Here is a 123,131-nt window from a genome sequence, read left to right as displayed (position 1 = left end):
GTCCTGTTGTCCACAGTAGTAGATCTGGTGGTCATCTGATGTGAAGTGGCTCATTCCAGTCCATTTCAGTTCACTAGGCCCAAAATGTCTATCTTTAATCTTGACATCTCACCAATAACCACATCCAATTTGCCCTGGCTCATAGATCTTACATTCCAGGTTCCAATGGTGTGTTGATCCTTAGAACATCGGATTTGCCGTTCACCACCAGCACCGTCGGCCTCTAGCCGTCCTTTCGGCTTTGAGCTAGCTGCGTCATCACGTCTGGGGCTAGTTGAACTCATCCTCTGTTCCTCCCCAGTAGCATTTTGACCATCTTCCGACCTGGGGGTCTCATCTTCCAATGGTATACCGACATATCTCTGGTTGTACTGATCCATTGAGTTTTCACGGCAAGAATACTGGGGTGGGTTGCCATTACCTTCCCCAGGGATCGCCTTTACTCTGACCTCTCTGTCATGACCTTCCCGTCTTGGGTGGCCCTTCACGGTTTAGCTCATGGCATCACTGAGGTGCTCAAGCTCCAGCACCACGACAAGGTAACGATCCTTTGCTGAAGCAGGAATTATTAGTGAGGGGCAAAAATGCATACAGGTTTTCGTACAGATATCATAGATATTATAATTGTACGCCACCCAGAGTCACTTGTTGAGATGGGTGGCTATAGAAATTACATATATACATACATACATACATACCATGCAACTGCTATTCTTAATCACTAGTGCAGTGTTTCTCAACCTTAGCCACTTGAAGATGTGTGGCTGGCTGGGGAATTCTTGGAGTCGAAGTCCACACTCTTCAAGTGACCAAGGTTAAGAAACACTGCACTAGAGCATCGGGGCTGTTACAGAAAATGGTGGTTGTTGCTGCTGCCACTGTAGACTGTAAGAGGACCAAGCTTCCTTGCCTAAGCTGTACCTACTAATATATCCCATAATTTTGACTGCCAGGAGCAGAGGCATGAGCTTTTGATAGAACAAAGGTGTTTATATGTCTTTCAGCTTCCAGCTGCCACAAGGCATGTTTGCAGCAGTGGGGGCCATAAAAGTCAAGATGGCAGCCACAACCATACAATTGAAGCCCTGCCCCTCTTTTACCTGCATCACACTCTACTTCTGAATCTCTAGCCCTTACCATATCTCAGAGAATCATAACTGCAGGGAAATGACTTTCAGAGCAGCCAACTGTTAGTTCCCCACAAGTTGTGCCACTCTTACTCTCACTGTCCATTTTTAGTCTTGGCGACAGATACAAGACCAAAATACGAGTGAACCAGGAGGCTCAGTGTATCTTCCCTTAGTCCTCAGATGCTCTCACTGCCCTGAGCGTAATTGCATCTACTAAAGAGTGTATATAACTGTCCTACATTTGGAATTTAGAACCCCAACTTGCAATTCCCAGGACCAAATTGGTCCAGAATAAATGTTCAGCTCAGCCACATATGCTTCGGCAACCAATGAAAGGGAAATTGCTTGCTTGAAGAGCACTGTGATAATTTCCTTAAGAGCAGTGAATATTTTCATTCATTATGAGAGGACACAGAAATGACAACTTTGGAGTCTCTTGACTGTATAGAACTTGAGGCAAATCATTTTCCTTTATTGTACCACTCTGGTCTCTAAATACAGAAATAAAATCAAAATAAATATGATATAGTATGAAGACAAGATCGGGCATAAATTGTTTAAATATACTATTATTTCCCCATATATCTGGACTGATGGCAGATTGAGCATATATTAAAATGTAATCCTGCACAAGGATTAAATTCCACCCTCCTTTAATGTTTACAAATGAAATTGGGCCAGCAGTATCTTAGAGAATCAATGAGTAAAGGAAGAATTAGAAATCCATTCATTTATTTATTTATTAAATTTCTCTGCCACCCATCTCGTGTACAACAGTTCCTACCTATGCTACACTACAGTCTTGACTTGGTTGTTTTTGCTAAAGAAAGAGTGGCTGTGCCTTTGAAAATGTATGTAGTTTACCCATGAGAAAGATATCTCAGATATTCAAATCACCTGAAGGCAGGGAGGGATTGCAACGTTAATCCTTCTTCTCTTAACCAATCCCTACACTCTCCATCCCAACTAGGCCATTTGCTGAGTTGATGTATGTCAAATATTATATTGCAAAGCTGCATTTCAACTAATGTAATATCTCTAATAAATTGCATGGTTCTTCAGGGAATTTAGCTAGGCAGAAATGAATGATTAAGTCAGTGGAACAGCTTGATGTTATCATTTAGATATGCATTTACCTCCAAAATTAAAGAGCAAAGGCAGGAATACTTGGGCAAAGCATACTTCAGCCAAATTACCTTTATCAGAAAGAAAGTACCAAATTTCATTTCTCTGTTGTAAGAATGAAAGAGAAGTGACTAAGATCTTCATTTCTTTGTAATGTTCACATTCTTTCATCCCATTGACCATCTTACTGATCCTATTTGAAGAATATCTTCACAGTTAAAGTGTGAAATTAGCAAAGACCCCCATCAAGGCCACTTTCAGTCATGGTACCTCAGTGAGTGACTTTGGGCCATTCGCTTTCTCTCAACCCAACCTTTGTCATGGAGGGGATATTGTCATGGGGGAGAAAATGAAGCCAACTTTATTTTCTGGGAGGAAAGGTGGAATATAAATGCAAGCAAGCAATAAATAATAAATAAATAAGTCTACAACCAGTTCTAAAATATAATTTTACTGTAAAATGATTTGGTGTATTTCCTCATGAGCAACTGTTCTGGTGAAATAAAGCATTACTATAGTTCCATTACTGATGGCTGGATGATGTTTTTGGAGTCCTGTGGAGTGGGTGGCCATAATAAATTTAATTAAAAATAATAATAAATCACTAGTGCAGAAATGCTTCTGGAAGAGCTTCTATCCTTAAAGGGACTGCTAGAAAATTCTAAAAAATAAATGCAACTGATAAATAACAAACGGGGAGATCAAACAACCTAAGTAAGATGAGGGTCTCCACTGATTTTTAACAATGCAGGTAGTCCTCACTTATTGACCATTCATTCAGTGACCATTCGAAGTTACAACAGTGCTGAAAAAAATAACTACGGCCCATTTACGATCTTCGCAGTATCCCTTGGTCACACCATTACAGTCAGTACGTGTTGTCCTGTGCCTGACCTGTTGTTTTTTTTTAATTTTCCCCCCATGCAGAGCAGAGAGATTGGATTGAAAGGGTTTGCAAGAAAGTAAGCTGTTTGCTCTTTTACACATCAGGAGCAATGCAATCACGCCAGCAGCAGGAAAGGGTCAGGCAAAGGAGAGATTGCCTACAGAAATTGCTTGCTTTTTTTCTCCCCCGTCCCCCTCACTGAGCAAGAGAGATTGGAATGGAAGAGATTTCAAGAGAGTAACCTGTTTGCGTAGCACAGCCATGGCTGCCAGCTCTGGGCTACAGCATGACCGTATTGCTTTCAGTGCGTACAAGACAGTATGCAGGCACTCGAGCATTCCAAAGGGCAGTGATAAGGAAACAAAAGCTGAAAGTGTGAAATTGACTGGTCTTGTCTTTTTCCAGCTGGAAAGCACAGTTGCAGTCACGTGATTTCCCACTTAGTGACCACTTCGCTTACTGGCGGAGTTGCCAGTCCCAGTTAGGGTTGTTAAGTGAGGACTACCTGTAAAGAGGCAAACTCACCTGAGAGAAGGCAATTTGCCTGAGGTCTTGGTCCTAAATGGCATCAAGTATTAAAGATGAAAACCAACACTTTCAATTGGGCCAGGAAATAAATGGGAAGCTATTGCAGGTCTTTAAGCAATATGGTGAAATGCTCTTGATAATTACCTTCATCATTATGTTCTTATTATGATCTGAACAACATATTTTGAGCAGGTGGAAGGCTGCCCTGTATGCAGCATAGTGTGTGCGTGGTTGATTAATTGAGGGCTGAACTACACAATATGTAAAATATATATTTCACAGCTGGTTTTTTATTTACTTAAGTGTATGCAAAGGTGGCCTGACCAGGAATGGGACCACTGTGTTCAGGAAGATGGAAGCTTAAACCTTTTCCTCATTTTGTTTACAGATTTCTCTCTCTCTCTCTTTCTCACACACACACAGACACACACACACACACTTACGGAATCCTTGTGGCTTTGTGGCCTTATCCATTAATTATGTGACTCTATTGGCCAGGGTGGAGTTAACGAATTAAGCTTCTCTCTCTCAAAATTGAGGCCAATAAACACCAAAGTGACAATTTCTTAGAAATCATGTTAAGCGTTGATTATATGTCATAGTATCACAGTTCCTTCCTAACTTCTGCTTTTACCACTGCCATATATATTTCTGCCTTCAACCAGGTTCAACATTCCATTTAACACTATTATCTACATTATATATTTTAATGGGTTCCTTTCAAGGAACCCATTAAGTTAACTGAGTATTATCTCTGCATGGATCTTCTTTTCCTCCATTCTGATCTTTGTATCTACGCTTCTTTTTAAGATACCTTCTTAGCATAATGTTTTTAGATACAACATATCATTTGAAAAAGTGCAGACATACACTCTCACATACACAAGTAACATGTAACTCTAACAAATACGTATTTGAAAATTCACATACCACATTACAGTTCCTGGGTTCGCACTTTAAACCTAGGAGTCCTGTGGCTTATTTGCCATTGGTTTAGTGAATAATTGTGATTTACTATGTGGCTAACAATAGTCTTCTTTGTTTTCTCCAAACGCTATGCTTAAAAGTGATATTGTCACATGTATATACACCACAGTCTTGATAATGAGATGTATGTTTTCTCTTAGTACACAGCAGTTTAGAAGTCCCTTGCGCAAAGGAGTCTAAAACAGTATATCTTAGAAAACAAAGGACAGTTCTGTCACTGTTAACCACAGATCACATATTGCAACTATACGTGTTAGTATAATATTGCTGAATAGAGGTAATAAAAGTGTTCAGTATGAATTGTACTGAGTGTGACTTACAGAGTAGCTGGAATGAATGCATTTAGCTTCCAGGAATTCCAGACAGAAATAATCTCAGAGCCATCTCTACTTCCTTCAGAGTAACTGGACAAAACTTCCAAAGGTCTATTTAAAGCAGTGTTTTTCAAACTTGGCAACTTTAAGATGTGTGGACTTCAACTCTCAGAATTCCTCAGCCAGCATAAATAAATAAATTACTCCTACAGTAAGGGCAATTTTCCTAACATTCCATTGGATCTGATTTTTTAAAAATTTAATCCATTATTTTGTGTCCTGTACTTGGAATAACACAGAACAAACACTGGCCTTTTTCTATGTGACATCCTTTCAGGTATTTGAAGAATGCCATCTTATCTTCCATTTGCTGCCTTTTTGGAAAGCTGAACATACCCAACTCTTTCCATCTCTCCTAATGGTAATTAGTTTCCACACCTGTGATCAATGGTGTGCTGGAGGTGGCTAGTATTAGCTCAGGAGAGCCAATTGTTAATTTTTAAAAAATAATTTTTATTAAAGAGATTTTTAACAAGATAAAAACAATACAGTTTTTAGAAAAGAAATAAAGAAAATAGAGGAAAAATAGTGAATAGTTAAGAAAGAAAATAGGAAGAAGAAAGAAAATAGAAAAAAGAAAAGAAAAACATTGTAAAGAAGAGGCTTCCAGTCTTAACAGCGGTTATACATGCATTCATATTTTGCCCTCTTTCTCTAAAATTACATCATACTTTCCTTCTTTCCATAGTCTACCCTTCCTAATCTCCAAGCCCATAAATCAGAAATCCATTTTCTTCATTTTTCAGCAAAAAAGTCCATAAGGGGTTTCCAGTCTCTAATAAATGTAGTTATTGTCCTTTCTCTAATCAAACAAGTCAATTTTGCCATCTCTGCTAATTCTGCCATCTTCACCAGCCTTTCCTCCATTGTGGGTATTTCAGAATCTTTCCATTTTTGTGCATATAATAATCTTGCAGTAGTCATCATATACAAAAACAATGTTCCATAACTCTTTCTAATTGTCTGTCCATAAGTCCCAGCAAGTAAAATTCTGGTTTCAGTTGAATCTTTAAAATTGATTTTAAAATTCTTTGTATCACTGTGTATATTTGAACCCAACATTTCCTAGCTTTTTACAAGTCCACCAGGCATGATAAAATGATCCTTCCTGTTGTCCACAGTTCCATCATAAATTTGAGGTAACTTTATACATTCTAGATAATTTTTCTGGAGTCATATACCAACGGTACATAATTTTATAAAAATTCTCTTCTAAGTAATGTAAATTTCAGCCTTCCAACCATATATTCTCCCATTGTTCCATCAATATATTATACGGAATGAAGGGGTGGGTTGTGATAGTGGCACCATCCTTGCCCAACCTGCATTCAAACACTTTATGAAAAACATATTTCCCAGCACTTTGACTTTCTTGGTCATTGACCAAGCTGTGTGAGTGGAAAATATCCAACTTTGATACCAGATTGGGAAAAAATAAGCTATAGCTTTGAATAGGGTGCTTCTTCTTATTCAGTTGTTGGATTAAAACAATTGTTAAATTGTCTGGAATTTTGCAAGCTGGCTGAGAGTGGAGCTGAGCCCCAAAGTCTGGTGCACCGATCATCAATTTGGCAGCCAATGGCAACGGCGCCATCAGAGCCCTTGTTAAATATTTACCAAACACACATTCTATTAGCTGTCAGAGTGATGACATCATCATATGTCATGTAGCTTCTGGAAAACTCCACTGTATATGCATGAGAGAATGAGAGTGGAAAAGGCAAATAATGTTTTATATTATTATGAAAATAGTTCTGACCACACTTTGAGAACCTGCTGCACTAGAGGAATATGCAGAAAAAGTGGAAAAAATTATCGTAAAATGAGAAAATGACAGTCGTAAGAAAAATCTATTCAAGTGGTGAACAAGATATTTAATCAAAGAGTTATATTCTGCTTCCAAGTCTCAAAACACAAGGTAGTCCAAGGTAAAAAAAAACACAGCTATTTTAAATAAAGACCTACTATTACAGGCTGGTGAATTAATATCTCCTGCTTCCTCAGCTACTTGTCTTTATTCATCTTTTTTTTCACTGAGGCTCCAAGAATGTAAAGCTTACAGGAAAAAATAAAGGAATTGGGAAGAAATATAAAATACAGACTAAGAAGAAGCTTGCACCCCTTTCTGGGTACATTCAGTGCTGTAAATTTTGCCTTCGCAGATTCCTGAGAAAGAAAAGGGTTTCTGAAAAATAGGCAAATGTTCATGGTTTATGGGGGATACAGCCGTAGATACTGTAGGTAAAGTCAGCATTTCTATCTTCCTTGTTCCTTTAATTGCTAGACTTCAAAGAAACCTGGGTTTTTCACAGTTCCAGAAACAGAGGAGAGATGCTGAATCAAGCCCAAAAATCTATTAGTCCAGCATTTTCTTCCCACGATGGCCATTCTGATGTCCTTCGTAGCCCACACGCAAGGTAAGAATGCCTTAGGTGTATTCCCTAGCAAACTGATATTGGGGAACACACTGCCTCCAATATTGTAGATGATTATATTTAAGCCATTGTGTCTAGCAGTGTCACAGCTAGCAATGTTAAAGCTCACCAATTCTATAATAAATTCTATAGAAGAAATATGCTTCATTTATCTGTTTCTCTCCATTCAGCTTCATTGGGGGACCTATGGATTCTTAGATTTTCAACACAGTTTTGTACATCTCAACCATATTTCTCCTTATTTGCTTCTCCCATTGTTTCTCAACCCCCCATTTTTTCCATATGCACCATTATAGGGGGTGTGAGGACACAAGAGTGGTATGTGGCCAAAACTGATAAAAAGTGAAGGAGGAAGGAATGGTCTTCTCTAATTACTGTAATTAAATTAGTAGTTAATGCTGTTGGTCTAGTGGTTAAGGTGCTGGGCTAGAAACCAGGAGACCGTGAGTTCTGGTCCCAGAATAGCCATGAAAGCCAGCCGGGTGATCTTGGGTCAGTCACTCTCTCTCAGCCCAACTCACCTCACAGGGTGGTTGTTGTGGGAAAAATAGGAGGAGGAAGGAGGTATTTGGTATGTTCCCCACCTTGAGTTATTTATAAAAATGATAAAGGCAGGATAAAAAACAAACAAACAAACAAACAAACAAATGACTTCTTCCTCTTCTTCCCCTTTTTCTTTGCAGCTAGAGCTCTGTTTCCCTCCACGCTCTAAATGTGTTTATTTATTTATTATTTATTTATTTATTTTTATCCCGCCTTAATTATTTTTATAAATAACTCAAGGCGGAGAACATACCTAATCCTCCTTCCTCCTCCTATGCCTCCTATACGCTGACTATAGCACTGATCTTATTTGCTCCAAAATTTAAGCATTCTACTTGTTTCTAATCAAATGTCTTACCTCAATCAGCCCCCATCATTTATTTATTTATTTATTTTTATAAATTTATCCACTGCCCATATCCGCCTCATGGGGGACTCTGGGCGGTTTACAATAAAATGAAGTTAAGATTTAAAACCATTCCAATACAACAATACAATAAAATAAGAATATAATAGAATCTAAATGGCTAAGAGATTTTAATCAGTCGGTGAATGTGATAGGTCCATCAAAAATCACTTAGGGCGCTAGCCATCCCCAGGTATGACTGTTCCCCCTTCCATTCCAAGCCTGCTGACAAAACCAGGTCTTTAATCTTTTTCAGAAGTCCAGGAGCGAGGGGGCCTGTCTCACCTCTGGGGGGAGGATGTTCCAAAGGGCGGGAGCTGCAGCAGAGAAGGCACGCTTCGGAGACCCCACTAGGTGGAATTCTTTTACAGATGGGGTCGGTAACATGCCCTCCCTGCATGACCGGATGGGGTGGGTTGATGTAATAGAGATGAGACGGTTCCTCGGATATCTTGGTTCCATGCCATGTAGGGCTTTAAAGATAATGACCAACACCTTGAATTGGACCCAGAAGCAAACTGGAACCCAGTGCAGCTCACGCAACAAAGGTGTTACGTGTGCAAATCTTGTAACGCCCCAGATTGTCCGTGCGGCTGTGTTCTGGACCAGCTGAAGCTTCTGGATATTCTTCAAGGAATGTAGAGCGCATTACAGTAGTCTATGTGGGAGATGACCATGGCATGAGTGACCATTTGAAGGGCCCCTTGGTCCAGGAAAGGGCGTAACTGGTGCACAACCTGAAGTTGCGCAAAGGCCCTCCTGGCCACAACTGCTACCTGCTCTTCGAGCAGGAGTTGTGAGTCCAAGAGGACCCCCAAGTTACACACCAGGTGTGTCTGGGGCAGTGCAACCCCATCCAGCACTAAAGATGACAAATTCCTGGCACCCGAGGTGCCGTTAATCCACGGCCACTCCGTCTTACTAGGGTTCAGTCGAAGCCTGTTGTTCCCCATCCAGGTCCCCACAGCCCCCAGACACTCGGAGAGGGTGGTCACGGCATCACTTACTTCACCTGGGGTGGAGATATACAATTGAGTATCATCAGCATACTGATGATACCTCATCCCGTGGTGACAGATGATCTCGCCCAGCGGTTTCATGTAGATATTAAAAAGGAGAGGGGAGAGTACTGATCCCTGTGGCACCCCACAAAGAAGGGGCCGTGGGGCCGATCTCTCCTCCCCTATCAACACCGATTGGCACCGGCCCTGGAGGAAGGAGGTGAACCAGTGCAAACTACGCCGCCCACCCCCAGCTCCCTGAGCCGACCTGAAAGGATACCATGGTCGATGGTATCGAAAGCCACTGAGAGGTCAAGAAGAGCAGGATGGATGCACTCCCTCCATCCCACTCCCACCAGAAATCATCGACCAATGCTGTTTCCATCCCATAACTGGGCCTGAAACCTGACTGAAAGGGGTCTAGATAATCCGTTTCATCCAGGATTCTCTGGAGCTGCAGCTCCACCACTTTCTCAACCACTTTCCCCAAAAAAGGGGAGGTGGGAGACTGGGCGAAAGTTGTCCAGTACACTAGGGTCCAGCAATGGTTTCTTGAGGAGGGGGCACACCAGCACCTCTTTGAAGGTTGCCAGAAATACCCCCTCTCTCAAGGAAGTATTTACCATCGCTTGGACCCAACCACACATCCCCTCCCGAGCTGCCTTCACCAGCCAGGAGGGGCATGGGTCTAGTTGACAAGTGGTGGTGTTTACAGTCCGGAGGATCCTGTCCACTTCCTTGGGCTCAACAGTCTCAAACCGTTCCCAGATAACAGGGTAAGAATGTCCCCCGGGCATCTCCCCAGACACTGCCTCATGCTCAGAGTCCAACTTGGAACGGATCTGAGTGATTTTATCCTGCAGGTGCCCAGAAAACTCCTCAGCTTGGCCCTGTAGATGGATCTCTGGATCCCCTTTCCCCAGAAGGAAACGGGTAATCTTAAACAGGGCTGCTGGGTGGCATTCTGTGGATGCAATAAGAGTGGAGAAATACTGACGTTTTGCCGCTCTTACCGCCACAAGGTAGGTCTTAATAGTGGCTCTAGCTTGTGTCCGGTCAGGTTCGGTCTTTGTCTTCCTCCAGCAGCAATCTAGGCATCTCTTAATCCTCTTCAGAACCTTGAGCAACTCCGTAAACCACGGGGAGTAGCAGGTTTGATGGGATAAGAGGGGCCACACAGGCACAATCTTGTCCAAGGCCCTAGCTGCTTCCCTATTCCAGGCCGCCGCCAGGGCCTCCGCTGGACCATGCAGCAGATCCTCAAGTATAACCCCCAGCTCCCTCTGAAACCCTAATGGGTCCATCAGTCGCCAGGGGCAGACTCATCCCTGTAAGTTCAATGCTGACAGCAGGGATCAGGTCACTCGGGGGGAGGAGGCAATTTAAAGGAGGGTTGCCTTTTTTTTTTCTTTTAAAGCTGATAAGTCCAGCACAGGCAGAATGGAGAGCAAAATAGTGAAGGACGTTTGGAAAATGATTCAATCTGCCATCTATCAAAAACACACCAATCAACAGCAATTATTGTATTCGTAAGAGACTTTACACAAATTCATTTTTTGTATAAGGCATCACAGAGTTTGAGAATGAGTTGTGCAGCATTTAGACGCAAAGCAAAATTGTTTCAGGTGCAGCCTGGGACCCTCACTGTACCTGCTGGCAAATCCTTAAAGGAGGTGCATCTTTTCTTGGGCTTGCATGGTAGCTGCCCTGGCTCAGGAACACACTTGCTGTTGATCTCAGAAGTCTTACGGCTGCAACCACATACCACTGTCCTGTTTCTCCCTCTTCAACTGCTTGATTTCCCCATGCAGGAATTCAGTCTTTACATCAAGTTGATCCATCCGGATTGCTGCTGTGCTGAGCAGTTCCCCTATACTTGACAGTTACCATGAAAATGACTGAGCCAGCTATAATGGAGGTATTTCTTCTCCCTGCACTTGTTTTGCAAGTTTCGAGTGCAACTCATTTTTTCTGCCTCAGAATTACAGAGATACAAGTCTTGCGAGCAGTTAATTACAAAATTGTCTGCTTTCTGCTTTATTTCTAGTGCATCCACTACAGTCTTCTAGCTTAATGGTAGGATGCTTAGTGAGGTAGGGGTGCAGCAGGTTTTGTATTTGGGGTTTTATTTTTGTAAGCCGCCCGAGTCACCGTGAGGGAGTTGGGCAGCCATATAAACATTTATTAAAATAAAAATATTAAAATAAAATGCTTAGAAATAGGGCAATCAGCATTTCTAGCACAATAGGCATGTTTTGCCCTTCAGGTAGTCTTTCCTACTTCCCCATTTGATGTACATGCCAGATCTTCCACCATCTCTAAGTCACTTGTCACACAGCTCTCTGGAAAGATGCACTTTGAAAATGGTGGATCTTTTATCAGAAAGGCCTGAGAAGGGTTTCCAAATATCTTCGTTCTGATCTAAATCCTGCACAAAAATTGAACTCCTCCTCCCCAGGCAGATAATCCCAGCTGCTTTGTCATTTGTAGCTACCAAGGTTCTTTGATCCTGCCCTGTTTCTGTGGGCCTTTCTTTGTCCAGCACAAAAGCTATCCTTTGGGACTTTAGAAACAGTTTCTTCTTCAAAAAGCAAAGGGAAAATGTTGGTCTTCTCTGTGGGCTGAAACTCTGATGTTTCCATTTCTGCTTTCCTTCAGCTGCTCGGGACACTCACCCTTTCAAAACCTCTTTATTGTCATGAGTGCCGTTGAGCTGAAGTCATCAGCGCAATGGCACACATGACAATAGCAAGAAAACAGGGGAAGGGGCTCAAGATAAGTAGCCATCAACTCACAACGACTAAAGGTCAAGAAACAATAGCTAAACGGATCACGGAGCACACCCAAGCCATTAGCGCTAATACAACGGAGATCGCCCAGCTGACAGCAATCACCGGAGGAATAGAGAAACCGATGATGGGCGATCCCGGAACGCCAGCGGGGCCTCGCAACCCCTCACTCACCGGCAGGTCAACGTGTTGGACAAAGGGGGGTGACGTGACCGCGAGTGAGGGGGCGCTGACCGGCGCGGGGTATTTAAACCCCGCACCGGCGCGCTCCTGTCACTCTCAGCTTTTTTCCCGATGCTGTACCTGCGCTGTGAATAAACCAGAGCCTGTTCCACCGAACCAGTGTCTGAGCATTATTCAGAGGTAGGCAGCGCATGACATAAAGCTGAGAGTCATAAACTCAGCCTCGCCGAGCCCCACCGGACGACAACGAGCCGCGGGAGGAATAGACGGCGAGAAGACCAGAAAGATGAAGCCGGAGCGACGCGGACAAGGAGGGCGAGCCGCACGGCAAGAAGCAGAGGAGGACCGACCGAGGCCAGAGGCACCGCGGACTCCCGGAGCCATGGACGCCCACCCGACCCGACCCGAGCCTCAGCTCCAACCCCAAGGGGAGATGGCGACGGAGGCGAACCGACCGCGGGAGGAAGCAACATACCTTCCGAAACCAGCGGAGGACCCTGCGCCCCACATCGCACCCCAGCACCGGGCGTGGAGCGACAGCCCAACGGCGGTCAGCACGGAGGAGGACGATGGAGACACCCAGCAGACGGCGGAGGAAGCGGACCAACGGCAGAGGGAGGATGAACCCCGCCGGCAACCCACCCCCGCCGACACACCGACGGAACCGGCCCCAGCGGCGGCGCGGACCATGGACGAGGAAGCACGAGCTGAACTCGCGGCCACGCGGACCCAACTGAAGGAACTCCGGACCATGCTTCAGTCGCTCATGCCCCCCGCGCCGCCCAACGACGTCCCCGCACAGGCCCACGCCCCGAGCGAAGCACCGAACCCCCACGGGCCAGATGAAGGTCAGCAGACGGCCCAGGCGGACGACACCACAGGCCGGGAAGCGAGAGGAAGGGCCGCGCAAAACGCCCGGGCCCCAAAGGACTTCCCCATCTTCTTTGATGGTAACCCCACGAAACTGTCGTTCTTTATAACGAACGCCAGGGAGTTCATGGGGAGGCACGGACACTCCTACGACTCCGAAGCAGACAAGATCGCCGCTGTGGCGATCAAATTACAAGACAGGGCGGCGGACTGGTACGTCCAACTGTACGAGTCCAGCTCCCCCGCCCTCGCCAACTTCCCCGCCTTCATCAATGAGATGAAAAACTACTTCGAAGACCCCCTAGCCAAAGTGAGGGCAAAAAGCGCACTCCAAAGACTTAAACAGGGCACATGCACTGTTCCAGACTACGCCCTGGAGTTCAAAGCCCTCGCGGGGAAGGTCAGCGACTGGTCCGAGACCACCCTGCTGGAAATGTTCAAAAGGGGGCTCAACCGCGACATACTCCAATGGGCCCTCTACCGCGACGACCCAGAAACGCTACACGGGTGGATCCACCTCGCGGGGAAAGCCGAACACGCACACCGCACCTTCCTCATGACAACCACGGAAGACACAAACTATACCTGCAAAAAGGTACCCGCACCACACGTGGGGACAGCCGGCCCCACATACCCAAAGAAGAAATTCAATCGGGAGCCCTGCGGGAAGTGTGGCAAACTAGGGCACAAGACGGCGGATTGCCCCCAGTGCGCCTAAACCCACCCCGAAAATTAGCCCCAAACCACCTAACCCGGGGCTGCCCCCTCACCGCCGAATGACCGTGGCCACAGCGACACCAGAGGAAGGCTGGGACGCCTACTGGGGGGAAGAGGACAACGTAGACCCAGACCAGCTAGCGGGAAAAGCTCCCCGCCTGCCCTGAAACGCGTTGCGAGGCAGGCGGTGGGACAGCAGTGCGAACCACCTCGACGGAACGGCGAAAGCTCCGTAATAATGGCGGCAATTAAACTCTCTGCCGGCAACGGAGCCACCACTGCCGCGGCACTAGTGGACTCGGGGTGCTCAAAAAACCTCATCCACCCCGACTTAGTCGCCAAACTCGACCTCCGCTGCTTCCCCCTCCCCACGCCGTTGGCATTCCACCAGCTGGACGGCTCTACAGCGGGAGGGAAACCAGCTACGCTGCAAACCGAGCCGGTCACCCTACAAATGGGCACTCACACCGAACGCACATCGTTCGTCGTCACTCACATCGGACGGCCCATTGCAGTCCTGGGGATGCCATGGCTTGCGACAAACAACCCGCGCATCAACTGGGCGACCCGCACCTTCACATTCGGCGACGGCGAGTATCGGGCACCAGTTCCAGTGGGCAGAACCAACCCCACTGTGGGACGAGCGGAGGCGACTACACAGGACAACGCCGCTACCATAGCAGACCTACCGGAACAATACGCCGACTTCTCCAAGGTCTTCGGAGAGGCGGAAGCTGACCAACTACCCCCCCACCACAAGACGGATTGCCAGATCGACCTGCTGCCCGACGTCCCCTTACCTAGACCAAAGATCTACTCGATGACCCCGAAGGAGATGGCAACCCTCCGGGAGTTCATCGATAAAAACCTAGAGAGGGGATTCATAGAGCCAGCATGCTCACCGGTCGGAGCCCCCGTCTTATTCCGGGAGAAGAAAGACGGCACCCTACGGCTCTGCACCGACTACCGGGGCCTAAACGTGGCTTCCCTGTCCAACAAATACCCCTTACCCCTGGTGAAGGACATGCTCGCCCACCTGTCCACGGGCAAAGTCTTTTCCAAATTGGACCTTCGCGAGGCGTACTATCGCATCCGAATCAGGGAGGGGGACGAATGGAAGACTGCATTCAACTGCCCCCTAGGCGCCTTCCAGTATAAAGTGCTGCCGTTCGGACTCGCGGGGGCCCCTGGGGTGTTTATGCAGCTCATCAATGAGGTACTGCATGAACACCTGTTCAAAGGGGTCCTTGTCTACATAGACGACATCCTTATCTACACAAAAACGCACGAGGAACATGTGACCCTAGTCAGGCAAGTCCTCGACAAGCTCAGAAGGGCGCAGCTCTATGCCAAGCCTACAAAGTGCGAATTTCATAAAGCGCGCCTAGACTACCTGGGGTACCGAATCTCCGGGGACGGCATAGAGATGGACCCCACAAAAGTCGAGGCGGCGCTAAACTGGGAGCGCCCCCGCAACAGACGCCAACTCCAGAGCTTCCTCGGCTTCGCGAATTTTTACAGGTCATTCGCCCGGGGGTTCGCAGAGATAGCCCTCCCCCTAACGGACCTCCTCAAAACCAAAGGGGTGGGGGACACCCGACGCGGCAAGAACCCGGGCACAGTGTTGAATTGGACTCCCGCGTGCCAGACCGCATTCAACAAGCTGAAAGCGCTGTTCACCACGGAGCCAATCCTCGTGCACCCGGACCCAGAACGGCCGTTCGTGGTCCAAGCCGACGCCTCAGACTTCTCCCTGGGGGCCATCCTACTCCAAAAGGACCCCACGGGACTCCTGAAACCATGCGCCTACCTGTCGAGGAAGTTTTCCGAGACAGAAAGGCGATGGCACGTCTGGGAGAAAGAAGCCTTCGCGGTAAAATCGGCGCTAGAAACATGGCGACACCTACTCGAGGGAGCCACCCAACCATTCGAGGTCTGGACCGACCACCGGAACCTCGAGGCCCTACGAACGCCCAGACGCCTTAGCCCAAAACAGGTCCGATGGGCCCAATTCTTCAGCCGCTTTAATTTCCAGCTGAAGTTCATGCCGGGCAAAAAGAACTTCCTGGCCGACGCCCTCTCCCGACTGCCCCAAGACGAAGAGCCTGCCCCAGACACCATTGGGACGGTCCTATCCGCCTCGCAACTGGGGATGGCCGTGACCACCCGAAGCGGTGCCCGGAGACAGCTCGACTCTACGGCGCAACCGACGGCGGGACAACCTGCGACCAGACGAAGCCAACCGCAACTACCAGGGGGAATACGCACGGACATCGCCGCCGCCCTCAAAACCGACCCCTGGTTCCTGGCAAACCCCGACAAGGTAACGATGGCACAGGACCTGGCATGGGGGGAAGGCAGAATCTATGTCCCGGACTCGCAACGGCAAGTGATCTTGCATAGGTCACACGACGCCAAGCAAGCGGGACACTTTGGGTTCCTCAAGACCCTACACCTAACACGGCGTCAATTCTGGTGGCCCGCGCTCAGGCGAGACGTGAAAGCATACGTAGCGTCCTGCCCAACGTGCGCTAGGGCCAAACGGGCACCAGGCAAACCCGCGGGGCTATTACAACGGGTGGCAGAACCCTCCCGCCCATGGGAGGAAATCTCTATGGATTTTATAGTGGACCTCCCACCCAGCCAGAAGAAAACAGCCATTTGGGTGGTGAAGGATTACTTCTCAAAACAGGCCCACTTCATCCCCTGCACGTCGGTCCCGTCCGCACAACAACTAGCCAAACTCTTCCTCATCCACGTGTACAGGCTACACGGATGCCCCGCACGTGTGGTGACCGACAGGGGCACACAGTTCACCTCTAAATTCTGGCGGGCCTTCCTAAAGCTGACGGGGACCCAACAGGCCCTATCCACTGCCTGGCACCCCCAGACGGACGGAGCCACAGAGGTCCTCAATGCCACCCTAGAGCAGTTCATATGCTCATATACCAACTATCACCAAGACGACTGGGCTGAACTGCTCCCGTTCGCCGAAGTCGCATACAACAACGCCGTCCACACGAGCACGGGGAGAACTCCGTTCGAGGTAGTCTCGGGGCGCGACTTCGTCCCCATACCGGAGCTACCTCAACCCCCGGAACCCCAGGTGGACGCTAGCGACTGGGGACGGAAGATCGCGGAATCATGGCCAATAATCACGGCGGCGCTGAAGGAAGCACAGGCAGCCTACAAAGAGCAGGCCGACAAGCACCGGCGCCGACAACCGACGTTCCAGGCGGGGGATATGGTCTACCTATCCACCAAATTCCTAAAGTCACCCCAACCCTCGAAAAAACTGGGGCCTAAGTACATCGGGCCGTTCCGAGTCACGCAAATAGTGAACCCGGTGGCAATACGCTTGGACCTGCCACACAACCTACGGAGACTCCACCCGGTGTTCCACACCAGCCTCCTGAAACCAGCAACCACCTCTCGATGGCACCCAAGCACGCCACAGCCCTCACCGGTGATGATCGACGGCCAACATCACTTTGACGTAAGGGACATACTCGACTCCCGCAAGCAACGAGGAACTCTACACTATTTGGTCAGGTGGAAACACTTCCCCCACCCGGAATGGGTGGCGGCGCACAACGTTAACGCGCCTGACCTGACCCGGGCTTTTCACCGGGCATACCCCGACAAGCCAAAACCAAGGTTAGCAAGCCGTCCCCTGCAAAACCCCTCCCCCGCAGGCCCCCCCCGCCTACCGTGCCCCAAGGGAAAGGGCCCCCCCAAGCCCGCGACTTGGGTGGACCTCCCCCCCCCCGGGACTCACTCCCCCCGCCCCGGGCCGACGAGGCAGTAACAAGCGTGCGCCAGCACCCTCCCCCCGCCCCGGGCCCACGGGGGAGTGGCAAGCAAGTCAACAGGGCAACCTGGGGGCAACGCCCAGGAGCACAAATAACAAAGGCGACGCACTTTGAATAAAAAAGAAGGGCCCTACCTGGAGCTGATAAGCACCCGACCAGCCACGCCTCTCTCCTCGCCGAACTGAGCCAAACAAACAGGGTGTGGCCGGAGCATGCGCACGCCAGGGCGTGACCTGGGCATGCGTTCTAAGGACACACCCTGGGAAGGCACGTGGTAGAGGGAGGAGCAAAGGGAGGGGCGAAAACTACTCCGGTGGGAATTTCAAAAAAAAAAAAAAAAAAAGTGCCGTTTGACAGCTCCACCGGGGAAAAAAAAAAAAAACCCAGAAAACCGGGGGGGAGCACTTTTCGGACAGGGGGCAGTATGTCATGAGTGCCGTTGAGCTGAAGTCATCAGCGCAATGGCACACATGACAATAGCAAGGAAACAGGGGAAGGGGCTCAAGATAAGTAGCCATCAACTCACAACGACTAAAGGTCAAGAAACAATAGCTAAACGGATCACGGAGCACACCCAAGCCATTAGCGCTAATACAACGGAGATCGCCCAGCTGACAGCAATCACCGGAGGAATAGAGAAACCGATGATGGGCGATCCCGGAACGCCAGCGGGGCCTCGCAACCCCTCACTCACCGGCAGGTCAACGTGTTGGACAAAGGGGGGTGACGTGACCGCGAGTGAGGGGGCGCTGACCGGCGCGGGGTATTTAAACCCCGCACCGGTGCGCTCCTGTCACTCTCAGCTTTTTTCCCGATGCTGTACCTGCGCTGTGAATAAACCAGAGCCTGTTCCACCGAACCAGTGTCTGAGCATTATTCAGAGGTAGGCAGCGCATGACATTTATACATTTAATTCACAGGGCCCATTACCCTGTTGAAGAAAGCTAGTGTGTGTGTGTGTGTGAGAGAGAGAGAGAGAGGGAGAGAAGATTAGTGAAGCATGTTTATAACTTCAATGGAAATGTTTATTTAAAGAAATGCATGGAGAGGACCAGCAAAGCCTAGATCTAGCTGGCTGAATCCTATCAGGAGGAGAGTCAGCAGTCAAAGGCTCTATGCAGGCATGCTTTGGGATAAAGGGGAGAAAGAAGCACCTGAGATTAGCAATCTTGTAGATAAAGAAAGAGCCAGTTTGATGTAGTGGTTAGAGTGTCAGGCTAGAAACCAGGAGATGGTGAGTTCTAGTCCCACCTTAGGCACAAAGCCAGCTGGGTAACCTTGGGCCAGTCACTTTCCCTCAGCCCTAGGAAAGAGGCAGTGGCAAACCACTCCTGAAATCTTGCCAAGAAAACTGCAGGAACTTGTCCAGGCAGTTGCCAGGAGTCAAAAAACTGACTCGAAGGTGCATGCACACGTGCATGCATGCACGCACACACACGCACACACACACACAATAAAAAGCAGGTGTAGCAAAAGAAAAAGAGGGGGGAATAGAGTAAATCCTTAGCTACTGTATCTATAACACACACTGGGCCTTATGGTTGGGAGGTTGAGAGGTGCTGAGGGGTCAGTGCTGCTAAATTAACACTTTCAATGTATTTCCATTCTTTCTACCACAATTTAACCTGTTGGCATGTGCCACTTGGTGAAAAAATATTGAAATACTACCTCCCCACAACAAGAATCTCTGTGCCATTTCTCAGAAGCCACTTCCCTTGAATTTCAAGGGAAGAGTCCTCACTGCTGCCATTGGAAACCTCTCTAGCAATGCAAATAAGGCTTCTATGCTGTGAGTAAAAAAGAAAAAGGAATGGCTTTGACTGAATTTGCTATTTACGTAACTGAAAGTGTGCACTTGAACTGCATACACACAATCAATTTCTTATGTAGTTTGGCCCACAGAGACTCAGCAGGTGTGATCTAGGTTCATCATATATTTTTAACTCTTTGTGTTGAATATTTAATGTTTAAGCAATCAGTGGGAAATAACAATTGTATGGAAGAGCACTAAGCAGGCAAAATGGCATTTTAGCAGCCTCTGAAATCCACATGCTCCAAAATTAAAAATGTTGCTGTATAACTGGAACTAAGAGGCTCCAGAGCTATCATATTAATTTAGAAGAGTCTCATTAAACCACCAATAACAGATTCATCTGAAATCATTCACCCAGAGGTACCCATTTGGTTTTCTTCTTAATCAGTAGGGCATTGAAGCACACAATAATAGATTAATTCCTCTTCCTAAAAAGGCTAATAGTCTTCAAATAGTCTAGGTTAAATTCCATGCAGGCAATTCCCCCTCCACCCGCAATCTTTTGTGTTTGAAAGGTTCCTCAATTGTTCCTTGATTCAGGGTTTTCTCTTAATATGATTAGATAGGTGGTTTTTCTCAAAAAATGAGAGCTTACTAAGAATATAATTTACATTTTATAATTTACAAGTATACATTACTTGAGGGACGCGGTGGCGCTGCGGGTTAAACCGCTGAGCTGCCGATCGGAAGGTCGGCGGTTCGAAACCGCGCGGCGGGGTGAGCTCCTGTTGCTCGTCCCAGCTCCTGCTCACCTAGCAGTTCGAAAACATGCAAATGTGAGTAGATCAATAGGTACCGCTTCGGCGGGAAGGTAACGGCGTTCCGAGTCGTCATGCTGGCCACATGACCCGGAAGTGTCTATGACAACGCCGGCTCCAAGGCTTAGAAACGGAGATGAGCACTGCCCCCTAGAGTCGGACACGACTGGACTTTACGTCGAGGGAAACCTTTATACATTACAACTATAATTTACATTGATTATGAAAAGGTACCTATGGAATTTAAACAGAGTGTAATCTATTGGATCCAGAACATTTATTATTCACTAAAGGAGTATACAGTTTCAGCTTTGTTTCAGCACTTTGTACTGGTCTGGTCTGTTTATCTCAAGGGCAAAGTCCTGGGAACAGGAGTTCCATCCCACTCCAAACTCGCACTCCTTTCGCTTTTGTCATGGAAAAGCAGTGCAATCTGTTCCTTGTTTCTCATCCAGACATTAACACAGATTATGTCCACCGCACTCCTGCTCATCAGCTGGTATGGCAAAAAGACTGGAAGAGATCCACCAACCACCGCAAAAGTGAACAAGAAAACCCACTGGCAAAGAAGGTTTAAATCCTTCCACCTTTTCTTCTGAAACTGACAGTGCCTCTGGAGCTAGAAGCGCAGTCTGCTCTCGCAGCTGTAGGGTGTCTTCAGTATGAACGTTGTAATGATGTTGTGTCAAATGGGTAGGGTTCAGATATTACACTGGGAAAATAAAGAGTTTCAGTATATTAATATTTGTGTTAAATATGTTACTCCTCATTCTAACAGAAGATACTTCATAATTTACTTTTTACTCCCCCCTCCACAATTATTTAGGAAAAAAAGCCTCAAAATCGTTCTGAGAAAACAAAGAGAAAAGCATTTGTTTCCTGATGTGTTGTTGTTGTTGTTGTTCTGTAGTTTTCCCAAGCCCCTGCAACTTTAGCATTGCCTGCCTTCTATTTCAAGCTCTATCTTCCCAGTAAGATGAAGCATAGCATTGAAGAGAGCCAGGATACGCACTAGGATCCTACATTCCAGCGAGCCAACAGGCTGTTCGAATCTTGTATCGGAGGCATGCAAAGCAAGGCACTGAGGTTCACTAACAGCAAGTGAATTAGATCAGTGTTTCTCAATCTCAGCAACTTTAAGATGTGTGGACTTCGGCTCTCAGAACTCTGGGAGTTAGAGTCCACACATCTTAAGGTTGCTGAGGTTGAGAATCACTGAGTTAGATAATGAATTGCCCTAACTTACAAGAGAGAAGTAGATCTTCCTGCTCACAAAGTATCATGATAAATTTTGCAATGGGAGCACTTTCTCTGCTGCCATAACCACAAATGCAGAACAGCCACCTGAACTAATTCTTCAACCTTGATCCTCCACTGCACAATTGATTAGGGTTCCTCAACTGATTCCTCATTTAACTTCAGGTTTCTTGAAGCAGATCTATGAAAATGATTTCCCACATCCCTTTCCCATGTGCTCCACCCTCCCACTGACTTGAGAATGGAATGTTGAACGTCCTGAAATTTTGAAATTTCTTTTTTCTGAGCAAGGTGTGGAGCTTGAGTTCAGCCAGTTGTGGGATAAATATTGTTTGTTCCCATTGGATCTGGCATCAGTCAAGGTTTTTGAGGAATTCCCTTTTTTTCCTGTCCCTTTTCTGCTATCCTGTCCCTTCTCCTGTCCTATTTTCTCTTGTTGAATGTTCTCTGGATTAGGGTTTTTTTTCCTGTAACATAATCTATGCTGAAGATCAGTGATGACTTAGAGGCCCTCTCCTTTATGAGTATGACTTAAGCCTAGGTTTGATTCTGCCTTCTCAAAATAGAGGAATTAACTATTTTTCTATACAATTCACCACATGCTTACAATGTTAACACTTTATGATAAACTCAATTTTCCATGCTTTATGTCTTTAGCACGTCAGATATCCTTGGCTCTCAGAGCAGGACAGGGACAACCCAAAGGAATCATAGACAGGCCCGCAACTAGGATCTGTGTCCCCCAGGGAAAGCATAGATTCTGCGCCCATTTTGGCTCCCCCCCCTGCTCATTTTAGCACACACACCCCCAGTGAGGTGCCTGGGGCACATGACCCGCTTGCCCCCCCTTAGTTATGCCCTGGTCAAAGGACTGTAGGGTTGGAAGGGACCTTGGAGGTCTTCTAGTCCAACCCCCTGCCCAAGGCAGGAGTCCTCATACCATCTCAGACAAATGGTTATTTGTCCGAGGGATGTTACCATTTTCAAGAAAATGTCCTAGGGATATTATCATTTTCAGGAAACACTTTTCTTCTGCTTTACCAAGGCAGGCAAATTGTTTTGTGTGATATATACAAAAAACAGTGAGAAGAAAATGAACCAATTAGTAAGGACATTAAATTGTAAAGATAGTTGAGGGAATAATAAAGGAAGACTTTCAGTGATAATCATGTTAGACAAAACTATATTTCATACCTACCCTGAAACTAATAAAAACCCATTCAGTTATTTGTGAAGAAATGAAGCTAGGATTGCTGTCTGTGCTTGGGAAAAGCAGCTGCAGCCAGGCAGAAACATCTCCCACCCCACTCCCCCAAGGTTTGGCACAGCTCATGCTTTTTTCCAGAAACCAGAGAGATGGGCTCATGCATGCATTCATTCATTCACTCACAAATTTACTCACAAGCATCCACGCTGGCATTCCTCCTGCCTGGCTAAGTGAGCAACATCCTGGCGTTTTCAAGGATGTGCTGACATCCAGAGGCAGCCACACCCCACCCAGGTCCTTAGCTTGCAAAAGCAAACACTAAGATAGAGTGTGTGGGGGGCTGTGTAGGGGAAAAAGAGATGAGAAAACAGTAAGCAGATGGGGAAGGGGAGGCGATGTTTGGAGACTGGCAGCTATTACAGGTAGGCAAGGGGGTTATCAGTCAACTGCCAGGACCACAGGCTATGGTAAGCAACATATCTTGGTGGAATTCCTGCCTAGAGCTCAGCTCGGGAGCTCAACTGGAGTGCTCAAAAGCAACACTGCTTAAGAGCAGAGCTTGAAGCTTGGCCTGAGCTCAGCAATAACCAGAAAAGGAGCAACCACACTGAGGCAGCCCCTCATCCCAACTAGTGCAGGAACTTTTGGAAGGAGGCAAAGGTTGTATGCTACTTTACAGACTTAGAGACTTTTGTTTGGACTGAATATAAAGGACTGAGTATTAAAGACATATTTACGCGGCAACATCAACTTGTAAGACCTAAAAAGGTGGAGTTAACCCAGAACAATTGTCTGTTGTTGGGGAAGGTATGTACCCCAATAAAGCACTGTGTACAGATATGCTACGCTGTGGTGTGTCCCACCCTTGGAAAGCAGAGAACCCTCACATTATTGTATAATGTTTCAGGTGTGAGTGAAATAAAAAGCCTTCACAGCATTTTGTTGGAAATGTTCCTTTGTATATATTGCAGAACTAATTACTTGTGTTGGAGCAAAGCCATTGAGATTTTTTGTTTGTTTGTTTCAAGCTTGAAATTAAACTCAGTATAATAAATATTGGGAGAGGGGTAGAAAGAAATGGGCCTAAGCTTATTTTCAAGAAATACAGATTGTAGTTCCATCGAGTTCTATCTCCTTCTTATACAGGCAGCTATTGTCATGTGGATGACAAATCATCTTAATCATTGCAACCTAAACTGCAAAGGATAGTAGTATTTGATATCAAACTGAACAATCATTCTTTACCAAACTCTATTTAGGACTAATCGGACAGAAACCAAGACTTTATTAAAAATTAAGCTTCATGAATGTCAGTATCTTAACAGTAATACTATTACTAATAAGTCAGTCTTAAGTGTGCAGCTTTGAATTTGAGGTATCTGCAAGATTAAAATTGATCAGTCATCCTTCCACACTGTAGTGAATTATGATGGCTATAACTTAGTAAACTCAAAACTTCAGTCACCCCAATTATTTGAATAAAATAATGTCTTATAAGAAACATATTTGACAAGTAAGTTGAAGTATAGTTGGCAACGTGAACTGCTGCAGTTTGGGATGGCCTCCTGGCATGTATGAATATTATTGACCCATAAGAAATAATAATAATATTGTTGGTTAATTTTGTTTCCCTATAGTGGATGACAATCTATCTCTGGGAATCCCACAAATATAATCTTCTTCTATTGATGTTCTGAGGCATACTTCCTGTAAACTAAACTTCAGCAAAAGGTACAGCCCTTATGACTAATAATCAATCTCCATAATGTCCATAATCCCTAAGCAATTTTAAAACTCACAAACAAGTGAAAAAGAAAGGATGCTACCTTACAGAGAACACTTGGAAGTTGAAAACATTCCCTGAAAAAGTTAATGGAAAACCACTTACATACTGTTGCAAAGAAAACATATGGACAGAATTTGAGTTTAGCTTGAGACTTTACCTTATTTTTGAACTGTCCCATTTTGATGACTTGGGGCTTCCAACTTTTCTAGTTAAAAGTAGATTGTTCATAAAGATCTTTATGCTTACACTAAGAAATTACATCGTTCAAAGACAATTCTTTTAATAACAAGTACATAATAGGGCTGTGTATGCTTTGAAATGTATTTGGAAGGAGTGCTTCAGAGCTCACATGAGCACTCCTGTCTCTTCTATTAATTAAAGCTGCATTAATCTTAACGATTGACTTCTTGAAGCAGTGGTTTTTTCAGGCTTGTGTAGAATCCTAAAAATGAAGTTACTTTGATACTTAGCACAGCGTTGCCGTATTTGTCCAAGATTTGAAGCACCTCTAAATAATTTTCAAATTGTACACAGACCTATTAACCAATCTTCAAGTCACTTAGGCCCCAATCTACTCTAAAATTCTCCCCTTTTCCCTTAGAATCATTCAACTTCAATTTGACATTTGATGCCATTTGGATCTAGCAACTGAATATGTCTTATCCTGTAAAATTTACAAGATATTCCCATATAGCTAGACCAAACTCTACATGTGAGTTAACTTCCTTTATGACCTAACCTTATGCTAAACACACACAGTAGGAATCACCTGGAAAATAACTCCAAAATATATATTGAAAGACTGAATTGCCTACCTGGATAGGACTAGCAAATCTGGCATGCAAAAAATCCAGGTGATTATGTGGCAGCAAGAGTTTTCAGTATCCATCTAACAATTGTCTGGAATTTTGTAAACCAGATCTGCTAGCCCTCTCCTTGGAAACCCAGAAATTCCGTTTTTTTCTCTTGACGTATCTGATGACAAGGGAAGTCTTGATCATGCTATAAAGTCCAGGGAACTGCTCTAAGCTGAACTGGTAAATTAACCTCAAAGATTTAGGTTTCTGGTAAATTTATATTTTATATTAATTTATTTTAGAAAACAACTTATTTTTGACATCTCCTTAATCCTTTTATTGTTTTTTAAAATAAACAAATTGGGAATTGAAACTGAGTTTTTTTCCCCCCTTAACCTAGGAAACAGTAAATGTGTACCAGACTACTCAGCTGATGCACTGGTATGATTTTTACAGATTAAAAGAAAGCTCCTGAAGAGGCCTATTCTTCCTTGTAGGTGCAAATTGTAAGTTTGGAGTGTAATGTGTTCATATTAAAAACTGTTATTAGTTATGTGAACTGTAGCATACCTTGCGCTGAAATATAAAGCAAAAGAGGGATTGGCAGGCAGAAAGTGAATTGAAAATTAATAAAAGGATATTTTAATTTTGTGCAGCAACATGGCATGATAAAATTAAAACACAATTCTGTTTCTTAAAAAATATGACTTCCTACTTAGGTTTATTTTTTATCCTTTAATACAGTTCAGCATTTCAAAGTTTTGCATTCTACACACTGTTCTCAATTATTAGCATCAAAACACAAGACAGAGCAAGACCTTCAATTACAAATAAATACCAAATAACAATACAACAAACTGAAGGACAACATAGAATAATGCTATTGGGAAATTAGGACATGTTGCTAATAGTTATTAACAACACTGTATTGCTGAGCAATAAATTATATACTTCAAAGTTTCCTTTCCTTTAAAAAGAACATACAAAAATCTTTGATTACCAGATTCACTTACTTGCACTGTATCCTTTATAGCTATCTATAATTAAAACAGGCAGAATATACACAATCAAATGAGGTTGGCCTTCTTTGGTCTTTGTTTCTGGATCGGAAAACTGAACACAACCAATGTACCTTTTACCAAAGAATAGAATATGAAATAAAACACCACAAAAGTTTATACAGACTGATTTTGTACATAGTTCATAGTACTGATGCATTTAACAGATATTTCTTCTTGGAAAAGGATGACCATTTTTTCCAGCACATTGAATTAATGGCATTTTATGGATGTTAAAAGGTTATCCTACTTGTCTTAAATAATAGATTCATAGTCCATCATTTTAAGATGGGGTGTCCATTACACCCTCATTTATCCCTAACCACTGGAGGTTTTGGATCACAGTGAAAAAACTATTTTCTTATATTTATACAAATTGTAGAAGATATACATTTTAAAGAGCTAGAGGGAAAATAATACTATATAAGGTGATTCAGTGCCTTGGCAATTCAATGATTTTCCCCATTTTCCAAGTGCACAAAGATCAACTCTCTGCTAGGAGAAGAGGTCAGGATTGGAAAATATTGTGTTCACATGCAATAGCTCTGCTTAAAGTCCAGAATACTCTCAGCGTGGAATGAGTTACTTAAAAATAGTGGTTTATTTCAAAACCCCAGTTTACCAAGCAGTTCACAATCAGAATTCCCTTTAGTAAGAAATTACAGTCCTTGTACAAGAGGCAACAGCAGTTATAAGAAGCCATCTTTCCATCCCTTAAAAGGTGGATGGATCTGATAAATATGGTGAGGGTAGGAGAAAGGGATCCAGGTCTAATTTCAAATATGCTATGGGATTTTAGACCTGGGATTCTAATTTAATGCTTATAAAACCCGGAGTGCTTGCATGTTTCCAATAAGGATTTACTTATTGAAAACTATCTATTACAGATATGGACTGCCTGATCCTAAACTTTAATGCACTTGACATACTGGTGTTTGGCTTGGGATATACCCATAGCTCTTTCAACACAACAAACTTAGCATCACACCAGAACCACAAGCAAATGTTTAGGATCAGGCTTAAAACTATCATGAAATGGAAGACGAAAAGCGACATGGTCTTGCCAATTTGCTAGAAGGTAGTTAAGGATTAGATCAATCCTTTTTGTGGCCTAATGCCACTTCAGAACCAGACAGGATAACCCGATTCTGCAGCCATATGCACAATCCAACTTCTATCTTGCATTAGTCTCAACAAAATTAGGCATCAATTTCAGCATAACATTTTACATTCAACGGATGGCTCTTAATGAATTATTATCCTGACTGTATGTTATGCCTATATGAGGTTAGATTCACCTCAATGAAGGACCGCAAATGGGGAGATGATACAATTTCCTTCATTGAGGGGAAGAGGCCACACAGTCTACATACACAAAGTAATTTGTGTTGTTTCTCAGCCTTAATTGGCATTTGCAATAATCATAAGAGGTCTCACAAGGGAGGAAAAGTGAAGTAATGTGGTTGATTCAGTTTGTTCTTAGAAATGAGGAAGGTCCATCCTTTCATGAAGCAGCTTGAAGGGGGTGCTTCACTCAAGTCTGTTGAAAAAAGGGATGTACTTTAAAATTTGCACAGCCCTACTCTACATGGAGAAAATTATTAAAATGAGCTATTTCTTTCTTTTTTTCTTAGGAGCACAAGACGGAACATCAAATTCAACAATTCACACAATGAATACATGAATTTCATATTCACATTCTTTAGGAGCCATGCATGGATGCAAGAAATTTATGCTGGAAGTAATCCTTATATTAAGAAGCAGGAAGTAATAGTTAAGCCCTCAATGTATTTTGTTTAAAATACGTAATTAAAATATTCACAGTGCAGAAGTTGACAGAACAGAATTAAGTCATGCACTTAAAATATTTTTAGTTCACCTTGTCCAATAAAGCCCTTAAAACTGAAAACTTTAAAAAAAAAAAAACCTCTACCAGAAGATGTTATGAAATCAAGACACCGGTTATCATTACTGTTGGGCACACACTGGAATATACATATTGAATTTCTCAGTCTCATTAATTGCAAAAATAAAGGGACATCAGAACATGTACATTGGACAAATATGTTCCCAAAGCATGGTGGCTGATCAGTCAGTCATATAAGATAAAAGCAGGTTCCCTGTCCATTTCTATGGGACAGCAATAAATAACATTGTTCAGTGGCCTGAAAGTAGCACAAGGAGGTAAGAGCCTGGGTATTCTATATAGCACCTACACAGACTTTCCCTCCATAGAACATTCAATTTCAGTTTCTACACAAATAAGTAATTTTGAGGCTTGATTGTTATCAGTAAAGCACTGCACAGTTGAAAAATGTACCAAGCACCAAGTTACTATTTTGAGTTGACTGAAACTCCATATTCATTGGTTTTAACTATTATTTTTGACTGATAACAGGAAAAAAATTATTAGACACAATTAACTGTGAAAGCTGGCAGATATTTCCATGCTGTCAATCTATTTGTGTGTATAGCAGTTCCTGTTTTGCTCTACCCATTTTTATCCTCACTTTTTGTCTGAAAAAGAGTACATTAACCTTTATGGCAGTCCATCCAACACAAGCATGTTTCAAAGCTGCAATAAGCTACTTCTTTATATTAGGCAAAGTTGAGTTTTTTGTATCCTGAGCATTCACTGTTGAATGATAGCTTGGTAGCATCCGTAAGCCCTCACTTTCACAACAAGCAGGTAGGAAATGGCAAACTGTTTCACCAGATAAAGACTAATTTAATGACTGGAGTATGATTTTAATTATTCCTTGAAAAAAATAAAAATGCATGGTTTTGTTGCAGTCTAAGGCTATGATATATTAGGATGCAGACTGCCTATCTTTTAGGAATGTTTCTTTTGTGAGCGATCGCTGCAGACCAACCCCAAAATATCCTTGTGATTTGGCACAAAAGCTTTTCAAGAGGATATGCTGTGACATAAGCCCCCACATTTTTGTACTAGGAAAACAGGAAGTTGCTTTATACAAGTCACCTTAATTTTCTTATCCACCCCATACTGGCTACCCTGGCTGGCTGTACCTTTCCAAGGACTGGGCAGCAGCATCTGCTATTTAATAATTTTAGACTGACAATGCCAAGGGCTGAATGGGGGATCTTTTGAATGCAAAGCATAGGCTCTCCTACCATCCCTCACCTGTTAAGCAATTTTGAAGGGCAATTTGAGGACAGCAGCTGAGAAAAGTTCAGACACATGTCACTTAAATTATTAGGCCCATAGCTGAAATTAAACTGTTTTAAATCTACCCACTTTTTTATACATTTGCATAGTTTGCATGTATGAAGGCATCAAAATGACAGGAGATATTGGAATTTTTGTTCAATCATAAAGGTGCAGAAAATATCTCCCATAGTAACCACTATCTAGTAGCTGTGGTGTGTACCATACAGTCAATACTCTGAGAAGCTGGGAAACCAATAAAACCAAGTGTTTTCTCTTTTAAAGTTTCCCAGGGCAAACTATAAAATTGTAAAATAATACAATCTCAGCCATTGACAGGCTGTATCATTAAACCAAAATTCTGGGATTCAAAAAGATTGGCCAGTTATAACATCAATGTTTCATATGCTCAAATATTCCTTATGCTCTTTCTCAGATATAAGGAAGCTAGCTTTGAAAAGGAATTGGAGCAGATCTCATAGGTTAAGAGACCTATTACATTCTATTATCTGTAATACCATCACTTTTTTCTATTCTACATTCTCAAAAGCAGTGAAAGTTACAATATAAGGCTGAAAATGAATGCTGCATATAAGCCCCCAAAATTCTTTCTTAAGAATTCTGTGGTAAACAAGAGCTGAAACAAAATCAACAGTAAAACAATGCAAATACAATCATGCAGAAGGGTTACATATTGATCTTTAGGCACTGAAATAATACAGAATGATATGGCAGACTAAAGTGCTTTGTTAAAATATAAGAGAGCAATGCTGCTTGGAGATCTAATGTGGAGTAATTAAGAGTAGCAGCATTGATACTGTGCTTAGTGAAGAAGTCCTTAAAGACCAATAACCAGCAACTTACTTAACACTGAATTCTATGCACTTCCATTGAAATAAAATATGCAAGAAGCTTAAGTAATATCAAGTGCAACTTTGGAGCAGGAGCACTGAAGGGCTGTATCAATTAATAGCCTTTGGGAAAGGAATCCCAAAGGTATTTAAAAAAATAATATATTCACAATAAAAAAAAAAAGAACAATAGCTTTGGACCTTTTTTAAAAAAACTTTTCTCTCAGTCCCTTCAGAGGAGATACTAACCCGGCTGATTTTATAGGCATCCCCTCCTCTGCCCTATCTCAACAGAAATCAGAGCCAAAGATACATTCTTAAGGTATAAGCATATATGATCAAATCAATCACAAAGAGTTATTATTTGGAGTGATGACTGGACTTTCCTCCTTCCCAACTACAGAATCAGTTTCCATAAAAACTTACAAAATTAAAAACTGACCATCTTTTGAAAATATTTTAAGTCTTTAAAAAAATGGGGTAGCTTTTGGCAATCAGAGACAAATCAGTGATATGGCAATATTTGTTATGTTTTATATTAATTTAGATTATATATCCTCTATGTGCACTGGGCCGACATGTACAAATACTTTTAGAACCTTAAGGAAGGCAAAATAAAGTCATATAAATGCAAATTCTAATCCTATTTGTAGGTCATATCCAATTTATCTACATTTCAGGATATAATTTCTTCCACAAACTAGGACTCTTCATGATGGCCCAGACAAGCATCCTGTGAAGAGCAGTGGAGAGATATATGAGCCCACTAGCATTCTTTCAGTCCTTTTGGATAAGCATCTTTATCAAAAAAACATATTGTTATCAAGAATATGTAACTTGATGTCCATCCTAAAAAAACTTACTTCAGATCATGTAACATAGCCTGAACTAAATACCATTGTCATTGTCTAGCTAACTTGCTGTGCCTATGTTAAAAGCATTAGTGAGCCAATGTGGATGACAAAGAATATGTTCACAAAGTTGAAGTTGGATCATTTTGAAGAAGAAAGCACTTGTTTCTAAAAGCCAGCACCAAAATATATTGAGACGATAACCCCAAGTTAATCTTTTGAATGGTATGTTTTGATTTGAATGGGAACATCCTCATCCCTACTGCCCCTCCCTCCTGGGTGCTGGTTTAAAAAAGAACCATGAGCTTATTCTTTTGTGCTTTGGGGAGACAGGTTATTTTTACCAGCCATGAGACTCTGCAGCAGAAACTGCAGCACTGGCATTGATCTACAGGAGTGTAGCAGGAAGAAAAACGTTCACATAATGATGGGAAAAATAACTACAGTAATGGAGCCATATCAGGTGCCATAAATATGCTGATATCTGGCCTTATTTAGTAACAAGGAAGTTTTAATAAAGTGCAAAGTCCTGATTTTATAGCCCAGTAAGACAACTTAAGCAATTTGTGTTTTAAATGTGTATGAAAGAACAAAAAAAAACCTTTCAAACTGTTAGCACATCAGATAATTGGAATATATACGCCAAAGTCTTTATTGGCAATTTGTAGACTTAAGAAAAAGAATTAGAATTGATTTTTTTTTACTCAATTTGCATTTTCAAGAGGGTTTTTTTTTGGAATAACAGTTCTTTTGAAAGAACACTGCCAGATTAGAACAGTTTAGATTATACAACACAATTAACATATTCCAACAGGACATTAACTGCATGATGCAGAAGCTATGGGTAGTGAGCCCTTTGGACATTTCCACTAGGGAATCCTGTTTTCAGTAAAATTCTGTAATGCATATACAAAAGCTCAGCTGCCTATACTCATGACTATTAGAATAGTGTCAGAACCCAAGTTAACTCTTTCTCCTAAGAGAAGGTGATGGGATTACATCAGCCTGCATAAAACTATGGCATATAGATCTTGAGTAGGAAGTCTTCCTTTTGTATCAGAACTAGAATGGTAACACTTGCCTTCTTACATTGATTTGTACCAGTTGACACCTAAGAACTAAGAAAGACAGAATACAGTACCTGAATAATGGAAGGCAAGAATAGGAAGACATATTGCTACAAAATGCTCTGGCTGCCAAATAGCAGGCAGTATTCAAGCAGGTGGCTGAAAAAACCCATGAGGACCACTCAGCATGCACTGTATATTTATTAACAGAAAAATACCTCTGGCAGGCACTGCGTGGGAAGGCACAGCCATAAAGAACAATGGCAAGGGCAAGAAACTCAACTATGAAACATGACAATTCAACTGAGTCCTAGACATGAACTCTGCCTATAATGCCCAACTTAAGTGGAAAGCTCAATGGATGTAACATCACTGGCTAGACAACAGGCTACACAATTCCTTTTCCACGTGCACATCAATTCAGTCTAGGGGAGCACTCAAGTTACACAGCACCCATGCAATTAAGCAGCACCCACATGGTTGGTGTACGCTCAAGCTATGCCATTAGACTTACTAGTCTCCCAAAGGACTATTAAAACAGAAGTCAGTAAATTCTGTGGGTTGCAATCAGCATGATTTAAAGGCTGGAGAATGCTTTCTAGTAAAGCTCAGGTAGTTGTTTAAATAGGAGGCTCCTGTGGGTTTCCCTGCAGGGGTAGGTGTCAGTTTGCCAGAAAACCATCACTGTGAATTGGCTAGCGAATCTATTCTCTCACAATTCTGAATTGAGCCAAATTGAAATGATTAGCTCTGCGAGGCATCTTATCATGCAGCAGTTTCACTGCTGCTTTGGAAACTGAAGGGAAGGGGCACTGTCAGAAGTCTTAGCTCCATAGGAGCATTGTGAACAAAAATATAGCACCTGAATAAGTAGTATTCCATGTTACTGAATTGATGGAAACACTGGCAAGCCAGAAACACACATCTGGGCTTCCATTTCTGCAAGCTGCAAAATATTGGTGGGTTTTACAGATCAGTCAGCACATTATGCCTAAAGTCCAGTTAAAACAAGTATTCTAACAGTCTGAAATTAAAATCTGAATACAAAACTATGAGCTATAAAGCAGCACATCACAGCTAAGGCACATGAATGCATGCACGCCACCATATCTCCATTAAGACACTGCTTTCTCCTAATGGATATCCTCTATAAGATAAAGCAATTTCTATCTAGAGGATTAATTAGCAGTTTCCTATATAGGTATTACTCAGCACTACGCCTCCTCTCAAACCCAAAAATATGTTGCACATTTATGCTTTAGCAAAAAATAGAATATAATATGTTTATATACACACATCTATTTTATAGAGCTTGGTCTGAGCGCATGAGGCAGAACTTTAAAAACATACAGGATTCCGTTTAGAACTCCAAAGTTCAACAAATGCCCTATTTTAGGGTGAAAATTATAAATCTGATAATGATGCACAGCATCCATGAGTGATTTTTTTTTCTTAATTTTGAAATAGTGTCATTAACTACGACATATATTGTAGGTTTACATTTCTAAAGAGAAATAACAGCAGTATTGAATAGTTTCTTTTCATATCACAAGTGATAACCTGCATTTGATCTTTTTTTTTCTTCCAAGAAATATCAGTTTATCAACAGTTTTAAAATAAAATGTTTTCTGTAGCAATTAATAGAACTCTAAACAAAAATATGACTCTGATTTAGACACTTTCAAGAAGATCTAGACATTTTTGTCAAGGTCTTCTGACAAAGTAATTATTTAAAACAGAGACCAGATGAGGCCTTAAAAATAGACAATATACTGTATTTCAGACAACATTGCACTTAGATGTTCAAAGTAATAATATCTTTAACTGCAACAATACTTCATAATTTCTTCTTTTTTACTTAACATGCTGACAGTTTCTAGCTAACCCACATGTGAACTTTTAATTTGTAGTTAAAATGAAAGAAAAGTCTGATGTTGTATTCAGCATAGGATACTTTTTTTTTCCTCTCCCAAATTATTGTCAATAAATTACAAAAAGCTTTTCTGACAGTGATCTTTGTCTTCATGAGGATTAAGTAACTTGTCAGAACTTGAAGTGTTCCTATTGGTTTAGAAAATACACCAGAGTTATGGTTTCTTAATGGGTTGCTATGTTTGCCATTGGACCCTATGTAAGTTATACCTCCAAACTCTTCCTCTGATAACATAAAGTGGTCCTCTCTGAGCTTTAAGGACCTCTCATCAAAGACAGATATAAAAAAGAGCCCCAGATGGAGTTGTCTTCTGTAGAATCTGCCTTTCTGCGATACGTCAGGGGTCTGGTAGATCCGAAGTATCCACTATGACTTTAATAAAAATAGTATCATCTTTAATATATGTTCCATTTTCTAGAACAGTTTGTGCAACAAAGACAGGGCAGCCAGATGCAATATTCATTTCCCCAGTGGGTTTCTTGAAACTACTGCTGTTGGGGTCTGGCTTGAAAGCATCTCCTAGGTGGCGCCGAGAAGGTCCTTGATCCATCAACATAAGGGTGACCTTCTGCTTGAATGGCCAAGGAAGCAATGCATCATATTCTCCCCGCATTATAACAAAGAACAAAGACAAGTGCGTCCCTTTGCCCATCCCATCTCCATTGAGATAAACCCTGGCACACATCTTATAGCCAAAGTATCCTGTATAAAACGGTTGGCTATATAAGGACAAAGTCTTCCCCATAACAGCCTCTTGCTTTCGACGTTTATAATCTCGAATTTTCCAGATTAATACTCCATTGTAACTTGCTGTTTCCAGGACTTGAAATCGGAGGTCCATGTCAGCCAGACGGATGTCATGAACACTTAGCATTTGATCATGCCTAGATAATTGTGATTCTAGAAGACCTAGAAAGAAAACAAGGGATTTGTTTAAATTTAAAAAATGACACAAAGGGACAGTTTTCCCATTATGCTGGACTTCTTTTTCCATTTACACTCACTCCTCATTTAGCAACCAAGTTCTGTTCCAACAACCAGGTCGTTAAGTGACATGGTTGCTAAATGAACATGTGACAGAGAGAGAGAGAGGGAGAGGGAGAGGGAGAGAGAGAGAGAGAGAGACTGCAAAGATCACTGGTTGCTGTCATCTCATTCAGATAAAGTTCTCTTGCGCAGCTATGCCAGTGTTACCCCCTCTCTGGCGTGCACTGCTGTCAAACACAGAAAATTTGGTCATAAATGTGTGCATTGGTTGCAAAATTAATTTTTATTACCATTGTATTTGCAAATGGTTGCTAACCAAGGTAGTTGCTAAACAAGGAGTGGGTGCGTAGCGCTTGAGAATTCAGTGTGAAGAATACACAAACGTCATGGATCTTAGCAAAAGGTGTTTCCACAGTATTAAAAAAGTAAAAAGATTAGTGTGAAACCAGCGACAACCAGGTAACAAAATAATACTTGGATCACATAAAAAACAGACTTCAGAAACAATTTTGTGAATCAGTTATGAATGCTGAGGCTGAGTAACTTCTCCATACAAAGCATCTTATCTGCAAAATTACCCAAACCTGCCTTCCTCCCTGCAGTTATAGAACGCATTAGGGTGGCATGTAAAGGTGATGAGTTCATTTAAACTCACATTGTTTCTGTATTTTATTACCGGTTTTATTACATCTTGCATTTTTATCTTACAATTTTATCTCCATTTTACCCTACTGTATTTTATCGCACCATAGTATATTTTAGCTAATTTTATTGTATTTTAGTTGTTTTATGGCATCATATTTTATATTTTATATCTTATAGTGGCTGATACTCAACTTTCTGATATGGTCATTTGACTAATCAATAAAGTTACTTACTTACTTACCCTGCAGTTTGATTAAGTACTGAAGGGAACTGTTTGTTTATTTATTTATATTTATTATTTCAATTTATATGACCGCCCATCTCAAATGCATGACTCTGGACAGCTAACAGCATTTAAAAACACCATATAACAACATAACAATAATACACATATAATCAGCAACTGAGATAAAAAAACCAAGACAGCCAGCAGACAAATCAACACCACCCTGTCACAGGCTCTGCCAAACATCTGGATCCCAAAGCTCAGCAACACAATCATGTCTTTAAGGCCTTGAAGAAGGCCAGCGGGGGGCGGGCTAATCTAATCTCTGGGGGAAAGATGTTCTAAAGGGGGAATGCAAGTCTGTCTATGTGGGGGAGACACAGAGTAGGTATTTGCACACATATACAGAAACTGAAATTTCCATGGTTTAAATGGTCTGTTATCCTAGCTGAATATTTTTTAAATATTATTTGGGACTTCAGTCTCTCAGAATTCTGAACCAATCCTCCATGCTTACAAGAGTGACTTTTCCTCTGTTTGCGATGGGAGCTTATGAAATTTCAACCTCCACCAGAAGCCATGAGAATCCTACCTGAACTTTCAGCTCTGAATGACTGTAGTACTGCTCTGTAATGAATGGATAGTAACTCAAGGTGCATTAACAGATGGCAATCCTTTTTATGCTAATTTCTTTTTGAATTGACTAAACAATATTGTGTGAGCCACTCAGAAAGTTACATGTCATATTGCTAATTTGTGGCTTTATTGCTTCATTCAAATGAGGTAATGACCTTTTTATTTTATCAGATCCCATTGTGCTGCTCAGAAGAAAGATTCCTCTGAACTAAATATGTATGATGTTAAGCCTCACAGTAAAAGTAACCTCCAGTTGTAAATGGGGAATGTATCAAGCAAAACGTAATGTAATTGAATATGTTCTTCTTTCTTTAGAAGACAATTGCTATTCATTTTTATGAATGCATACACACATACATATTTGAAGAAAAGAAATATGCAACTTCTTTGGAAAGCTGAATACCTTTTTTTTAAAAAAAGAGCAATCTAAAGTTAATTCATAGTATTATCAATGGTATGGCCCTGAGCAAACTATATTAAACTACTTTGCTCTAACGGGGCTGGACAGGAGAACACCTCAGTTGGTTTAGCAGCACAAACGCTCTAAAACAGTGTTTCTCAATCTTGGCAACTTTAAGAAGTCTGGACTTCAACTCCCAGAATTCCACAGCCAGCATGGGTCCAGACTTCTTAAAGTTGCCAAGGTTGAGAAACACCACTCTAAAATATTCATTATGTGAATTAATCAAAGAACCAGGTTAAACAAAGAGCTAACATGCAAGAAGTTACAAGGCAGCCCCATTTCAGAATGTCTAATTTGTCAGAATCTGCCAATACTTCACTATTTCATGTTCAAACTTACCTGTATTTCTAGCTCCTTGCCCAGTAGTTTTATCAATGCTTTCTAGCTCTGTCACCCTGTTCTGGAGGGACTCAACGCTACTCTTCATGCTGTCTGCTTCTTCCCAGTTCTGTCGGAAAGGCCGAATCTCCTTGTCTAGTTCTTTCAGCTTCTCAGCTTGACTATCTATTACCCGCTTTTAGAAAACAGTAAATTGCATGAACAGAGAAGAACCTCAAGGAAAGCAACATACAAGGAACACTTAATACTGTATAAGGAAGTTACATGGCAATTATATAAGAATTTCAAATATTTGAATTTCAAATGCAACATGAAAGGAGTTCTGATTCCTGGTCTTCAATGGACCAAGGTATATCAGTAGGACTTTTGCCCCTTGCTACTAGCGATGCTTTCAGTACTGAGTGAAGGACTAGCATAAATGGCTAGTGATTGGATGATAAGTGGTGGCATTGCAGCTCCAGAGAGTTCTGGATGAAACAGATTATCTACACCCCTTTCAGTCAGGTTTCAGGCTCAGATATGGGACAGAAATGGCATTGGTCGCACTTAATGATGATCTCTGGTGGGAGTGGGATGGGGGCAGTGCATCCATCCTTGCTCTTCTTGACCTCTCAGCGGCTTTCGATACCATCGACCTTTTGGGGTGGCTCAGGAAGTTGTGGGTGGGCAGCGTGGTCCTGCGCTGGTTTGCCTCCTTTCTCCAGGGCTGGTCCCAATCGGTGGTAATAAGGAGCTAGAGGTCCGACCCTCGGCCCCTCCTTTGTGGGATGCCACAGGGTTCGGTTCTCTATCCGCTCCTCTTCAACATCTACATGAAACTGCTGGGTGAGACCATCCATCACCATGGGATGAGGTATCATCAATACACTGATGATACTCAATTGTATATCTCCATCCTGGGTGAGGTAAGTGACGCTGTGGCCGCCCTCTCTCAGTGTCTGGGGGCTGTGGGGGTCTGGATGGGGAACAACAGGCTTCAGCTGAACCCTGGTAAGACGGAGTGGCTGTGGGTTAATGCCTCTTCCGTATCCAGGACTTTGTCATCTTTGGCTCTGGATGGGGTTGCACTGCCCCAGACAGACCTGGTGAGTAATCTGGGGGTCCTCCTGGACTCACGGCTCCTGCTCAAAGAGCAGGTGGCAGCCGTGGCCAGGAGAGCCTTTGCACAACTTCGTGTTGTGCACTAGTTACGTCCCTTGGGAAGCCCCTCGAGCGGTCACTCATGCCCTTGTTATCTCCCCTATAGACTATTGCAATGTGCTTTACATGGGGCTACCCTTGAAGAGTATCTGGAAGCTACAGCTGGTCCAGAATGCGGCCATGCAGGCGATTTTTGGTGCCCCTAGAAGGGCACATGTAACATCTTTGCTCCGCAAGCTGCACTGGGTACCAGTTTGCTTCCGGGTCCAATTCAAGGTGGTTATCACCTTTAAAGTCCTACATGGCATGGGGCCAGGCTACCTGAGGGACTGCCTCTTCCCCGTTACGTCAACCCGTCCCATATGACCATGCAGAGAGGGCATGTTGCAGACCCTGTCAGTAAGCGAATTCCATCTGGCGGGGTCCAGGAGGCAGTCCTTCTCTGCAGTAGCTCCTGCCCTCTGGAACATCTGGCCCCCAGAGGTGAGGCAAGGCCCATCGCTCCTGGCCTTCCAGAGGAATTCGAAGACCTGGCTCTGCTACCTGGCTTGGGGCCGGGAGGGGAGTCATCAAGTTTGGGGATGGCTAATACCCTAGAGTGCTCATCACATACAAGGACTGAATTATCATTTGCCATCTGGATTCTATTTTTATCTATAATTATTGTTTACCTGTAAATGTATTTTTAGCTATTGTATTTTAAATATTGTAATTTTATTGTATACTTATTGTTTTATTGATTATTGTTGTAAACTGCCCAGAGTCCCTCTGGTGGGAGGAGATGGGCGGTGACAAATTTAATAAATAAATAAATAAATAAATAAGCAAGCAAGCTAAATCAGAATTCTGCCTCATTAAGAAGCTCAGTTCTAGAAACTCATTATTTCCTACTGTATCTAAATCGAGGTATATTTGGGAAAAAAATTGCCACCACCATTACAGAACACAATGGGCTGAATTTCAGGCATTAGTCTGGCTCCTTTCTAATACAATACATTGCCCCACACAATTTGAAAAAGCAGAAATTTTAACCAGAAGCAATTGCAATCACAGGATTTGAAATGACAAGTATTATTATTCAATACCAACTTTGTATTTTAGATACAGTATTTCCTCCAGATATAAAGTTCTAGACAGTATCTACATATTTATAGCAGGCAAAAGAAGAGAAAACTGTAAGTGATTTCTGAATCATTCCTTATCAGTTCCCACCATTGATGGGAACTCCTACTCAGTACCAAATTATAATATTTCCCAGCCATATTAATATTTGGTTAAGATTTTTAAGCAAATAATTAATTTATTTCATTTAATCAATTGCACCATAAGGTTGTAGAATAATTGGCCAGGGCAGATAATTTCTTCTTGATCTAGAAGGAGAACAAGAGGAGACACATCTTGCCTTCTGGGTGGTTTGATAAACTATGCCTAATTTAGAAGTAAAAGCAAGCCAGGGAGAGGGGATTTTAGTATACAAAAGAAAGAAGAAAAGAGGAGCTCAAAGCTCAGCTCAAATTTCTAGAGTGAAATTATGGCTTGATGCTACAGATGAAGAACTGTACTTTTCTCAATTTTTCACCCATTATAAAAAAAGGAAACATGTTCTCAAATTCTTTCAGTTTATTGAATCATTGAAGAACCATACAGAAAAGTAACAGCTTAACCCAGCGGCATTTCAGAATTATGTTTCTTCCTCAATTATGGCCTTTGAAAATTCAGTGGAAATGCCACATTTTCTCATAATTTTTAAAAAAGATACAAAATTGCTGAACAAGCGATTATGTTCTAGAATATGACCTCAATAGACTGCTAAATCACACAGCCATGCCTAAACTGAGCTATGCCCTGCCTTTCCCCCAAAAAAATTCATTTTAAAAAAGTTGCCCAGAATGTATTTCCTTTATCAAAAAAAAAAATCAATTCGTTTTGCACGAATAAAACTATATACAGCTATACCTTCATTATTTTAACCCACTGGTTTGGGGAAAGGAAAGTTATTGACAATTTTAACCAGGCTAATATATATATACCATATGCATGTAATTTACATTGATAAATGAGTGCCACTGTAGAAAAGTGACGTTTACACACATTGGTATTTACAAACAATGATACATAATCTCACCATAAAAGCCTGTATCTTAACAGCTGGATTCACATATTGCACTAAGCTAAAATCAAATAAACCACAACATGGCTTAGCACAGTATATGAGCCCAGATGAAGTTACTTTTTAGAAACGATATAATAATGACTTGTGCAATCTACTAATCTCTGAGAACTCAAATGATAGGGAAGTTGAAATGAAAATGAAGAACTTGTTTCCCTTCATTAAAATAAAACTTGCTTATAATTCCTATCCATTTTATATATTTTGGGGGTTAGAGTTCTTCCTTGGACAAATGCTGAAACTCATCCATTTGCATTTTTGTCTAGTGAAAAAGTGTGTGTGTGTGTGCGTGCGTGTGTATATATATATATTCATGAAGATGACAAAGAAGGAACCATCAAGATGCATCTGTATTGCACAGCCATGTTTTTCTGAACACGTATCTATTCAGAAATAGCATATTCCTTGGGAAGTGTTTAGGATTGCAGACTTAACTTGACTACACCTCACCATGAAGACCAAAACCTAAGAAAATGGTTGCTGCTTTTTTTCTTTTACAGAGGTACAGCCAAAATCTTACCTGTAAGTGATGTATTTTAGATTCATTACTCCGCAGCATTTCCTTCTGTCTCTCAATTTCTATTTCAAAGCTACAAATTTGATTATGTAAAGTTTGTATGCTCTTGTTCTTTTCCAAGCTTTCATTCTGGAGCATGGCCACCTGAAAAAAATTCTACAGTTACTCCTCCAAATGTGGAAAAGTATCAACTATCTCTCATGGTCAGTGAATTGCAAAAGAAGTAGGATGATGATGGCAGTTGTATCATCCTGCTTTGTCTCTTAAACAGAAAAACCCACTGCGGATTAGTTCTGTGGCCAGGACTGAAGCTATTATATGTGTAGCAATTAAGTGAACCTACAAGTAAATGATGAAAACCAAAATCAGCCTGCAATAATTTTATGAATGAAATCACACAAAGGAAAAGATGAAAGAGGAGGGAAATGCCTTGTTGGTATTCCTTGAAAGTAATCAATCTATGCTCTGGTTTTCTTAAAATTACCAGCCAATGTTCTAGACTTTTGAACATAAAGAATTGCTAACTAGCATATTTATTCACAGCATGCATCACCCACAAGGACTTTCACATGATTCATCAGCGTTTTTCTTCTTTAAAAATATCTTGCTCCTGGAATTCAGTCCTCTTGTCTTGCCAAAGGCATATTCTATATATTTGAAACAGAAAGTAACTAGAGAAAATGTCCATGTAAAGAAAACCATATTGCGAACTGCTAAGGATAAACATCAGTGATCTATCCAACCTGGAACTGGCTATCAATAACAGTAAAAACACACCAGGATATACAAAAGATAATATCCATTTTACTACCCTAAGTAATCAAACTGAATAAGACCAACTAACCCTTTTATATTTATAAATGTGTCTTCTCCCAACAGTTCTTGTTTCCTTGCTCCGAAACCTGAACAGTATTTGCAGAATGCTGAACTTGAAAAAGCACGGAAACACAATGAAGATGTATGCCCAAGCCACAGCAAACCTCTACCAAGTTTATTTAGCTTATTTCATACAGTTTCAGAGCCAGCCTCACTACCTAGGCAGATTAGGTGACCTTCCAAGGTGGTAATGCACAAGCAGCATTTGCCATCCCAGAAGTAGTGCTTAGTATATTCAGACTAAGCTCCCCGCAGCTCTATGAACAAGTGTTCATCCTAGAATCCTCTCAGGACACACCCACAATACCTTTTCACATATCCCAGCTTAAGATGGCAAAGGAACAACACAAAATCAAAGGCAATATAAGATGTGAAGATGAAATGATTCCTGACTATTTTAGAAAGGATGAATATAAAGATATTCAGATTCTATGTTGTCACTTCTTGCATGTAATATGGGTCTGGAATCTGTGGTCCTTCAGATGCTTTTGGTCTGGAACCTCCACTTTTACACGGCTACTGGACTATATTACCTTGGGCAGCTGGGACTTGGAATCTAAGAGGTCCCCAAATATACAATACTGTAATATAATAACCTGCGACACTTTTCATATTCTGCCTTTTTATTAAGACAACTTGTATAACAGAATGTTTCAGAAATTATTATCAGAAGCCAGGTCACACATTACCCCAGCAAACTTCTCAGATAATAAAAATGTTGACAAGATGCCTATTACTATTTCCCAGGCCATTTTTCCCAAACTGGAGCTTTCCAGAAATTTTAACCAATTCTCATCAAAGGCCCTACAACTTGGGAATCATTGGAGTTGAAATCCAACGTAACTAGGGAGCACTAGGTCTAAGGAAAAATATTTCGAAAGAAATGTTTCATCACTTATAAAGCTTTATTAAAGATGAGAATGAGGTACAGATTTCACTTTAGATGACCAGTACTGATACTTGAAAGCCAGACTCATTCTAATTTTTTTTAAACAATAAGGCACTGGCATCACACTTCTGAAAAAAAAAAAGACTTGAATTTGTAACTTGTTTCTACCCATATAAAACTGATTTCCAACAAAAATAACAAAGTCAATGTTTCTGAAGAAACAACTGTTTAATTGCAATTTAAATATGTCAAGTCCTAGGGCTGTTCTTATGCACCAGATTCAAAGGCAAAAAATGTTTCAGGGTATGTGTCTGCAGCTCCTTAAACTAAACACATCTTTTCTCAGGATTGTGAGGGAACAGCTATACAATACTGGGGAAAGACAAATCTGCTTCATGCTATTGCAGACGGATGTGAGGTGAGTATCCTCATGCATTCCAAAGCACCTTCTTGAGCTTCACAGTTGTATTAAATATTACTTCTACCTTTGAGCCACCTTGGACAGAAAACATTGTTTTTCTATCTTTCCTATTATGCTACTGAGATATTCTAGGCTTACAGAACATTAGAGTAGCAATTGTACTTTGGTGAGGTAGCTGAGAACTTTGGCTATTAACTTTGAATTGTTAATACTGCATACATTGTGGAATCTCTTATTCCATCTCTCCATTTTGCCTGTTTTTCTTGGAGCATAGACAACTCATTTAACCAGGAATACCAAAACAGAAGCACAACTTTCTAAAAGTATGGATGTTCCCTGGTATTTCTCTCTTGTTGATTGGGGATGGGGGTGGGGTAGAAAGGAGGGTAATTTCAATATCAGCAGTGATGCTTATCCCTTCTCTCTGAAATAAGGCATTGTGAGAATGCACAAAAGTGTTTCAGACATCTGCATGGGCACTAGTGATTTTGAGAAGTGCACAAAATAATAATCAACATGTAACACATTAATCTGATTTAAGATTAGAATACTCCTATTAAAATGGAAAATAATGACTTCTTCTGTTATTATGCAGGAAAGCCAACATCATGATAGTAAGGTTTATTTCATTGTAATAGAACATGGGAATACTGATAATGTATATTTCAGGAAGTCCAATGTTAAAATATGTATATGCTGGAGTGTGCTATATTTATTATTATATTTATTATTCTGTCTGGGGGAGTAAAGGAGAAAGAACAGGAAGAAAAAAGCCTGGAGTGAGTGGAAGTTTAAGTATGCAATTTCATGATCCAACAAGTAGAATAAATGGATAAACCTTACTTTGCAATAAAATATAGCAGAAATTAATTCTGTGAATGATGCATTGCAATTCTGTGAGCAATTAAAAAAAACAACAGAAATGCACTAACATTTCTGGCACAGCCTCTGTTAGAGGTTGTTAATCAGTTGTAAATGACAAAAGTCTTCAGGTCTATTATTAAAAGCCCCCAACCCATTTCTTTATGAGACGAACCCAATGGGAAATACTTTATGAGAAGCAACCATTTAAGAGCATAAGATGAACATGCTATTGATTCATGAAAAGCCTCTTTCAATATTTATTTTTAACTATGATGCAGTTTGGTTTGAATTTGGTCTTAAAACCTGAAGTTAAAGTCATTTCATTGCCTTTGAAACTGAAGAGTACTTAAGTAGCCATTCCAAACTCCAGAATTTTACCTGTGCTCAATTAGTAAAATATATTAAATATGAAAGATAATGTGAGCAGGATATGTACCTTATTTTCTAGACAATTACTCCACTCTTTCAATAAGTCTACATGCTGCACTGCTGAGGTGGCTTCATGTGCTTTAACTTGCTGATTTGTTCCCTGTGACAAAGAATATATTTTAGCCAGCTTCATTTCTTAACAAAACCTACACTGAAATGTAGCATTGGCCCATCTACAATTAAACAATATTTTATATTGACCCACTGATGCATTTTCAAACATATTACTGGAAACCTATTTTAATAACAAAACGATACAAACAATGACACAGATTCAACTTTCCAATGTGATGGGCCAAAAATTCTTCCTACATATTTAAAAACACAACAACTATGTTATAAATATTTCAAATCACATTTCAGAATCATTTATCTAACTGAAGGTTATATAGTGTATTTTTGAATAGTAAAAGATCAATCCACCAAATGTTGCTCTGTAGCAAATAATTATCTCAAAAAGGTGGCAAGAATCTCACCTTTCTATAGTGTTGCTAATATTCCTTTAAAATATTAATTATGAACCATCCACTCATCCTCTATTAAACTGTCTCTTCCTTTGACTGTTTTACCACACAAATGTTAAGTTCCCTTATCCTTACAGTAAACTCCCCTGGGAAAGCATCCTGCACTGCACCCAGACATTGGGTGCTGGGCAGGCTTCCATCTTTATACCTGGTATGCATAAATGGGTGGGGGAATGACATTTTTCTCTTTCTCACATTAATAAAACTGGAGTTATCCAATTAAGATGATTTACAGGAGATTCAGTGAGACAAACCAAAAAATATTTCACAGAGCAAACTGTTACAAGATGTGACAGATATCAATTTAAAGAGAGTCTAGACAAATTCACAGAGAATAAAGTTATCAGTGACAATATGCCACTGTATACCATCTTCTGTGGAAGAAAAGGGAAGTTGATTTCTTCCCAGAAATATCTAGCTGGTTGTGTAGTGATGAGATGGTAAGACTACTGGCTCTGAGATATTTGCATGATTTTAAAGTTCTCTGGCAGCACGTAGCTGACCTTGACCAATCTCAAAAACTAAGTATAGTCAGCCTTGGTAGACAACCAGCCTATAGGCTTGGGGGGGTGGGGGGAGACACATCTTGCAAGAAGGCAATGGTAAATTATAACACTACTGTTGTCAAGAAAACTACATGGATGTGTCCATGAAGTCATAAAAATTGAACTTCAACAATGTGTTTGCAGGATGGAATAACAGAAAGGATAGGCAGTTGGACTTTATTGACAGTGTGGTTTTAAGGGCAAGAGTTGTAACAGTTATTTTCTTAGTTGTATTAAAATTCCATAGGAGCAGAACTTGGTGGATTGAATCTCAAAATTTCTAGGTTATCAAAACACTCTTGTACACAGATCAGCAGTTTGAGCTGAATAGATTGAAATAAAAAGAAGTTAGACCTAATTCATCTATCCCAGAAATAGTAGCACTGACTGCTTTAACAGAGTAAAATTCCTTACTCTAAAGAGTGTATAGAACACTTCAATGCTGTTAGACACAATACATCTCCCCATCTTACATAAGATAATTACAGAACAAATAATATATAGAGTATATAAGGAAAAGACTGTATTTGCCATTCATTTCTGTCATACTATCTTTTAGTACATATGACATTTTGATAAAGAATTATTATGCAAATTAAGTTGCAAATGTAGTATTTTTATTAATGTCAATATGTACATTGTGTTTAATATATTCAAACTATATGTATACACATACATATACTCAAACACACAACATAAAAATAAAAAAAGGAACAGGAAGCAGTGCTAACACGACAGACTATTTCTTCTTAGAGCAATTGTGTTATATTTATTTATTTATTTATTTATTTATTTAATTTAATTTAATTTAAATTTAATTTCTATAGCTGTCTGTATCAACCAAGTGACTCTGGGCGGCGAACAATTATATGCAAATCGTTTAATGTTTTTGCTTTTATCAAACACTCAGTGCCAATCGGTGGTTAGAATCTTTTGGAAGAAGATAATTTATTTGTCTTGTTACCTTTTACTGATCTTATGGCATGGCTACATGAGAAATATAACCCAAATTTAAACAGTAAGTATTGTAGCCCTGTATGGGACTTGGATTACATTATTCTTCTCAAAATATTGAAAAGTATTAAACTATGGGGGACATAGGATTTTGTGGATTGAACTTTGGATTTAAAAAGGGGCAGTTAATATTCAAGTAAAACTAAGTCACAAGTCACAAGTCTGCAAGCTAGATTAGTTTGGTGAGAGAAAAAAGGCATGCAGGGTTTTTATTTGAGTGAACTACACTTTATCCATATCCTTCTATTCGCTTTGATTGATATCCTTCTTAATATAACTCTCTTGTTGGATTTTAACAGTGATATCAAATAAGCAATTTATAGAAAAACGTGTAATACACGAACTTAAAATATATACACAGCATAGCCTTGCTAAAAAAAAAAAAAGCCCATCTTCTACTATACTGATTTGTTTTTTAGTTTTTATTTTCAGGAGTTAGACAACAAGTCTATTCACACATACATTAAGATTGCTACCAGATTCATACTAGGCTAATATATTTAATTTTCCTGAACACAATCCACTAAACTCTGATTCTATATGGAATATATATCCAAGTAAAGTTCGTAATGGCAGAAGTTACACAACAGTTTTTAGCCTGTTATAGATTTGATCCCACTCAAACAGGAAGAATTGGAAAGTTTTTCTGAAGAAAAATGTATCCCCAAAACAGCTGAAATAATCACAGTCTGCTTTTTTGAGTTAAAAATGTGTCTTGCATATTCTAAATTTGATATTCAAAACACTTTAAACCATTTAAATTTCTAAACTATGAAAAAAGAAAAAGAAAAAGGACATTAGATCCAATACGTAGCTTTAAATCACTCAAGCAACTGGATGCATTCTCTCTTCATGGATAACAAGAGACATCAAGTCCAATCCAGAGAGTTATTAATACTATTTTCTTATTGCAGATTTTCATCAAGTATATAAATCATTATATACTGACCTGAAAAATGCAGCCATAACGCTTAAAACTACAGGTACTTGGGGCATTAATACATTCTGACAAATGTGCATTCAACTGTAATAGGAAAAAAATATGAGTTTTTTGGGGGGATGGAAAATGTATGCACAATAAGATTAAAAATATATAGGGGATGCAATACAAGTATGTATTGTGTAGTTGATTGGTTTTAGTTTGTTTTAAAACCATGTGTTCATATTACCTCCAGTTGTACTTGAGGGTATACACATACACATGTAATCACAGGAACATTCCAGTAGAATATACAGATTGACACATTTACAGTGAAACCTAATCTAATAATCATTTCAACTAATTTCAAAAGGATTTGGGTGTGTTTTTACTGAAAAGCCAATTTTTCAAGAGCCACATTAATTAACCTTGTGGACCAATAATTCTGGATAGAGGTTTCACTGTATTAATGCACATCCTTCCCCTTCAGACCTCTTCCCAAATTTTTAATTCAAAACAGATTTTCATGCAAAATTCTAGTGCTAAGAAAATAGAACATTATGACAGAGACTTCAAACAAATATTGCATGAAACAAACATGTACATTTGTAAATTAAATTTTGATATTTACTAAAGCAGCACATAGAAATAAAAGTTGCTTAAGTAACAAGATATTGTTTCACACTGCATATATATGTTATGTATGTATGTATGTATGTATGTATGTATGTATGTATATTTATATATATATATATATATAAACTATCCTAACAGCTAAGAGCAGTTGAGAACAAAGTAGATACAAGACAGGAAAAAGTCAAGTAGTAATAAAAGAATGGCCTTCATTATTCCACAAAAAGCTTTTGGATCCTCTAAAGCATCACTGAATACTGCCTATACTGAAATCTTGGCTGTCTGATACAGTGCCTGTAGTCTTTAACATGCCTTGTTCCTCAGCCCTCCACTTACAACTACTGAAGAAATGACTCAGGATCATGGAGTCTCTAAAATCTCCACAACCCAACTTCTTGTATATGGCATGTAGTAGATGCATCAAAGGAAACAGTTTTAGATTTGCTCTACAACATCAGAGTGAGAATAACTGCAGGTAACATAGGGTATGCCTCCATTTTTGTAATGACTAAGAACTTTTTAAAAAGATGCTACAGAAGTTGAGGGAAAAAATCCAAAAAAACACAATTTCCTACTGTAATATTTTAAATCAAGAACAGCCACTCAATATGTCCTAAGAAGTAACTTCTTTGAAGTTGAATGGCACCATCCTAGCTAAAAATCTGTTAAGTATAAAATTCATTTTCCTGAACAAAAATCTAGGACTTACTTTTCCTTCCAGACCTCACATGCTCCCTGTACTACACTTGTTTCTTGGTTGGAGCTCTCATATTAGTGAGAGCTTTTTCAAAATAGTGGAAGAGATTATTGTTTCACTCTTGGCATGACAGATGACTTAAGAAATAAGATGGAACTAGTGGCAACCATGCAGATTAGTTATTTCTGCTATTTCAGAATTTCAGATAAACTTTCTTCATAACTTATGATAGTCATTCATAAGCTTTATTCAACTGTAATAGCTTCTTCTGAAATTTACTAAATGATCTAAATGTTACCTCTCATTCCAAAACCTGGTCAGATCATTAGCATACACATCTTTTCAAACTATTTGTGCACTATTTCTTTCTGTAATGCCTCAAACCCTTCTCCAAAGCATTTCATTTTCAGGCAGAATACAATTCAATTTAATGCTCAAGACTCCTCTGGGATTCTAATCCAGACTCTGGAAAACATGCAGCCAGATTTTTTTTCACATAGGAAATTCTCTTCCACCCCACCTTCCAATTTTCACTTCTATTTCCCAGTTAGTACTGAAACCACCAAATCTTTTTAACAACTTCAACATAAATACTGAGTATTTTGGGATAATTGTTCTATACATAGTTCAAATAAATCTTACGAATCTTTCCCTCCCTGCTTCAAACCAGTTTCCATGGGATCAGTAGACCTCTATTAAATGTTCTAATAAAAGAATGCATCCATATTAATCCTCAGACCAATAAATACACTCATCATACCGTCATAAAAATGGTTCTAACTAGTGTCAATAAACTTGCTTATAGTTATACACACTGTAGGTGAAGCATTGCATTACTTTAGTCAAACAGATGCATAGTAATACAAGGCATTACTATTCATTCCAACTGCAAAGAAAAATTGCTTGGCAGGATGTGGAATGCTAAATCATCTTCCCAAATTTCTCCTCCAGGGCTTTTTTTAGCCCCTGGACATTTCTAGTTTTGGAGTTGGCTTGGAAAAGAAATTTGGGAATAAAATAATTAAAAAGGACTGGAGAAGTGTTGACAATGAATGGTTAACCTATCTCCTGCATTGATTTTTGCTCAGACAAAAAAAGTCCACCTCTGAAGATAATTTCTAAATTTCATCTCAGGCTATGCTTTCAACCCGATAACTGCATGACTCAGTCATCTTTAACATGGTTTCAGAAAATGCAGGATATACATATTTGGGCTTTATATATTATGTTATATTACATGTATATTACTTTAGTTCCCAGTACAAACAGCTTCTGAAATCAAAGAGAGTGTTGGAGGAAATAAATGTGTGTTTGTTTGTGTGTTGCCTTCTTAGAAACTATTCTGCCCTCATGATTGATTAATGCAAGTTATGAGGCAAAGACTACAGATTATGAACTCCATTGTTCATGTCAGCCTAATAGTCTAAAGGCTCTAAATTTACCAAGCAGTTACACAATCCTAATACTTAAAATTTCCCATACTATGTAAACATTAAAAAGCACGAACAAGTTCTTCTGATACCTGCAACAATTAAGAATTTTAATTTAAAGAATTTTAATTTAAAAAGCCTTATTTAATAATAAGGCTAAAGGGAAAGAATTGTTGCAATCACTGCAGATATTTGTTTGTTTGTTTGTTGTAGAAAACTGCAGCATTATTTCCTGGGAACTTAGAAATACCTTTATAGTTAATTTAAGCAACAGAAAGACTTGTTCACTTGTTTTTCAAATGTATTGGAGCTGCTTCTGGCAAATTTCTTGCATACTGTTACAACAAACAACATTCTACACTAAGTAATATAATACAGCATATATCTGATTTTATAAACAGCTCTGCAATATGATGTTTTACCTCTTTTCTGAGGAGTGCTGAAACACTGCATTTATGAGGACATGTAACCATAACACAAGGGCAATCTGCATCTTCATGTTTCTAAGAGAAAGACAAGAGAAAAAGTCATGTCATGTACTCGCAAATTCATAATCACTTTTATAGTGTGGATATTAAAAACCTCCACTTTATATATCAATACTTGATATCTGGAGAAAAAAATAAAGTGGTGAGGAATTAAGTTGTTTGTTAAAACAGATAACATGAGTTTATAACCCAAGTCAATGTAATTTATTTTTAGCACCAAAATACATGCCTTTTAGAGATGCACAAAATGTTTCTTCCTCCAACCTGCCATTTCAAGTGTTCCAAGCTTCGAACAAAATATACATTATCTTGAGTTCTATTGACTGGGAGTCTATGTGCATGAATGATCTTATCCTGTCATTATTTTTATCAGAATACATTTTCCTTGTTGGTTGTACAGCAACCAATCTCTTTGGGTTGATGATGCACCTCTGGAGGGTTGCTCAACTAACTGGAGACTGACTCTCTGCTGAGAACCCTGGGAATGTTTCAACCTATCCTACAGCAGATAGTTCTAAAATTCTGGCTGATTTTACTGCAATTTGGCCATCCCATCTATTTCTGCAGCACTGTGATAAAAAGAAGCCAGCAAGGCAGTCATGATAATTTCCTACTGCTTCCTTCAGAACTCTTGAAATATTCCAAATTTGACTCCAACAGAACATGGACCCTTGAGCTGTTTCAAGTTCTTTTCCATCAGAACATAGGTAGCACAGAACGTTTCAAGCAGGACTTTGCTTCAAGCTTGAAGCAAAACATACTTTCCAATGTGGACATAATCCTAATGCCTTTCTTTTTTTAAAGAAAAACTGCATACACACAACTGGGCTGATTTTCCTATTTGAAAATATTAAGTACAAGGCTAAAGACACCCATTTTGTCCCACTAAACCCCCAAATCTGGAAAAAAAAATCTCAAAAGAAACAAGACAGCAGGTTTTAATGCTGCTACTATGGTAATCAACCGCCAGAACTGGCAGATATAATGTTGTCATCAGGTTGAGAAAAGTTGCCCTTCCCAACATATAATTATGTGTTGTTGTTTTTAACATTAATGAAATAAAAACATCAAAAATCAGTGCCAAAGATATTATTCTCTAGAAGAATCACTATTCCTTCAACTGAAAATCCTCAACATAAAGGGGGTTTCTTACTTTGCAAAGCATGTAGAGGTTATGAATGTCTATCAAAAACAGAAAAATATAAAATCTTATTTGCATAGCTTTCATTCCATCCCCCAGCCCTGTACAGGCAGAGCATCCTCCCTCCCTCCTTCCCTCTTCATTCTGAAGACTTGGAATTCATAACCATACAAAAACACTTCCAAAAAACCAGTTGGTTCCCTCTGTTGTATGAGAACTCCCTCTCATCTACTTATTTGCAAAAATGGTATGATTTTCTGAAATTTTCCCCAAAGATAGCCACTGAGTACTCCTTTGGATTCCCTACATTAGATTTATTTATTTATTTACTCAAATTTATATAGCTGCCCATCTCAGAGAAAGAGACTCTGGGTGGCTTACAACAATCGGATAAAACCAGCGCATATACACAAGCAGTATAAAAATGTCCATGGCAATATTAAAAAACAAATATAATAAAAACAGATATACAAACCCTAGACAAGAGAGAATAAAGATAGCTACTCAACAATGGAGCCATCTAAGCGTGTCTCTGCTTCCCTGGGAGCCCCAAACCTGGTGACATAACCAGGTCTTGAGGGACTTCTGGAAGGTCAAAACAGATGGAGCTAATCTAGTATCGGGGGGAAAGAATGTTCTGCAAGGTAGGCACCACAGCAGAGGCCTGATGCCTGGGACCCACCAAATGAACATCCCAAGGTGATGGTACCCTCAACATGTCTTCTCTGCTAGATCTGATGGGGCAGGCTGATGTAATCTGGGAGATGCGGTCCCTCGAATAACCCAGTCCCATGCTACAAAGGGCTTTAAGGTTAAAACCAGCACCTTGAATTGGACCCAGAAGCAAACTGGTAGATACTGGTTTTGCCATCCAACAGATTGAAAGTTTTAAGAAACCTGAATTCCCAAATGTTCTAAATGAAGCTCATATGCTGCAGTATCATTTCTTAGGGCATATGCTTCCCAGTTCGTAAACCTTTTAAAAGACTTTCAGTATTAAAGCCTTTGGGGAGGGAATTGCTCTGGACCCTATACTTGGGAGAGGATCCTATCCAAATGATGGTTATCTATTTGAAATGATCAGATCAAAAGTATCCCTCCGCTTTTCAATCAAGGCAGTAAAACTGACTAAGGAGGCTTCAGTATTTTGGGCTTTCCCCATTCAATCCCATTTACTGGACCACTAATTGTAACGAATGAGGAACAATGCAGAAAAAAGTACACTGAATGAGCTGTCTGCCTTAAAGTCTCCCAGATTGTTCAAAAGACCTTGTTCACCATAGATGGCTTCCTGAAAAGTTGTTTTGCTTTCTAAGGAGGCACACTTACTTGTATCATAATGATTGGTACTTGGCTTTTACAGTATTTACATGTTGTTTCCCGATAGTTACAGTTTTTTTCTACATGGTCTGGCAAGTCTTTTCTCAGTATTTTTTCTTTACAATCAGTACGAGGACATGGAAGTTCTTCAAAGAGACACTCATTCCTCAGATGTGTCTGAAACCAACATGCACCAGATTACAAATACACTGAAGATAGTACATTTATTTTATTTATCAATTTAAAGATAATAAATCTTGTTAACCATATTTAGTGATTGAAAGAAATTCAAAATATTCTTCTCCCTTGTTTCTGCTTGGGCATAACATATAAGTTAATATTATATTAACAACTCAGAAAAAAACTCAAATACCTGGTTGCCAATAAATTTGAGATTGCCATCCAGAAGTTTCAAACATCTGAATCTTCTTGCGGGAACAATGGTAAAATATGATTCTAACTTTTAAAAGGTTGACAAAGGTACCTACCAAAGTATATTTGGGGGTGGAGTTCATGCTTAAGAATTTAGTATCCAACAATAGTAGATTTCACTGTGTTTTGAGTATATATATATTTTTGAGTATATATTTCTTTCCAATCTATTATTTTTACATATGTGATCATGTAGTTAAATCCATTAGCATTCAGTAAATACTATCTGCTACCCAGTCATATTCCAGACAAATAGTTTTAGTTTTCCTTGGCTTGGTAGATTTAAACAGAGAGGTCAGAATTTGCACAAATTCACTCGTAAGTCTATTCTATCCACTATTGCAGTATCTGCATTAAAAAAAACCTCAACAAAAGCTCATGCGTTAAATTAAGGCACTTCAAAATACGTTTTATCTGAAAACATAAATATCTAAATGTTTTTGAGTGATCTTTTTGAGCAACATTTGGAGAAATGCAAAATTTGACTTTGTATTTCTCATCTTCACACTAACCTTCAAGTGCAGATTAAGTATCTTTGTTCAGATGGAAGCCAATGTGTATACAGTTGTATATGAGAAGGCTTTCTCCCCACAGATGCCTGTACTGTAATATGAATAGACATCCTGTAGGGGCTGATGATATTTGAGCAATTTTGGCAAGGCTTATCTGGAGTGCTTGAATGGTGAGTACTCTTTATTACTGCATGCTTGAATATTACTATAGTCTAGAGTAGTGTTTCCCAAAGCGTGGCCTGGTACCAGCCTTGTTAAAAAAAAAAAAAAAGTAGTATTGGTCCTTAGGAAATATACAAATAGTCACTCTCTTTTCCCTCCAACCAAATCATGGTAGTCACAATCTCACCAGCATTCTGGTCAGAGGGGAAGAACAGAGCTTTCCTCTGAAGCCTTCAATCAGAGCACTGACAATTGCATAACCTAAGTTTGAAAAATCTTACTTTACCTATGTGTATAAACCATCTACCATTTTGCACATACATAAAGTAACAATAACAATAATCCACAAAAACAAAAAGGTACTGAAACAATACACACTCCCAAGCTGTATAAAGTTTAGAAACCTTGGTCTGGAGGCTTAACTCGCTTCATACATTATAATCTTTTATGTCTTTGTTGTTGTTGTTGTTGTTGTTGTTGTTAAAACAATGTGTAACTTAGGTTCAGTTAGCAGAACAAATCATATAATCCACCATTCAGTGATGAAGGGAGAGGGGAGAGAAAGAACATATTGGAAGGTTTTCAGCTACTTACCAGCAACTGTCCTAAAGTCAATTGATCTCGGCAACCTTTATTTTCATTTCTGCAGAATATCTGAAGGGCAAGAAGCTCCCTTCGACAGCAATTATCCTTAAATATCTAGAATTAGAGACATTTAATATACAGCTTTAATTTTAGTGATGGTCTAAAAGTTTATTACTTTGGCACTGACCTGCTTGATGCAAATAGCTACATTCTGGTAAATGGCTCAATAAACTGCTCTCTGAGAACTAAATAAAATATACATATACTCACATGAAATCTGAGAAACTATTTTAGAACATTTTTTAAGAACAAGAACAGTTTTGAAGGCAATTGCTATAACTGCTACAAACTGACAACACAAGAACCTCTTCATTTCTGTTTGCACAGCAAGATGTATTCATGTAAAGACTGGTTTAGTTTGAAAAAGGTATTGTATAGATCCCGTTGTGTATACAGGACTTGCTCTGATCAAATTATTATTATTTTTTTATTGGCAGTGTCTAAAAGTGCAAGAAAATTATACATAAGAACAGTTTATTTTGTAATAAAATGGGGAGCTATAATTTTTGGGCTAGTCCAAAATATCAAAAGATGAGAAAATGAACAGATATCCCATTTTATCCATACAAAATTGCAATTACGTATTTTTTGCACATTACATGTAAGATCTGTGGGTACAGATTTGCCTTTAAAGAAAAGATTTGCAGTCCAAAGAAACCTTCAGCAACCTTTAGGACTATCTATGTACTTCCAACTTTTATTAATATCAACTATAATACAGAACTACAATTTAGTAGAAATTGGAAATACCATCTCTTCTCTCCTACCTGCTTGTGGCCCATCAGGGAGAAGCTCCAAAAGTGACACATCTTACAACTCTAGTATTTTTGCCCCCACTCAAGGATTAACTGCCAGACCATACACTGTTTATATATCTGCAAATTGATTTTGAATGGCTCCAACAGTTCTCTGTTCATAGCTGCCACGTACACAAGAGAGGCAAGATATATTTCCCAGGACCATCTGCCCTCTTTTGATTGGAACACACATGGACACAAAACTTAACACCTGATTTTAGACTATCTATACAAAAGCAGATCTTGTGCCAATGCCTTCCTAGTTTTAAAGTAGGTTTTATGAGGCAATAAAAAAATCTATAAAGAGTAATAAGGATCTGCCACAAGTGACTAAGGAGCAGAGAAATGGAGTAAGATAACAAGAGTGTGCAGTAAACAACATTCTAAATGATGAATGCTACAAAAAGTATATAAAGGAAGAGATCAAGCAGATAAAATTTGAATTAATATCCATAGAAGAGCAGTTCAGATCTATCTTCAGGCACAGAAGTAGTATCATAACCTCTAAAGCACCCAATTCTTTTGTTATACACTAGGAGAACATTAGCATTTGCATTTTAGCATGGGCTAAATGGAAGTTTACTTTCATAGTTGCCAGAATCTGATTTTAACTCTTCTTTAAAATGAGAAAGACTGCACATCTTCCAGTAGCGCAAAATGCAATTGGCCATGTCTGCTCAATGGAACCTCCCAATCGCTTTGGCGAGATGGGCAGCGAAGAAATGTTAAATGGAATTAACTAATTAAATCTTCTTCTGAATATTAGCTGGAGGACATCACAGGAAAGATATAATATCTTTGTGTCTGTCAGTGAGCTTTCTGGTAATATTTGGCTGGTCAATATTGCAAAGAACAAACTGAACTGCAGCCATCCCCAATCTGTTGTCCTCAAAATGTGTTTGGGCCACATTTGTCCTTGGCTACCTGCATGTGTGTGCATGTGAAGAACAGCTTCTCTTCATGGGCATTGCCAGAGGAAATGTCTGCATATGCAGATTTAGACAACTAAGGACAGCCTCTGAACCAGCCACATGACTCTTGCAAAGGACATGGTTGTTTTTATGTTAAAATGGTGCTACATTCAGACTAACATACTTGGCAGAGCACCTGTTTTGAATGTTTTGCACAGCTTTATTTCTTTTCAAATACACACATAGAATACTAATTTTGTGGCTCTTTGTGCTGCTGTCTTATGACACTGATGGCTTTCATGCGTGATTTCTTTTCCCAAAACATTTGCTTGCTTTTGGAATTTTTACAGCAATACTCTATGCCAGCTTTCTCTAACCTGATGTCCTCCATATGTGTTCAACTTCAATATCCATAGGTTCTAGCCAACAATGTCACTAAACGTAAACTAGTCATTATGACAGTTGAAGATAAACACATTTGAAGAGCATCAGACCGGGGAAGCTTGAGGTGGAGTTATTTTGGAGGCAAGATTCCTGTTAAAAAGAAACAGAATGAGTAGAAATAATGATGAAATTAAGAAAAAAGCATCTTTAGCATTCTGAACCAGCATGAATATAAGCCCAAAATAGGCATGGCACAGTTAATTTTCCCCTCAAAAACCAGAATCTTCCAGTCTCTCCTCTTGTTAACTGCAGCCTCTGGACATCAAAATGTTGCCCACCCCACTCAAGCAATCAATGTTTTCCTAAGATGTACCTGACACATGTACATTTTAAGGGGGCAAGGTGAATGTTCACGTACTATTTGTTTTAAAAATAATTCTGTAACCAACCTTGTTATTATCTATTTGTGTAAACCATTGTAAAAATAAAATGGCGAGTACTATCTCCAGGCCATTGAATGGATTAAGCTTTAGGGAAAGCCTAGAGGAAAAAACCAAAAGAATTCAATCTCTCAGAAAGATCTTCTGTTCATTCAAGGACTGCATTCAAGAAAACTCTGGAGCAAGAAAGGTAGGGATTCATTTACATAGCACAAAGCCCTTTTCTAGTTTGAGCGATATATAGTAAAATAGATTTTCCAAGTACAACCAAACAGATTGTTAGTAGTAGTAATAGTAACAGCAGCAGTGCAAAATTGCAAGATTATGCAGGGAAACTATACCTTATCTTTCACTATAGTTTCTTGACATGCTGTACATTTTGGACTTGGGGAACTAGAAGAGAAAAAAAAGACTTGATTTTAGACCATATACTGTTTGTAGAGGTATAATGAGATAGAGATAGACAGATCAGAAAATGCAAATAAGAAATGATGTAGAGTTGAGTGCATTAATATTAACAACCTCCAGGTGCATGTTGACAGAGAGACCAAAGGAGACAGACACAAAGCAGAGAGAGACTAGACTGGAGCAATATTACTATGAATGTACATTTTGATTTACGCAATTCAGGGTACATTTCTATAAACAAAACTGCATCATTGTTCTTGTGTGCCTGCACATTCTTTACCAACAATGTAAATCACAGGTTCTTTTTTGTGACACCTATGGGAGCCCATAGGCTTAGGTATACCTGTCTTGGCATCTGCCAGGGTATCTGTTCCACCAATATTTTAGATTCTTTATTTAAAAGTAAATAAATAGGAAGCAAAACACCAGTCTCAAAAACAATCTGGATTTCCAGCAATATCCCTGGGTCCCACTTAGACCCTGGAGAGGTCTACTTTATTCTTAGAAAATAAAAATGGAGAGTAGTGCTTTAGCTGAAGTATGCCATCAGTCCAGAAAAAGACAGAATTAAGCTGAGGTGATAGATATCAACTGGAGAGTTTAGATGAGGTGATAAGGAAATAACCTGACTAGTTTGCCTTCTGCTCAATGGATTCTTTGACTGCCATGTCCATTATGACAGCCATTTTTTAAGAGAACCCCTCAAATCCACTCAAAATTCTGAATCTGGGATTGGGAGGGGAGGGCAGTCCTGACTTGATATTACACCACATATGGTTTGGAAAAATGTAACATTTCATATATATTGGATAGGCAGTGCATTCCTAAATTCTTGGTTAATCTGTGGACAAGCAGGGTTTTGGCACAGCATTTGTATAAAATAGAGCAATAATTGCTACTACGCTGAATTGTCTGTCCAGCATTTAAATGACAGCTACCACCATCACAGTTCTTGATCATTTTTAGACCATTTGAAACCTTGTATTCTGAAAGCAACAGTTCTGCACTGGCTCTAATTTTTTTAATCTCTATTTTTTATTCCTCTGATACAAGTATAATGCTACAAAATACATTCTGCAGTAGATCAAACAGCAGAAAAGGTGTCATTGTCTTCTAGTCCTTGCTGAATCTACTCAAGCGGCTTGTTTGTTCTCTTGAACTGCTATGTCATACAGATTACTGAGCTGTAATCGTCACTGAGGAATCGTCTGTAGTTCTTGTATTTGTATCCTCAGATGACCCAAAGAAGTACTAAAGCTTCATCGCTGTACAGCATGTATGCTGGAGGTGAAAAAAACTATCCACAATCCTGAAAATCATCATTATGACATATCTTTCATTTATTTTAATAGCAGGAAAAGGAAAAAAAACAATTATACAATCACTGAAAATAATATTTTTAAAAGCATTTTTCAGGAAGGCCAACTGCATGCAAGACAAAAATGCAGGAGAATGCTTAGTACTAAAATGCCACAAACCCTTTTGTTCTTTTCAGATTTTATGTATTTAAACTTACTTTATTTATTATTTCCTGACAGAAAATATTTTAGTAATATACAAACATTGATAGAGTTGAACATTTTATAATAGCAGAAAATGACCAGATAGAGACCTTGTAATACACAATCACTTTTATCAGTAAAAGTCAGTAAGATGCATTTCTGATATCTGCATATTTTGGGATAGATCAAGGAGGACAAGGTACCTAAAAACTGCAGTGAACCTAACAGCAGTAGCCTGCAATTAGGGACTACCTAAATCAATAATTCAACCAGAGCCACTATAAAAGCCTTGAATTTTTCTTTCTACGCTTGTGTAAAAGTGACATTGCTGTTTTCTATCCATCCGGCAAGTATGAACAGTTCATTTTTCCGGTCTCACTGCATTATTTCAAACTGCTATAAACTTTGTACCAACCATCACCATCAGAGACATGAAGTTTAAAATTAAATTATCTCTTAGATGCTTCATAGCTATCCTATTTTTTTTCTTTTGGGGAAAAAAATAGCTCAAATGCTCTTCTGCAGATAACACACACTCTTTCTTTCAATATTGTATAATAAACACAAATAGACAGAATGTGCAGTACAATCCTAATCATCTCCTAATTCAGGAAAGGGCAGTGGCTTATATTTAATATCACATATGCTTTCTAAGGCTCTCCAGAAGCAACTGAAATTAGGAGTGTTTTCAAGTGCAGCATGACATTAGAGAGAAGGATCTTCTCTTCTTTTGCTGGGTTGAAAACAGTGACCTGATTAATGGATCTATTGATATAAACCTAGCCTGCGTTTGCTCTGGATCGTGTTCCTGACTTTCTGCAAGTATGTAATGCATACAGTATAGCTATTTAATGTATGAATTGGAAGTAAATAGGAAAGAATTGAGACACAAGTTTAACATCCTGAGTTTGGATTTTTTTTTTTTTAGTACAGTTAATATATAAAGAACGACTAACCTCAACAAAGTACTCATGCAGGTCTCACAGTAGCGATGCCCACATTCTGTTTGTCTTGGATTGCACAAGATGAGATGACATTTTTCACATTTGTATTTGTCTTCCACTGCATTCACAAATTTTTCTTTGTAACCTCCTTGCTCTGGTACATAAATGGATGGGATGGGGTGGCGATCAGGATTTGCCTTTTGCTGTATTGTTTCCACTAACACTGGAGGATCTGTTTTCTTGCTTGCCTCCATGTTGGAGTTAACAGATACTATAACGAAAACATATATACACACAATAATTAAACATATCAAGAGTAAAATAAAGCATAATCTTGTATCCATACAATTCATATGAAAATGAATGTACAGATCGTGCTTGCATTTACTTAAGTCATACCACATTTACAAATATGATAATGTTAAGTGTGCAAAAATACTCCTCCCTCTTATGGGCCAGGTCATGCATAAAGGCTCAGTCCTCAATAATTTCATCATCGAGCAATCACCTATCACCCCAAGCTTAATACTTTTCAAGTGAGTTTATTCATACAAACCTTCTAGTAGACATAGTGAATACCAGTATTTTTTCAGCTTGTTCATCTTTACAGCTCCTCAGAATTAGAGTCATTAATAGTGACAGAGAGGAGTAATGCTCTCACTAATCTTTCATATGTACATTGAGAATGAATCAATGAAGTTAAGGGACTGGAACATTTTAGCTCTCAATGTACTATGGCAGAAACTTGTAATCTGCTTACCTCTTGTTTATATTTGTGCAAAAGCTTCATCACTGGCCTTTCCTTCTGTCTTATCTCTGCACTTCGTCAACTCAGAATGCCTTAGTTTTAGATCATGACTGGCCAGTTCCTCAAAGGCAACCTAATGGTATTTTCTTATAACTGACAGCTAAAGAGCATATATTACATCTGCTGCCATCTCATCCTTCTCAACAGCACTAGCTGTCACCAATATGCCTTCTCTCTGCTTCCAGTCTGGTAAACGTTCCCAGTTGTACTTTAAATCACATTTCAAGATAAGAGGATAGACACAACACACATCTCCCTTATATCACTATCAGTTCAAGCTTCTTGATTAATTTCTATTGTCTTTCTTGAAATGCACATGAATTATTCCTGCCACTAAGTTTAGAATGACTCATCTGCTTCCCTTTTTTAACCAGTTCCAACATTTTGAATAAAGCTGCAGTGCCAATGTGCACATATCCCACAAAATCAGTTTATCTCAATGGTACTCAACTTTTCCAGCAGAATTCTGTCATCTTAGTAAAAGCAAGAGTGGAAGCTAATGCACCCACAACTTTCCCTTAGACATGTCTTATTTTGTACTACAACATTAAGTACATTCAAAACAATGCTTGCTACAGTGAATATTAACACAATAGTTCTCAATTCTGTTGTACAAACCAGTTAGACAATGGCAAAATTTCATATTCTAACAAATGTGTATTCATAATTTATACACATTTGAAATGAACAAGATTAAAAGTTATATATTGATTAAAAGTTATATATTGTCTTGGATTTAACTGGTAATATATAATAGCAGTAGCAAAAGGTTAAAATATGGTTACATGGAAACAGAAACAAAAACAATGGTATGGTAATCTCATGCTTAAAATTGCTTATCGAGACATTAATGAATTTACTACCATCAGTAAATCAGAACTAAAATATACTGCTAAACTTTATTGTTCTATCCTACATTCAGTTCCTTTGACTTGTTTTTCCTTCATGTGAAACTAACATTCTAAGATCCACTGACTTTCTAGTCATCCACTAGGATCTCGGACATGACGTGAAAAAGAAGTATATATATATTTGGTCATATATTTACTATTTGTTGACTGTTCCAATCCATGGAGACCTGGGCCATGTTACCAAAAGCAGAAATAGAAAAAGAAAAAAAGCAAAGCAAAAATAAAATTCAAAATTAAGTAAATGTAAATATAATGATCACCCAGAATCAATCAGAACCAAAGGCACAGTGGAATAAAATGGGCAAGAATGGAAGGAAGGAAGGGGCCCAGCATATCTCCAGGAGTATGGGAGTGACTATGGAAAATGCCTGTTGTTTCACCCACAACTCCATGAACCTCATGAGATAGAGGGATTCTTAAATAGGACTCCCTAGATTTTCAGACCAGACAGGCAAACAATTCTGACAAGAGAGTGCCTGATGTATCCCAGTGCTACAACAGGACATGAATATGGATTTGAAGTTATGGATATATATGGATTTGAAGTTTGGAAGAGTGATAGGACAAGTCACTGAGCTTTTCCACATGAATAGTTGTGTGTAATTTTGTGATTCACAGCTTCCTGCTATATTAACATATTTATCAATTAGGACCTGCAGAACTAATGAACTAATATTTTTGATTGACAGTCATAGAAAAACTCTTATAGTGAAAAAAATCTTTTGAGTGACTCTATACTTTTCTCCTTTACATAATTAATATTTTAGAAAGCACTGAACAGAAGAAGGAGAAGCTTAATCAATCCCTTTCGTTTTTTCAATCCCAATAGCAATTTTTAAACTTGCTTTTCATTTAAAATAATGAGGGGGGAAAAGATGCAGAATTGTATGTCCTAACTCGGTCATCCTAAGAGGTTGGGGAAGTTAACAGTTGATTTAGAGAGTCATCACAGGATGTTTTAAGAATTCATTTTCATAGATGAGATCAGCAGGAAAAATAAGTATGAGCATAACAAATTTATCAACTCTGAATACATCAAAAATTCAGAAGACTACTAGAAAAAGTGGGAAATAATTTACCATTTAAGGAGCATTAACACAGGAAACAGCAAAGACATACAGAGGATGAACATTCATTAGCAGTTGTGAAGTATTCCAGAATCTTTGGGGTGGGGCAGTAATTATAATAAAAAATAGAGTTGCGATATTTTATTTATTTATTTATTGTCTACCCTGCCTTTATTATTTTTATAAATAACTCAAGGCGAGGAACATACCTATTAGTCCTTCCTCCTCCTATTTTCCCCACAACAACAACCCTGTGAGGTGAGTTGGGCTGAGTGTGTGTGACTGGCCCAAGGTCACCCCGCCGGCTTTCACGCCTAAGGTGGGGCTAGAACTGTCAGTCTCCTGGTTTCTAGCCCAGCACCTTAAGTCTCAAAAAGCCCTTTCTGTTAGCACATTTGGAACCTGGAATTCAAATATTAGATATTATGGGGGAAATGAAAGAATATTGATATTTTTTCTTCATTGTTTGGGGACTTTTTAAGTATTTATTCAAAAAAGTCAAAGAATCACATACAGAAAAAAACAGTCTGCATGGGCTTCATATAAATATGGAGGTTAGATTGCTATCATATTTCAACTTATTAAATAACTTCTCGGGGTTTTATTTTATGAAAGCAGGTACCGACTACTGATTTTTCAGGCAGTGCTGACGGCCTAAAGAATTTGTTAGGATGCAGAAAAGTAAAACTTGAAACTCAGGAGGAGGAGAACTGCGTTTAGGTATCATATTAGATTTCTGATTATGATCTAAATGTTTAAAAAGCAAGGCAGGGAAAGCATGCATAGCATAGCACTGAATTATTTTCAACGTAACAGCTCTGCTCTGGGCCAGCTGTGAGGTGCTCAGAATGGAACAGTTGCCAACATTCCATGCCAATGCCTAAATGCTTTTCCTATGTGGATGCATTGGGGAAATCTTCCTCCAATCCCTGCAAGAGGCATAGGCACAACTATGGCTGCACCTCCTCCTTGACCTTGGCATCATGACTGAGCAAGATCTGAAACACGGGAGGGCAGATTTGAGTCTGAATAATGTACATCACATCTGTGCATCTCTCCTTCATATATGGGTGAGATGTTATTTCACAAAGACCTGGTGTTTATTAGCAGCAGTTTGAGCCCTGGATGCCCAATAATTCAGCCCCTGGGCCCAGGGCTGAAGCAGCTGGCTTTGAAGCAAAGAGATGCACCAATATGGTCTTTTTCCTGCAACAGTCTCCCTGTGAGAGGACAACAGCATTGGTAAGGATGTCTGTACATTCCTCCAATGGTTTAAAAGGCCCCCACCATTACCATTTTGAGGAGCCAGCCCTTTAAACAAGGATGTAGCTGGACCAGGCAGGAGAAGCTTGGCTCTGCAGTGCAGCACCACAAAGAAGAAAGGAAAAAAGGGAGCTCAAGAGTTAAAGAGAAGAACTAAAAAAGAAAGAAGGAAAGAAAATGGTGCCAGGGGAAGGCAAGTCCCCTGAAGGTCACAGGGGACTGGAAAGCCCTGGAGTACTAGGCTGAGCCCTGAGAGGTGGCCAAGCCAGAAACGATGTTAGCCTTTCAGCCCCCAGTATTCCCACTTATTCCAAGCTAGGCAGCAGCTGCAGATGAGGCTGGAAGCAGCATAGGGCAACAGTGACAGCCAGCACCTGGTGACAATGAGAGTCAAATCAGAGCATGTTAGACACAACAATCTCCAGAGAAGGTCAAACCAGACAAGGCATGCCAAAGAGGGCTGAGCCAGAGTAGCAGAATAAACCAGGGATCAGAGAGGTTCAAGCCAGAGTGGGCTAGGTGTATCAAATGCCAGAGAGTATCAATCAAAAAGAGCCAGTGCCAGAGCATTAGTACCAGAAGCCAGGGACAGAGGTGGTGAGAGCCAGCACTCGAGCCAATTGGTCCTGCCTGATGCCAGAAAGGGTCAGTGCAGGTAGAAATTAAGTTATGGCCACAGCAGCAGAACTAGAGACAACCAAGATCTACAATGGTGGCCAGCCACACATGCACAAGAGAGATGGCAAAAAGCCAGGAGAAAGGTCAGTAGAATAATAACATTTCCTTCCCAGAATAAAACAGCTTACCTGTATGAAAGATGAAAAGGGTAACACCATCCAAGTTTGAAGAGAGAAAAACGTCAAAGAAAAATGAATACTCAAGAAGCTCCAAGGTGATGTCACCAAATGTGGACTCTTTTAACCTAAAGGTAGAGAAAAATGTCTTTAAGCTCACATCCAAAATACAGGTACCCGTAGAATCCTACAGAACTAAAAATATCTGGTGAATAAATAATCAGACTGTCTTCCTCCCCACAATCATTAAGTGTATCTCTTTTACTCTCCTAAAAGTTTTTTTTTCATATTGCTTAGACTACTAGAAATCCAGCAGATGTCTTTTAAAACTTATTTTCCCATCTTATCCCATTTTCATTTTTATTTGGCTTTCAGTATTTGTGACATTACATGTACATTTCAATTATCACTCTTCCAAACTAGTGGTATTTTTTTCCACATATTTGCATCCAAGCACAGAAAACAAAAACACAGAAATATTTATAAGATGAATATACTACCATGCAAATTTATAATTACAATTGTTCCAAACCAGCGGCACTCTTTTTACTCTTTTTTTTCCTTTTTTTACAGACTTGAATGCAAGCATAGAAAATATAAAATTGAGAAATTTGTATGATAAATACATGGAAATTTACGCTTCCAAACAATTACATTTTATCATAATTATGTCTACTGTTACTATTACTTTCAACTGCAGAAATATTTTGTTATAAGGCTCTTTCATGAGTAGAAACTGCTTAAATCTATCCACAGTCACAGTTCAGCAGATACTTCCAGCCAAAGATAAATATTTTTCACCTTTACTTTGAAAAAATAAATGCAAAATAGGAAGGAATGTGAGATAAACAGCTTCTGCCCAATCTTGGTAGCCTCACTGGTTATTTGCAATACAAAATTAATGTTGGTAGTTCAAAGGCAGATTAAAGTACACAAAACACACATGCATTTTGCTAGGAGATATTTTCAGTTTTTCCACAATGAAGTAGTATTTTCTTTAGTTACATGATTATTCACTAATTTCAGATGTGCATAAAAAGTGAGAAAATCATACACACACACACACTTTTAAACATGAAGGTAAAAACACAAACTAATATAAAGGAAGAAAAAGCAAGAAATCAAATAACAAGCAAAAAGTGCAAGAAAAGAAAGAAGTTGAAGAAAAATAGAAAAGAAAGAAAAAAGATCAGAAGTGGCTTCTGATATTCTTCACAGCAGTTATAAGTACAAACATATTTTAACCTTTCTATCTCACATCATAATACTCTTCTTTCTATAATCCTGTCTCATCATCAAAACCATAAATCGCAAGTTCATTTTTTTCATTTTTACACAAGAAATCCATAAGAGGCTTCCAGTCACCAATAAATGTAAATAGTGTCTTTTCTCTAATCAGAGAAGTCAATTTATCCATCTCAGCAAAATCTGTCAACTTCACCAACCATTCCTCCATTGTAGGTAGTGTTGAATCTTTCCTTCTCTGTGCATACAGTAATCTCGCCACAGTAATCATATGTTGAAATAATTGTCCATTGCTTTTTTCTAACTGTTTATCCATTAATCCTAAAAGGAAAAGTTCCAGCTTCAATTGAATATCGATCTTTAAAATCCTATGTATCAAAATATGTATTTGAACCCAATTTTTTTTAGCTTTTTACATGTCCACCAAGCATGATAAAATGTCCCTTCATGCTGATCACATTTCCAACATATATTTGAAGTGCCTTTATACATTCTAGATAATTTCTCTGACATCATGCACCAACAATATGATCATCTCTGGCGGGAGCGGGATGGAGGCAGTGCATCCATCCTTGCTCTCCTTGACCTCTCAACGGCTTTCGATACCATCGACCATGGTATCCTTTTGGGACAGCTCAGGGAGTTGGGGGTGGGTGGTGTAGTTCTGCGCTGGTTCACCTCCTTCCTCCAGGGCCGGTCTCAGTCGGTGGTGATAGGAGAGGAGAGATCCAGCCCTCGACCCCTCCATTGTGGGGTGCTGCAGGGTTCGGTTGTCTCTCCTCTCGTGTTAACATCTACATGAAACCACTGGGTGAGATCATCCGTCACCACGGGTTGAGGTATCATCAGTATGCTGATGATACCCAATTATACATCTCTATCCCAGGTGAGGTAAATGATGCAATGACTGCCCTTTCTCGGTGCCTGGGGGCTGTGGGGGTCTGGATGAGGAACAACAGGCTTCAACTGAACCCTGGTAAGACGGAGTGGCTGTGGGTTGATGGGGCTTCATCTTCCAGGAAACTGTCATCTTTAGTTCTGGATGGGGTGGCACTGCCCCAGACAGACTCAGTGCGTAATCTGTGGGTTCTCCTGGACTCACAACTCCTGCTCAAAGAGCAGGTGGCAGTCGTGGCCAGGAGGGCCTTTGCGCAACTTCGGGTTGTGCGCCAGTTACGCCCGTTCCTGGATCGTGAAGCCCTCCGAACAGTCACTCACACCCTGGTTATCTCCCATATAGACTACTGCAATGCGCTCTACGTGGGGCTACCCCTGAAGAGTATCCGGAAGCTTCAGCTGGTCCAAAATGCAGCCGTGCGGGCTATTTTTGGTGCACCTAGGTGGGCACATATAACACCGTTGCTGCGCAAGCTGCACTGGGTGCCAGTTTGCTTCCAGGTCCAATTCAAGGTGTTGGTTATTACCTTTAAAGCCCTACATGGCACGGGGCCAGGTTACCTGAGGGACCGTCTCATCCCCATTACATCGGCCCGCCCCACCCAATCATCCAGAGAAGGCATGTTACGGACCCCGTCCATAAGAGAATTTCATCTGGTGGGGTCCAGGAAGCGGGCCTTCTCTGTGGTGGCCCCCGCTCTCTGGAATATCTTGCCCCTGGAGGTGAGGCAGGCCCCTTCTCTCCTGACCCTCTGGAAGGCCCTGAAGACCTGGTTTTGCCGTCTCGCCTGGGGTGGGAAAGGGAATAACCATTCTTGGGGATGGCTCGCACCCTAGAGTCCCTCCCACCAGCCTGGATTTTACATTTCTCTTGGATTTTATTTATTTATTGGGTTTTATTATAATTGTTTTATGTGATTTTAATGTTTATGTTTTATGGGGAATTTTATTGTAAACTGCCCAGAGTCCCTCTTCTGGGGGAGATGGGCGGTGGCTAAATATGAGTAATAAATAAATAAATAAACAAACAAACAATACATCATTTTATAAAAAATTCTCTTTGGAACATAACAAAATGTAAATTTCAACCCTTTTAACCACATATTTTCCCATTGGTCCATCTGTATATTATAACCAAAATTCCTAGCCCACTTTATCATATATTCTTTAACCTGTTCTTCCTCTGTTTCAAATTTCAACAAAAGTTTGTACATTTTAGCAATTACATGTTCATCATCAGAAAAAATCTTAAATGTAAAGTGAAGTTAAATTTCAGAGAAAGGAAAGGGAATTACTCTGAATGAGCAAGAAAACACTATTTCTGAATTCAGAATATCTTTCTATTAGAGAAATTACGTATCGTTTTCAGGAGCTAGATAAGAAACCAACTGATTATAGGAAATAACTTATATTAAATAGCACATCCAACTGATCTTATGAACTCTGCAACATTGCAGCTTCTGAAAACAAAGTCTTCAGCTATTCAGAGTGAAAAATATGGAAGTGCTCTTAGACGATCCAGCTATAGGCTAGTACCCTCTAATACAGGTTTTTCTACAACATTATTTCACAAAACATCCATTTTGTTGCTTAATTTCTCATTGCTTAAGAAACTTATCTTGAAATCTGCATTTCATATTTCTCCATTAGGAGTTGCTGTGCTAGCTGCTCACCTCTATACTCAACTATTCATCTTAATTCTGCTTCCATCCTTGTTGTGCAATAAAGAGCTTTTGCAACTTTCCTTAAGATAAAGACTGTTTCAGCTCCTTGGCCTGCAATGTAAGCACTGCAAGGACACACAGAATTCTGGTAGATGGTGACTCACTACCATGAGAAAATGAAATAAATATGTGCAAAGCAGAACCTGTCATCTCATAAAGTGTTGTTTACCATATGCAGGGATCAGGGATGCAACAGGATTTCCAAGATTTATCATGTCCACTAGTTACTCTCACTTCTGGCTAAAACATGTGGGGACAACTAGTTTTGCAAAAACAGGTACAAATCACGGACTTAAAAATCTAGAAAGGAAACATGGAAGCTGAGGTAGCTCAGGTAGTCTTCTGCCATGGGATCCCACTTATTATTAACATTTGCTTTTAAATCCAAGATATGGTTTTGGTTACACTTTCTCTTTTCCTTTAACATCAAGACCTCTAGTGTTACATGATCACTTTTCCCTAAAATTTCTGGTATTTCTACTTGTTCTATTAAGTCTTCCCTATTTACCTACCTACCTACCTACCTACCTACCTATCACATATGTAGAGCTGCCCATCTCACAAGTGTAACTCTGGAGGGCTCACAATTAAAACAGCAACAGAAACAATATAAATAAACACAACATACAACTATACTAAAACCATGACTGAAAATTAAATAAAACACCAAGTCAAGGATAGCAGAATATCTTGTGCCTTTTCATACTCTTCTGAAGGAGAAAATGGTCAGCTGTTCTTGGAAGAACTACATTTGGCAATTTGCCTCCCAACAGTTATTAAAGTCTCCATCGCTGGGGATCTGCAGTTTGCTTTTGGAAAGTTTAATCCACAATATATGGACTGAGTGGACAATAGAAGTGACCAACAACATTACAGGTAGTCCTCAGTTAACAGCAGCAATTGGGACCGGAATTGCCGTTGCTAAGCAACACAGTCATAAAGTGTGACATCACGTGACCACACCGCTTAGCAACAGCAATTCTGGCACTCCCAGTTGCCACCGTTAAGTGAATCACTGCATGATCACATGACCGCAGGGATGCTGTAATGGCCAGAACTCTGAGGACATTGTTAAGTCCCACTTGTTCAGTGCCATCACAAGTTTGAACAGTTGCTGAACGAATGGTTGTTAACCAAGGACCACCTTTATTTTTATTTGTCCACTTATTTTAATCCAGATACTCTACAGTATTTCCAGGTTCATTCTCTTAGACTTGTGAACAGATATAAATAAGGTATATATTTATAAAGATATAAAAATATAAACACACTAAAACTACTTTCTATTCCTTCTAGTTCTTTGAATTTATAAATTCATTGTTATCACCATTATTACATGGAGAATTAATTAATTAATATTTGCCTTCCTGTATCAAAAAGTCAGACTCACCTTGTTTATTCCCCATATCGTAAGCATTCATGTATAGACAACAAAGGCTACAAAATTTATGAGCCATGTTCTTTCTGATTATTTTATGAAGAGTAATCATAAAACTGGAAGGCTCAATTGTAAGTAGGGTCAATATGTAGAGCAATCATAAATAGACTCCTATGGCAAAAGAAGCTAATCAGAAAAAGAGCTCAAGAAGCATGTGTTTCTTAAAAAAAAAGTATTAAACTTCTCTTGGGCAGCTAGAAAAAAAACTGCAGAAACAAGACATCCAAAAGCTCTGATAAATAGCAAAGTTAATTAAATTATTACAAACGAATTCCACTAACTACTATGTATGCAAGTCCTACATCTGGTATTAGGCTATTTGCTGGTGATCTTATGAGAACCTGTTCTTACACTACTTCCTTTTCAAGACATCCCTTCCCTCATTCTTGCAGAAGCCTGGTACTTCCACCCTCACCCACTCCCTCAGATAGCCAATCCAGAAAGAATCTGTGGTTCTTTAAGGAATCTCTTTGTCTGTGGAGACTGAAGGACTAACCCTCCCTTCCCTTCCCCTGTTAGAGTGTGCCTAGAGAAAAAGAAATCTCTACTCCCTTCTCTCCACAATGGTCCCAAAAGGTCAGAGGGAGGAATCTCCATCTCTTCCAGATAGGAGACTGCAGGTGTGGAATTTCTGATACCATAACTTCCTCGTCAAACACTCTCCCCATTAATTCCAACAGTTTCTGGAGCAAACTAGAGATAGGAAATTGCCTATCCTGAGGATCAGAGTTAGAATGGGAAATGTTTATTTCAAGAAGAATGTCAGCCATTATCTCTCACCTTGTCCAGAACTCTGTTCCATGGACCCAGGCTGAGATGAATCAGGGCCCTTGTAGGAAGCAGATCCTGTTGTCCAAATTTGGTTCCCTACCCTGCAGAACCTGAATGGCTTGTTTAGAGGCTTGGGTTTGGGCAAGTATTACAAATGGAACTGCCAAATGGACATTTCCTGCTGCTTCCCAGGACGTCTGCATTTGAGCAGTTAATCAGATATTCCAGTTTTCCCCTTCTGCACTGAGAATTCAAAATATGTTCCACCTCAAATTCTTCTCCCTGTACCCCACTACTGAGACTGGGGGGGGAGGGGAAGGTGGGATAGAACCTAAGGGGCATAGAGGGTGATCAAGGACCAAAAGGGAACATTGGAAAACCCAATGTATTTTCATTATATCCAGACCTGCAGGAGAAGAGCAAATGGGTTGAGCCTGGGCAGGGACCAGTAAATTTGGCATCTGGTTTCACGGACAATCATATAACATTCAGATCCTTGTCAGGTTAGTAATAAAATCCAAGGAAATTGTAGACCTGTGGGGAAGGAGTGCAACAGACCCCATCTGGTGGTTAAGGTATGATAAAAAAATATACAAAGCATAATCAGAAGCATTTAGTTGAACAATGAAGGGGTGAATAAGATCTGGATGGAAGAGAAGGGGCTGGGAGGTAAAAGCATGCACTAGTAATAGAAAAGCCAGAGGTGTATCTGAATTCCACTTGAACAGGGCCCCCTTTTTAGTAAGTTGGGTTAAACTTATCAGGTAAGCTGCAAAATCTGTTATGAAGTACCAATAAAAGTTTCAAGACTGAAAACCTCTGCATCTCCTTTACACTTAAGGAGTGACAAAAAAGAATAGAATCAATTTCCTCTATTGCCCTCAAAAGAATGTGGTACTAAATTCTGGACAGCAGATCAAAACAACTTTTCTCAAGCTTAATAAGTAAGTTGCACTGGCAAAGCCATTCAAATAAAGTCTTGACCTAATCAGTGTAGGTGGCTGACTCTTTGGAATAAATCACTGTCATCCAAATACAGAATAAAATAGAACTCCAATGTAGAATATATTATTCATAAATCTCATAATGACCAAAGAGCGTTCACTAAACCATAGGGCAAAATAGTGTACTAATTTGTGTCAAATGCAGTTAAGAAAATGTGTCTTTCCTTTATGCAAATCAGGTTGTAAGCTTTCCTGAGATCCAGCTTGCTAAAATTTGGTAAAAATATTGTGCCTTGTGTAGCCATTCCAAAAGTTCAGAAATGAGAGAAAAGATAATACCTAACAATTCCAGAGTTCTGAATACTGAATTCATGGATCATTCTCAGAGAACAATCTTTCTTTTCAAGAAAGAATGTTGGTGTGCTGGCAATGGGTAAACCCCTTCTGCAAATTACCATCAATAAATTCCTTTAAACAAGCCAATTGTTTTGAGGGCATGGGTCAGGGCATTTAGCAGGGACTCAAGCTTCTAGGGACGCGGTGTAGGGACGCAGTGGCGCTGCGGGTTAAACCGCTGAGCTGCTGAGCTTGCCGATCGGTCGGCGGTTTGAATCCACGTGACGGGGTGAGCTCCCGTTGCTAGTCCCAGCTCCTGCCAACCTAGCAGTTTGAAAACATGCAAATGTGAGAAGATTAATAGGTACTGCTTTGGCGGGCAGGTAACGGTGTTCCATTTAGTCATGCCAGCCACATGACCACAGAAGTGTCTATGGACAAACGCCGGCTCTTCGGCTTTGAAACGGAGATGAGCACCGCCCCCTAGAGTCGGACAAGACTGGACTTAATGTCAAGGGAAATCTTTACCTTTACTACAAGCTTCTAGAAGCAAGTTTATAAAATAGTCGTAAGATTTAGGGTGCCAAGGGGTCATCCTTCCTCTTGCCCAAAAACAACATAGAGTATTTGGCTGCTAAAACAGGGATAATGTTCTGCTGATTAATGAGCAGAACAGGAAGAGATTTTAGTTCCTGCAAGCAGTGGAAGTCAAATGTGGTATTTTCCTGGTCCCAATGAATATGTGGGTTATTGATCTGAAGTCAGTCCATCTCCAATACTATGGATACGTGCAACGAGAAGTGAAATAGGTTTCATGATGGTCAAAAATGGTGAAATGGTGAGATATTGTATCTCAGAATTAATGGAAGATTCTGCCAGCAATGCTGTCTATCTTCATCAGTGGGCATTGTCTGAGCAAGCATGGCATATCTGTGTGTAACTGCGGAGCCTCAAAAATTGTTTGTGGCTCCAGAGTCTTTCAGGGGCGGATGATTTATTCTTTCTTTCTTTCTTTCTTTATAATTAATTTTTCAAGATATAAAAGGGCTGGATGTTTTATTAAAGAGTCAGGTTCAGTGCAAAGAACAGCAGTTAAGTGTTGATGCTGTACACTATATGTCTGAGTCCCCTTTAATTGTCAGATGTTCCTCCCTCCAAACTCCTGGAGTAGATGTTGTGTTCTTTCACCAAGAGCCAAGCTTAGGGCATCTAGGCTGGATGACCAAATACCCTCACAGTGCATATATGCAGGATTTCACAGCTGATTCAGAGCAGGAAAAGTCACCAATCTAGTACAAAATGTCCCAAAGTCCCATAATATAAATAAAAACCATGCATGTGTTGGCACTGCTTTTTCACAGCCAACGAGATTCTGCTAGCTCCCTGCTGCAAGGTTTTGACGTCTGATAAGCAGATGAAGGGAAACGGTAGGGATAATCAAAGAGACTATCTCTCTTTCCCATCCACAGTGAATTACAATTCTTGCAGCACTGAAGGAACGCTTCTAAAAGTTCTTGAGTGCCCTGTCCAATTAGATCATCCTGTAGTTTATTTAGATAGGCTCCTTTAAACTGGTCAATCTATGCCATCTCATTCCATCTCACAGCCTGGACCAGAAATTGCGAGTCACTCACTTATTTATTTATACACTTATTTATTAATGTATATATTGCCTCAATCTAACTGAACTCTACACTTATACTCTGTGCTTACCCTGTCACAGTTGTTCAATCTTATGGTAAGTTATTTCTTGTCTAGCCAGTTCATCGAAAGCGATTCTCAGTCTGGCCATGACTTTAGTATAATTATCTATAAAAGAGTGGTTGTTTCCCAGAAGACGGACTGCCCATTTTGAGGCCCCCCTGGTCAACAATCTAATTATAAATCCTGCCCACTAGGATAATGGTAAAGAAATATTTATCAACTCTGTAGATATAACATATTTATTTTTATACTGATTATGTGCCATCAAGTCGGTGTGATCTCTTAAAGATCACATAGATTTTCTCTATGATTATTTTGATAAGTTAGAGAAAAGGGCTAAAAATAACAGAATGAAATTGATCAAAGATAAATGCAAAGTTCTTAAGAAATAGAAAGTAAAAGCAGGGGAAGTGCACAGGTATAAGGGGGATGCCTAGATTGGCAACAGTACTTGTGAAACTGATTATGTGCCATCAAGTCAGTGTCATCTCTTAGTACAGATGGACCTTCTCCAGGATGATCTGTCCCCAATCTGGCCCTTCAGGTCTTCCAACAGTGCATCCATCACCACTATATCAAGTCTACCCATCCTGCTTCTAGCTGTCCTCTTCTTTCCTACCACCCTTCCCAGCTTTATAGACTTCTCAAGGCAGCTGGGTCTTCATATAATGTGTCTAAAATATGATCATTTGAGCGTGGTCATTTGTAGCTCAAGTGAGAACTCTAGATTGATTTGTTCTATGCTCCATTTGTTCTTGTTTTTCTTGGTTATTCATGATATTCTTGGAAAGTCTTCTCCAACACCAACATTCAAAAGTGTCACTACTCTTTCTCTCCTGGTTCAAGTCCAACTTTTGTCACAGGGAAAATCACTGCCTGAATAATTTTGATATATGTGGGTATACATACTTCACAGCATCTGTAATCTTTTCTAAGGCCTTCAAAGCTATCCTACCAAGTCCTAGTCTGAGGCGTATTTCCTTACCCTAATAGTCAACCCTAAAAAAAAACAGAAGCTATCTATCACTTCAGCATGTCAGTCCCACTTCAGACCGTCAGCCCGAAAGCTGGTTGTTGTACTTATTATTTTGGTCTTCTTTACAATTAATCTTAGTTCCATTTTTTTCACTGTGCTCCTTGACTTTTATTACTAGAACTTTTAGATCATTTGCACTTTTGGCCCTCAGAGTAGTGTCATCAGAATAGCATAGGTTATTGGTGTATCTTCTTCCAGGTTTAAAACCATGCATGCAGATCTTCCAGTCCAGATTTCCTCAGTATGTATTCAGCATGCAGGTTAAATAGACAGACGGTATATAGCTTTGCTCTCCTTTGCCATTCTGAACCAGCCTGTTTCATCATGTTCCATCCAAAGTACTTGTGAAAATCCAACTACCAACTTGGTATTAGTCATCAGTGTAATATGGCTGCAAAAAAAAAGGCAATTGCAATTTTGGACTGCATCAACAGAAATATAATTTTCAAGTCATGGGAAATAATATTTCCAATTTACTTTGCATTCATCGGAATCCTCAAATATTGTGTCCAGTTCTGAGCAGGAGGTTAGACTCAGTAGTCATAATTTCATGTTCTACTAAATAAAATAAGATATTCTAAAGCATATTTGGCAAAATAAAATAAAGAGAGATAACCAGTAATTGAACTAGGGTCCAAAAACTAGGTGCCACAATTCAGGAAGGCTTGCTTTTTTTCCAATATGTCTCCCTTGATACATAATCAATTGTTTTTAAAAGTAGGCAGATATTCATTGCTGATATTGAACAGCTGGAAATGACAGGTGAAAGAAAGAAAATGAAATTTGTTAGACTAATGAAAGCCCGTTGCATCAACCTACGCAAGCTGTGGATGCCTGTTCTGCTTTATAAATAAAGATTTTCCAGGAAATATTGTATCATGAAACCAGATTCTTATTTTATTTATAAAATCCCTACACCATCCTCAGAGCCAAAAAACCGTATCATAATAATATTAGTTGCCAATTGATTTCTGAAGCCAGAAAAACATTAGAATGAAATATATAAGTTTAATTTTAAAATTAATTTTAAAGCAAACATGAAGCTCTCCCTAAGCTGCATGAGCAATACAATTAGAATCACGTAAAAGTCTTTTCTTATGACAGAAACACATGTCACGGTGTTACAAGCAAAGCAAAAGTGTTATATGTCTTCAGGATAGCCATAAGTAGTTGTTTCTAACTGTGAAACCACTAGAGCAAAAGGTATTGAGAGGATATCTACCACTTTGTATTTTGCAAATAATTTCAGCAGAGCAGCGGCTACAGAAATAGATTATACATGCACTGTCTCAGCAACATCTAATTTAGTGAGTGTTAATCAGTATGCTCAGGTTCTTCAAATAACATAAATGTTTAAAATGTGCATCAACAAAAGCAATAACAGAATAAAGAACTGCAACTTTATGCATATATGGGACTAAACAGAGGACTTACTGACTTCTGCAAATATTTTATAGTCTAACACAGTTATTAATGACATATTTTATCCTAAGGGCCAAATTATCTCTATATTGGTTTACTACTGCTTATATTTCAAGCATTTCAATTTTTTCCCCTTTACAGATTTAGCAGAGGAAGGGAATAAAAGAAAAGGCACTTTTGTCCACCTGCATGGCTTCAAAATACCAGGAAAGTATATAAACTCTACTCTTTTAAGTATCTTTTTAAAAAGAGCTCACAGGGAGATCCAGGGAATAACATTTGTTCCAGGGAAGACAGCAATGGAAGTGGAAACTGCCATTAAAGATAAAATTTCCAGGCCTTGCTCAAAGATACCCAACATGGCTTCACTAAAGAAAAGATCTGTCTAACTAATCTACTACAACTAATTAATAAACATGTGGATAAGGGTGAGCCAGTAGACATCATCTACTTAGATTTCCAAAAAGCCTTTGATAAAGTTCTTCATCAAAGACTTCTCAGTAAGCTTAACAGCCATGGAATAAAAGGGCAGGTCCTCTCATGGATAAGCAACTGTCCAAAGCAGTGTTTTTCACCCTCAACAATTTTTAAGATGTATGGACTTCAACTCCCAGAATTCCCTAGTCAACATGTTGCCTGGGGAATTCTGGGAGTTGAAATCCACACACCTTAAAACTGCTGAGGTTGAGAAATACTGGTCTACATAATAGAAAACAAAGAGTAGGAGTAAATGGGCATTACAATGGAGGAATATAATTAGTGGGATTCCCCAGGATTCTGTTCTAGATGCAGTGCTTTTTAATTTGTTTATAAATTATCTGGAATCAGACATGAGCAGTGGAATTCCTGGAAGTCATGGGGATCAATGGCTATTAGCCTTGATGGCAGTGTGACTGCCTCTGTAAACCATCTGCTGGAAAACTAATGGGCTTCTCTGTGTAGTTGGTTGGCCACTGTGAGAACAAACCACTGGACTAGATGGGCCAGGAGTCCAATCCAGCAGGGCACTGCTTATGTTGTTATGTATTATATTCTCACATTGAAATGCTACTACTTTGAGAATTTTAATTGATTTACAAAGAGAACGTGTTCCATGAGAACAAAGGATACCTCAGCACTGTGGAATTACTGAGGATTCTGGATACTTGGAAATCATATGGATAACTGACTATACCTATACTGCTGTCCAACCCAAGATATTCTTAAAACTTAAGCCCAATGTCATGTTTGTTTGGTGACCACAGTGTCTGGACGATATCAGATTGCAAGTATGTTCCAATAATAACCCATTTTCTTTGTCTCATAGATTTCAAGGAAAAGCACTGCAAACTGGCTTGGATTTTCATCCATTAACTGAGGAAGAGCTAGAAACTTAGGAATAATGAAATATATTATAGACAAATATAAATGTTACCCAGAAATCCCAGTTACATGGAACATTTTTATTAAGATAGTTACTTTATGGTGATGAGGAACTTCCAAGAAGTTTCATACTTGTAATTACCTAAACCATATCCACTCTCCTCAGTTTATACTATTTTCATCAGTGGGAATGAATTTAGCTTATATCCTCTCCTTAAACCCAATTGTGAAACTGTGTCCAAGCTGGATGAGAAAAAAAAAATAAGTTGGCAAACATGGAAGTGATGGTGTGAAAGGTCAAAGGTCCCCTGTGCAAGCACTGAGTCATGTCTGAAACTTTGGGGGGATGCTGCTTTTGCGATGTTTTCTTGGCAGACTATAGCGGGGTGGTTTGCCATTGACCAATGCACAGCTGCCTGACATGGAGAAACTAAACTTCTCAAAAAAATGTATTTTACTGGGGATTTTTAGCTAAACAGTCAATACACAAAAATCTCAGTGCATGGAATGAAGGCAGCATCTTACTGACTCATAAATTAAAATGCATATGTTCCTTTCCTATTTTATCTTTGTAGATGGACAGAAAGGAAGAGTTACCACTGATTTCAGTTTATAAACTGTCCAATGGGCATTCACTGCATTGCAATCTTCCTTGATGGCTATTCAATCAAGGCAGCGTGCAAGCAATTGGAGGAACCTACCTTTATTGTAAAGGTATTGCTTTTACAGAAACAATTGAAGGAGTTTACCTATAGGCACTGCAAATTAAATTGGGACAGAGGTGATTGGGTAGGGTAGAATCTCTATAGCCTACCTTCTATTTTTTCCAAACTATTTTTGCTTTTACAAAGAAGCATTCATTTAGTACCAATTTAACATTACCACAGGGTAGATTACAAATGAAAAAGCAGTAATTTATTGCTACTTGCTTCAAACAAACTTTTTGCTTTATTTTTAAGATGTTAATCCAGTTTGAAGCAAACATTTGCATATAACTCTTTGTTCCAAAGCAAGAGCTTTACTGCTGGTATTAGTACTATAAAACAGGGGTAACTGTGACAATATTTATCCTACAAGCTTGTATATAGGAGTTTAGTATGAGCTGTGCAAACCCTGCAGAGTTAGTGAGTGACCAAAGCACTCATCTGAACCTACTGCTCAAAGCAAAAAGGGCTTGTGCCTTTCTGAAGGCTTGGCATGGCCATCAAGGGCCTCGCCTCCTTGGGTCATCAGACTATGCAGGTACACATAGGGAGAATATTCCCATCAGGATTGCCACAAAGAGCCCCTTCAAATGGTTCGCACAGTCCTAACATTTATCTAATGCTATGAAAAGTGAAACTCACTCTGGCCATAGAGGGGTCTTTTGGATGTGACTTAATGATTTATATGTTCCAGGCCACAATATTATATGAGACACAATTAACAAAACCACATTTTAACATAATGTGAAGCTATGATTTCAAAATGATTTCATTCAGTCATAGTGAAATATGGAAGTTGCAAAGTTGACGATGGTCAGAATGAGTGAACTTTTAAAGGCAGCTCAATGGTATTAGCCTTCCCTGTCCATGCTGACTGAGAATTATGGGAGTTAGAGACTTCCATGGCTAAAGGGTGTCAGGTTGATGAATGCTGAACAGTAGCAATATGTCTTGAACCATCACAACACTTTCATTACTAACACTACTCACTGCAGTTAATTTACACATAGATTTTGCTCTTCTGCTCCCAGTGATGAAATATTGAGACTTGTTAAAATATATCTTATGGCATGAGAAGCATTTTACAGGTATTTCAGTATGCCAGAATTTGAAGTGGATGGACATAGCTGTTTACAGTACAGCAAAACTATAAGGAGCATATACCAACTCGGTAAGCATGTACAAGCTGTAAAGAGAATTTAGCCCACCATCAGTTGTAGTAATGGGAAAAAGGGATCAGTCTGCCACCAGATCAATGTTGAACAGCCAATCGAAAAATACAACCTAGCAGCACAACACACTTTACTATTTACAGGAACTTCCATCAGAGCTATGCTGCCAACCAATGCTCAAGTCAAATTCAGTTATGTTAAGCAAAGTATTAAACACAATTGCAGCTTCTTGGATCTCATTCTCTTTACCTGTTACTTACTTTTACATATTACTTTTACATCACTAATGTTCTTCAAATAGTATTTAAATTAAAAAATAACAAGAATATTGAATTTTCACACTGAACATGCTATTTAAGTCTGGATGGGTGCACAGAAGCAGATTTAAAGTCACATTCCCTTTCAAAGTAGCTAAAAATGCTTACAGAAACTTAATTTGACTTAACTGGCTCACATGCATTGTAAGAAGGGTGAAAAACAATTTAAGAAAATGCTGTAATTCCTGGACTTTCTTTTCCATATCATGCTGTTGAACTATAAGCATCACTGTGAATTTGCATTTCTAAAAAAAGAATGTGAAGAGGCTCTCCGACATCATAAAACTTTACTGGGATTAAAAACTGGCACTTGATGGATGTTCAATCTTGATTAGCTAAATTAGATAGGAAAAACTCCATCCACAAAAGACATTATCCTGCACACTCCAGGAGTTCAGGTAGACACCCTTAAAAAGGGTAGATTAAACATAGCCAGTTTAAAGAACAGCTCTAAAAATGCATATTATTACATTTATCTTATCTGTTCTTCAAAAAGAGTATCATATCCAATAGAAGAGAATATCGTATGAATGGGAAGGCAGGGAGAAAGAGAGAGCACTTGAACAGAGGGGGAACATTCTTTGTGCCTATATAAGAGATGTATGATGAAGACACTTAATTATTTAGCAAGGACTAAACAAGCATTCTCAAACACAATACACATTTGAAAAAAACCCTCAAGCATCAAAAGAAAGTAAGAGGCAGATTTATCCATGCAATCAGAAATGACATTATTCTGATCTAGCAGGAAGATGCTATATCTCCAGATCGATTTTTGAGTTTCAAATACCTATATAAGACACACCAGAAAAAATGCAGGTCATTCTTTTAGCATGAATTATATCAAAATTTTCTTTAGTGTTTTTTTTACCATTCTCATCCAGTTTTTTCTTTCTTTCGCAACAAGGAAATTTTTAGTGAAACTCTCATGGGGCTGAGACTCTTGCATTTATGTTACTTAAGAAGTAGTCAAAGGTAGCTTTCTGACTTTGCTACAAGCCTATTTATTTGGCTAGCCAGATAGCTAAACCTGATACTGACAGGAGAACAAGGGTACATCTTCCAGAAGTTAATCCTTCCACGTGGGTTTATGGTGTTCCAGAAAATCCCAGTTCCTGCTCAGAGGACTAACTTCTAGAAAACCACCAAACTATCTAGACCAGCCTGATGTATAAGAGGAACAGAAGATTCTGAGATTCTCTGGAGCATATCTTTCTCAGAATGGTGGGTTGTACACATACATACAGAAATGATAAAGACCATCCTTTAATCTCCAGCAACATAATAACTGGTCTACAAAGCAGATCCATCCATAGAGAATAATTCCATCACCAGATTCTGCTTCAGTGAAAAGCAGCGCCATAGACACAGAAAAGGAAGCAATGTATTTCATTATATAATCTCTCCAGCAATCCAGAGCTTCCCTGACTTTCCAGGCTACAGTCAAATCCCCAAAAGACAACATGGATGTATTCCTACCACAAGCTTTCTGAAATCCAGAAGCAGAAGCTATTAGTGTACAAAGGCTGCCTATCATGAACCTTAGCTTAGAAAATTGTGGAGCTCAGACCAATGCAATTTGGGACAACTCTGCAATATATTTTAAGTCTTCAACAGGCTTCATTTATTTTATTGTACTGTGATTCTCTAGTTTTGATCTGATACTGCTTTGCTTCTATACCCTTATATACTGCCCAGAGTCTGAAAAATTGGGAGTTTACATATACTGTAAAATAAATAAATAAATAAATTTGAGTGCAGCAAACATCAGAGGCATTTTTTAAAAATAAACAGCCAGATAAGATTCTCTCTCACTGCTTACTCACTGTACAGACCAACAGGACAAGTAAGATAGAATGTGTTATTATTATAACTACTAAATCTGGGTTGCAAAAATCCAGCCAGCAAGATGGCAGCAAAAAGTTAAGACGTTTTTGCTCTTTGCTGCCATCTAGTAATCATCTGGATTTTTGCAGTCCAGATCTGGTAACTCTACCGTTACGACAAGGAACAAATGGCCGATGAAGACAGAACCATTAATCATTATAATGAAGCTGCATTGTTCCATATTTTGAGAAGTTTCTCAGGGCAGAACAAATGCCATGAAAACCAAGCATTTATCAACAAATCTTACCTGTCCCCCACCCACTTTATTGGAATTCTGCCTGTCATTTTGCATGGTCATGTTGGTTGGTTGGTTGGTTGGAATTCCACCAAATCTAAGGTGCATCAAATGCATTTAACTGCTGAACTGGGCTCTACAAACTATCTGGATCATAAGTGTATTTTAATCACACAGAAAATACTGTGAGCACTGGAACAGCAAGTTGAGTATTGAAACTTGACTGCTTGTGATCATATACATAATATGTATGATGGTGTATGAAAGTACTAGTTATTGACCATGAATTGAAGTTCTTCAGTTAGGCATTTATGAATTTAAACATATGGATTATGCTCCTGTGGAGAGGACTGTTTGAAACCTAGAGATGAGAATTCTTTGGTGGGAATCCAGCTCATCCAGCACAGTATGCAACAAGGCAAAGTTTTTGCTGGATTTCTTCAGTTTCTGAGACTGACACAGTAGATATGAGGAAGAACAGTGAAGTCACCTGATACAAAGTGGGATACAAGAGTGGGTTGCGTGAATGCACAAATTAACACCTCAAGTGTAAATTCTAGTTACACATCTTCACTGTAGTCTCTGTGATTCACACATACTGGTGAGTAACTAATTACCTGGAAGGTCTGATTGTCATAAAATAACAAAAGAAAGGACTGTTCTTCCAAAGATGGCATCTCTCTGAAAGTGGAAGTCCAGTCTGTAGCACTGAATGAAGGTGGAAGACAATGTCCATTTTGCTGCCCACCATGGTACCAGTAAACGGATTCCTTGAAGAAAAGTTGCAGATGCTGCTGTCCCCCTAGTAGAAGAAGGGACAGCTTCTTAGTCAATGCATAATAATGTTTGATAGTTGCTGTTATCCATTTAGACAATAATTGAAAGAGATGCTGCAAACTTTAGTTAGATCTTGAACTATAATGACCTGATTCAAGTGAAACACAGAGACAGAATTTGGAAGAATGAAGATGATTGAGGGAAAAAATGATCTTATCCTTATGAAAGATAAAGAGGATATTTTTGCAAGATCCTGAACATAGCTCTCCTACCCAGTGAGCTAAAGTTGTCTCCCATAATAGGAGGTGAATGGGGTAGTCACCACGGACAAAAGACGTTTCATCATTAACATGGAGAGAACAAAGGACAGACTCCAAACTAGAAGTAGTGCAAATACTGATGGATAGAGGTAAGCCAAGCCCTTCATGACATATTTTATCAGCTGGTTAGGAAAAAAGGGAGTTCCCCCTCTCCCAGCAAGCGGAAGAGAAAGAGATAGGTTGAAGTATAATATTAGGCAAGAGACTGTGGAATCATCTTGTTTTAAATGTAATAGGAAGGCCAAAACATATTGAACCTGATACTGTGAGAGTCAAGCTTCACTCCAAAGATAGCAATAAATCTTGACTCTTTAAACAATTAAAGGAATTTGATTATAGCAGATGTTTACAGACATGATATGGCCAGTTTAGCTGCTTTACTGCAGAAAAGAAAGAAGCCATATAGACACAATCAGTGTTCTGCAGTACACAGGAATGAAATAATTCTATTGGAATTTTCCAGTGTGTAAGAGATAAAACTATGCATTAAAGGAATATGGCAAAGCAAGATGCAAGACCCCACACTGCATTTTGAATGGGTTAGAGCTGGTTGGAGAGCTGGTCCCATTACTGAGGTTGGAAGCCTCAGCAGTCAGGCATCTCCTGCTGGGAGAAAGAGTGGTGAACCTTATTTTAACTTCCTACTATTAATAAGCATAAGCAATTAAATCAAGCCTCAAAGGCAAAAAAAAAAATACAGTGATGGAGCTTCAGAAACGCTTGAAAGTGACTACTCCTTAGTTACATATCAGGTTCACAACCTAAAGTTGCTTAGCTTTTTAAAGTCTTGCTTGCAGAAATGTTAAAACTATTCTCTTGTTGGGGTCCTGGTATTTCTTGCTTCTATATTTCATAATTCTGATGCTACCCTTTCTTCTTTCCTTTTTTCTTATGATACTTCTGGGTCAACTCAGAGAGACTGTAAATGCTAATCATATATGTAAATGAACTGTTTAATTTTGAACAGAAATACTAATTCATCATTAAGATATAAAATTCTCATTAGGTACTGGTATATATTCAAGAAGGTGAAAATGTCAAAGTATAAAGTTTTTCAGCTCATGCTTTCAAACTCAACTTTCTCCTCAGGTCTATACTGCGTGAACTATAGGGGATTCTTCAGAATGAATGAAGATTTCAATTCTAAAAGCTGTGCTCCTCATTGAAAAATAAAACTGTCTTATGGATTTTTTGCTAAAAGAAAAAGGTAAAATGATGATTTATGAATTTAATGATTGAAACAGATAAGAATTAAATAAGGGGTTGAAGAGACCCCTTATTTAAACGTGTATTATTGCCAACTAGGAATCTCCCAACTTACAATTCTGTAAAATAAAATTCACCTCCTTTTGAATGTCCTGAGTCTTTGTGTATCTTTGCTATTAAATATTAAGAGAGCTTCACAAACTTTGGTGGTGTTATTTATTCACTCAGACTCCGAGTGAATAAATAACACCACCAAAGTTTGGTGCTCAATTTCATAACCAAGTTATTTAATATGCAATCTACCTGTGAGAAAAAGTAATCCATAGATTCAGTCACTGGCTGCACCATCCAAAGTACTAAATGTGTTCTTTGACCAGCCACCTATTTGGAATCACTGTCCTTATGCATGAGCCACATGCACATCAGCTGAAAGTCTTGACACTCTCCCACAGATTTCTGTTACAAAGCAGAATTCATGCTTCCTTCAATAATGGCAAGTGATCCAGGTCCTGGAGCAGCAAAGCATTTCCAGGGCATGATACTAACTACCTTCATGCTTAACAGCTGCTGTGAGGTTCTTCTTGTGAAATGCAGTGTTTGGTTTCCACCAACACAATGATGTCCACATAGCTCAATGGATAGTATGTAATATTTTTCAAGGTATATCACCTTTTTATGTAACCAGGTTGCAGAGGATGGACAATCAAAGGTAATACTGTCTGTTGCAGCCTTTTTACCTGGAGAAACCCCTGAAATAATTTCCAGGTCTCAAGGAACCCACGCATAAAAATCACAAAAAAATGTGAAAACTTTACTTCTAACCTACATAATCCATATTTTACAACAGCAAAGTGGCAGGCCAGCAGCTGAGTCACAGCACATAAAAATTCCCCACACACCAAGTGCTAGTATTGTGCAGCATGCAAAGTTCAAAAAACATTTTTTTTCAATCACAATCTGTCACAGATTTCCTCATAACCTCTTGCAGAACCCTAGGGTTCCACAGAATCCCAGCTGAAAAAGGCTGGCCTAGAGTGTACAGACCAGGATCACTGTCAAAATTTTGGCACCCGCATTTAATATGGAAATTGAGTGATTGTTTGCATAATCAGCAGAACCTTTACTAAGTTTCAAAAACAACATACTGTATATAACCTTCATTAAAGGAAGTGTGATTTTTTTTAATTGAAAAAAGCATCATTATACAGTACATCCATCTTGCCCTTGGTCGGCCCCTCTTCCTTTTGCCTTCCACTTTCCCTAGCATTAGCATCTTCTCCAGGGTGACCTGTCTTCTCATTATGTGGCCAAAGTATTTATTTATTTATTTATCAAATTTGTCACTGCCCATCTCCTCCCACTGGAGGGACTCAGGGCGGTTTACAATAAAATCCTCAATAAAACAATAAATATATAAAATACATTATAAAATTACAAATTATTAATATAGATAAAAATTTCAGTTTTGCCTTTAATATCACAAGCACTGTACCTTGTAACTTAATTTCTATATTGGCCAGGCATGTGTGTGTTATTTGTATTGTGTATATCAAGCATCTGGCTTTGATACTGAACACAACAGAAGAATTCCAGCTCAAAATACTGATTTAAAGGTCCATATATTGGAAGATAAATGGTTTTGAAACAATCAGCCTCAAGTTAATTTTGGTTTTGAAAACTGGAATGAAGAACTATGATTTTACAAAATCATCAAATAATGCATTTTCTGCATCAGTAGGCTAAGCTGGTTAATATTGTTTTATACCTTTTGCATAGACTTTTATTTTTTAGGTCTTTGTATTTTTCACTGTCAAATTCATGCCATAGATAAGAAAGTCATAATTTGGCACTTGTGTGATTCTTAATAATGAAATAACCTTCTCATTTCCTAACACATCCTCATATAATGATGCAGATGTCACCATACCTCTGCCTTCTATGCTATAAAAATAACATTTGCAGCCTCACCATCTTCTAATTCTCATAAAGAACTAGATTAGCCTTACCCCAAATTCCTGTAATTTCCCAGTCAGAATAGCCATTGCTGAAAATTCTGGGAATTGGTCCATGCATTTGGAGGGCACCAGGATGAGGAAGGCAGAACCAGACTTTTAATGTAAGAAGGGAGGCAAATAACTCTCTGTTTGGTTTCTAAAATGCTGCTTTCTTTGACATAAGATAACATCATGCTCACCATCTAGCCTTAGAATAGGTTACATGTGAAGAATTTGTTTTTTTGCAAATGAAGTCACAGCAGCCTGTACATTTAGAAACCCTTGCTGTCTTACACCTAAATTGCCTTCCTATTCTGCAAATCCTATGACTCAGCAAATAACAACAAACTATTCAGCTATGATAAAAACAAAACTCTTATTAGTCTAAGCCCTTGCTCAAATTTTTGGATCCTATCAGAACTGAGCCTTTAACATATTTTCTACTAACTTCTTACCAAAACTAATTCTAGAAAACTTCTGGAGATCTCTATCACCATTCAAGTGAATGTATCTTTAGGCCTAATTTTCACAAAACTGCCAAATCTGTCTAGGTTATATTCAATCAGAATATAGATCTTTCCAACCCACTCTTCCCTTGCCAATTTATTCCATGCAGAGACCATTTGGAAGAATAACAGAAGACTAATCACTAGCAGTCTGAATTGTCTAAACCCATGCAAATACTAACTCACTAAAGACTAAACTCTAAAAATACAGGTTTGTAACTTTAAGCTTTCATGATAATGCAAACAACGGTACTGGTACTTCTACAAATAAGCCAGTTTCCCCAACCTGGGATTCTTCCACTGCTGATAATTCTAAGAGTTGCACCAACATTGTAAAAAATAGACCTAAGCACACAAGCTTCATAATTTTAAAGTGTACAATAAAACAGCAGTAGTTCTATTTGTAAAGAAATAAGTTGGGGACCTACTGCTAGATTTCGAGATATCTACAGTCCCTTTTCTCCTTCTGTAACATGTCTGCATAGATAATCTGCAGAAGGTTAACACTTATTTTGAACTTCTAATAGTACAAAAGCTTAGAGATGAGATGGGATGGGATGGGATGGGGAGAGTCAGAAGATTCTGTTATTGTAAGTGAATTTTTGGTCTGAGTATTAGTTCAATAAAAAAGTAAAACTTCAGAAATCTCCACATGCCAGGCTTACATTTAAAAACAAAAATGAATGGCCTTCTATAATTATACTACATTATTGATTAAAAGCCATTTATGGAAAGCCTGAGACCAGATGAAAACTATTACCGAACACTCTGCTATTCTGCTATTTTTAACTAATGTCTCAGTTTCCATTTCTCCCATTTCTTTGCTGTGGTTTCAAAGCCACCTTCAGGCTGTACACATGTAAAACAGAGACCACACTAGAGGGAAGCTTTCTATCTCAGCTATGCATGAAGGCTGAGATCACTAAATTGGACAAAGGTGACTGTGTTGCCATAATGCTGAGGAAGAATTTATGATATACAGTGGCAACTTCAAAACGTTTTCTATCAAAATTACATATTCCAATGCACATACGCATGTACCACATAATAGCAGGTGAAAGCAGCTGCATGGTTATGAAAACCGTGAGATTTAAACCAGTAAAAACACAATTTACTTTCCTATTGCAAAACAAAGTTGTTTTTGGGGATACTTACCAGCTGCAAAACTTCTAAAAGCAACATCTCCAAATACAATGACAGCAATGCTTGTTCAAGGAGAGTCAATAGTGTGAAAGTCCTTTTTTGACAAATGGCATATAATACTGTCACCCAGTTTTTGGCCCTGGAATCCAAATATTGTCTCACCCTTTTATTTAGCCCGCTTGAATGATTTTTATTTGCTTAGTTCTCTTGTTTTCCCATTCAGTTTTTCCCTTTCTGATTTAATGTATTTCCATATTGGTACTCTAAACTGGGCTCATTTAACAGAATGGCTTTTAAATATGGGCACCTGGCATACTGAGAAAAGTTGTAGATATTGATTCGGGACTGTCTCATGTCTTAAGGCATTTTTCCACAGATATTTTTAAAATATTCTGAAATTCAGAGATAACCCTAAAAATTTGCAAATTTACTAATTATTGTAATGTACACATTTAAGCTATTGCTTCACAAATAATATGTTACCATATATTGGAAGCTAACTCTTTAGTCTTCATTATCTGTCAAGCATTTTGTTCCATCCAGTTTCCTCTATGTGAATATTTCTCTGCATTAGTTCTTTTCTCCCGGCTAGATGGAGTTCAAAGTTCCTATAATTATGGTTTCAGTATCTTTGTGGCCCCTATAGATACCATTTTTCTTCCTCACTTTCTTCCCCATTCATGCAGATGCTGATTTCATATTTTTATTGTAAACCAATAAAAGACATAGGCAGTTGGCAATAGAAAATATCTAAATATCTATCCATCAATTCCAACCTTCCACATCTTAGTACCTTCCAGAAGTGGCTGACTTCCGTTCTAAAATTCAGCCCATAATTTTCCAGCCCCTGTCCAAGTCTGCCTGTGGGATTATGAAGTCCAATACAGGTATAGTTTCAGAAAGGGTATATATCGTAAGTGTATCAAGCCCAACAATCTTCTAAACCACTGACAACTTTCCAGAGTCTCAGTTTAAGGTCTTTCTCAAGCCTGTTACCAACAGTTCTTTAACCAGAAGTGCCAAAAGTTGAAGCTAGAATTTTTTATATGCAAACCATATGCTTTACCATTAGGCCACAACTCTTTATCTCCCCATCCCTTTCAAAACCCATCCTTCAGTATATTCTCTTTCTTAGCTCTATTTATTCATTTGTACTCTGCAGTTCCTAAACACTCAACAGTCTCACAGTAAAAATGTTTAAATAGTGAAAAATATTTCTTTTGCTTTTACATTGCATCTGCTTCATACTTTTCATTTTTCAACTAGCACAAGAGTCCTTTTTCAATAATTTCCTTTGTTATTATGTATAATTAGCTTGTTGGTGGAAGGACCATGTCTTTAATTTTTGTGTACTATGTAATAGCAATAAATATGCCATGCAGTCTTCAGAAGCTACCATATTTTGTCCAAATATAGCTTTTAAATGGTCTTCTTGAAAGACATGACAAATAAGGTCACAACTGATTTGAAGGATATATTCATAACCTTTCTCATCATATGGACTTGGTGATATATTTCATTCCTGGAACTCAAAGGTCCAGGAATGTGAATGGATGTCTGAAGACCCCAGGCTCAAGCTAAGCAAGGAAAATTGAAGTCCATCCCCAATAGATAGATGCTAATAAACTGGTCCAGTGAATAAAATACAAGAAAGTCAACATCCAAAACTGCTTATATTCAACCTGTCTTGAAGATTACTAATTTGAATGTGACTTATATCTGCAAGAAAAATATTTTATTTATGGAAATCATAGTAGCAGAAAGGTTAATCAACATAGTTCTCCTGCATTTCAACAAGGAACAAGATGCAACTGACATTAGAGATGTTATACAAGTCTATATTTGTACCTTTTTGAAAGTAAGGATATATTGGATAGGTCAAATGAGGGAAGAGTATTCAATTCAATAACCATACCATTGAGCTTAACATGACAGTAATTCATTAAAACCATTTATATATTACCACCTATACTGTATTTCAAAGGGGTTCAGTCACTTTTAAGAATGATAATAAAGCTGTATGTTAAAACACTCCATATAAGATATACATTAAAAGTGAATGGGAGACAAAAAAATTAAAAATCCATCTCTACCATTTGGAAGGAAGGTTTCTAAATGTACTAACAGTTGCCCCTTGCTTATCAAGTGGGAAAGCATTCCAAAGAGCAGATACTATGACCAAGAAAGGCCATCCTGAGTGACTGCAGGATGATGTACCACAATTTATGCCAATGTAAATTCTTTGACATTCTTAGCAATTCTGCAGATCTGTAATGAAAGGCAATCTACTGGATAACTGATCTCATGCTGCTTCAGGTCCAGTAATTAACTGGGAGCCAATTCACTTGTTCCAACACAAGTACACTATGTCCATGGCCAAGCACTGAACTTAGGAACCAGACAAATGCATCCTGCACTGGTCACATGACAACAGTGGCAAACTCAGTTTTTAATTATGTGTACTCTTCTCCATATGCAGGCCATCATTCTTAATGGCAGACTTAAAGATTTATATTAACCAGATGACTTAAAATTTGTTGCTGATGTTGTTAGCTTAAATGGTAATAATTTACTTATTACAATTAAGATCTCTTTATGAACATCTTGTAGGAAAGGCTTTGTATATGTAAGACAGCATAGCAATTCATGTACAAGAGAAGTGTTAGCATAATAATTTTTAAGCTTTTACAATTTCCATAATTTGGAACATATGCTCCATACAGCAGCTCCCCACAAGGAGACCATAAGACAGCGGTCTCTGATGGGTTTTAGAGCTCTGGGAGCTGAAGGATCGCCATCTTTGCCCAAGTCATGGTTTGTCACTTTCAAAAGAACATTGGGATGACGTACTTCCTTTCCTAAGCACTTCTGAAAATTGCTGAAATTCTGAAAAGTTAAGGGCTTTTTGGATATTAAGAACCTTCGGAAAGGCAAGTTTCATTACACTAGGTGAGTTTCCTTCAATCCTTGGTGAAAGAAGTTTTATGCAAGTGTAAGGACTTAAAAATTCTTATTCTGGAATAACAGAAAGAGGGTGATTAGAACGTTGATTTTGGAAAGTTATAAATGGATTAAGGGGCCAAATGGATTTGAAATAAGATTTTGAAATTAATTACAAGAAACCTTTTTGTGGGTTGTTTAAAATTCTATTTTAAAAAATGAAGATTTTGAATCTAAGTGTAAGAAATCTTCCCACTGGAAAACGTTGATTAGAAAAAAATGTAATAGACTTTGAGGACTTTGAAGGTTGGGCACTAGAGGAACCAGAAAGAACTAAAGATTATAATTAAAGGAGAAGAGACTCACCAGTACAGAATGGAGTAAAATATTCTTTGGAAGAATTCAAGGTTATTTGGGAACAATGCACTCAGAAGTTACTTCTAAGATTTTTTTTTTTAATCCATTCAGTCGTGTCCGATTCTCAGAGACTGCCTGGACAAGTCCCTGCAGTTTTCTTGGCAAGGTTGTTCAGAAGTGGTTTGCCATCGCCTCTTTCCTTGGACTAAGAGAGAGTGACTGGCCCAAGGTCATCCAGCTGGCTTTGTGCCTAAGGCAGGACTAGCCCATACTGCTTCTTCTGGATTACTATCTCCATCTGCAGGCTGCAAGACAGGATATTTGCACCAGCAACCATACATCTAGAAGTTATATAATTTCTACCATAGGTTGGGATTAAATGTATCTTAAGTCTGGAAATGTTGTACCCAATAGCTTAGATTGTACTCAATGACTCAAACCTAAGATGCATATACAGCAAAACTTTAAATAAGACTAAAGATGCAATATGGTCCCATTTTCCACAAATCAACTGTGAACATTTTCCTTTATTATCTACCAGAACTTGTAGATTAACAGGTACCATCCTTAGACTGGCAGCCCTAACTAAATTCAAGGGACAAAAGAAGAATTGGCATGTTTACACAACCTGCTCCAGAACTGTGGAATGCTTCTCTTTTGAAGACCCTACAAAGTGTGGAGTGTTTAAATACCATAAAGCATTTTATTTGGGCTGGTTCTGATAGCTAGAGAAAGATAGGAAGACGAAAGAAAGGAAGATTAGTGTGATTATCTATTATTTTTCGTTCAGTAAATGTTTACTATGTTATTATACGAATTATTCTAAAAGTTACTGCTTCACATCTTAAATTTTTGGGCCACAATTAAAACCAGTTCAGATGAGAAAATCCATCTGTTCATTTTCAAAAGTGTTAACTGGATCTACAGTGATCACAAATGTTTCTGCTGGTATGTAATATTACCCATTGAAAGAGATCATGTGCTTAATACTTTTCCTACTGAACCATATTTATTTAATTTTTATCCCTTTATTATTATAAATAACTCAAGGTGGCGAACTTACCTAATACTCCTTCCTCCTCCTCTTTCCCCACAACAACCCTGTGAGGTGAGTTGAGCGGAAAGAGAGTGACTGGCCCAAGGTCACCCAGCCGATTTTCATGCCTAAGGCGGGACTCGAACTCTCTGTCTCCTGGTTTCTAGCCCAGCACCTTAACCACTAGACCAAACTGGCTCTCTATCCCTAACATTTGCAATGGCAATGTATTTATATTTATTTGCAAAATGATCAGATTACTTCAGAGTTTTACTATCACATTCAAAAATATTTTTAATAAATTTGCAGTAGTAGGAAGATCTAGCAACTGTTCTGCACACTGAAGAGATTAATGTTGAGTGTAATAAGAAAAGCTCCAGACTTCTATGCAATTACTTTGCCTTTTCAAACATAAAATGGCTAGCAAGCAAAAGGTTTATCTAACTTTTTCCCCTAAGAAGTCAGTGTTTAAGCAGGCATGTACACATATATAGACAATAATCCATAAATGCTGATATATACTTATCGAGATTAGAATTTGAATATTCTAAGAATTTTGAAGAATTTCATTTTTTTTCTTAAGAACTTTGTCAGTTCTGTATTAAATGAAATGTTTAAAAATTGGGTTGCAGAAAAAAGTTTGTGAAGCTACTATACATTCAGGTAGGCCCCTCTGCTCAGTTCTTGCAGCTCCCAAGTCCTACTACACCATGCTATTGAAAGCTGGCAGCAAATGCAAACTCCAAAAAGTATAGCCTCCACTACAAAAATAAGTTCTAAGTTGTTTTGGGCTGTCCAAATTCATTTCACCATTCACAAGTAACTGCAAAGTTGGGCAGTACAGTCATACTTCTATGTCCACTGAATATTGAGAATGTGATGTTTGTAAAATTCCTCATAACTGCACAGAACAACTGCATGCATTGTATTTTATATATGGGTATGCAAATGGTATACCCAGAACTCAATGGCCACTGGATGACAAGGGCCATCTTGCTTCTATCCTACATATAGCTTTCCAAGCCATTCATTTGAAATGAAAATTCAGAATATATTCTCACTTTTCATTTTCTAAAATAGTGAACAAACTTGTCAAAAGAGAACCAGATGGCTACCCTGCCATACTGGTCATTTTAAAATGACCACTGGGTCATTTTAAGAAGAAAAATCTGTATCAAAAGTTTCAGAAGACAGCTGCAAAATTAGCTAGCAAATTATTTTATTTCTTATGTTAGCTTACACTGATTTTATAAATATATGGAGTCCAAGTCTAGCATTAAATATAAAGAAATAAAGAAAAGCAACTGAAGAGCATATTATGCGATCCGGTATCATGTGCATACTTCACTTATTTCATCCCATCACCTCTGAACTTTAATATGTAGTTTCTTTCCATCCTGAAACATACCAATGTAATTTGAAAGCAGAGGTCTTTGTGCAGAATTGACATGCATCCAGGAATTAAGAATTCTCATCCACATGGAAACCTCATTTTCTCAACCCTCTGAAATGCTGGAAAGTCACTGAAGCTATTCTTTATTAATGACCACAGGCAGAACATAGCCATCAATGGACAGCAGTTGTGATAACTATATATTATCTCTAATATCAAAAGCAGCATGATCTTGAGTATCAGTTGCTGGAGAGCAGCAGTATCAGGCTATGATCCTTACATCTACTTGCAGGCTTCCCAGTGACAGCTGCTTGACTACTACAGGAAACAGGATGCCACACTGGGGAGGACTTTGGTCTGATCCAGCAGGTCGGTCATGTTCTTAAGTATACACATTACATTTCGAGAAATGTCATAATTCCTGATTTTAGCTTCATGGTATGCTGTGTATGTCCACTGCAGACAAAAATAATGTACATGTACAATAAGTTAGTCTGTTTTCTTCAGAATGCCAAAATTGTCTGCTCTTCACTTTCAAATCTCAGCGCCAAACTGTCATAAATATTTCTTTCTTGCGTATAGATTCTATTAAAAACATGGCTTTCAGTTTTCTTAACACCTTCCTTGACTTGGGATTAGCTCCTTACAATTGCACACAAGTATTATATGTATATAATATCAGCACAACTTACTTTTAAGGACACATGCAAATATAATTTTATTTGCTTAACCTGACACTGTTTCCATTCCTAGCTAATACAAGGAGCTTCCCAAAATGGCCATAAAATCTCACTTAATTAAAAACAATTGTTTCGTACATGGAACATCTTTGCTGTAAACACTAAAACCCAGCTTTTGCTTCCCAAATATTTTAAACCTGAATATGATTTCATAAATCTATCTTCTATTATTTTAGATAGCCAATACATGCAGTTTCAACACCAACCATTAGCCTTCAGCAAATTAGAATGGAAAGATTAGAAAAGAAAAAAAAGATAGTCTATTGATTAAAAATGTCAGAATTAGTTACAATTTAGCTACTGCATACAGCCAGTAACTATCATAATAATGCATTTTTCTAAATAGCCTATACAGAGATCAATAAAAAGTCAAAGTCATTCACATTATAGCATTCAATAGCATATGCTAGAACAGACTCTGCTTCTCTCCACAGACATGCCTGAAGCATACAGTACTACTGGTGCAGTCCTAATCTCAGAGACATGTTTAGTCATCGAGGTCAATAATTGGAAGAATTGAGCTCTAAAGTATTACATTTACCCATAAAAGCAATAACACATATCCTGTTTTTGTACAATCTCTGATTGAAATGCAGAAGATTCAGTCCTTATTAGATTGATGGTTGTTCCTCCCATTTTCACCACATATAAACCCACAATGTCCTACAATCCATATTCATTTAATTTTCTAGCACAACATATACAGAGCACAGCCTTTTAAAATAAATGTAGATGAATGAAAGGACAGAAATCCATGCTGTTGACAATATCATCTGAATCATATTTCAACAATAGCTTAGTAAAACACTATGGAGACATGACTAGACTTACAAATGCAACTATGATTTTCTTAATTTAACCATATTTTTTTCTAAATAAATATACATTGTAGAAATGGATCTTCTGCCACCTTCCCTTCCTCATTTAAAAAAGACATACAAATAAATAACATTACAATCAGCTTTTAAGAATCAGTAAGATTCATCTGCAGAGGAATGACTCAGTATAAACTTTTAAACACATTCTTCATGGCACTATAAAATGACGTAATCATATATAATTCAAGGTTCTCTATTTGTTAAAATAGAGGCATATTTAAAGCACTACTGTGGTGACAACAGCAAAACAATTTGTAACCCAAGGCCATAATACCTTCATGTTGTATCCTTTAACTGCTCCTTCTTCTGCACTTGCTATAAAGCTATCCCTATTAAAAAAAATAAAGAATAAACCTCTATTTCATTTCATTCATCTCACACCTTTTATAAGTGTCCTCCCTCTTCAGCTGCACCCACAACAGTCCTTATCCTTATTACTGATGGAACCTCAAAATGCAGCTGCCTGAGCATCCTTCAGTGACTGCAAAGTGATCAAGCAAAACAAGTGTTTGGGAAGATACAAAGTTGGTACGATGAGAGTTTGCCACAACTGAATTAAAAGCAGCACTCCCCCAACCCCCGGTTTTTTCAAGGCAGACGCTTCCCCTTTGAAAACCTTCGGTCCGCCCACATCGACTGCATATGGAGGGAGCCAGAAATTAAGAGAGCGTTCTGCATTCAAACACACACATCAAATGCATGCAGGCAGGCACCTTTACAGTGCAGCAACGGCCGAAGGAAAACGGCATGCTTTCTTCACCGCCCGCAGCTATCAGACACCACATTCTGCCGATCCGATCCTGAAACGTTTATAAGATGTTTCGCCTTACAAATGCTTAAAACACACACACACAACACCTCTCTTAAAGCAGCCAGACACACCACCTCTCTTCTTCCAAAAGCGATAGTGGAGGGAGGAGGAGCAGGAGGAGGGAGCGGAGCAACAATAGCAGCAACAGCTTGAAGGGTGCTGAATGCGTAAGCAAAGCAGCCAGCGGTGATTCTTGGCAGCAACAGCAGCAGAACGAATCTATCTCGGAGAGGCAGTTTGAAGAGCATGGAGGCTGAATACGAATGCCTCTGGGCAGCAGCACCGACAGGCTCCCCGCAGTCCCCAAGCAGCAGCCTTCTTTCCGGGCGGCTGCCTTAACTGGAAAGAGGGGCAAGAGAGAAGCAACAGCTCGGGGGAGCGGGAGATGCAGCCCCCACCAATTTTAGGCAAGCCCCTACCGGGTGTTCGCGGTTCTCGAGGCACGCGCTTGCCTGAGGCGGCGGACCTTCCTCGCCTTTCCCTCCGACTAGTAGCGGGGACCTTCTCGACCACAAGGTCCCCTTCCCTGCTCCCTCCCCAGCAGGTCCACGGTTCGGGCAGCTGCCTCCGTGAGCTCTCCAAAAGGGACCTCCGGCCGCCGCGTCCTCCCTTCCTCACGCACACGACGGCTTCGCTTCCATCCAGCTCCCGCCCCTGACTCGTAAGGCAACAGAAACGGCTGAAACCCACCGCTCCGCCTCGGCTTTGGGAAGCGCTCCCTCCCCACCAGCTCCGGATTCCGCCTCTGCCTGGAGGAGAGCAACAGCCGGCCACCTTCTCCGTTCTTCCCCTACTTACTTTGCGCCTGAGGAAAAGAAGGTGGGGGGGAGAACCGCGGCCGCCAGCACTACCGACCCGACCGCTGCTGTTCTTGCAGCAGGTCGGCCAAACGTAGCTGTCTTGCCCCGGCTGGAAAGTCCCTGGTGCGCTGCCCCGGCTGGTTCTCTCTCCCCCCGCCCCGCACTTCCTCTCCCGCCCTCGAGCCCAGTCTGGAAATCCCCGCCGCGTCGCGTTCCCTCCTAGCTCGCGCTCGCTCGCTCGCGCGCTGCCCGGCTCTTTCCACAACCAGCACACCACCAGGCGCGTCTCCAGACTGGCTCCTCGGCGCAGGCGAGGCGGGTGAAAGGGGGACGGGCCTCCGCGGAGCTCGGTTCCCGCCCCGCTCATTCGCCAGCCGTCGGCTGGTTGGCTCGCCTGCCAGGCAAAGCGGAAAAAAGGGAAAGGGGGGGTGCTATTTCCGCACACATTTCATTCAGGAGGAAAAGGAATAATCAAACCCGAGCCGTAGTTCCGAGGAAGCGGCGACATAGATGGCGCTCTTTCATTCGTCCGTAATTGCGGTTTCATTTATATCGGGAGTCCCGATGGAATTCTAGCGCTTATTTGTGGTATGAAATCATAATAACGTTCTTCTCTGAGCATGGGCTGAGCGCTGCTCTGTCCTTCCACTTCTGAATCGTGGATCTGTCCAATTACTGATTTCCATTATAAAGTTCTTAGGGAATTAAAACTTGATTTTCCACAGCTGGTGGGGAGCATTTCTGAGCATGCATTTACTTAAATCCACTCGTGTCATTTGTACAAGGGTTCTTTATTATTTTCACATTAGGGCATGATAGCATTAATAATTCTTTGTAAAGGTAAGTTTTAAAACATTTACATAGATCAGCACCCCCTCCATTTCATTGGTGCTGAAATGTATATGACATAGAATTTTAAAATATAATTCATTAAAAGCGTTTTAGTGCAAGTTACAAATTAAGAGTTCCCACAAATATTTAGTGTTTTTTAAGAGACATAAAGGCATTCTCCAACACCAAAGTTCAAAAGCATCAATACTCTTCCTATCCTGCTTCTTCAAAGTCCAACTTTCACTTCCATGTCACAGGGAATACCATGGTTTGCACAATTCTGATCTTTGTAAGTATAGACCCTGGGCAGCTCACAACATAAAAAAAACAAAAAATATACCATTGGAATAAAAGCATGAAATAAGATGGTCACCTCATCCCATTTGGTGTTTGTAATTATTAGGTACGGTATTTCTAAAATGAAATACATAGAGAAACGGAAGAAAAAGCTAAATAGGCCATATCAACCAAAGCCTGGCCCTCTGTTAATCTTCTCCAACATGGTGCCTTCCAGATGAGTTGGGATGGCATGGCCTAAGGCACATTAATGACACATTAACATTAATTTGATTCTGCAATTTATTGACTTATCATTTAATACACGGTATTGATCATACTGAAGACCATATTTGTTCAAGTGCTATAAAACAGAGTTATGGCAAGACTACAGAATGTAGAACTAGTTCATCCCTTTTATGAAAGTTGAAGGAAGGAAGTGGGGTGAAGGTGGAAAGGACAAAAAGACATTTCAATTTCTTATGGGTCCAAAATCATTTCCTAGAGGGAAAAATGGATTGCTGGGTGATTTTAAAATTATTTGAGACAAATGTAACAAAGCTGAACATAAGTTCAAACTTGGCTCAGCTAAAGGGCAGAATAGGTCAGCAGGAAGCTAGAAACAAATACAGTACTAGACTATTTCAGCAGGCTGAAATGCACAAACTATTATACTAATAATACTATATAATACTAATAATACTATATAATAATACTATACTATACTAATATTTGTTTTAAAATGTTACTCTAAACCTTGTTTACTGAACCTATTGATTATTCCACTGGAAAGAGTCATCAAACACAAGCAGGTTCTAGATAAATAAAAGTAACATGGATATAGTCAACTGAAATTGCTTATCTTATATAGATAATCTATTGCAGAGAAAGATTAGATAGTATTGTGCTCATAGCTTCCAATGCAAATTGATTGAATTGGAATTGTAAAATGGAATGCCTAGTCACTAAGACTATTTTGCAATTCATCTTCTATGGGGGAAGAAGTTGGCAGATTGCTTGGGATTAAAACTTTAGGGGCACCAAGGATGGGCAAGAGTTCCTAAATATAGGAAAACTGAAAGAAGAGGAAGTCTATAGGCAAGAAAATGAGTAAATTCTGCAGACATGGCAAAAGACTGAGACAACTGAAGAACTGGTAGTCATGCTAGTTAGAAATCAGGAAAGACATGGTCCTAAGACTAGGAATCTATGATTCAAAGACTTAAGGTAAGAAAGAAAGAATCACAGCATGATCAGGATGGCACTTCATAATTCTTGAGGTTAGGAAAGAGGTATGAATTGAGTGCAGGGAGGCTTGTAAAATGAGTAGTAGCTAAAGGCAGTGATAGTTGAGTTTATAGTTAGATCACTTTTTCCTACAGTATGCTGTGTTCCTAAGGTGTTAGATTTCTATCATCAAGAGGTGAGCAATGTGGCACATTTAGATGGCATAAAGTTCATGGAATTCCCAAAGTAAACAACAATTATTAAACAAAATAGCCCAAAACTTGTAACTTCATGAGATTTTAGCATTCTCACAGCATGAGAATTTTGAACTCTTATGAGGCTTCAGTGCTCATGTGCAATATCTTGCAGGACTGTGGATAATTTTTCATTCTTTTTTGTTTTGTTTTTGTTTTTGGTGCAATCTCTTGCAATAGTGTCCACCAATTAGAAAAATTACTGCCATAATCCCAACTAAACTCTGCCATAATCTGTGCTGAGTATGATAGAAACTAAAGGTATGCACATTTGAAAGGCATCAGATCATGGAGGCTGGTTCAGGATTCTGAAAGTTCTAATTATTCTGGGAATTTAATTCCCTTGGAGGGTCCCAGATATACTGAAGACTGGCCCGGAATATCACTAGGTCTGAATTGTTTTAAATTAGCTTATAATAATCAAAGGCATTATCTAAATGAAAGCTTGATTCAATCTGAGACAATCTGGTATCAGCCTGGAGCAACTTGTATATCAAAAATTATATGTATAGTCTATATCAAGGTTCCTCCCTCTTCAATTTCAGGTGGAACTGCACAATGAATTCAAAGCTAAACTCACACCAAACCTACAGTATATTCTGCTGCTCGGAATAATAAAACATTATATTGATACCCCCAGCAGTTAAACTGATTTTAAATAAAAAAGAAAGTTCAGAGAATGCCCAGCAAAATATGAATTAGTATGCTGGGTTAAATAACTTTTCTAGCTAAAAGAAAAAACAATGAGATATTCCTTGCAGACTTGCCTCAAATCACACACTCAAGCAGACATGAAGTCAAAGATCTTAAGCTAAGGTGGCAGTGCAACATCACAATTCACAATGCAACCAATAATTTAAATCCATCCATCCTGGCTCTCCTTGACCTCTCAGTGGTTTTTGATACCATCTACCATGGTATCCTTCTGGATTGACTCTAGGGATTGGGAGTGGAAGGCACAGTATAGTGCTGGTTCTCTTCCTTCCTAAGGGATCAATACCAGTCAGTGTTGATCAAGAATGAGAGATTCCCTCCCTCAGCCCCAACTATGGGGAGTGCTGCAGGATTCAGTGCTCTCCCCACTCCTGTGGTTAAATGAAACTGCTTGGGGAGATCATATGTTGCTATGGGGGGAGGTATCATCAGTATGCTGATGATACTCAATTATATTTCTCTCCCCCTGGTGAATTAAGTGATGCTGTGGACGTCCTGTCCTGGTGCCTGGAGGCTGTAAGGGTCTGGTTGGGGAACAACAGGCTTCAACTGAAGCCTGGCAAGACTGAGTGGCATTTGGTTTTAGGGCCTTTCAGATCTGGGATTTTACCATCTTTGGTACTGGATGGGGTGGCACTGCCCCAGACAGACCCAGTCCACAATCTGTGGATCCTTCAGAATCAAAATTTCTGTTCGAGGAGCAGTCATGGCCAGGAGGGCCTTTGCACAACTTCGTGTTCTATGCCAGTTGCCTGGATTGTGAGGCTCAGCTACTCATGCCCTGCTTAGCTACTCACACCCTGGTCACCTACCAAATGGACTATTGTAATGTGCTCTATATTGGGCTGGCCTTGAAGAGTATCTGGAATCTTCAGCTGGTGCAAAATGCAGCAGCACAGGCAGTTATGTGTGCCCCTAAGATGGTACACATTACGCCTCTGCTCTGCAGGCTGCATTGCTGCCAGCTTGCTTCTGAGTTCAATGCAAGGTGCTGGTTTGAACTTTAAAGCCCTACACGGCATAGGGCCATGTTATCTGAGGGACCGCCTCTCCCCAATTACATCCACCTGTCCCATCAGGTCCAGCAGGAGGGGCATGTTGTGGGTCCCGACTGCAAAGGAGTTCCATCTGATGGGACCTAGGAGGTGAGCCTTTTCTGCTGTGGCACCTGCCCTCTGGAACATCATCCCTCCCAAGGTGAGGTTAGCCTCAATTCTTGTGACCTTCCAGAAGGCCCTCTAAAATGTGTTTTTTTCAGCAAGTCTTGGGATCCACTGGTAATAGGGAGCCTGCACATTGACTGCATTATATGTAATATCTTCCCTCTCATGGTCTTGTTTTTTCTATGTTTATTGTTTTTAATTGTTTTTGATGGGTTTTGTAGAATGTTTTAATTGTTGGTTTTATTTTACATCACCCAGAGTCACTTCTTGTGAGATGAGTGGCCATATAAATTTGACAAATAATAGAATGCAACCCTTGTAATAAAGGACAGGCAGAAGGCAGGAAGGGAGGGAGCAGCTCAGGCAGTCATGGAATAAAGAAGAGGTATGGCAGTAACCTTGGACATCTATTATTGCATGATCTTGCACAATAGTGCAGGTGCAGAACAAACAAACAAACAAACAAACAAGCAAAATTAGCTAAAATGTTGTGCCTAAATGGCGAAATTGTACCTGTATAAAATAAATGTCAGCATTGCTGTGTTTGTTTTAGTTTTGATTTTTCCTTGATTGCTGACTGATAAACAGGATAGAACAAAGCTCTACTAGAATACAGCTGAACTGATATGGACTGCAAAAAACTCATTCATCAGTTCCAGCTCACAATTTGTGCAGGCCTGATTTAAATGTTTTGTGCATGTCCTCATTGTTCTCAGATATATATTTGTACTAATCATATTAGTATTTTTCAGCAAATGCAGCAAAGAGACTTCTGGCACCACAAAGACTAACAAATCACATGGATTTCTGTCACTTTCATTAGTGATAACTTCTGCAAAATTTTTGGTGCTATATATATTGAGCCTTGCCTCTACACTATAGTGGTGGTGCTTACTTAACTATGTATTTACAGACTTATATATAGCTACCTGGCAATGTCCTTCATAAAAGTTTGTGCAGAGTATTTTCACACCAAGGGAAGAAAGATGGAGGGTCTTTTGGAAGATAACTTTTGTTTAAATGGGCCCAGTGCACAGTTTATGTGTTATATCTAAAAACTACGCAGTCTTATATGCAATATGCAAAACAGCCATTAGCTCTACTTTTCTGTGGTAAGAGGCATTCCCCTCAGGAAATTTTGCCTGTTTAAAATTTTATTTTGTGACTACCAGATAAGCAAGCTTTGGTTATATGCAGATTATATGACTGATCACTTGATTTATGGCCAAGAAGGAATGTATCCAAGTGAAATTGGGTAGCTCAAGAACTTGGAGATGGGGGATGGCTTCCTGCAGCCCAGAAATTGCCTCTTGTTCTTGGTTCATCTGAAGCTATTTACTCAGTGGCTAAATTTGATTTCCTCTTTGCTTGCACTGTAGCACTAATCAATGAAGTTTGCATGGAAGAAAAATAATTTTATTGTAGAAATAAAAAAGACCCACACTGGTGAAGGGGAAGAAGGGAAAAGGGGCAACTGTTTAGAATAACTGACACATATGCAGTATGCCTGAATGCATACGTACACATACATACACACACACACACACACCAGTAGTAGATTGTCTTGGCAAGAGTAGCCATTGAGAAAGTAAGCATATTCATTTAATTGCTTACTTTAAAATATTTCCAAATCACTTAGCATTAGAATAATCCCTAAATACAAAATAAAAGGATATAATATAAAACATAAAGAAATTTTGATAAACCCACATCACACACACATATGTATATGTACACATACTGTGTATATACTGTTAAAAACAGTTATATATCCTATATCAGTACAGAATAATGCTACATTCATCAGTCATAAAAGCTGTTCAAATTTTTCCCCTTTTCCTGCCCATGTACCTCTTTAACTCATTTCTTTGGCTGATGGCCAATGGCCAGACCTCCTTCGATGTAACACATATCTGAAGTATTAACAAATCTGTGACATCATCATGTCTTAACAAATGATATCAAATAATATTATCATGGGAAGCTAGAGTATTAACACTATTTCTCTCTGGCATTTACTACTAAAAAAAAAAGCTGTTACTTAGTTAACTGCTCTCCTATGGGTAGTTGCTTAGGTTCCATCTGCCAAATACCTACAGATATTTGAGAGAATTACTTTCAGAACATTTTCAACCCAGAACTATAAATTATCCAGTGGTGATTCCCCACCCAGCAGTGACTCTTCCCAAATGGCCTCCTGTGTCTATCATTGATGCTAAGGATCTCATTGCAGAATTGAAAACTGGGAAAGCTCCTGGAGGTGATTTTATCCTTCAAGAGTTGCTAAAAGAAAATAAAGATTGGTGGGCTCCAGTGCTTGCTGATCTCTTTACCTATATTAACAGTATAGAACATTTTCCATCTGAGTAGAATGAGGCCGTAGTTATCTGTCTTTATAAGAATATGAGAAATAGACTCAACCTTGCTAATTACAGACCTATTAGCTTGCTTAATACAATAAGTAAGCTATATGCAAAATACCTTTACTTAATACTATAGAACTGGGTCCAAAGTGAAAATATTCTTATTGAGGAACAGGCAGGATTTAGAGGGGGCCATTCAACCTTAGACCACTGACTGGCCCAGCACCATTTAGCTAAAACTACACCTTACTGCCCAAAGGCACCCTTTTTGCAGCCTTGGTGGATTTCAGCTTTTGATCTGATTCCAAGGGAAAAGCTATGGGCAAAACTGCAGGGATCCTCAATGGATAAAGGATTACTCCTTCTTAACCAGATTGTTTATTCTAACCTCTCACTGAGAGTCAGATGCTCCTCCTGGGGGCATCTTCCTGGAGCTGTTCCCCCTTACTTTTCAATCTGTCCATTAATTCAGTAATTCAGGCTCTTTCATCTTCTAATCATCACTCACCAATGTTAGCAGATCATGCACTTCCAGCCTTGCTATATAGAGATGATGTCATAATTTTGTCTGTCTCCCAGGTGGGAATGAGAAGGGCGTTGAGGGCACTGGTTTGTTATTGCCTAAAAGAACAACTTGTAGTAAATTATAAAAAAACGTAAGTACTAATCTTTGCATGACACAACAATAGGATGCATAAATGGCAAATTAATGGGACCCCAACAGAGCAGGTATGTACTTATAAATATCTAGGGGTGCAGTTCCAGGCTTCCTTATCTTGGAGCATACATTTCTCTTATCGGGCAAGTGTTGCCCAATGTGGCTCCACAGCTGTCTTAAGGTTCTTCCATTCAGGGCTTCCAGGTGGGCTGGGTGTTCCTGAAAGCATCTTCATGAGCAGGGACACCACTGCAAAGATCGGCAGCCAGGCAGCAAGTTCTGCCAGACAAAATTCTTTCTGGAGGAGAGATTGGGAGATCGCCCACTGGTGCTCTGGATAGCTGCTTCTCATGAAGAGACCACAGAAATTGAGTTTAATGAGGTCAATCATTGGTTGAGCAGCTTGGGAGCCAAAGGATTACCATCGCACTCAAAACCGTTATGGACACATGGCCCATATAAGTCTCACTTTCTTAAACACTTTTGCATACAATTAATTTAGGATCTTCTGACCAGCAGGAAAGAATAAAGACACTTGGTAAGTTGCCATCTTTTTGGAGTTGAGAAAAAAAATTCTATCTTAAAGGATTTTGACTTAAAAGCAAACAGCTTAACAAGATTATGATTTAAGAAAGCATTTTATAAAGGGGACAGTAATTTTGGAAAATACAATTATTACTTTTTTTTTTTTTTTTTACAAAAGTGCCTTTGTAAATAGTAAAATTAATTAGACAAACAGTCCAGACCTTTGTGGGAATGCTGATTGTTTATTATTAAGGAAAGTAGATAACTGGCGAATTTTACAAAATAAGAAGATAGGGGTAATATGGGCCAGTCTGTGCGACTGTAGCTACAGAGAGTTAATTGGGACTAAAATGTTAAAGACAGAGAAAAGCAAAATAGGAAAAAAAAGAGAATCTGGCCTTTTATTTTCACCCTAATAATTGACATACTTTCACTTTATGATAATGGCAGCCACAGGAAAAACAGCAAAAATATAAGCAGGAAAGAGAGGTTCACTAGAACAATTTACAGATAAGGACATCATGCCAGATTTATTGCAGAAATTGTTTGAGGAAGTTGCCAAAAGGATGACTGAAACAGTTGTCGATAGTTTGGATGCTTTTAAAAAGGAAATGGAAGATGGAATTGCAGGGATAAAAAAGGATATGAAATAAGAAGTTAAGAAATTGAAGAATCTGTAGGACAATTGGCTGGAGAGGCTAAACAACTTAATGATAAAGTGGAAGTTTTGGAAAGTAAGACAGAAGTTATAAATAGAGAGATGGAGAAAGATTTGGATAACTTGGCATTACTGAAACTGAGAGAAAAAGAATTTTGTTTGATTTAGAGAAACTCCAGAAGACTATGGGGAGGATAACAGAGAAAAGATTGTTAAGTCTCTGTCTAACTTTTTGGACTGGGATGAAGATGACACAGAGGCAGAGTGGTAAGGTTTATAGGATCAATACATGATTTGCAAAATAAAGAAATGTTCCAAAGTATGTCCTTGTGCATTTCATCAGGAAGAAGGCTAGAGATCAAGTTTTGCAGCAGCATGATACTAGATTGAGGATTGATAATACAGATGTAATTGTACTTAAGGAAATTCCAATTAGAATACTGCACAAGAGAAAAGAGGGGTTTTTTTCTGACAAACTCAAACAGAAAAAGGTTCCATTTAGATGGGATAAGGTGGAAGAGGTGATTTTTACTTTTAAACAGCAGAGATTCAGACTAAACTCTGTGCAGAAAGCAAAAGATTTCTTGGGGAAAAGAGAGAGCCAGTTTGGTCCAGTGGTTAAAGCACCAGGCTAGAAATCAGGAAACTGTGAGTTCTAGTCCCACTTAGGCATGAAAGCCGGCTGTGTGACCTTGGGCCAGTCACTCTGTCTCAGCCCAACTCACCTCACAGGTGTCGTTGTGGGGAAAATAGGAGGAGGAAGGGGCATTAGATATGTTCCCTGCCTTGAGTTGTTTATAAAAATAATAACAATAAAGTTGGGATTACAAAAACCTAAAAAACAAATGCAAACAAGAATTTGATGAAATGCAAATGGAAGTGATGATGACACATGTGACTAAACAAATATCACAACAGATACAAGAGGACCCTGAAGGTGCTACCAGCCTGGGCACAACATGTATTGATTTTTCTAAACTCTTGGCATAACTATGGATTATAAATGCTTAATGTGGGATATAAATTGAGAAAATGCTCCTCAAAAGAAAAAAATTATTATTTGAAAAAGTTAAAACAAGATGTGATTTGCTTACAAGAAATGCATATTAGGAAAAAGGATATAAAATATTTGAGTCACCAAAGTTTGGGTGAAGAATTTATTTCAGCAGGAATGAAAAAAAGAAACGGAGTTGTTTTGTATTTAAATTCTCAACTGTATCCAAAACTTAGAATTGACTGATGATTATGGTAGATATGTTGGGGTGGAAGTTAATTTACAGGGGCTAAGACCCTGATATTGGGAATTTATGCCTCAGATGAAGATAAAACAGCATTTTATAAAGGTCTTATGGATGAACCATTGGACTTTCAATATGAAAATTGGTGTCTCCTGGCAGATTGGAATGGGGTGGTTTCCCCACAAAAAGATAGAACTTCTGAGAAAAATAATTTCTTTAACAAGGAATTATCAACCAGTATCTTTATTGAATAATGACTATAAATTGTTTACAATGATTACAATGATTTTGGCAGAAAGGTGGAAAATCCTTTAAGAGGACTTTATTCATGAAGATCAATGTGGGTTTTTACCGAAAAGGCGATTATGAGATAATACCAGAAATGTGTTGGATATTCTGGAGCAGTTGGAGCAACACAACAAAAAAAAAGTTGCATTGATCTTCTTAGATGGAGAGAAGGTCTTTGATAATTTGAACTGGATTTTCTTGTTTAGAGTTCTGAAGATATGAACCTTGGAGATGATTTTATTAAATGGGTAAGACCAATTTATATGTCACAGAAAACACAAATAATTGTTAATGGAGAAATAACAAAACCTCAGAGCCAGTTTGGTGTAGTGGTTAAGGCACCAGGCTAGAGACCAGGAGATTGTGAGTTCTAGTCCCACCTTGGGCACAAGGCCAGCTGGGTTACCTTGGGCCAGTCACTCTCTCAACCCTAGGAAGGAGGCAATGGCAAACCACTTCTGAAAAACCTTGCCAAGAAAACTGCAGGGACTAGTCCAGGCAGTCTCCAAGAATCGGACACGATTAAATGGATAAAACAAAACAAAACCTTGTGAGAGTCAAAAAGGGACAAGACGAGGATGCCTGTTGTCTCCATTCTTGTTCAGTTTAGTTCTTGAGTTACTGAATAGAGACATAAGACAAGATGAGAGAATCGTGGGAGTAAAGATTAAAATGTATGTATGTATGTATATATTTCATGTTTCTGTTCAGTTTCTTTTTCTTTTTTCTATCACCTTTTTTCTTTGTCTCTTCTTTTCCCTCCCTTCCCTTCCCTTTTTCCTTTTTCACATTTCCTTTACTATATTTTTTTCTTTGAATATACTTCTTATGTATGTAAAACATTTTAATGAAAATTATTTTAAAAAAAGAATTTTTCCATTCAAAGGAGGCACATTTCATTCCTGCAGCTTGCAAGGTTTTTCTTGCTAAGGTTGTTTCCCAGCTTCTTTATGGTGTTCAGATTTGCATTTTTATGAAGTTTAATATCCAGTCCAAATTTATAAGAGTTATACTCGCAGTTCTAAGATGCAGCAAGAATTCTGCCTTATGGTTAGAGACGGGTTTGGTTTCTGTGGGTGCTAGAGCCTGGTTCTATCTCCTTAATTTATGGTTAAAGATTTTCCCCCAATGGGTCTGGCTCCACTGGTTCTCAGGGACCATTTTAAATCAATCTGGGTAACTAGAGCTCATAGCAAACTCCAGTCCTTAGATCTATCTTTAGAAAGCCGCTGCCCATTAGGGTTTGAAAATGCCAGGAGTCATCTTAAGTAATGTATCTGGGATATTGAGTTTCAAACCAGTCTAAGCCTAGTATCTAACCCCACAGTTCAAGGATTTTTCTCAAATGGGCATGTGCCATCATCAGAATCTGCTCAATTCTGATTCTGAAATTTTGCTGGGCCTTCACCTTGGCTAGATTGGATACACCACCATCCAATCCTGTGGGGGCAACATAAAAACATTCCTTTCCGGCAGCATTTATTGTTATGCCTATGTGAAGATGGCTCTGTGGAATCCTTAAGCCACCTGCTCCTTTATTGCTCTCTTGACAGCGAATGTCAGAAGCCATATATCTATCCCATTTAAAAGGACTGCCCTGGTAGAGAGCACAAGGCATATCTGTCACTTCTTCTATCTGACCAGGACTCTGACATACGTTTCCAAGTTGGTGATTTTGTGCCACCATTTGTTGTATCTGTCCTACCTTCGATTGAAAAGTAGAACAATTTTTGGTGGTTGCCACTCCTACCTGTATTGTTATTTTATTGTTACTTTACTTATTTATTTGATGTAATTTTGTTGCATTTTATGTCTCTTTTTTCATTTTATTAATTATGGGTTTATGTATTTTTATTGTAGTGTTCACTGGCCTAAAGGCTGTAATAAAGGTTTTGCTTTTTTTTTTTTTAATGTCAGTAGATTTAAGACTGGTTGTAAAATCCATTGCATTGACTGTTAACCCAGTTAGCCAATGATGCAAACACTGAAGTCCTACACTCTGGCCCATGTGTAAGAAATATAAGGCTGATGTCTATCAGAGACAAGGCATTTTCAAATGTAGCACCACTGGAGAGCTTTTCCCAAATGATACAAATGGAAACATCTTTGAACACTTTTAAGAAGAAATATAAAACAATTTTATTTTCCAGTCTGCTGATGACACTAAATTGTTAAGAGTGGTAAAAACAATAAGGGATTGTGAAGAACTCCAAAGGGATCTTTGCACATTACGGGACTGGGCATCAAAATGGTAGATGTCACTCCACATGAGCAAGTGTAAAGTGATGCACATTGGTGCCAAAAATCCTAACTAGTCATACAAACTAATGGGATCAGAGTTAGCAATGACTGATAAGGAAAGAAATCTTGGAGTAATGGTAAACAGTTCAATGAAAGTGTACATCTGTTGAAAAAAAGGCCAAAAGCATGTTAGGGATAATAAGAAACAGTACTGAAAATAGAGATGCCAATATCATAATGCCTTTATATAAATCAATAGTGCATCTGGAATATTATGTGCAGTTCTGGACACTGCACCTCAAAAAGGATTTGATGGAGCTAGACAAGATTCAGAGGAGGGCAACTAAGATGATTAAGGAGCAGGAGCAGCTTCCCTATGAGGAAAGACTGTGGTATTTGGGGCTTTTTAATCTAGAAAGAGGCAGAATGAGAGGGGACATGATTGAGGCATACAGAATTATGCGTGGTGTAGACCAAGTGGACAAGGAGAACCTATTTTCCTCTTCCCAAATTATTAGAACCAGAAGTCACCCAATGAAATTGAATCCTGGAATAATCAGGACAGACAAAAGAAAATACCTTTTTATACAACGCATAATTCTTATTTGGAATTTGCTGCCTCAAAATGTGGTGCTGGCTACCAGCTTGGCTGGCTTCAAGAAAAAGTTGGACCAATTCATGGAAGTCATGGAGATTGATGGCCATTAGTCTAGATGTCAGCGTGAGTACTTCTGAAGGCCTTCTGCTGGAAGACTACTGGTGTCCTAACAGTCAGGAACCATGCTGAGACAAGGAATAGGTCTCTAGTGTTTTATTACTGCTACATTAGACAGAAAATCCTAACAAACTGAAGAAGCGTGGGAAAAACCCAGACAGATAAACTCCAAAGTCAAGGTGGGTCTGATCTGTGTCTCTCTGAATGGCTGCTTAACTCCTCAGTACTACGCATGCATTTTCCCCCCTGGATAGGGGCCCCCTCCTGCTCACCATCAGTACTCATGACATCATCCTCCCCTCCAGATTCACATTCCATTTCAGCCCCCTCCCTTCCAGAGTTCCTTCCTCCCTCCAGGGCCTCATGGGAGTCCATCTCCCCCTCCAAGCTCCCATGGGAACTGGGCAACAATGGAAATTCTTCAAAGGAAAACTCCTCCAAGGACGAATCACTGCTGCTCTCCAGGTCTGATAATGCTTCTGGCCCAGGTGGCTGCTGCTAGAAAATAGCTAGATAATTAGAAGATTCTTCCCCTCTCCCCCTTGGGAAATGCAAGCCGGAGGTGGAGGGCTGCGGCTCCCCCTCCTCCTCTCTCTCTGGCCTCAGAGCCTCTGGCAGGGGTGGAGGTTGCCAACTTATGAACTCCTCTGTTTGGGATTCCTCTGCTTGCACAGTCAAGTGAGGAATCTCTGGTAGAGTGCGAGGCTTGGGTTTGTGAGGGAAAAGCTGATGGAATCATTGAACCAGTGCTGGTGCATGCACATCCCTGGCATTTTCCCATGCGCGCTCTTCCTCAGGGTACCCTTTCCAGTGTATCAAATATTGGATGCCCCTTCCCCTCCTCCTAGAGTCCAGAATTTCCTCGACTTCGTATTCCTCCTCCCCCTCCACAATTACTGGGGGGGGGGGCATTTGAGATCGTAAGGTACTTGGGGGAGGGTCTTTGGCTAGCAAGGCTTTGTGAAAGACTGGATGGATTTTCATGGATGCTGGCAGCTTTAAGCGATAAGCCACTGGATTTATCTGCTGTACCACAGTGAAAGGCCCCACAAATTTAGACTCCAACTTCTTGGAGGGCCTGGTAGAGAGCCACACTTTGTCTCCTACTGCAATCGCTGGCCCCTCTTTCATCCAGATCAGATTGTACGCATTCCCGAGGTCCAACCTGGTAAAAATGTGTGCTTTCTGTAAGCGATCCAGCCAATCAGATATTAGGGGGAGTGGGTAATTTTCCTTGACTGTAACTTTATTGAGGGAACTGAAATCATGCACCACTCTCATGGGTGCCTCCTGGTTTGCCGGTGCCAACAGGTCAGGCTTCTTTGGTACGAAGAAGGTAGGAGCAGACGCTGGGGAAGTAGATGGTCGGATGAAACCCTTTTGGAGATTAGAATCCAAGTAATCCTTTAAGGTGGCTAGTTCCTTGGGGGACATGGGGTATTGTTTCCTTGCTGGAATCTTGGCTCCTGGTATCAACTCAATGGTGCAATCACAGTCCCTATGGGGGGGGGGGGTAGTGCTGTGGCCTCTTGTTCGCTGAAAACGTCTGTGAAATCTGCATACTTGGCTGGCAACTGGACCCCCCCTGCTTCTGTGACTGCGTTGGTTGCTGGAGAGAGAAGAGCGGCTTGAATCTTGTGGTGCTGGCATTCCTTAGCTGGGAAGGAGATTGCTCCCGTAGTCCAGTTCAATAATGGGTTGTGGATCTTCAGCCAAGGTGTGCCCAGGACTATAGGCACATTAAGTGATGCAGTAACATAAAGTTGGATCCACTCAGTGTGGTCTCCCGTTGTTAGTTGCAAAGGTTCTGTGAAACTTCTAATTGGCCCTGCCTTGAGGGGCTGGCCGTCAATGGTCTCAACTTCTATGGGACGTGGTAATTCTATGGTCAGGATGTTCAGGTCTTGTACAGTCTGTAGATCAATAAAATTGATGGAAGCTCCGGAATCCACGAGGGCCTCTAGCTTGACCTGGTGCTCTGGGTTTACGTGCATTATGACTGGTAAGTAGTAAAAGGATTGCCTGGAATCCTCGGAATGAGCCCTTCTTAATTGATTGATGGTCTCCCTGCTGAGCTCTGTGGAGGGAGACCGACGGAGTTTCCCTGGTTGGAAGTCAAGGTGGAGGTGGCTCTTGGTTCTTCTGCTTGCCCTGGGGCTCTTACGGAATTTGCTTGGCTTCTTGCTGGGCAAGCTCTCACCATGTGCCCCTGGACTCCGCAGTAGAAACAGAGGGCTCTCTCTCTCCTTCTCTGTCTCTCAGCCTCAGAAATAAGCCTCCTGCTCGCCCCAATCTGCATTGGCTCCTTTGGTCCTGAGTAAAGAGATGCTGTGGAGAGAGCTGGAAATCCTGGAAGCACTCTGAGGCCCCTGTTTCTCCCTGGCTGCATCTGTCTGAGCTCTTCTAGCCTGGCGTCTATGACCACAGACAGTTAATATAAATCTTCTAGGGTAGCTGGTGTTCCCTGGCACACTAATTCATTTTTACTTTCTTCATCCAGCCCCTGTTTGAATTGGTCTTTCAAGGCACTCTCATTCCAGTCCAGATCTCCTGCTAACAGCTTGAAATCAGCAATGTAGATTCCCACTCTCTTGTTGCCTTGCTTGAGCTTCCGAATTTCCCAGCTGGCAGTGACCTCTCTGATCGGGTTGTCAAAGTGTGCTCGGAACCCTGCCAGAATATTCTGGTAGTCGTTGAGAATTGGGTCATTGTTCTCCACCATGGGAATAGCCCATTTGGCTGCTGGGCCCTTTAGCAGACTTAGGATGAAGGTGACTCTGGTTCTGTCTGTGCGAAACTCTGCCGGTCTGCTGTCGAAAAACATTGTGCACTGTGTGAGAAAGGCTCTCAACTGTCCTGCTTCTCCTCCAAACTTCTCTGGTAGACTGCCCTGGGATCTCAAGACTACTGGTGGAGCTGCTGCTGCTGCTGCTGCTGCTGCTGGTGCCGGTTGTGGGTTAATCAGAGCTGGTTGTTGTAACTGCTGTAGCATGGCTGCTTGTAATGTGTTGATCTGGAGATCTACTTGTTGTTGATGTTGTTGCAATGCTGCTGCCATTGTTGGATCACTTGCCGAATTTCCTGGTTTTCTGAAGACATTTTCCCAAATGTCTCTTCCTTTTTTTTTGTTCCTCCCTCTTTCAATGGGAATAGTTGAGTTTGTTAGGATTGATGTCCTAACAGTCAGGAACCATGCTGAGACAAGGAATAGGTCTCTAGTGTTTTATTACTGCTACATTAGACAGAAAATCCTAACAAACTGAAGAAGCATGGGAAAAACCCAGAAAGATAAACCCCAAAGTCAAGGCGGGTCTGATCTGTGTCTCTCTGAATGGCTGCTTAACTCCTCAGTACTACGCGTGCATTTTCCCCCTTGAATAGGGGCCCCCTCCTGCTCACCATCAGTACTCATGACAACTGGGCTTCCTTGCACAATTGGTTGGCCAGTGTGAGAACGGACTGCTGGACTAGATGGGCCAGGGCTCCAATCCAGCAGGGCACTGCTTATGCTGTTATGTTCTTACGTATTTACCTAAGGAGAGGACATAACTCAGAGACAAAGGCCACATTCTGGGCTATAATGTTCAGTGAAGACAAACTAGAGACCACAAGAGTAGTATTGTAAACATGAATGGCATTGAACAAATCCAAATAGAAAAAAATATTTAAAAGGTACTGGTGAGGGAAATCTGAACCAATCCAATTATTGTCTCAGTGCCATTCTAATCACATAGAAAATGAACTAAAGTATAAATGCATGCACTTTCTTTACTTTCATTTTGAATGATTAGTTGACGTGGACAACAATTAGGGTTTTGCATTCATAAAACAAGAGAAGCCCAATCTTGAAAAACAGGATCAATATGTTCAGAAGTTCATTTATCTTGTTCCCATCTCTACTTTCCCTGTTCCCTTAACACTTTTTCAAAGAATCTCGTACAAGAGATCAATACTGAAAACTGCCTGGAGGTGCTCAGGAGCTGCTCCCGCAGTCACCTTCCCAAAGAAGTCTAACATAGTCTGAGTCTATCCACTTCACACAAGAGCTGCAAAACTTTTGCATTGGGACTGATATTCACAGCAGACATAAGTTACTTTAATTTAATTTGGTATTTTGTTTTTTAGTATGTATGTCAACAAAATAGGTAATAGTTGGATTTTAAAAAGCTTAGAACACCACTATGTAACTGTCAGGGTAATGAAATAAGATTTATCCACAAACCAGGACTGTATCTAGGGAGATATCAAACAAGAAAAACAATAAACCAGAAATACCCTGACCCATCATAGGCTGCATCATCTCAGTGTGTTCAATCTTCTTACTCAAAAACGTTTTCTTGAGAGGCTAGAAGTTTCCTTTCCGGCAGCAGCAAGCTGTCTTCTCAAAAGAAAAATACCAAAGGTTATTTGAATAATAGAATCTAGAGTTAGGAGGGTCATTTTGGTCATGGAGTAGGATTACCAGATGCAGGCTCAATAGATGGCAGCAGAGATGCAGACAACTCTAACTTGCTGCCCTCTAGTTGTCTTTCAGAATTTTGCCACCCAGAGCTGGTGGCCCTACCACAGGTACAGTTTCTATCCCAGTGCAACAGTCCAGACTACTTGAGTACCTCCTGTAAGAAGAAGGCATCAATTCTGAGACAATGGTTTCAATGATTGAATTACTCTTACTTTTGGAAAGTTTTTAAACATTAAGTCAGAATATGCCTTCTTATTTCAATTATTTCAATTTTCATGTTCATTTGGGTAGGTTCACTGCTCAAAATGATGATACTAATAGATGCTACAAGTTTCTTGCAATGCTTCTGCAAAGACACTGTTCTGGGTCTCCTTTGACTTGCCCTTTGGACTCGCTGTTATTTGTTTCCAGCAATTGGCAGGTGGTTTCCTCTGGCAGTTTGCAAGACCTGGGGGAGGTGCAGTTTTGAAGTTTCAAGCTTCAGGCCTTTCCCTGTCAACACTTTGCCTGCTGTTTTAGGTAAAAGGTCTACACTCACCCCTTTTGCAGTGCTGGAGTTGTTTGGCTTTCCTTGCATCTTGACCTTGGTGTGAGCAGTTTCCCACTATCACCAATGGCAATATGCCTTCCTGCAACTTAAATCCATTATTTCAAATCCTGCATTGTGGGGTAATAGAGAAAGGGTCATGGTGTTCTTCTGTGGACACTATAAATAGTACAGCCATATCTCACCTCAGTGCTCTTTTCTGAATGTTAAATCTATAGTGCCATCTATATCACTTCTCTTATTCCTGGAGTATTGAGTAGGTGGGACTGGACAACTGGGTTATGGCTTTCACCCCCACAACTGACAGGGAGAGGACACTTTAATGCAAAGAAAATGAAGGCTGGTTTTAGTTAAAGCTGCCTCTCCTTAGCCCCACAGCTAACCGGCTTTAGGTATTTGCATTGCACATTAATTCTGCACATTATTCAGATAACTGTACAATTTACAAATGCAGCCTGTTTCTACCACCTTTAAATTTTTCCTTCTTTCTCATTTTCTAAAAAATGTGTTATACTTGATTCTATAATGCCTTATCCCTCTGGTTTGTTTTGTTAAAACTCCTAAAAACTCTGCTATCTATTTATCATCTATGTCTGTCTGTCTGTCTGTCTGTCTGTCTCTCTCTCTATCTCTCTATCTTTTGTTTGTTCAATTATTCTCTATACCACTCTTATACCTCCTCATAAAGCCCAGAGAATTTACAAAAATGACATAATTTAACTAAAATTATCAATAAATGCAAAAAAAGACCTGAATCATCATCATCATCATCATCATCATCATCATCATCTAAAAGATTGTTTGATCTTGGGATAAATTGTTATTCTACAAATGTCTGAATGAACATAAATGTTATCTAAGAGAAGATAGCCTTCTCCCTTGGGAGAAAGGTCTACAGTTGGGGTGCTGATTCCAAAAAGGCCTAATTCCTGGCTACTGCTTTGTCTGAGGAATCAACCTGTGATCACAGGTTTTACGTCTGGACAGTTTTCCTGGAAGGCTTTAGTGTATGAGTTGGTTAGTATTAGGAAAACATGGAATCTTTCCCTGAATGGGTTATTGCTCTGTTCTACGTTTTTAAGCTGTTATGAGTCCAAGTTTAAGAATGTGGCAAATGATTTAACTGTGCTATTTATGGACTTTATTAATGCTTTATTATTATGCTAAAACTGTATTATATCATATGTAGCTATATTGTGATGCTATTGCTGTAAGCCGTGTTGAAGGAAGGTAATATTACATGTAAATAAATAAATAGACATTTGCAGAGTCTCCATAGCTATCCTATAATTCCCTAGTGGTTCAGTATAGATAGGGAAATATGATCTAGGGCTCACTTCTTCTGAAGTAAATCTACACACCACAGACTGAGGCTGACCTGACATTTCTTTAAAGCCTAGTCCAGGGATGGGCAAATTTTTCAGCTCAAGAATCATATCCAGTGATGGTTTTATAATACACTCCACCCACCCACCCACACACTAATTTGTTAAGAGCTCTTCTGTATCCGGGACTTTGTCATCTCTGGTTCTGGATGGGATTGCACTGCCCCAGACAGACCTGGTGCATAACGTGGGGGTTCTCGTGGACTTACGGCTCCTGCTTAAAGAGCAGGTGGCAGCCGTGGCCAGAAGAGCCTTTGCACAACTTCATGTTGTGCACCAGTTATGCCATTTCCTGGATCGGGAGGCCCTTCGAACAGTCACTCATGCCCGTGTTATCTCCCATATAGACTACTGCAATGCGCTCTACATGGGGCTACCCTTGAAGAGTATCCGGAAGCTTCAGCTGATTCAGCATGCGGCTGCATGGGCTATTTTTGGTGCCCCTAGAAGGGCGCACATAACACCTCTGCTACGCGAGCTGCATTGGATACCAGTTTGCTTCCAGGTCCAATTCAAGGTGTTGGTTATCACCTATAAAGCCCTACATGCCATGGGACCAGGTTACCTAAGGGACCACCTCTTCCCTGTTTCATCAGCCCGTCCCATGCAAAGGTGCAGAGCGGGCATGCTACGGACCCCGTCAATAAGAGAATTCCATCTGGTGGGGTCCAGGAGGTGGGCCTTCTCTGCAGTAGCACCTGCCCTCTGGAACATCTTGCTCCCAGAGGTGAGATTAGCCCCATCACTCCTAGCCTTCCAGAGGAAGTTGAAGACCTGGCTCTGCCACCGGGCTTGGGGCAGGGAGGAGAATAGTCATACTTGGGGCTGGCTAGTACCTTGAAGTGCCCCTCCTATACAACAACTGAATGAGACCATAGCCATCTGGATTTTATTATATTTGGTAGCTCTGTGAAATTGTTTTATAATGTGTTTTATATTGAAAATTTATTGTGTATTTATTGTTTTATATTGTAAACTGTCCAGAGTTCCTCTGCTCAGAGGAGATGGGTGGTGAAAAATTCGATAAATAAATAAATAAATAAATAAATAAGTAAGTAAATTTGATCACTGATATATGCATGCATAGCAGAGCACACATGCACAAAATTTCTCCATTTCTCCTCTGCTCCATGGCCTCTTCATCACCCCAGATCACTGCCTTCCATGCATTGATGGCTGGATGTTTGAAATGAAGAGTCATATATACTGTTCATTCAGTTATTTATTAGATTTATAGCCTCCCATTTTGCCCAGATCAATAGCCTTATGATGCATGTTTTGCTGAGAAATACCAAAGTCACCAAATGAGCTTTCATTATTAAAGGCTGACTTGAATTTGTATCTGCCCAGTCAAGACTCAGCAATTCAATCAATTATTTCCTGATCTCCAATGAAGAGCCAGATGGCAGAAGGCTACAAATCCAGTACATAGCTAGGCACAAATGAACATGATACTGTAGACAAGTGTGCGAAGTTGCAAATCTTTCAGGACCCTGGACAGAGCCAAAGCAGCAGTTAGTTCTAATCGCCGCCGTTTTTGTACGGAGCTCTTCTCTGCTCCTTGAGTCTGACCGTCCCTCTCAGCCTCCAACCGTTTCCTCAGAAGTGAAAACCATCGGGCATACAATTTTTAATGGAAACACAGAGTATATATTAAATTTATCAATTAATCAAGGGTCTGGTACATAGTATTGAGTTGTTTCTTCTTGAGCTTATCCTGGGCAGGCTGTCTGTGTTGGGGTACCAGCTCTATAGCCCTTGGCAGTAGGAATGGTGGTTATTACTGAGCTTAGGCCTGGAAGCTGCAGGCACTGGTCTCCATTTGGATTCAGGCTCAGTAATCACAAGTCTGGGAATTCTGTGATTCGGGCATTTTAGGGGTCTATAGTTCTGTTGTTGCCTTGGAAACTACATTTCTCTCCACCAGTAGGACTAGCCTTTCAGCCATGGGAATATTGTTGGACTCCAGGATCCAAAGAAAATCATGCCATAAGACTATATTAGAAGAGAAGGCTCTCAATGCGGAAGTAAACCCTCTAATGAACATAGGGCTGCAAGAATGGAAGATTGGGATGCAGTAGAAAGAGTGGGACCCCCAAGCTCAATCTATTGTTTATGGGAATAAACTTTTGAATATAGGAATAAGCTTCTGAAGCTGTACCTCTGCCAAATGCGCTCTCCATTCCAACTATCTGGAATCAGCACAAGTCTATGCCAACTCAACGCAGCAACGTTTAGAGATACTGTATCTTGTCTTCGACTCACTGTGCCTACCTCTCCATGCCTGTGACTTTTATTAACAATGTGGGGAGGGAAAATAATGCACTTGTATCTCTTTACATTCATTCAGAGACTGAACATGTCCTGTGCAGATGTAATCAGGATTCCTCTTAAAAGTGATGCAAGAATACTTGAAATGGCCATGTGTGCCGTAGGCTAGTCACATGTTGTACTTTGCAAAAGATAGTCTTCTGTTTTAAGGTATTCTCCATTTGAAGGGGTCCCAATCCAAATCCAATTTAATGATTAAAAAAGACCATTAGAAGGGAAAACAGGGGCTTTAATATTGCATATAAATAATTAGTACCTGGACAGCAAAATGAACCCCAAGGCACATATGTCAGCTGGTCAAAAAACCCCTTACTGTTTTCTAGTTAAAATATAAAAGTAATTTCTCTATTTGTATCTATAGCTATCAGTGTCTGTATATTTTACACAAATGTGTATCTTCTTTTCACTTCTTTTTTGTGTGACATATTTCTTTTTTACAGTAGATACTATTTTTCCTCTTTATGGTAGATACTATTTCTCCACCACTCTTTTCATAAAGTTTTCACCTCTGCTCCCTCTCCAGTATTGTTTAAAATAAAAATACTATTTTCACTAATAAATAGATTAAATTGCCACAGTGCTGTTGTTCCCTTACTAGACAGAAGTTGACATCCACCTACAGTATATAAAATATAATGCAATATCCCTTAATACAAATGGAGCAGAATTCAACATGGACCACACTTTAGGCAAAGTAATCTAACTTTATTGTACTCAGAACAACAAATACTTTTACAAAAGATTGGAAACCTTTTATGGACTTTTTGCTGAAAATGGAAAAAAAATTAAAATGGTGATTTTGGGATTTGCTGATTAAAAGGACTGAATATGGGATAGAGAGGAACTATGTGACATAATCTTAGAGAGGGAGGAGGGATAATATGTTGTTCTGCAACTGCTGTAAAGAAGATCAGAAGTTGCTTCTTTAATTATCTTTTTCTTTTCTTCTTTATTAGCACTGTTTCTCACATTATTTCTTTTATCTTTATCTTTTTCTTAACTTTCCTTTATATATGTTTTTATGTTTGTCTTTTATTCACATATAATTTTTATTGAAGATTTTTATGTGAATAAAAGACAAACATAAAAACATATATAAAGGAGAGTTAAGAAATATATATATATATATATATATATGTATTGTATTGTATTGTATTGTATTGTATTGTATTGTATTGTATTGTATTGTATTGTATTGTATTGTATGGTATTGTATTGTATTCAGGCAGATCAAATCACAGTTATCCTTTGACTGCTCTCTTCTTCAACTTCATTATAGACTCCTTGGTTAAAAAGGGCATATAAACATGGCAAATTATGGAATATTGTACACAGTAATAAATGTTTTTTTTAATATATAGATTGAAGCAGAAACTAGGCAGAATTGAATTAGGGCTTGGATTGATTGATCAATTGATTGATTGATTATATGCCAACAAGTCTTTTTCGACTTCTAGTGACCATATAGAAAGATTTTCTCCATGATGATCTAACCCTAACCTGGTCTTTCAGGTCTTCCAATGGTGCACTCATCACCACTGAAAATGAGTCCATCCACCTTTTTGCTAGTCATTGTCTTATCTGCTTTCTTTCCACTTTTCCCAACATTAGAGCCTTCTCCAGAGAGCTAGGTCTTTACGTAATGTGTCTGAAGTAGGATAATTTGAGCCTGGTCATTTGTGCCTTGAGTGAGAACTCTGGGTTGATTTGTTTGTTTTCTCGCCTGGCCATGGTATTCTCAGGAGTCTTCCCCAACACCAGGCTTGTAATGAAGAACTCCATGCATGTTATAACTCTAATACTTCCCTGTACTTTGGCAACACCCAAACATTTCAGTAGCCAGATGTGGCCTCAATTTGTGCACCTCTGAATTATTCTCTTTTGTTCCTTGCCGTTTCTTTTACTCAAAGAAGCTTACAATAAGTATCCATTAAACCATCACATTATATAATGTGTAAAATTTACAATTTCAAACTGCTGAATCATTTAAAAGCAGCACAGTTGAACAGGAAACTCTGAACAATTTCAAAAATTTTGCTAAGTTAACATTTTAATGTTACAGACTGAGATTATTAAATGTATGATTGCATATGTATCTATATCTATTTACATCTCTCTATAGCCTTAGTTAAATGTAAATGTCAGTACAATGAAAATTAAATTTTGTCTAGCCGCACCAACTTCTTTTTCAATTATGGCCCCTGGTATGCTATGCAAAGGCAAAGTTAACACCCAAAGAAGGTTGTGTAGCCTTGCTCTACTACAGCAAAGCTTGTAACTACCTTAAGCACAATAACTCATGTCTTAGTCACCACCCAGTTGGATTATTGTAATGTGTTGTACATGGGGCTGCTCTTGAAGGGCATTTGGAAGCTGCAACTGGTCCAGAATGCAGCAGCATGGGCAATAATGGATGCTCCACAATACGTCCCCTTGTCACCTCTGCTTTACAAGCTGCAGTCTCCCAGTGGGCTTCCAAAGTGCTGGCTGGCTGTTACCTATAAAGCCCGACATGGCACAAGGCCACATCATTTGTGGGACTACTGTCTCTATAGTTTCTGCTTGCCCCATCAGAATTGGCAGGGTTGACACGCTCCAGATCTCTTTTATTAGGAAATGTCATCTAGTGGAACCTAGGAGTCATGCCTTCTTTGTTGCAGGGCCTGTACTATGGAACAGTATCACCCTGGAGATCCAGATGGCCCCAACTTTCTTGGCCTTTTGTAAGGCATTGCAGACCAGATGTACCTGCAGGCATTTGGACCAGGAGGTTAAACTCGGGTCTGTCTCTTTTAATTGAAAATGGAATTATTTTTAAACCCCAGGTGTATGTTTTGTTATTATTGTGGATGTTTATTTTGTAAATTATCTTGGGGTTTTTTTGGTTTTAACCCTCTGTGTTCTACCTAGAGTCATTGTTATAAGATGCATGGTTAAATAAAGAAATAAACAAATCCTTGTATATTTCTTCCTTCTACCTCCACTTCCTTCCTTTTTCCCCTTGTTTCCTTGTGTAGAATTGTGGGTTTTAGGTTTCTTTGTGTACTCTGCACCATGTATTTCTTGTTGGCAGACTATACACATCAATAAGTATTCAACCATCTCATAACACAGGGTGAGAAGTGCTAATCCTACTTTGCCCGATGCAGCTATGTTAAACTGCAATGCAGATTCATATTTAGTTTTATTTTAAGTGTAATTTGTCTACTCCCATTCTATGTATAGGAAGCTGTCCTGCTCAAAAGATTAAATTAATTGCTAAGTGGCACCAGACTAGACAATCCATAAATAATTATTTATATCTATATCTATTTATATCATATTGGTACTTAGAAATTTAATATATCTAAGTCTGATTTCATCATCTGTATATGAAAAGGAAGGCTTTTGCTAGGCACCAATCTCAAGTATATAGTTCAAAAAGTTAGTGTATTTGTTTTTTTTGATAATTGGCCAGTCCAGTGTGTATTTATTTATTCATTCATTTATTTATTTTTACTGCTATTGTTTTACATGATAGAAGCTTGATTTCAT

At 39.6% G+C, this 123,131-nt stretch overlaps 1 protein-coding gene and 2 long non-coding RNA genes across 3 annotated transcripts; 1 reads left to right on the top strand and 2 right to left on the bottom strand.

Annotated features, from left to right (window-relative positions):
• Nucleotides 1–24,474: 24,474 nt before the first annotated feature.
• Nucleotides 24,475–29,334, top strand: LOC134488105 (uncharacterized). Its single transcript, XR_010066933.1, has 2 exons — nucleotides 24,475–24,552; nucleotides 28,097–29,334. It is a non-coding gene; the product is annotated as an uncharacterized LOC134488105 (long non-coding RNA).
• A 4,824-nt stretch (nucleotides 29,335–34,158) lies between these two features.
• On the bottom strand, nucleotides 34,159–65,939 carry TRAF3 (TNF receptor associated factor 3). Its single transcript, XM_063290360.1, has 11 exons — nucleotides 65,639–65,939; nucleotides 60,796–61,054; nucleotides 58,271–58,322; nucleotides 55,347–55,451; nucleotides 53,656–53,823; nucleotides 51,120–51,200; nucleotides 47,968–48,042; nucleotides 44,943–45,035; nucleotides 41,460–41,600; nucleotides 37,630–37,804; nucleotides 34,159–35,242 (listed from the first exon to the last, which is right to left on the bottom strand). Exons 2-11 carry the CDS (start codon nucleotides 61,035–61,037, stop codon nucleotides 34,671–34,673), a joined length of 1,704 nt encoding a protein of 567 aa, XP_063146430.1. The 5' UTR covers nucleotides 61,038–61,054; nucleotides 65,639–65,939; the 3' UTR covers nucleotides 34,159–34,670.
• Nucleotides 65,940–94,865: 28,926 nt separating this feature from the next.
• On the bottom strand, nucleotides 94,866–98,028 carry LOC134488102 (uncharacterized). Its single transcript, XR_010066932.1, has 3 exons — nucleotides 97,612–98,028; nucleotides 96,385–96,439; nucleotides 94,866–94,948 (listed from the first exon to the last, which is right to left on the bottom strand). It is a non-coding gene; the product is annotated as an uncharacterized LOC134488102 (long non-coding RNA).
• Nucleotides 98,029–123,131: the final 25,103 nt, after the last annotated feature.

Source organism: Candoia aspera, chromosome 1 (assembly GCF_035149785.1).
Source record: "Candoia aspera isolate rCanAsp1 chromosome 1, rCanAsp1.hap2, whole genome shotgun sequence".
Taxonomy (NCBI): Eukaryota; Metazoa; Chordata; class Lepidosauria; order Squamata; family Boidae; genus Candoia; species Candoia aspera.
Note: the sequence above shows the minus strand (reverse complement) of the source record. Positions and strands in the feature narration are given on the sequence as shown.

Bases quoted from the DNA above. Each gene is read 5' to 3' on its own strand.
- TRAF3 (XM_063290360.1), bottom strand. From the start codon at position 61,037: ATGGAGGCAAGCAAGAAAACAGATCCTCCAGTGTTAGTGGAAACAATA. The intron at 58,323-60,795 runs GTTAGTCGTTCT...TTTCTCTTCTAG, and splicing joins TGCATGAGTACTTTGTTGAG to TTCCCCAAGTCCAAAATGTA. The intron at 48,043-51,119 runs GTAAAACATCAT...TTCCTATTACAG, and splicing joins CAGCACTCCTCAGAAAAGAG to TTGAATGCACATTTGTCAGA.